The 144179-nt window shown below is 37.3% G+C and overlaps 1 protein-coding gene across 2 annotated transcripts; it reads right to left on the bottom strand.

The window, feature by feature from the left end:
* Positions 1 to 22873: 22873 nt before the first annotated feature.
* On the bottom strand, positions 22874 to 128574 carry GABRA2 (gamma-aminobutyric acid type A receptor subunit alpha2). Of its 2 annotated transcripts, none has more exons than XM_037034183.1 (10): positions 128366 to 128574; positions 127341 to 127418; positions 124759 to 124874; positions 81572 to 81639; positions 66618 to 66838; positions 64343 to 64425; positions 59610 to 59753; positions 58464 to 58616; positions 34382 to 34584; positions 22874 to 24491 (listed from the first exon to the last, which is right to left on the bottom strand). In XM_037034183.1, the coding sequence occupies exons 2-10, from the start codon at positions 127409 to 127411 to the stop codon at positions 24195 to 24197; spliced, it is 1356 nt and encodes a 451-aa protein (XP_036890078.1). In that variant the 5' UTR covers positions 127412 to 127418; positions 128366 to 128574; the 3' UTR covers positions 22874 to 24194. The 2 variants fall into 2 exon arrangements, with proteins under 2 accessions (XP_036890078.1, XP_036890079.1); XM_037034184.1 differs by having other exon boundaries at positions 127341 to 127413.
* Positions 128575 to 144179: the final 15605 nt, after the last annotated feature.

Here is a 144179-nt window from a genome sequence, read left to right as displayed (position 1 = left end):
TTCACATCCCCATTGAACCTGTCTCACTTCGTCATAATATCCTGCTTGGATTTGGTCTCAAGATTTTTCTCCCTCCTTAGAAGTTTTTAAGCCATTTCACTTTGATTCTTCATTTGGCTCTTTTTTAAAAGGAAATCTTGCCAAAAATACAAAAAAAAAACATAGAACCTCTATGTTTCTGAAAACAGATTGTTTTCATGTAAAATGGTTTCTAAGATTCCAAGCAGCCGCATATGTCGAGTCATTTTCGAAGGGGTTGTTTCATGTGCAGAGGGGGTCAGGCTTGATGGAGACTGCTGCTATTAATGGGTATCTACATCCCTTTTGTATTTCCCAGGAGGTGTTCATTAGCATTGCCAAGTGATTTAAATTGGATAGGTTATGAGCATAATTTCACTCGGTTGAAAGTCAGCAGACAAAGGAAGATCATAAATTGTAATATATGATTATGGGAGTTAATTTTATTCCCAGTGGAATATAGGTTCTTGAAACAGACATACACTTTAACCTCCTTGTTATATCCATTAAAGAGAGAAGTAGAAAAATATTACATCTGTATAATGTATAGATCATGAAGAATTATAGGCTTTGAGAATTTATTAAAGGCATGATTCAAAGGGAGCTGCAGGAATCACAGTCATCCATAGGCTATTAGCCTCAGACACAGTGAAGAGAGCCTAAAAGATAGACTGTAGTCAGACAGAAAATGAATATTCTCTACCTCAATAGAATCATTCTATGCTCTTTGAACATGACTTTTTTAACTTAAAGTTCTAATGAGCCTAAAAAATGAGCTCTGAGAAAATATGAAAAATAATTCACCGAGAAGGCGACAGGAGAAACTGTACTTAAAGGCTGAAAGCATCTTCAGTGAGCAGAAATAGAAGGAGAGTAGCGCACGTGCCAGGGAAATGGGAAACATACAGTGCCGCAAAGAAGGCACCCACACAGCCCATTTGGAGGTCAGGGAATACCCACTGCAGATAGGGGATAAAGTACGATCTCCCAGAAAACGGCAAAGAAACATGGCAATGTAGTAAGGTCTATACTCTAGCATGTGGACTTATTAATAAAGGCTTTTATGTTTAGTTTGAATTTTATCCTGAAAAAAAAAACGGTTAGCTCTTAAGCAGTGCCCTGACCCGATTAGACAAGATTTTAGACAGAATCCACCTCTGGGGAGAAGAAGAGTCCGTACAAGAGACATGGTGAAGAGGACTCGCAAGCTGCCAAGGGCAGGAGACAAACATGCAGTGAAGGCAATGACATTGCGGTGGAGAAAAGAGAAGAATCTAAGGGACTCTTCAAAGAGAGAAGCAACAATTTGTTTTTCAGCTGGACACAGAGTATTTGTTGTTGACAAAAGTTGATGAGGGATTGAAAATAAGAGTGGAAGGAATTAGTGACCACTGTAAACATTCTCTTTCGACTAGTCATGGGGCTGTGGCCCCTAGATGGTCAGTACCCTGTGATATCCTTCTGCGTGGGTGTTTCTTCCACCCAGGTGTTTGTACGGTGGTATGAGAATTTTCATGGATGTGAAGTTGGTAATATACATCTTTCCACAACAACTTTCAGATGCCATCCTCTTCGAAATGGCTTTTTAACAGTAAACAAAACAAAGCACACAATACAATTAATTGGGCAGGCACAGTCAATACAAAATCACTTCACTTCATTTACTAAAGATCTCTGGCAGTCAGTCCTATGCTGCTTAGGCTAACTTATTTTGTTAGGTTGAAACATTGGCTATAAATATAGAGCTCTTCTATATAATATATGATTTCCCCCTCAACTCCACCATTGCTATTTATTAACATAAACTATTTCTAAGGCACTCACTTAGATATAAAATGCTAGGAATTGGTCACATAAGTTGCGCAGACCACATCTTCCAGAGACAACCAAGGTAAAAAGCCATAAAAAGAATTAATAACCCTCTGAAATGTTTTACCTCAGCAAGTTCTGTATCACCAACTGCACTTTACTAGAGACTGCCTTGGAAATGGGTATGTTTTGGTTGATTTATAAATAAGAAGGCTCATGTAATCCCTATTAAAGTTTATTCATCTGAAATAAGGATGCTAGTATAATTATTGTCAACATCTTCCCCAAACCACAGATTAATACATTGCATCATGATTTTCATCCATCCTACAAACTCTGGAAATTACCGCAATGAGAGTGCTACAGAGTTATTCAAATATTCTTTGAGGAGGACATGTTTAATGGGTGAATCACATGCTTCAAGGGAACCACAAAAGTTCTTATATGAAGTTATTTCTTTGTAAGCAATCAGTCTCTGAAGTTTAAGAATTCTGTTTATTTTGCACCATAGATTTTTCCTTCTTTATGCTGTAAGATGACATTAATCAATACAAATCACAAAGTTAGATCATCACGGTTGCATTTTTTCTCAGGTTTTCTTGACCTCTATGCATCTGTACAATTAACTCTTGAGTCTATTAAAAAGGTAGTTTTAAGAGGAAAGCATTTAAGTTATATTTCTATATTTTAAAACAGCTTCCAATATGCAGCTAAATCACTTTGCCCCATTGAACATGAGCAAGTTGTCCAACCTTTATCAAGTATGCAGACGCAGCAAAGAATCTACCTTACTCAGGACCTGAAAACTCAGTAAAATTCAGGATATTTTATGCATCACTAGATCCTTATTCAATAAAGGGTCTAGTACAGTTTGTGGTTGTAAGAATCTAGGATAATAAGAGTGGCTGAGTTTGACCTTGCAGTATTTATCTAAGTGTTTTCTGCATATCCCTTCTCTCAGGCATTTTTACCTTGTCCCATTTACATATTACTGAGCTCTAGATAGTCACTTCATTAGCAATCACAAAGACTACACGTGGACAAAAATATCATCATGCATGTAAACAAACAACATTTTTCACCCTGAAGAAGTAAGCAGTGCTGCAGAATAGTAAACTGGGGCTCATGTCCCCTTCTTTTCCTCTTCTTCGTTGTGTGGCACTGGACAAGTTACTTCACTGTGCCTCTGATCTTCCACCTGTAAAATGGGCATAGCATTAGTACCCACCTCCTATTTCCTATGACAATCAAATGAGTGGATTTACAAAAAATTCTTTGTTCAGTGCATGCCAAATTAATCTAGCTTAATCAATAAAAGTTATTATTGATGATATTTGAACTGTAGCAAAAGGAAGAGAAACTGGAAGAGCTTGATAAAGCTGTGGTTAAATCTGAATTCTGGTAGAATATATGGGGAGGCTGACAAAAGTGAAGATGTTCTCCAACAAGGGCACCTGAGAGCGGAATGGGAACAGGACTCAGGTCCATGTTGCTTGATAAATCAATTCCCAAACCAGAGTCCAGATATCAGGGTCTGTTGACAACCAACCATTTGACAAATGATCTTGCAAGATATATGGTCCTGTTCAAAAGGTTCACAGAGACATTTGGTTTATGTCAAAAGGTCCTTGACATCAGTCCTTGATTATTCAGTCCTGTCCACATCTCCATGGAGACTTTGGCTCATGACAAAAGGTTCCTATATTTCACCCACTGAGGCAAAAAAGTCTTATCATTAGCAATAAAGCATCAAGGTAATTATTGTACCAGTAAAACATGATAGTATTTTTGTGTACCAATCCTATAAACCAGAAATAGAAATAAACATAATGAGTTATTTAAAGCCAGGGATATTATTTAAATGTGTATGTTTCTGACAGGACCAAATATCAAGGACCATTTGGTGTGAATGAAATATGTTTATGAACATTCTAGACAGGACCAGATCTCAAGGATGTTTGGACGTGGATCAATGTCTCCATGGATTTTTTTTCGGACTGGACCCAAAATTTGCTAATCAATGTGAAATATATTCCCAAGCACGTCCAAACATGGTGATGCAATACCTGGTAGAGGACCATGGCACACAGGTCAGCTTAATCCTGTGACCAAGGTAGAACTGGAAATGAGCAGATAGACATTTCCCTGAGAGAAAGGTCAGCAGGAAGCACATCACCTCTGTCAGACATGGTTCTGATTACAGGGTCTGACGCATTTCTCCACTTTTTATTGTAAATACCAGCACAGTGACACAAATGTGAAAAAAAGGAAAACACTTCAAATTAGCACAGTAGAAAAGCTTTAACAGTTAATCCATTGCTAGCCTTCGTGAGGCACTTTCCAAGGATGATGGAACTTTATATATAAATAAAAGATGGACCAGTTATGGGAGCTTGTCAAGAAAAAGTAGGAGATTATTCTTTCTTGTTCCCTGATATTGTTTCTGAATAAGAAATAGAAGGTTAATACTAATATTATCACTTTTGGATAGCAACTCACAGAAAGTTGATTAGTAACTGGGATATGGCAATAACTTTTATACATTGCATCCTAAAACGTTTAATTCCCGAAACTTAATTGTTGTGGATGAAGAGAGAAAGACCTGTGGTAACAGTGCCTTCTGGTGATTGGATTTACAGTAATGAAAACCACAAGATCACCAGTAATTTGTAATATTCACGGAGCAATCATTGTGTACTGGACATTGTATGTTATCTAATTCAGGGTGTATGTGATGCTGAATGTAAACTACATTAAATGCACTGAGGAAATATAAGGATTGATCGTATTGTGCTTAATTGAAGCAATCAGATATTACATGATAAAAAATAAACGTATGATATATCTCTTCCTAATACAGTAATATGGAGGTAAGGGGATCTCCAGCAGTCTTGTGTGTATAAAGGACTCTCAAAATTCCACCTACATTTTTCACGGTTAACCTGTAGCTGATATCTGATTCAGAAATAAGCTAGTGTTAACGGAGCACTGGCAGTTCCGCTTTTGGTGACGGACTCATAGTAATCAAAATATCAAACATACACAGTCAGAATGACCACAACGCTGATTCGCATTAACAAAGAACTATTACAGAGGTGACAACATGTCTAGTCCATATGTCCAGCACAGTATCCTGCTGTGAGCAGACCTAGATGAGAAGCCAAATACTGATGAAGACATAGCTCAGTGTGTAAGCAATCAGAACAAAGGAATGCGAAATTGGATATTAAAATAAAACAGGCTTATTTTACCTGATGCAATCACCTTGCCCATGGTGAAGGGCAAGGATACCTGATGTAATTGCTAAGTCTCCCTGTCCGGGGGTAGAGCTTAGAAAGGCACTGAAAATATTTGCTTCTAAGGATGCAATTTTGTTAAGTTTCTCTGGTGAACAACAATTCCTGTTTAAACTTTCTATTTTGAAATATTAAAATTTGTGATCAGATTATATTTTTAGTTTGTAAAACCTGGAAGATATTTCCTCACTTAAAATTAAATTTGAAACTCTTTTTTGACTTTAGGGTTCAACTCTCAGAGAAAAGATTTAATTCCTGGATTACTGGTATTTTGAGAGGTTACTTAATGGAGCCCCTAAGTTTTTGACTTGAGGTAAGAAATTTCGAACCTAAAGTATAATATTAAGTCAATGATCTGATTAGTAAGATGCCTTTCAACTGAGAAACTTAGTACGCCAATTGTGTTTCCTATGTGATACTTAGACAAGCCAAAGAATAATAATGGGAATCACATACAAAGGAGAAACACTTCCAGCTGTGATCTACTTGCTCAGATGCTCAGCAAGACAAATTTCACTTTTCTTGACGTTCAAACCACAATTCTTAGACCATAAATAGCTGCTCTTTCTTGGCACATTAGCTTTAAATATGCATACCCACTCATCCCATCGTTCTTAACCTTCCTGAACAGCTGGATTCATGATAAAAACAGACCTCTTTTTTTTCTTCAGCAGAGGATGGGATGAGAGAATAATTTAAAACATTTACAACAACATTTGAATGAAGTGGCAAATAGGAAGGATGTAGATGCCTTTCCTGGCTTTCTGTTCTAGTAGCTACTTGTTTCCCAGCAGCAGAGTGCTACATTCTGCTAAATGAAGCCCAAGAGCTCGGTATCGCTTGCCCTATAATTTTATGGACAGAGTGAGCTGTTGTCTGTGCGAGGAGTGAACTACACACTTCATTATCTTTCCAATGTGCTTGAAAATTATTTGTTTAAAAATTGTTCCCACTGTCACATTTAGAAGTGTTCGCAACAGTGATGATTACAGATTTCCCTCTAACTATTATTTCAGAGTAGCCTCATGTTCATTCTCTCCTAAATTTCAATGAAAAAGATGAACTTGAAGTTTTGAAATTACCTGTCTTCCATGGCTTTGTTCCTTTACCAAGACTTGTTCCTTCTTTATGAATCAGTATTTTAGTCCACAAACCACTTTCCCCTCATGCATTTAATTATTCCTTTTTCTTCTCATGCGAGCACTTCACACTGTATCTTCTGGACAGACTGTACCAAGCCCTTAACTTCTCTCTTCACAACCACAAGATTATCACATAATAGTGCCAGAAATGTCTTTTTAGCTTCACAAATGCTATAATCCTGGGATATTTTTTTACCACATTTGCCCAGGGTACATTTCTAAATCATTTTATCATTTAATCCTATCACGTTTTTATAATTTCAAGATATTTCTAATAAGTATTCAATTGTGCTCTGTATGTAGATAATTTATGTTTTTGTTTTAACTCTGGCCACACTTCTCAACTCCCTCTTATTCTAGACCTATATAACTTCTAAGGAACAAAACCAGTTTGAAATGCCATTGATTCCTGACATCATCATATTTCAAGACTCCATACTTTTTTCTTACCAAATTGATATCACTTCCATAATTATCTTACCTTTCCTAGTCTTTCCACAATATTGCAGTTAAAATTTCTTGTCCCTTCCTTAAAGACTTTGCATTAATCATCTCAAATCACTGTCTTTTTCTTATACGTTTATGTTCATGATATCAAAAAGTAGCTCTGAACCAACGTACCTGCGTCAAGAATAACAAGAAGGCATCAGACAATGAGTGGAGATTTAATTGAAATTCTTTTCTGATCTACTAGCTATTTAATTTTCACAAAGAAGATCAGCTGGCATAGAATTGTCACTTTTAACACTGTGGTTTATTTAGACTAGATTATGTTACTACTACATTAGAAATCAATGCTTTATAAAGAATTTGGTGGAATGGTTGTCAACATCTACCGCACCCTTCTCTGAGGAGCCAGGGTTGTATTTGATTTCTTTAGATGCTTGTGCAGCTTGAGCTCCAAGTTGTATTTAGGTTCAGCCATACAGATCAACTCACACAAGATTTGAAAATGAAAGCCCACATAATGAAGGGCACATCCTGCTTTTGCAGTTTATTCCAGCACAGAGTAAGAGATTTTTTATAGTAATATGGCAGCAGTCACACTCAGTTAGCTTCATTGGACTGGAAAGCAGGGCACAGACATTTTTTCTGATCTGGACTGTGGGTAACAGTCTTGTTCTGCATCTATAGACATAACAGCAGTTGCATGGCTATGACGTGTGTTTGTGGCAATGGTATTAGTTCTGGTACCTGTGATTGCCTGATTAGAGAAGAGGTACCAGCTCTCTTGGAGTCTATAGTGCCTCTGAGAGGATTCCCTAACCTAAAACTTCTTCCATGATCTTCCAATAGGATCTATACAATTCAAATCCTATACAAAATCCATTCTTGTTTCTCTTTTGGTCTGCATCTTAACAGTGGTTGATAAAGTAACTGATGACAAGGGTGTCATTCTTAACAAAATGACAATCTGGAGTTGATTAAGGAGCTAGTTTAAAGTTCGCTGTGTTCCAACTAACATTAGATAGGCCAGAGATAGTCTGTGGCATGCAATGATAAAAGTGTTGTTTAAATTATGAGAGCATTATATGATAGTGGGTGAAGTCATAGACTTTGGAAATTTATGGACTATGTTTCAATCAGGGTCTACCAAATACCAGCTGTGTGATGTTTGGCAAGTCATTTACTTTGTTTCAAATTCATTATCTATACAATAGTTCTAGTGTATAGTTTTGTTGTGAAAATAACTAAAATGATATATGTAAAGTGCCTAAAAAGGTGTCTGGCAAAGAGTGCTTTTTTGTTATTTGTATCATTACTAGTTGTTACTGTTGTGGTTGTGGTTATTTGTCCAGATTTGATCCTACATGCCAACAAACAGGTTAGGCAGCCACCATTTTCTGAATACTGGCAGAAAGACACATGTTTCCTGGGTCTGAGATGAAACATTTTTTTTTACTCAAAGCAATAACAATGAGTAGCATATCATGTTGGCATCCATTTGCTGAGCCCCAGTTTCTACTGAGCAGCAAAAAGTGACTCAGGAGATACCTGCACACACAATGTGTTATATTATAAGAGGAATTCCAAGTGTAGGGCACCGGAAACTTTTATAATGAGCAGCAAACTTTTCTGACAGGAAAGACATTATTATTATCATACTGGACAGCTACTATCTTTGTATACCAAGACTATTTGCTATACAAACATATTTGAAAAGATTTCTGGAACAAAGGCAGCCAGTGTCTTTCCTGACAAGATGTGCCGAGATATTAGAGGCTCATGGAAAATTGTTTCAAAGAGATCTGTCCCTTGTTTCTGCACCACCTTGGCTTCTGGTGAATTTTTTGCTGCATCTATGCCACTTTATTGGTTCCTCTGATAAGTCTGACTGACAGAGGCTGGATTATCTCTCTTCACTTGGTGTCACACAGCATTTAACTATGGGCATTATTGAAGAAGCAGGATGAAGCAAACCTGCAGTACTTGGCCACAAAAATGATCTTCCAAGTTCTCAAAACCCATTAGCTGAACAAATCCCATAAATCATCAGGGTATAGCTTAGGGAGCAAGGACACTTTTCTGTAAAATTTTGTGTGAGCCTTTCTACCTTTCTACGTATCTTGAGGCATTAATCCCTGGGGAACAGGAGGTATTAACAATTGTACAGACTCTGCCCTGGCACTGAAGGAGGAGTCTAGGGCTATTTTATCATCTCTAACAACCCCGGCCAGTGAGTTGAGGATGACCTAAATGTCTTTATGGGTCAAGGTGGTGTCATTGATTGCTTCAGATTAAGTCAGGAAACAAATTTCCTACCACCTTTTCTAATTGGATGACTTCCATTGTAAGAATAAACTGCCCTCAGGATGCATATAAATAAGAGATGAGTTATCTCTCTGGAAAGACCTCCTGAACAATCAAGGTTAACTTTGTGTTGGAAAGAGCTCTGTAGTCTGAGGGCTAAGTGATCTACTGGCAATATTTCCTTAAATACTTGAAGGTCTTTAAAGCACAATTCACGTTTTATTGAGGAATGCAAGTTAGGACCTGGTTTCTGCACAAGAATTACAGTCCTGGAGCACACACGGTTCCCCTGGGGAAGAGGTGTTGTTTACAACTGTCTGGGCCCTACAACTGGGATCTATATATGGGGAGGGGCACCTGTTGGTAGTGCTCCCAGTGTGGCTGAGAACAAAATAAACATGAAAAGGTCAGAGAAGGGGGAAAGTTATAATTATGAATCAACCTCATCAATTGGAAGGAAGACAATGGACAGAAGTATTCACTCATAATTTCTCTCTTGCCCTGTATACATATTTTTTCTTTTTTACCCTCTTTTTGGTCAATATTTTACATTTTCACACAGCTTATGGTTGCAGAGATAGACTTTATACAATCATGAAACATAGATACAAAATTGGGACTGTGTTAATGAAGGATTGAGACTGAATGCTTCCCAAAGAAATACGCAATGATTGCTGGACTGCTTTTTGGGGGGCGGGGGGTGAGTTGTTGAACACATATATTCCATTCAGTCATGACTTTATCACATTTGATGTGAGATTCTTGCTGTTTTTATGGTGTGCGCATGCGTGTAAACGTAGGTACGGGAAGCAGGGCACGTGTGCTGAGTAGCCAAACTGGAAAATCGTGGTGAGTGTGGATAATTCACAACAGCATGGCTTCCTCTGTTTTAGAAGTTTGAAAGCGGAATATGGCTCTGGATCGTGCAGCATCATCCTGGAGTCTTCGTTCGGGGTGTTTTTGATGTGAGGGTGGGTGTTTTAGGTCTTGGACCAGTGACTTCTTAATTGTAGAAGTGATAGCCGCCTTATTGGTCTGGTCCTACGGTGGAGCTATGAACGTTTTCCAGAGGGCCAACCTCGTATTCTGTTTTGTTCACTATCCTAACTATCTAAAGGCTACTTCTAAAACTCTGTAGTAAATCATTTTGTGCTCAAAATACCTACACTGCCCTATTTCGTTTGATTGGATTCTAATTAATGTAGTATTCTAGGTTTATAAAAATAAGAACTACGGTGGATTGAGCGCGGGCCTGCGAACCAGAGGATCGTGGTTCGATTCCCAGTCAGGGCACATGCCTGGGTTGCAGGCCGGTTCCCTGCAGGCCAACTCCCAGCAGGGGACGCACAAAAGGCAACCATACATTGATGTTTCTCTCCCTCTCTCCTTCCCCTCGAAAGATAAATAAATAAATAAAATATTAAAAAAAAATAAGAACTACGTTTTTATTTTTATAAAAATTAAAATTATGATTTTAGTAATTATAAAAATAATTATTTATAATTTTATTTAAGAAGTAGATACATTTAATGCCCTATAAACTATTAATGAAGCACGTACAAGATGAATGCCTTTCACATTCCTGTATATTTTCTTCCAAAATTATCTGCAATCATTCTAATTTTTTCAAACCCAAAATCAAAATTAATTCAATAACTAATTGTCTTTTTCAGGCATTGACTTTTTAAATAGTTTCATATTTTAGAAATGAGCACAGTGTTTATAAATATATTTTCAGTTTTCCCATGAATATTAATTAAAAATGAAGTGTGTGTGTTTTTAATATCACATACTAACATGATGGCCACAGCTGTATCGTGATGTATGCAATCTGGAGATGTTTTCCAGGCAGTTATCTCTTTACTAAGATAATTCTGTTTTGTTATTCAGTTGAGTAATAGAAGGCACAACTATCATAGACAATGATGGCAGACTGAATGCTTTGGTATGATCAAGATGAAGTCACTGGTTTTTGAACTTTCAAGTACAATCCAGCTGAAGTCAATTTCCAGGATTACTTTGGAGAGACTTATTCAGTCAGAAAACTGTGTTAACATTTGTTGAGCATTTAGTATATACAGAGAACTGAAGTCTTCAGTAGAATACAAGATAGGCAATTAATGCAGCATTTTGAAATGGTGACATTTGCTTGACCATGATGTTCTTTGTGACTACAACTACATGCAGAAACTTAGGCAAACAAAACCTTAAGAGATAGGATCTGAAGGCCACCACTCAACTTGGTTTCCCTGGGAATCTTCCCTAGTGCTTTGCAACAGACCGTAGTATCACCTTGATTTATGTACAGTCTTATCAAACACGTAAATAACTTATGTTCATATTAATTCTTTTTAAGGCAAAATAATTATAGAATCACCATGTAATTTAATGGAAACCCCATGGAATTTGAAATTTAAAATAATAAAAATATGATTTTAGGCAAGTTAATTAGCCTTAGTTCAAAAGAAACTATCCAGAAGGTGGTACGGAGAGTTAAACACAGATGACATAAAAGAAACATTAAGAAACATGGAGAATAGAGTAAGAAGATTTAACAGCCATCTAACAGGCATTCTAGAATGAAAGAGGACACAGGATAGAGCAGAAAAATGTTATTGAAGGAGATGATGACAGAGAATTTTCCAGACCTGATGAAAGAAACAATCCACACATTCAAAGATTGTCACTGAATTTTAATCAAAAACTTTGTAAAAGATGGGCATAATCTCTGCCATTGAAATAGTAAAGTCTGATAAGGAAAACAAATAGTGAGTAATTGTGAGTAGTGTTGGAGCCCAACGATTAGCACCGGAACAGGCAATCAAGTTTCCCACCAGGGTGACTTGGAGCCTCATGGACAGTCCGGGTCAGTGGAGGGCTGTCGAGATCGGCACTAGCTTCACTGCATAAACAGGCCAGACATGCAGCAGGACTTCTGCCCTGTAGCGCAATGCCTACAGGAGGGAGAGCTGGAAAAGGCAGACAAACAAGAAATTAAGTGGAACCTAATTTTGCCCAATATAAGTTGACAAAGTTTTATGGAATTCATCTAGACATATTAAAATCAAATAATAAATTAAATTTTTATCTAATGTTTTAGTTCTATTGTTATAAAAATTAGCTATAGCTCCATCAAAATTTAAAGTACTGATGTGCAATATTGTAGAAATTATAATAATGTATGCTTTAAAATGAGCCATTAATAGTGACATCCTGTATAAACAGAACTTCATTCTTCTGAGCAAATAGTAAAATTATTAAATGCTGCTTTCAGAAATTAATACTGTATTACCTTGAAATATGTTAATCAAATAAGTTAAGCTTACATTAAATCTGTTAGATATCAGCCTATTCCTGTATCAAAATATCTATGATATAAAAAAACAGAAATTATTACCTATTAATAAAGAAGCAGCAATAGGACAACTATATATTTAGCTATATAAATTAATATAACATTAAGGGAACATGACCAATTGTATTTTTTTTGTTACCAAGGAAGACCAAGCGTTCAAACCCCAATTGCAGGTTCGTGATACTCCAACTCCAAGACTAATTATTTAAGCCTTCTGCTACTGTCTTCTTCTGTGACTCTGACTGAAATAACAGTAATGTATTCACTTCTCATAACTTCATTTCCTTGCATTTACTTTATCTCATATTGGTGTGACCCAGCAGGTACTGTGAGCAGAATGGGTAGTGACAAGGAGGAAAATGCAGTGCCAGTGTAGATCATCACTTGGGACTCCTCGTTCACTGACAACCTGTGCTACAATTCCAGTCCCGTTCCGCTCATCTCTCCACCCTCTTCTCCTGGCCTCGTTCTTGCACTGTGGATGTACTGATTGTTTGTGATGGCCTTAGAATATTCCTCGCCAGAATAATTTATATTGGGCATTGAGCTTCAGTCTCCTGCCAGTCCTGTATCCTTCAGAACAGGAAACAGAGAAGATGAAACTTCTAACAACACCAAAGCCCTCTGAAACCTCAGCCCCTCCCTTCCCAAAACTTTTAGAACAAAAGTGACATGAAAATTTCACCTTCATATATGGAATCTAAAAAGAAATTAAAAAGCTGAACTTAAAGTAACAGACAGTGGAATGGAAGTTTTTAGAAGCTAGGACATGGTGGGTTTAAAAGGAAGATCAGAAAATAGAGTGGTGTTTGCCAGGGGCTAGAGGGAGGAGGGGCTCACGAGGAGTTATTGTTCGGTGGGTACAGAGTTCAGATTTACAAGATGAAAAGAGTTCTGGGATGAACGTTGGGCATGGTTGCCCCACAGTGTGAATGCACCCAATACCATGGAACCATACCCTTAAAATGATTAAGAGGGTAAAGTTTACGTTATATATATATATATATATATATATATATATATATATATATGTGTGTGTGTGTGTGTGTGTGTGTGTGTGTGTGTGTGTCTTATCACAACTTTTAACACTGAAAAAATGAACACCAATAGAATATTGCTTTCCTACACCTTGTGATGGAAACATAATTTGTTTCCACTCTTCCAATAAAATACACTTTTTTTATCAGAATATAATTTCTGGTACATTTCTTTAAAGACAAATAAAAATTTGCCTTCTGGGAGGACCCTGCATCTCAGCCATGACTCATTCACCTGAGCCGCCAATCACCTCCACTTATTGAGGGTCTGTGCTGATGGTGGCAACTGTGAGCATAGCAATGCAGGTGGTTTTCCATCCCACTGAAACTAAGCATGAAACTAAACTTAAATAAGATGCATTTAACAAAATCTTGGAGTATATGTGTTCTTTGCTCTCCTATGTGTTAATTAGTTATGCTTTTATGTTGTATATGTTAAATAGACATGTGAATATTAACAGTTCAACTATAAATTTTCTCATCCTTAAGTAGAGTGGTATCAATCGAAAAACACAAGGAGCATATGAACATTGAGAGAGTCTTTTATATTTTTCCCCTTTAAAAGTATTTTTAAATTTCATTTTGGGTTTCTGAGGTTTTCACAGTAAAACAAAAATCTTACTAGACCACAGCGTGGACATTTTGAGGGGTGTGCTGAGTGCGGGCCCCTCCACCCTGGGCGCTGCCTCTCTCCCTCCAGCAGGGTGGCCCAGCAGCTGGGCTTATCATTTGCACTGTAGCTAACACAGCTGATTGGACCAAACTGCTTACCGAGGGTTATTTTACTCACAATTTGAACAAGCTTTATAGGCAGTGAGCCTTGTTATTCCAGAGCATCAATAAAGTCTGTATCCCACTCCTGTCTTCCCCGAGTTCAGGGGCTTTAATGTTTTCTACTCTGAGACACTTTATACTCTTTCCCTGAGTTCCTGCTCACATTACCTGGAAGTTGCTCTTGCTCTTTGTCAGAAGAATAAGGCTAAGATAGTGACTTTTAAAGTCCAGTACAACTTTCTGTATAATATTCTACCTTAACTTTGAAACTCTCTAGAGTTGTCTTGAAGAGTTAAGATATTCAATGTAATTACTGGATGGGATACTAGAATTTCAAAAAAAAAAGAAGATTATTATGTAAAGTAAAAACAGAAAAGCATTAGAAAATTATAAACATTTTCTTGTTGGGTGCAGGTTTAGTTGTCTGGAATGGATTGGACTAGAGCTGAGCCTTAGGATGTCTCAGTGCACAATCACTGAAATCTTTCTGTAATCTCATTTACAGGGACATGTTAGGACTTTAAACAATGACAAATTATTTTATGTTCTTATTTATTTGGCATTTTATGTGCATTTTAGTTTGGAAGTAAATAAGAACAATTCAAAGCTGATATGCTTCAATTGGCAATTGACATCTTTTTATTATTTTGCATCTTAAGAAATCTCTTTAGATTACTTTTATTGTTTCATGAAATGAATGTTATGGAATTTCAAGCCTTTAGGGAACACAGTGTTCCACAATAATAAATTTTCCCAGGTAAATGAATGTCAAGAAATTAAGCTCCAGAATGTTCACTGAAATTAAACAAAGTTTCATTTTTTTAAAATACCCATTTTCTCATTTTCTTCAATTTATTAAAATCTTTTAACCACACGATCACAGTTCGATTCCCAGTCAGGGCGCATGCCTGGGTTGCAGGCCAGTTCCCAGCAGGAGACTCACGAGAGAAGCAACCATACATTGATATTTCTCTCCTTCTCTTCTTCCCTTCCCCTCTAAAGATAAATAAATAAAATCTTTAACAAAATCTTATTACTTTTCATTATTTGTTTTATGATTTATTGGGGTGACACTGGTAAACAAAGTTACAGAAGTTTCAGGTGTGCAGTCCTGCAACACACCATCCACACACTGTGCTGTGTGTTCGCCCCCCTAAGTCCCCACCCATCAGCGGAAGAAGCCCCAGGCCTTCTTCCACTGGATGAAATTTAATGTTCCTCAAGGGGCAATTGAGGGATTTAGTACTATTTTTACTACCTTGTCTGGTTTTTTTTTTCATTTTTTCTACTTTTCTCCCTGCCTCTAAAAGCCTCTAAGACTTAATAGTGAGCACAGGCCTTAGAATGTAAGACCAGTTCTGCCCTGGCCAGTGTGGCTCACTTGTTTGGAGGAGCATCATCCTATGAACCAAAAGATCCCCTGGATTCCATTCCTAGTCAGGGCACCTACCTAGGTTGCTGGTTCAGTCCCGGTTAAGGCACATTCAAGAGGTCCCCGTGTTGGGATGTGTAAGAAAGGCAACCAACTGATCTTTCTCTCTCATCGACGTGCCTCTTCTCTCCTGCCCTTACCACCTTTGTAAAGTCAATAACCATGTCCCCAGTGAGGATTAAAAACAAGATGTAAGTCCAGTTCCATTTGACAGGGCAGCAGTCTTCGTGGACAACTGTATTTTCTCTTACTGCCTTCTCAGCAGTTCCCATTACTGGTGAGGCCCCTACAAAACCCCAGTTCTTCCCTTTCTGAATCCTTCAGAGAAATGATGACATAAATGCTTCCATTAATGACATGTTTGTTTTCATCTACATGAATTTGACAAAGCCGGGGCTATAAATTGATATTGGAAAAACTAGCTGAATGCTATCAAAGAATGTAGCGTTTTGCTGGCTTCAGTTTTACTGATGTATAAATTTGGGGCATAGATACTCACCATATTATGTGAATCGAGCAGGCTTTCCCCAAGCAAACAGCAAAAACATGTTAGGATGAACATTTTTAAAATATATCATTAAAAAGCATATGCTGAAAATGGCAATGATAATACAGCACATGCTCAATTGTTTATAATTAACTATAGGTCTATAAGGTATGAATTAAGAGTAGCAGTAATTTTAGTTAATTGACAAGATAATAACATTCTGAGAATGAATGAATACCTTGTTGCACAAGATTTGATATTGTCATAAATTCACTATCTTGGATGAAAATTTAACCTGTAATGCTCACATTGTTTTCTGGTTCTTTTTTTCTTTCCTAATATAGGCTCAACTAAAAGTTACAGAAAAGCAAGCAGAGCTCTTCAAAAAAACAAGCAGACATTAGAAGAAGCCCACACATAGGTTTATAAAAGGAAAGCATGTATACACATCGCTGTACTGTGGAATTACTTGGGGAGTTTAAAATTTTTCATAACTTCTTTCAAGATTTTGATTGATTTGGTCTCAGGTGGTTTAAGGTGTGCCTAGGGTTGAGAATATTGTATGAGAAATTACCATATTGATAAAAGACTGCTCTGGAATTATACCATTTTAACAATTAAAAGTAATTGATTTCAATGATATTAGTAAAAATAACAATACTCAGAAAAGGAGCTGATTAATCAAACTGCGTTAAGAGACTATATCTAACTATAAAACTATAATGCTTCTAGTTTACAAAAAGAATGATGACCTGAGTCTATCTAAAATAAAGAGAATCTTATTTATTTTATTTAATAGTTTCACATAAATGTGACATTTTTATGATAGAATGCAGTCAGTTTTCTGGGTGAACTTTTATTTTTCATAGCACCATTCTCTTAGAGTGTTAAAGAGGTCAACATTAGCAACTCATGATTCCCTCTAAAATTTTAGAAAAAGTTTATACTTTTCCTATTCACCCTATGATTTTTTTTATTTTTAAAAGACATTTAAGAAACAAACAACATTTAAAATCACTATTACAAAATACCAGTTTTATATCCTAATATAAAAAGTCAGTTTTACAATAAATTCACATCTTGAAGCAAACACATAATGATTAAAGTACAAAAAACACAAATCTCAGATAAAATATATTTAAATTAATTTTAATAAGTACAAAAAGATAATGCTTAGCATTAATTTGCATGTAATCAATTAATCAGGAACTTTTTAAACAGCAAGCATAATGACATGTTCAATAAAGGTCAAATTATCTTACATAAAAATAGTGATTTTTCCCAATTACAAGGTCACAAATAAATATTAGATCCTGAATTATTTCCTTAAACCAGAAGACCTACCATACAAGGGTAGTGTAACCCCCCAAATTTCAAATTTCTCCTAATACGAATATTCAAAGTTTACAATTGGAACTTCATCATGCATTTTTTATGCATACAATTTTTAAAAGATTTGTAGTAAGGGAAAAAATTTTAGTTTCTTCTGTTTTTTTTTTAATTTTCTAATTTAGCAACAAATATGAAGCATTTAAAAGTTTCCACATATGTCACTTCTAAGAAAATATTACATGATGGTCACATTCCTCAGTTAGGAGCACACCAAACCAGATTACATCTACTCCAAAAATATCTTGAAAAAAAATCAGACACCAAGAAACTTGAAATCAATTATGGCTCAAGCACCCAAGTTCAACAAACAATGAAGAACTTATCCATAGACAGTCAAGTTTAAATCATGAAAACTGTGCTACAAGTTTAGTTCCCTTTCGGCCTCTCCGATCACACACCAAACTTCCCTAGGCTTTCTGTGCTCCCTGCGATGTAAAACGGAGTCACATGCTCCCACTACTGTGCCCACTACTTAAAATACAAAGTAATCAGAACAGAATCTGTAATGCTTTATTCCTAAAATAATTCTAACTACTTGGTTTTGCTTTTTCTACTACCAATCATTTTCACAAATGCACTTTGTTAGAGGTCCTCATTTTTCTGGTAACACAGGCTGGCATTGAACAGCATGTTATAGTGTAGTTATTCTTCTGAAACAAAGAATGAAAAATTTCAATTTTCACACCAGCTAAGCTAATTCAACACTTACAGCCCCAGCGCTCACATTTATTTGGGATCAGTTTGAGTTTCTTTCTATAGTAATAGTAGTTAATAGTAATTTGTAACAAATTGTTCAATGAAATCAATATATAATATTTGGAGTCCAGTGGATTTAAATGTTATGAAACCAACAATATGATAAATAAAAACCAATCCAATCCCTAACATAACTGGCAAAAATGAAAATAAACAAAGAAAGTGTTCCTTTTGTGTGCTTAATCAACTTCAAGCATTTTATATATATTATAAATACCTATGGATCAAAAAAAAATGAGCTGTATTCTCAAAATCTAAACTGTAACAAATGTTAGTAAATAGATATTTTCACAAAAGTAGATTATTGGTTGCTGTACAGTTTTAGTTTTGCTTGGTTTTATTGTGTAGAAAATCAGATAGTAGCCATCTTATTAGATTGATGCTCCCCCAAAGTATGAATATATATTTGAATTAAAACAAAGAAAAATATAGGTTTTTTTTTACTTTGCCTAAAATATGTGTTAGACCAGCATGTTGGTGTACTATTTAGAAATTCTAAACTTCCACAATGTGAAGAACCACACAGTGATTGCGGTTGTTGTGAGGACTGAGGTCATAGACGGGAAGGGTCGGGAACGGGAACACTGACTGGCATGCAGTGAGTGGTAGCACGTGGTTTTACATGAATTCCCTATAAGAAGATACTTAGAACTACTTCAGTTCAAAAAGGTGTGAAACTGACCACTTGTGAGTGTAGATGACTTGATATTTGCAAATGAATAACCAGGTATTTAATTCAATGAAAGCTTTCACAAACTTCCACTGAGAAACTTGGAGTTAAAGGATTTTTCTGTTCTGCCTTACAAGCAGAATTTTGGTATCACTTTTACTCTAATGGCTCAAAAGAACTGACTTCAGAAAAAAAATGTTTACACCTTTATAAGAAGGCTAGTCTCTAACCATTTACATAGCTCAAGACAAATTCCCATTAATAAGTTTGTTACGGATCTATTGAAAAAGCGATTTTATTTACTAAGTGAATAAGCTATTCTATTGACTAAGTTTAATAAAAGCTACGTTTGTGATTGAATCGGTTAATAAAATAAATAGTTTAGATTTCACAAATTTGTTGGAATTTCTCAAAATGTTACTTCATACCTAGGAAACACACCCACATGCACACATGAACACATACACACACTTCTAATCAAAGCTAAGGCCTAAGGCTTCTTTGGGGCTGTTACTATGAATTAAAACACATACTTGCTGTTCTTCCCTACTGGCAATGTTAGGGTGCAATGAATTAAATAAAATATGCAGGAAGTGATTTGAAGTGCAGTATAATATTACATATATAATAAAATTTTATTTATACATACAAACAAAATATTTCAACTAAATATAATTGAGAACAATGGTCTAAATAAGTTGGAAGTTAAGAATTTTACAGAACTAACATGATATAAAATTCTTCTAAGTAGATATTAAATAATTTATTAATGCTACCTTCCCAACATGACTTTTATATGAACTTTATGTGTTTTAGTGGTTTAATCATGATTCATACTTTGATAGAATCATGACTATTAGGTATTTCTTTATGTGTGTGTGTCTCCTCTTCGATAGGAAATTAAAAAGGAAAAATGTTTCACATTGTTTAGCAACAACTCATTAACCTGGTGCTTTCCTCTCTCTTTTATTGTTTTTTTTAAGATTTTATTTATTTATTTTTAGACAGAAGGGAAGGGAGAGGGAGAGAAACATCAGTGTGGGGTTGCCTCTCACGTGCCCTCTCCTGGGGACCTGGCCTGCAACCCAGGCCTGTGCCCTGACTGGGAATCCAACTGGTGGCCCTTTGGTTTGCAGGCCAGAGCTCAACCCACTGAGGCACAGCAGCCAGGCCCTATTCTGTTTTTTGAGGCCCTAAATTTGTCTTTGAATTTAATGAAATTGTGAGTGTTTAATACCAATAAAATATTAGTATTTTCATTTAATGTTGATAACACAAGATTGTGAATATTAAAATATGTATTAAATACGGAATTTAATTTTAAAGCATGGATGCAAGAGGAAAATATCATGATTTGTCTTGCCCGTGTCACTATTAGTGATTTGTTTAGTGTCCTGGTTTCCCGAGCATGCAGGTGTGCAAAATAACTGCACCCTCCCTCACTTAAATTGTTTGACTCGGTGTCCAAGGTGCCTATGAAATCTCAATTAAAAGGAAAGTAAATGCTATGAAAAGTAGCAATGGGTCATCTTATGACTTCCCTGAAATTCTGAATCTTTTTATATGAAAAAATCTGGCAATTGCCTCAAAGTATGCTGATGAATATAGGATGCCAAAAGACTAATAACATGAACAGCGTGTATAAGAAACCTACTAATATGGTTCCAGATATCAAAATAAGTATTTTAGTGTTTCACAGGCATTGTCTGAGTGCATCGAGTACGGAGGACCTGAAGAGAACTCTTAGCAGATGCTGAAGAACCACGACTCTGCAGGAGGTGACGTAAACTGCTCCCCTCATCCCCCGACTGGACGGATGACAGGCCCTGCCCAAGTCAAGTGGCCACGAGCCGTAGATTCCATGGAGCCGAGGTGTCCCACTGCAATCTAAGGCATCGTGGCAGAGTTTGGTTCCCTCACCCAGGAATATAAAGTGAGCCACATCATAAGCACATTACCTATTATATATAATGGCTAATATATATGATATTATGTAATATATATAATGAGTAAAACAATGGCTTCTGTGGGTTTTTTTAAAATAAACTATGGACTATTTAAGCAAATATAGATCAAGGGGATCAGTTATCCAAACCTGAGATAAATTCAAAGTACAGAGATCCCTGAAAAGATTGCTAAACATTAAGACTGCCACTTAAAACAAATCACCGAAGGGTAAAACAACATTGAATGGTTATAGTAATTCTATTTTTATATTCAAACAAATAGGAGCACAGATCGGAGAATAGAGAGAAATAGCCGTCATCCTAGCACACTGGTGATCTCATGGCTAATGAAACGATTCTCAGCGTTGAATTCCTTTATGTGTTCAACAGAGTCTTTGATTTTAAGTTTGTAATAAGAATGTGATGCACTTTAATTTTAACTAAATTCTGTGGATGTGATATGAGTGGTACTAACACCCTCCCCACTGCACAACACATAGTAGGAGGTAAAAATAAAATATGTTAGTGGAGTAAGTAGCTGAATCACAGCAATAGCTATATAACAACGAGATATACCTCTGTATATGTACATGTATTTGTCTACATTTTGTACATACTATAAATCTTTATGTGTATGCATTACTACACAAAATAGGCATAGTGTCGTGGGTCAGAAAGAACTGTTACTATATTAAAAATGTGTTCCCTGAAAATCTAGTCATTTTAATATCACTTTTAATTTGTGTTTTTAAAGTAGTTTATGGAAGAGAGAATAATTATAAAGACTATGCTTTGATCATTTAAAATCCCCTTCCATGGCACATCTTCCCTTTCTTCAGCAAGACCAAAGGCTTCCTTTAATTTATCTCAACTTTTAAAGATTAAAATGTGTGTGAAAAATACAACAAGTTAGAGAAATGATAGAGAATTCTGATCAGAGAATCAGGATGTCATCAGTCTCAAATAAGATTTTAACAATGAAACTGAAAGTAGGTATAATGATAATGATAAATTTTCTGATCTACAATTAATTTTACTAAAACTGGTACCTTTAATGTAGGTGCAGCCTTTTTTCAAAGGTGTAGATGAGTCACCTTTTGTCCTGCAGAAACTACTATACATAGTTATTTTTACATATGTACATATTTATAGATTTATAATTTATAGTTAGACATGAAGGGGCAATGCAGAACTTATAAGAATTATATTTTTCAAGTGTCTAATAATGACACACCATACAAAGCATTTTTATTGCTCACTTTCAAGCACTGTGTACATTCTTAAACTATTGCACACTTCCCTAAACTACACAGAAGAGCGACACTATATTTCAGTGTATAAGAAAATAGGATATCTTCTATTTCAATGTGTAGATAAAGTGCCCATTTTAAAACTATTCAGGTGATAAAGAAGGTGTGATTGAAAGGGGATTAAAGGTAAAATTTTATTGGTTCATGTAACAATATTATTTTACTAAGGATTGTGAATTACTTTTTTGTAAGGGAATTTTTAATGTCAAGGTTTTCCTCAGGGTGAATTCTTCAGGGCATTTGTGACCTTGGTAATAAGACAATCATGCGAGCACATAATGAAAATCACACTAAAACAAAGAAATAAAAAAAAAATAAAATGTAAACGAGGCAAAGGAATAGCAATTTTTGTTGTGATTTTGCTTATTTCAATAAGACACTCTTTTTACCGATTTTATGAATATACCTACGTATGCACAATACTGAAATACTGCACAAAACTGCAGGAAATGCCACTATTCGTCTACTTATGTTTCTACAAAAACACCATCATAAAGGTGTATCTAGTAGTAAAAGCCAACTGATAACTGCTAATGTATTATTTGTGAATCAGAAAGATCTTACGTTTGCCAAAAGCACTGAATCCAGGCATAAGACACATTTGTTAACTTTTATTAACATATCCAAGGGGCATACAGAGTACTTCTTAATTAAATATTAAAAGAAATACTAAAAGAAAAATGAATTTTACCCATTAGTAATTAGCAATTGTATAAAATAGAAAATTTTGGTTTTTTAATTTAGCGACGTGTTTGTGTACGTGTTCTAATTTCACTAATGAGGTGTGTTATGTTTGTGCATGTGAATTCACAATTTTGTTGGTGACCCTTTGAGATTTCACTTTAAAAATGTTCAACTCTTACCAAAACCTCTTCTGGTATACAAAGCTGTTGTAAATTTGGGTCAGCAAAATTTAAAGTTGCAATTTACAAAAGCAGATTTACGATAATTCTTATCTGAAAGTGCTGCTTTCGAGACAGAAAAATGTGCCAATTAACTGCCCTTTCCATTGTGATTAGTGGCTTCTGAGTCCTGATGAAAAGAAGCCTTAAGGCAGAATTTGCAGTAAACAGGAAAGAAGAGAATCATGTAAGTGTCCGTCTACTCTCTGGGACACCTACGCATTCTCATTGGTGGGAGTTTTTGGCACAGTTTTCTAATCCAATATGAATGTTGCTCCACAGCAGCCACACTGGAGGCTTTTTCCAGTCACCAGCACCAGGAAAATTTAGCTCATCTATTTCAATACAACACAAACCTGGGAAGTATAAGACACATTCAATTTTACTTTTTTAAAATTTAAGGTAGTTTCCAGTGATTAAAATGCTCTGTAGGGTTTCAATGATCCCTTTCAAATAAACCCTAATGATAAAAAATGTAATGACCGTGACATTCCAGGAATGACTACATTCTAGGCATAATTAACATCCTGTCAGGGGTTATTTGTAATTATTTGAGCTTGTCATGCTGTAATATGCACACGGCTATAGATACTTTATAGAATAATTAAAAGCTGTTGTCAAACTTCCAGCTTTTCTTCTGATGTGTGCTAAGCTTCCAATTATGCTAGGAGTGCTCAGGAAGGAGCTGCAGTTACAGAAATGTGGTCCTGTTATTGAGAAGAATTTATCTTTGAATGTCAGTGCTATCTTACTTCGTAGTTAGGCAACAGTGGAAAACACTCCTATATAAGACCCAAATCAAAAGGGTTCATAAAATGTGGTATAGGATCCCTATTGTCATTGCTATTAGGAGAGGAAAGACATCAGGTCACCTGAAATCCACCTTCAAAACCAGTTCCTAAGGTCAATCTTGATTCGGGCATAGGGTGCTTCTGGCCTACAGTTCCATGGGTTAGCAAATGCGTGTCTCCATAAGAGGTGTACTGTTTAGCTATATTGCTATATACATACTATACATGATGGTTCACAAATTAGCAGTTATTAGTCAGACTGTACATAGCAAAAACAAACCAAGCTGAATGGTGTTGCACATCCCAAAGTTAACCTGTGTCTAGATTCAGGGACTGACCCCTAACACAGGTTCCCTGTTTAAATATGTGGCCCAGTAAACTAAATTAAATGTACCAAACAAAACTGGGAAAACTATTCTAGACATTCTGTCAATTTTGCTAACGCTGTTGAAGGTTTTCTTGGCTTCGGCGGGCTTGTTTTCGGGCTTCTTGTTGGGCTCCGGCGTGGTTGCGCTCTTGGAGATGGTGGAGAGAACCGGGTCTTTGGAAAGATTCGGGGCGTAATTGGCAACAGCCACTGCATAGGCATTGTTCTGTATCATGACAGAGGCTTTCTCTTTTTTCTATTGAAAAATACAAGAATTAACAGAATGTGGGTTGAGTCTGCTGCTTAACATGTTCCAACTTCCAGTTCAAATTCTGAAGAAAAGTATCTTGAAATACATTAGAAAGAAGGAATTTAGAAAAATAAGTGAAAGGAGTGTATGAAGTCCTAAAACCATGAGGATGAGGAACCCCAGAGTAACCAAAAGTACCATTTTCCCAAAGAGCTATTTTTTCTTGTTCACAGGGAAATGATATAAATGCAACTTTAACAAATGGCAAACAATTTTGACTCTTACAAGTAACTCAAATATTTGTCCTATGAATGAGTGAATGAATAAATGAAATGCAGAAATACTTTAACAAGAGGAATAATCATCTACAATGAATGATCTCAAAATCTGAAGAAAGACGTCTAATTTCTTTAAGTTGACAGAAGGATTTCCCTGCTTCAGGTCAAACAGCAATGCTTTACTCAGATGGTGAAAATTTGTAACCACACACAGATGGTGGTGTAATCAACGCTAAAACAAAAGAAGGAAAATGGAATACAAACTTTTTTGATTTTTTGCTAGCTCACCCACCACCTGTTTCTCCTTACAATCTTCAATCCAGTTCTCACTGACTCAGTCAAGGTCACTCTATCTCCTGTCTGTACGAATGGGTGTATTCCTGTGTGCTCTCCCAGCTTGACTTGACCTCACCCGATCCTTAGACACCCCATAGCCCCAGTGGGGTTTTTTTTAAGTCATAAATTGGATCATGTCACTCCTCCACTTAAATCTCTTAAATATTATCTCACAGAACCGAGAATAAAACCGACAGATCTTACCATGGCTTTTTTTCTTCTGCTTATCTTATACCAGTGCCACTGAAACTGCTTGTTTTCAGAATATCTCCTTGCTCGGGGTCTTCGACCACGCTGCTTCTCCAGCCTACCCTACCTTCTGAGTTTCATGGGACCCATTCCCTCTCATATGCTGATCTTGGTTTAAACATCATTCCCTCAAAAAAGCCCCCCTTAACCACTTTAACTACCGTAGTCCTTGGTCCCAAACATGTTCTTTCATAACACCCGGCTTATTTGATTTCCATTCCTATCATGGTCATTTTTAAATGTGTACATTTCTTCTTTAGTGTGATTATTTTATTGGCATCTTTCTTTCTCATTAGAATCTGTATTTGGTGAAGGCTGCTGTTACTTCTGGCTTGTTCCCCATTACAACTTAGTATCTACCATGATGCCTTTCACAGAGTAGGCACATTATATGTAGCTGAATTAATGAAACTGGAAAATATAAACTGTATTCACCTGTATTTTATACTCATATAAATACTAAATATTGTTAGTTATCACAATGTGAACAAAATTAGCCAGCGATGAATTATGCAAAATAGCGAACAGTATACTCAATGGATTAGATTTAGAGGACCACTTGGCTTAGCACAGAATTGTGAGTGCCAGTTACTTTGCATTAAAAATTCTCAAACTGTTGGAGTACAGCAAAACATGGAAAGCCAGGGCACCTGAAAAGAGGACTGGATTTCCTGTCCTTCACCAGCATCTGCTTTTCTCTCCCCTTTTCCCTTGCTGATGAAATGTTCTTCCAGGCCTGCCTGGAGTCTAGCAAAGGAAACGGGTGAGGAACCACCATTTGTATTTTTATGAAAAGCTAAAAAAAGAGCCTTTTTCAGTCACGGCACTTGCAGCTACCATGTTACAAATGGAGGGGAATGTACTAGCGTGTAACTGCTGAGATAATAGCGAACAACTTTTGAGCATTATGAAGCTGTGTCAGGTTGAATGGGGAGCCTGGGGGTGTCATCTGTGACAAACTCCACTAATGGATGAGAAGTAAGCTCTATTATTAACCTCGAGTTACAAATTCAGAAACGGAGGCTAAGGGGGGTTTGTGGCATGGCCAAACCCCTTGTCGTGGAAGCGGATGAAAGAACACACAAACCTAGGTGTGCGAGAACTCCGATCTTCACTATGAACAAATGCTGTGTGCCTTTGACACCGAGGAAGCTGTTTAAAACCTGGAAGTACTTTCCCTAAAATATTCTAATCGAAGTTTATGTTACTGGCTCAATCTTCTGAAATGACTCTTAAACCCCTAGAGTATGTAACATATAGTGTTTATATTATTTCAGCTGTACCTAAGCATCATTTAAAACAACATCAAATTGTACTCAGAAAGAATTTGGGCCTTGAGAATACTTCTTAACATATCTCTGTTTCAGCTTCTAATTGGATAAAGAGGGAGATACTTATATCAAAGCCATACTGGGCTGTCGGGAGAGTTGAAGTAACTAATAGTTGTATTTGAATCACAATGGAAAACAGCTCCTTAGTGGAGAGTAGTGAAAGTTATAATTTAATTACAATCTAGACAATGATTACTGACATATAAGATTTAAAAATGCACTTTATATTTTTGGAAGAAGACATAAACACTGCACAGAAGAGCTCAAGGAATGTTTTGTGCAAAAGGAACATTTACAATAAGTTGTATTAGGAATTGTAGTATACAGTTTAAAGTTTAGGCAAATAAACATAAAATGTTAATATTTTTGTTCCAAGGGGGGTTACAGATAGAACACTATACTAACTCTTACAGCATCCTTTCTGCCACTCACTTAAATACCCTCAATTGCTAATAAATGCACAGGTGGTACTGAAAATACTTACAGCCCCTAGAGTGGAGGCACAGACAACTCAGAACACCAGAATCCTTACACACTGTTTCACTGGACTTCTCCACCTATGTATTCCACAGGTGTTCAAAACATAAAATATCCAGAAATGAATCAAGGTTAGTTTCAAATCCAGCCTAAATCTGTACACCCTCCTGTGTTCCCCGACCTGTGAACAGTACCACAAAAGAGCCAGGAACTGGTGATCAATCCACATTGGTCCCCTATGTTCGATACATTTTACATGGATTCAGCTCAAAATCACATCTGTGGAGACATCACTTCTTACACCAATAAGTCCGCCTTGCATGTGCTTCCACAGCACCCTAGTGCTTTTCACATCTTTTTCCCATTGCACTTGATTTACAAGTAAGGTCCTTGAGGGAAAAGACTATGAAATACAGGGATCCTAGCAAGCTCCAAAAATGTTTGATTAATGTAAACGAATGGTAGAACGATTACTCTGATTATATATATATATATATATATATATATATATATATATATTTGTGTGTATATATATATATAAACATTAGGTTTTTGTAAAATACAATAAAATTTTATTATTAAGTAGAAACAGATTTCAATAGTTTATTCTACAATTTACTATGTAGTTCTCCTGAAAGTCCTCAATGTTACCATCTATAGAGGTCGGAGACTGAGAAATCATAAAATAAGCTCAACTTCAAAACAATGTTTCTGGAAGTTTTACTCGTGATTGAGACATGCAAGTGGAAAAGGGGCAAACAGAGTTTACGGAAAAAATCAATAAGCAACGTATTTTTATACCCTATCTGGGGAAAATGTAAATTATGCTGCTATGGAATTTGTTGATGCTGCTAGTGAAGTGGAACGAAATGGAAATATAACCCACAGTAATTAAACTCTACTTTTAAAATGATGTTTTACAGAACTCAGAATATTCTGAGCTTGTTATTCTATTAGAGTTCTAAATACATAATTAAAAATTCAAGACTGGAAATTTTCTGGTTACAGCAATCTGAATGTCTTACACCATGTTGGCAGACCATTCTTGGCTTCCTTATAGTGTTAGACAAAATAGTGTGTTAATGACTTGAGTAATTGCTTTAGCTACTTATTAGTGAAGTGACCTGGCATATAAATGAAAATAACAATCATATGGTTTGAGAGCTGGAAAGAATCTCAGATTTGTCCATTAGAGCAAGGAAATGGTGCTTTTGTAAATATAACAGACTTTGGAAAAAAACACCAGGTCTCAAAAGTAGTAAATCTGTGCTCTTTTTACATAGCATGTTGCTCTTTTACAGTCACTGCGGCTACTGGAAAGTCCAGTACCCATGAAAATGGCAACATGCTCCCTGGTCAGACAATGGTATTAACTACTTGCTAACCATCCTGGCTGAGAAAAGTGATACTTACAGAAGATTGTTTGAAGGTTATATAGTCCATCCACTCCTCTAAGTACTCTAAAGTCTTTCCTTGGATTAAACTGGGCCAGGAGAAAGCTATGTACTTGGGCCATATTAGCTTAGCTCCTTGAAGAATTGCCTTCACTGAGTTGTATGTTAATGTAATGCCTTCAGCTTTTATTGAAGGGGACTACAAGAAACATCAATATGAAATTCATTACTGCGTTTATTGGGAGAATGTTGACATTCTTACCTGCAACAGTACCCAGCTTTCTCTGATAATAAAACCCATACAATACGGTTTTAAAAAGAGAATTCAGTGTAGGGAAAGTTTTCTTTCTGAAGAAATTTATGCTTCCATTTTTTGATTGAAGAAAATCACCACCCACCCCAAGCGAAGATTTACTAACCATCCACAGTAACCACAGGTTACTGTGACCACAGGTTACTGTGGTCGCCAAGAAGCTCAGAATTTGAAACTTAGCTACACTTGCTATGAACTACAGTTAACATTCTGGCCACAAAATTTGTGGCCTTTTTTCCTTCATTCTGACTTCCTATGTCTATTCCTAAATTATTTTATAATAATTTAAGTGCATGCATTATTCTGGAAAACTGCCTGAAATGCTTTTGGAACAAGACAGGATGTTAAAAAATGCAAAGCAATCAATAAAAACACTTGAAAAGTGATGTTTTCTATGAGTTGCATGGAGTGGATCACAAAATAACGGCACACTTCATGTCAGTTTGGGCGTCACATTGTTATGTCTCTGCTCTAATAGTTTAATATACAATGTATTTCCAGAGAATACGCTTTGTTTGGGCAGTACAGGACCACTGATTGAGGTTTAGAAATGGAAACCATCTCAGCAGATTACAATTAGTTATTTTAAAATTTTAACTGAAATAAATTACATGTTAAATGGTATGCGAGGGAATGACGGAGAAAATGCTGAATAAAACAAAGCTATTATCTTCTCAGAGAATGTAACCTGCTGTTAGAAACAGATTTATTTACGATAAATGTGTAATTTAATGAGGTTACATAAAATAACTTGTACTAGGTTCTGTAGAGACATATTGGCAATTAGATGTATTTGGAAAGTTATAAGATTTAAGAAAAGTCAGATGGATCTTATGGCATAAATAAAAGTTCATTAGTTAGGGAAGGAGGGCAAGGGAATTGCAGTAAAAGGGATGAGCGCATCTAGTGTCCTGGAGACGTGTAGAAGCAGGGAGGTCTGGGCGGGGCATGTAATTGCCTGAGGAGTACTATGAGCCTGGACTTCAGGTCTGTGTTGAATACTGAGTCCACCACTTAACGGATGTGTGATCCTGATCAAGTACTTTGTGTGGAGAATCCTATTTATCTTTTTTTCCAAAATGAAGATATTCCCAGGCACATAGTAGTAAGTGCACAAGGAAGAGTAAAAAATAGTGTCCTTATTATTCATCATGTAGATAAATAGATGAGAAAACTTGGACCCATAATAGCCGAGCTGCTTGAAGAATTGCCTTCAATAATTAATTAAAGAGCTGGAAGGTTAAACAATCAGATTTTAGTTTTAGGAAGATAACTCTGGACCTAATTTATAAGAGGGACTTGAGGCAGACATGATTAGAAATAATAAGGAATAAAGAGACTAAAAAATGAGAGATGGCAAGGGCATAGTCCATGACATATGGGGTAGAGAGTGGACACCGTTTAACGACTGGTGATGTTAAGGGGTTCCTCCAAGTTGTTGGCATGTGATATTAGGTTTTGCCATGAAATGAGGTACAGATGAAAAATAAGTCACTTTGGGAGAAGAATTGAAAAAATAAATTTAGGAGTTTTATTTTTGTTTGTTGTTTCTTTCATTAAAAAAAAAGATATGTAAAAATTGAGTTGTTATATTCCAGCATAAGAGCCTAAGGAACAGATTGGGTATATATGATCTTCGAAGGCAAAAGAAAGTATGGGCTACACTTGTAGATAATAACTATTATTACCTAATAATTATTATTAGGTAATATAACTATTATTATTAACTATTATGATAACTATTATTATTAGCTAATGACTATTATTTTACCATTGGAAGGTAAAATTAAAAAGTGGGTTGTAAATTTGATTTGTGCTACTTCATCAATCGACACCGTATTTATTGAACAACTAATTTACACAAAATCCTGTGCAAATGGACAGAGATAACTGACTTATTCAAATAAACACAGTCATTGTTTTCATGATCAACAGAGGCGCTGAGACTCGAATATGCAATTACAAGCTATAATAAAGGCTCTGAAGCAAAAGCGGAGGGTACTAGGCACCCTACAAAGAGATCTAATCATTTGGGGGTGGGCAAGGATGCAGAAGCTTCCTGCAGACTGGCATTCACACTGAGGATGAGGCGGGGTTATCTACTTGGAGACAGTAAATGGCTGGACAGTGTGCGTAGCGTGGCACACATTCCTACAAATACTGTCCGTAAAGCCCTCAAAGTGAGAATGCACAGTGAACAGCATAAACTAAAACAGCACGAACTAAAGCCAAATGATTGTCTGTTGGGGAATAAACAAGAGCAGATGCGAGGGAGACTGGATCCACTCTGAACTCGGGCAGAGACTTTCAAAGGATAGAATGAATAGTTGCAGCTGCCAGAACTTGAGGGAAGGAAGTTGATAGTCTAAGCCTCATTGTAAAGAGGAAAAGATAAGGAAATGTCACTAATTTGGGCCTGGAATGGCGCTCTCGAATATAGCAGAATTCAATGGGTTTCCGTTGAGGAAAATGGAAAATTATTATCTGATCTGAAAATGTGGATGTTGTTGGTGTCCTTTGGTGATAGGACAATAAATACAAAGGGAATCAGATTATAGTGAGTTGGAGATTAAATCGAAATTGAGAACATACCAGTGTAAGCAATGCTTTCAAAAAGCTCAAAGGGCGAAAAAGAGGGTAGAATTTGAGGATAGGGGAATGAATGACACAGGATATGGAGACAATTTTATTTCTGTCTCTATGGTAAGGTAAGCATGTTAAGCATTTTCATAAACTGAAAGGAAGAAGGCAGTTAAAAAACAAAAGTGGGCTTTGAATAAATAAGAAAAATAATTACCAATGGATGGACATTGAGAAGGGAAAAAGAAGGAGAGGGCACTGAATAATTAGTCTTGGGCAAGTGGAAAACACTGGGCATAAGGGAAGGTTCCCGAAAAATTCAGAGGGTTACATAAGTAGATACCTTTGTGAACGGAAAGACATAAAAACTTGGAGTTGAACCATTTGATCCCACTCTACATTTTTAGAATAATAATGTTCTGTTGTCTGATTTCACACCTGAGCCTAAAAGTGATGTACAATTTTGACCAAGATTACAAAACAAGGTAGGATTTATCTTTAATAGAGCGCTCAAAGGGAATGTGAGTATAACTTAAGGATGTTTATTTATTTAACTTTAACAATCATCAGAGCATAATCTACATGTAAACTATGTCAAACACATATTACTTTTAAAAATATAACAATAATATGTATGTATCAGTGATTATTCTCATAAAGCAAATTAATACTTGCCAATTAACAAATTTTCAAGTTTTCATGTGTTCTTCGTATTGACAAATACCTTAACTGAATGAAGTTACTCATGTTGAAGAAAGCAGAGACTTCGTCAGTCTGATTAGAATATAAGGACATCAATATGGCCAGTGTACTAAAACTCTATTTCTAGAAAATTACTATTTTTCACTTAAAATTAAATCTAAAGAAAAATAAAGCAGAGGTAGATTGCATTTCATTTATATATGTGAGGGGTTAGTTTATGGTATTCTATTTGACTTTTTTCTGGTCTAGGGACCTGGAAATTTCCAATATAGGTTTAAGAAATACATCCCAAAAGTCATTTGAATCAGGGAATTGTATTGGGCATCCACTGGTAAATTCATCATTGGAAAGTTTTAAAACTTCTCATTGATATCACATTATTACATGGCCAGATTTAATATCAGAGATTTGTTTAATTTTTAGTCAATAAAAATTTCATACCTGGCACTGTGCTTGGCAATCTAACTATGAATAAGTAAATAAAAACAAGCACTGTGCTTGAAGTAATGTACCCTTTAATTTAACCACTAAACTTGAACCACTAAGAACTGAAACAATATGAACTTTATTATTTGTTTTCCTACATGTTAGGCTGTAGCATCAATGATTTTGACCTAGATTTCTCACCACTATGTGTGGTTTGATATGCGGATAGACTTAAATCCAGTATTCATTCATGGAAGTTACTGCTTTTAAAATGCATTTTCAAGAATGGGTTGTGGGTTGTTGTTCTTTTTTTGCATATATAGGTAATTCTTTTTTCCAAGTTCAGAGGTTGAGAAGGCATAGTTTTTGACTTGCCAAATCACAATGCCAGTTTGATTGGCATACTCACAATGTTAAAGTATACTAATGAATTTTGACATGGGGAATTTATACGGCAAACCACTATTAACCATTTGTGACACACTCACAAATGACTAACTAGTATCTTATCTTCAAAAATATATTAGTATGAAAGTTCATGTGTTAACTAATATTACTAAAAAGAAGTAATTTCATAGATAGTAATGAAAAAGCAGCTTATATCATTGGGGATGAGGACATAAATCAACAATAAAATGAAATGGAAATGCTCAAATAATCGGGAGGTTAAACTAAGAAATTTAATCAAATTTCTTTTAATGTTTACTCATTGGCTACTTGTGTGCAAAATATAGCTTATAAAATAGGTGAAATAAACCAGAACTCATTAAAAGTTTGTTTACAAAATCACGAGAAAAGAGCAGGACTTTTAAACTGTAACATGTTTGTATGCTTAAGCTGCAACATGGACATAGAAATGAGGAAAAATACTTATATTGAAATAACTGAAAAAAGAAATAAAATCAGCAAATACATTATTTTAAATGCAATAGAAGAGCATTTAAGTAGATAGATTGCTAAAGTGGTCCTACAAGTAGAACTTTTTACTTTTATTAAGGAAACTTTATTGCATATTGTGGTATATCCAAAGACTTCTGTTAAGGCAGATGAATAATAATCCATAGAACAAGAAAGGAAACAGCTGGAATATCAAGGTACAGAACTACCACTAACTTTCACATTGGAAACCTAAAAATGAGCACCAATAACCCCCAAAGAAGTTTATCTTGAACCTAAATAACTTTTGTCTTACCGACTACATGAATGACCTAAAATTTCTAGGTATTCCAGCACTGACTCAATTATTTCATACAACATGGGGGAAATAACAACGATGGATATATAGATTTTTGCATCCAAGCAACAGAGATGGGGTGGGCGAAGGGTAGTAACTCAACCCAAATATAAGGCCTGAATTCTATAGCAAGTAGAGGTAGCACCCACTCTTAATAAATAAATCAATGTGGTGTTTAAGATTGTGAACCTAATGATCAGATTTGGGTTCCATTATACTTATTAACTCTTTGTGTGAGCTCTGGCAAGTAATTTCATGAGACCTCAGTTTCTTCATCAGAATAGAAAAAGAATTAATATGAGACTTTACTTACAAAGTTGATGTAAAGATTACATGAAAGAGTCTATGTTAAAAGAAAAAAAAAAGAAAAGTTATCAAAGCTCCTGACACAGAGTCAGAACTCACCAGATGCTAGGGAGTGGTTCGAGAGACTGTTACTGCCAAGAGCACCCCTACAGGGTTTCAGGCAAGAGCACCCTTTCAGAGAAGTTGCTGTGACTCCTGCACTCAGACGCTAAATCTGCAAAACCTCCCAGGGAGTGCCTTAATCATGGAAAGAAGAAAGTTACCACTTACCTTGTCATTCACTACACTCTTCCCATCCCAAGCCCATCCTCTCTTGGTGAAGTAATTAACAGTTGCAAATTCAATGAGGGCAGAGAACACAAATGCATAACAAACAGCAATAAACCAGTCCATGGCAGTTGCGTAGGCCACTTTGGGGAGAGAGTTCCGGGCACTGATGCTTAGAGTTGTCATGGTCAGAACAGTCGTCACACCTACAGAAGAAAAGATTAGAACCACAACATCAACGGGGCCCAGCAGCACAGCATGGAAGGCAGTTTGTTTGCTTGTTTGTTTCTGAAGCAACTTTCAAGGCCACATTATTCCACTAAAAAATTAAGCTAAATGAATAAACAAAAACAGAAAACTACTGGGAGAGATGACCCTGAAATGCTTTCAGTTTTCATTTTTGTTTATCAGAGGCCCTCTGTTCCCTTCAGGACAACTGAGGGTCAAAGGACGGGGGAGGCTCAGGTAGAATTTCTGATGAGGAAAAGTCATCACTTCAATTGACCTACTGTCCATTAGCATTATTTTTTTAAAACCCACATACAGTCTCATATTAGCTAGTCCATTATTTATGTGGATCAGGCTAGGCCACGGACCAGTCCTCCTCAGCAGTGATTACAATGGACCTGCGGTTCAGAAGCTCCTCGTTCCCAGTACAACTACGACGCTATGAAGTTAATTCCAGACTGCTTAGCCCAGTAAGGGCATCATTTCTTCCATAATGAAGTTTAAAATTTACAGAAAATAAAAAAAAAACATTAAAACTAAAACCTTGTAACATGTAAATCACTACTTTTGAGGAATAGTTTAAATTTCTATTGACTCAAACAGTCCTCCAGTCCCCCTTGCGCAGTTGGTAGTCACTGAAGCCAATAAAATATCATGGCAATGTTAGTATGCATCTGCTAGGTTTCACCATAGTCAAATCTCGCCCACCTCTAAATGTTATTGCATTTTTACCTGATTTTGGACACTAGACAATGAAATTGTTACCAGTGGCCATAAGTTCCTTCCTCCTGCCCTCCCTGGATTCCTTTTTCTCTGTCACTAAAAAGATGAGTCTCACTGGGCGGCTCTTCGGCCTGCTGGTGCGGCCCAGCCGGGTCTCGTCGCTCTGTGACCAGAGCGAGCTGGGCATTAAATAAGGAGTGCACTTACTCGGAAGCCCTCAAACCTCCCACGTGCCTGTCTCCCAACAACGTGCATTTTCTACACCTAGAAGCGCCCCCATAAATGATGTTCCCTCGTTTCTTTGTAACAGACAGTTTCTTCCTTTAGTACCTCTGTGTGACTGCTCTAACTCAGTGCTTTGGGGGGATGCTTACAACTCGTTTTCAGTAAAATAAAAGGCAAGTACCTCAAAATGCTTTTGGCACTAAAATTGTACGCATATATTTGAAACATATGTGACCATTCCCCATACACAGGTAATAGCTAACATACAGCATTTTTATATTCTGGTGTTACTCTATGTGGTATCATTTCAAAAACCTCAGCTCACAGTAGGCGAGCAAATGATGGAACCGTGAAGGAATGATAGGTGTTGGGTGAAAATGTGCACTTTGAAAAAAGGAAATCAAATCAGGGGAAGTGATTTCGGCACAGACATCACCGTGGACACTGAGGACAGATGCCAAAGACATAATTTTGTGACCGTGGGGAAATTCCTAGCCTCTTTGTAGCAGTTGCGTCCTTTGTAAACTGGGGACCAGGAACAGTGTTTCCCACAGACAACTCTTGTTAGAGCAACAGTGAGTTGCTGCATATAAAGCTCTGTCACTATCTTAAAAAGAAACAGTGCATGTGTGAAAAGTTATGCTGGACTAAAACAAATTTAAATAAAAAATAAAATAAAGTTTCTTTAGTTTTTTATAGCCAGAAATGTTTTTGTGTGGGTATTTGTGCCTGGGGTGTGGGGTGAAAGTATGGGAGGAAGTGTCTCAGGCACAAAAACTGCTGTAGAACAAACATGTAAAACTGTTTGATACCACCTGCTGGTTACTGCTAGGAATGGCAGAAAGAACAGGCATTCCAGCAACAAGTTGGGCGTTTTCCCCTCTCAGCTCAATGGATGGAGAAATAATACCTCCCTTTCAAACAATGACACTAGTAATAATAATAATAATAAGCAGTAACAATAACTAACAATAACAATATGATTAGCATTTACAAATACAGTATAGGTACATTATGAAAGGTTGCCATTTTAATTTATTATATTTTTAAGGGTACAATTTTGACTCATAACTGTACTATAGCTGAATGATAAAAATGGTAAAACTTCGATGAATGATGGACAGAACTTAGAACTTGTATAACAAATCTTTTTTGTAAAACCTAATTAACTCAAATTTCACTAACTTCAAATTTGTGAGACTTTAGCATCTATTTACTATGATCTAGAAGAAAATGTCTGAACGGTTAATTGCAGTGTGAACAAAACTACGAGGGAGTACAAATGTATTTTGTTTGCTCACCTGAACATGTCATGGGTTTTAATAAATCTAAAACTCGCATCCCTTTCTCCAAATGCTTTCTTCCGATGCCCTTTTCCCAGTGAAAAGCGCCAACAATTTAAATGAAGCCATTTCCTATTCCAGGTTGAAGCTGTGTGACATGTGGTGTCTGTTAGGCTCAGCTATACACTGTTTTCTTGGCCTAAAAATGTTCCTTGTTACTCATCCCTCTGTTATGTTTAGCTTGCGCCAAGTCCTTCTCTTAATAAATTATTGGGCACCTACTAGATGTGAGGTCCATTTGTAGGCCCTGGGAACACACCAATGATTGTAACAGTGAAGACTCCTGCACCAAAAGGGGTGCACAGGCTGCTAATGCCACCGCACACACAGCTCAGTTTGCTCGTTCTGCAGGGTTTTGACCCTGAAGGCTCCTATGATATCCTCCTATGCACACCTCTGTCAGACCACATTTTCATTTTGAGTTTTCTGTTGGTTTACATGACCATATACCCCAATCAATTACATGGATGTCACTCTGGCTGGTGTAGCTCAGTGGATCGAGCATGGGCCTGCGAACCTAAGAGTTACTGGTTCGATCCCCAGGCAGGGCACATGCCTGGGTTGCAGGCCAGTTCCCCAGTGAGGGCTGCACGAGTGGCAACCACACACTGATGTTTCTTTCCCTCTCTTTCTCCTTCCTTTCCCCTCTCTCTGAAAATAAAATATTTTAAAAAATTACGTGGATGAGAGCATGAGTGTCTTCTTCTCTCCAAATTGTAAAAGGGTGCCCAGTAGGAGGTAAGAGGTCATTAAAAATTTTTTCAATGAATTATGAAATATTTATTTAAAGTACTCCTCCAGTGATCTTTAATCGATAACTGCTGATCTAGTAAGATGACTGCAAGAAATCTGTTTGTTCATCCATAAAGCAAGCTTTCATTTATTCCCCATTTTTTGCTGGGTACATATAATTTTTTTTCTTAAAAATAAAAAAAAAAGCCCTGGCTGGTGTAGCTCAGTGGATTGAGCGTGGGCCTTCGAACCACACAATCGCGGTTCGATTCCCAGTCAGGGCACATGCCTGGGTTGCAGGCCAGTTCCCAGCAGGGGACTCATGAGAGGCAACCATACATTGATATTTCTTTCCTTCTCTTCTTTCCTTCCTCTCCAAAAAAAGATAAATAAATAAAATCTTTTAAAAAATAAATTAAAAATAAAAATAAAAAAAGCATAATGTAAACAAACATCACAGCTGGTCAGGGTTGTCGGTGAGCTGTAGTCAGGTGCTCTTTCTACACTGGGAGATTGGTGGTTAGGCTTCCCACAGGAAATAGGGGGAATAGTTCAAGGGGTCACCTGACAAAAGGAAGTAACTAGACTTAGGAAAGAAAATGCACAGAAGCCCAGGGACCTGCATTAAGAACAAGAAGAGGCTCGCAAGATGGGAAGGCAGGAGGAAGGTTTCACTGAAGATGAGACCAGAGCAGGAGGCAGGAGCCAGACCCTTCAGGCCGTGAGAATGTGCCGACGGGATGCCATCTGCTTTTCTAAGCAGCGGGAAGCCATTACACACAGAGATTGTTTTAAACGGCAGAGACATAATCAGTTACTTTGGCGGCTGTTCCTCTGCTGTTAAGGTGATTATTGTTTTCCAACATTTTCTCTTTGCTTTTGCTTCACTGCAGCTTGAATATGATATGACTAGGTATGTTTTTTCTTGTTTGTTTTTTTTTTTTGTAAATTTATCTTCTGTGTTTTCTGAGCTTTCTGCATCTGTGGTTTGTCCAGTAATATTTGGAATACGGCATTTGCTTTGTTCTCACTTCCTTCTTCTGATATTCATATTCATATTCCAATTATGAATATGTTATACCTGTTGAAATTGCACCATGGCTCCTGAAAGCTCTGCTCAGTTTTGCTGTTATTGTTTTACTTTTCCTGATAAATTTTTAATTTTGAAAGTTTCTAATGATCGATATAGAAGCTTGCGTTAAGTTTACTGATGAGCCTATCAGAAGCATTCTCCATTTTTATTACTGCTTTTTATTTCTATCATTTCTTTTGATTCTTAGAGTTTCCATGTACCTGCTTACATTACTGATATATTTTTGCATTAGTAAAAAGAGTTTTGACATTAACATTAGCATATTAATTGGTTATTTTAAATTCCTCGTCTAATAATTCCAACATCTGTGTCTTATCCAAGTCTGGTTCTATTTTTTTCCTACAAACTGTGTTGTTTCTATTTTTACTTTTGACATCCTTCTAGTTTTTTTCTCCTAAGTTATTAAAACACTGTTGACATATATCACTGATAATATTTTGGTGTAAGTTGACCATATTGATTTAGGTACTAGAAACTGCTAAATAGAACTTTAGTGTAAGATTCATGTTAATCTAGCTAAAAGTTGGAGGGTGTTTAATGTTTGCTCTAGTTATAAGTGTCATAGGATTTGAGTTCCTCTTCTGCTCTTTTTAAAATTAAATGTATTGGGGTGCCATTGGCTAATTACGTAGGTTCCAAGCATACTATTGTGCGATACATCATTTGTGTTCTTTTGTGGTTTCCCATCCTGAGTTTGGGCCTCTCTAAGTACCCCACTTCCAGAGTCTACACCTGCAGCTCTTTCTGCTGGAAGCCACAGCTAGTCCACTGGGTTTTTGTTGGTTTGGTGGTGAGGCTTTCTAAAATATTGCCATTAAATCTGTTTCTAGTGGGGCTACATCTCAGGCTGTACCCTTCACAGGGTTTCTCCATGGGCACAGCTTTATTCCCTAGTCTCCATATTCCCTCTCCTGCAGCATGACCCGTCTATTTCCTTGAAGCTGTGACTGATGACAGTGTTTTGTTCCTAAGGTAAGAGAGTAGGACTAGAGGGGCTGGGCTGAGAGGAAAGTCCTTCTGTCAGCTGAGATGAGTCTCCAGCCAAGTGCCTTCCCTCAAACATCTGCTCCCGTTAGGGAGAAAGCTCTGCGTGTATTCAACATGCCCATCCTCTGCCATAGGCAGGAAGGGTTAGTTTTCAGATCTTTACCTCAAGAACCTGTTGGGATTCCTGGAGCTGAAACCCACGAATATGTGGGGCTCCCCCATAAGACTGTGGCTCGAGGAATTTCTCACTTTCACATCAGAAGACTCCCAGTCTCCAGGAATTCATCAGAATGGCCATCTGAGCGCCTCTACCTGTATGCTGCTTCAGCAGCATCTCTTCCAGGTAGAACAAATCTTAGCTGTGTGTCTTGAACGTGCCTGCCTCTTCACAACTGGGATGGCAGCTTCTCTGTCACCTCGATGCCATTATGAATGCAATCGAAGTCTTTAATTTTCAGTTTGTACAGTTTATTCTTGTTGTAGGAATGGGAATGATAACTTGTAAGCTCTTCACAGGTTAGCTCTGGAACCTGAAGCTTAGTGCCGTGATTGGAATACATGATTCTTTACTAATTACATTCCCATGTCATTAGTTAGATGCCTATTTTTTTTATGCTTGAGTTTCTGGTTGTGTTCTGGGTAATTGAGTTTGACAGATAATCAGAAATATGAGGTAATCCTTAGCAAGACAGTGAATTAATATAATATAGTCAATCTTTTGAAAGTGAAAAGTGAACTTATATCAGCAGATGACTGATAATCAACCAGGAAAATCCAAAGATGTCTGAATTTGGCTGGCGTGATGAAATTTGAGACACAGATGCTCTGACAGTTCACTGTGTTCCTGCTAACTGAATCTTAAAAGGGAAACTTTGAAAGCATATAAAAATGAAATACAATTAATTAAAATGTGGTGTCAGAGTATTGTTGTAATATTGCTGTATCTACATCATTTTAAATAACCTGAACAGGAAAATTCTAAGTAACCAAGGTTTTAATTGATATGTACTTGATTTATTCAGTCAGCTTTTTAATATTTTTCTCACTGAATTGATTACATTTTTGGTAAAAACATGACATAAATATGGGCCAAATTTCTTAATGTTTTTACCATAAGCATAAGTAAAATCATATTGCTTAAGACTGAATGTAAGAAAAATGAACCCAATAATGGTAGCAACACTAATTTTACATCTGTGCACAATAGCTGTTAAATTACTAAAATGTTAAAAATGTTCATGGATGTAGAGTGCAATTTATTTGCAACCAGTCGGAGTGTGAAGGCACAGGCACACATACGCACACAAATATTCACAAACCCTGGGGAACCGGTGGTGGGGCATAAGCCGTGAGGACCAGTTAATACTCCAAACGGGACTGCGAGCCCCTCCCAAGTCATCAGAGAGCCCCCTGGAGGCCCCCTGCAAATGTCCTCAAACAGACAGTGACCTCTGTTGGGGTATAGATCCTGCCTTTCCTGTTGACCTCACGTCAGGACGGCCCAGTATGGGTGCCTGGCGTGTGTTTTTTAATTCGGTAAGGAATAAATACACTTATAATGGCAAATACACCTATTTGTGTGCATAAAGACACAGAAATAAATGGATATGTTTGCCTGTGTTTGGGGTTACGTACTCAGATCCTCAAAAATAGCCTGGTAGTACATTTTTTCAGAATTCAAGGACTAGGAAAACCGGCATCTTACCTTGGAGGATTTGGAGACAGAGCTATGTAGGAGAATTCCAACACAGTTTTAAGTAAATATTATCTGTGCTCTATTCAAAATAGTATAGATGCAAAATTTTATATAAACAATACTCATACATATATAAATAGTATATACAGTATATATATTCTTTGTTTATATACACAATATATAATGTTGTATGTATAATCAAGTTTTAATAAAAGAAAAGTATAGGTCATAGAACATATAGTAAGCTAAGCACCAATTAAGACAACTAAGCACCAATTCTGGAGTAAACAGAAGGAGGGCAGACAAGAGTCAATGAAAGATTTTGACCCTCTCTCACTTAACAGTTGTGGCCTAAGGCATCCAGGGTAAGATGGTCTTGGCATCAGAAACCTAAGCTTACTCTTTCTTATTTCTCTGCCATTTTTAAGGTAATGCCTGTGCTCTTGGGGTTTAAAAGTGCTTACCAAAATTTGGTCTGCATTCCAGAAAACAAAAAAATGTGGTGGGAGAGAGGAGAGGCATCCATTCACTCCAAGGGCATGTTTCTGAGCTAAAGGCCATAAACTGAAAATTCTATGTCCTAGAAAATTTAGACATACGGCCATATATAGCAGTCAGGGAAGCAGAGAAATGTAATCTTAATTTGAGTATATGCAGAATCAAGACTTCCATTATTCTGTACATTATTAGGAGAAAGCTAATGCTCTGGTAGAGGGAGGCCTATGGATATCCAGGCACAGACTACAAACTGGTTTAAAATTTGGTTCAAGAAGAAAGGAATGTACTACATTCACCCTCTGAAACACCAGATTACCGAATAAACAAAACAAAACGTAGATACACTACCCTCCTGCAAGCCGTTCCAATGTGCTTGCTATGTAAACGCAGCTTCAAGATCCGAACCTGCTAGTTGGTCCCTCTGAACAGAGATTCTGGAGTACCTGCTCTTCCACACACATTCCATTTTGACCTCTCCTCCTTTGTGCCCTTCTCAGGCTGTTCTACCGCTCTTCGTACTTCATTGTCTCTCTTGACAATGCCGCCTACTCCCACCTGATGAGGATCTTCAAGGATGTATCTCATGATGAGCTCTAGTGCTGAGCATCTGACCGTCTTCTGGATGTTTCCACACAGATTCAAAAACATTGACTGAGCCTCCTGTGATGCTCTCTGTTTCAGTAAAGCGGCTCCAGTCACCTATGTGCCTGTCACTTTGTCTGATATGAGAGTTTAAAAGACAAGAATCATAAGCCCAGGGAGACTATAACCTCCTAAAATATATGGATAATGGATAAGCAAGCTACCCAGAGACAGTATAATAAGTGCTGAAGAAAGTATAGGCGCTCTGAGACTACCTAAAGATTACCTATCCGAGATAGGGAAGGCTCCCTAGAGGAAGTGACATAAAAAGAGACCTGAAGAGTCTTGAAATACGTTCGTTGAAGACAAAACATGTCCCTAGATCCAGTGTAGGTTAGCACAGCAAAAGGTGGACTCACAGTGGTTTAGGCTGGGGCAGCCTCATCCAGTGCAGAGCCATGGAACGTTTTTTCCCCCCAATTTTTTAATTTAATTATTTTTAAAGTACAGTTTTCTGTCTATTACTCCCATCCCATCCCATCCCCCGTGCTCCCCCCTCCCTCCCATTTCCACCCTTCTCAGTTGTTGTCCATGTATCCTTTATATATGTTCCTCTAAATCCCTCCCCTATTTCCCCTGAAATTCTCTCCCCTCTCCCCTCTGGTCATTGTCAGCCTGTTCTCTATTTCAGTGTCTTTGGCTATATTTTGCTTGCTTGTTTGTTTTGTTGTTTAGCTTCCTGTTAAACGTTAGATCATATGGTATTTGTCCTTCAACACCTGGCTTATTTCACTCAGCATAATGCTTTCCAGTTCCATCCATGATGTTGCAAAAGGTAGGAGCTCCTTCTTTCTTTCTGCTGCATAGAATTCCATTGTGTAAATGTACCATAGTTTTTTGATCCATTCATTTACTGATGGGCACCTAGGTTGCTTCCAACTCTTGGCTATTGTAAATTGTGCTGCTATGACCATTGGGGTGCATAGGTTCTTTGGGATTGGTGTTTTAGGGTTCTTAGGATACAATCCTAGCAGTGGAATTGCTGGGTCAAAAGGCAAGTCCAATTTTAGTTTTCTGAGAAAATTCCATACTGTTTTCCATAGTGGTTGAACCAGTCTGCAATCCCACCAACAGTGGACCAGAGTCCCCTTTTCCCCACACCCTCTCCAACATTTGTTGTTTATTATTGCTTTGTTTATGATAGCCATTCTGACCGGTGTAAAGTGGCATCTCATTGTGGTTTTAATTTGCATCTCTCTGATAGCTAGCGATAATGAGCATCTCTTCATGTGTCTCTGGATCCTCTGTCCTCCTTGGAGAAGTGTCTATTCAAGTCCTTTCCTCATTTTTTAATTGGGTTAGTTGTCTTCTTAGAGTGAAGTCGTGTGAGTTCTTTGTATATTTTGAAGATTAAACCTTTGTCTGAGGTATCATTGGCAAATATGTTTTCCCATACAGTTGGTTGTCTTTTTATTTTAATGCATGATAGTGTACATGGAAAATCCTATAGACTCTACCAAAAAACTGCTCAAACTAATAAATGAATTTGGCAAAACAGCGGGATACAAAGTCAATATCCAGAAATCAAAGGCATTTTTGTATACTAACAATGAATCAGCAGAACCAGAAATCAAGAAAAAAATCCCATTCAATATAGCAAAAACAAAAATAAAATATCTGGGAATAAATCTAACCAAGGAGGTAAAATACCTGTATTCAGAAAACTACACAACACTGAAGAAAGAAATCAAGGAAGACACGAACAAATGGAAACATATACTGTGTTCATGGATTGGAAGAATTAACATCATCAAAATGTCCATACTACCCATGGCACAGTTTTATTGCACAACAGTAGTCTATTTTACTAGACTGGAGTTTTTAAAAGAGCATTTTTGCACTGAGTAGAATGGAACAAAGAAAGGTAAAACTAGGGATGGGGGAAACAGAGAAATCGTTCACAGCAATCAAAGGCAAGTCCCATAGAAATTATAGATTTTTAAACATTCCCAACTGAATTTACAGTCTAAAGCAAAACCTACCAATGTCTTCCATTATTCTCTATTGCGGTGAATAAAATTACATTTGTCTAGTCACTCAGAAATCTGGGAGTATTCGGTAGAGCCTGCAATTCAGATTCACTCTGGTCTAGTATCCCCCAAATCTGTAACTCCCTCTCCACCAATTTTCATTGTCTTATTTCAGGCTTTCATTATTTCTGAGCTGGATGATGTCAATTATCTCTTAACTAAAAACTCTGTATCACTCGTAGTGTTTCCATTTATTTATCCAATATTCTCCATAATAGTGTTTCCTAAACTCAAATGCACCCCATTATACTTCCATGCTAGAGAACCCTTCAAACAGTTTCCATGGTTTTAGCATGGGATAGAAGCCTGCACATGAACTGGCCTCTGTCTCACCCGCCATCCTTACATACAAGTGAATCCCATGCCTGAGATACACCAGTCACTAGTTGTTTTTCTCCATATGCTCCATGTTGCTTTTGATCATTGTGTGTCATCTGCTTAGAGCATGGCCTTTTCCATTACACTAATTTGCTAGGCTTGACTTGATGCTTCCTCCCTTTGGGCTTCTCTGACTTCCTCTGATATAATTGTTTTCTTTTGCCCTTAGCTTGTTTTGGAATAGTTCTTTTCAGCACCTATGATCCTTCACTTCACTTATTTCTTACATGTCTATCTCGTTCCTCCAAACTCTGGGCAGCGTGCAGGCAACTGACTTGCCATGTCTTTTTAAAATGCTGCCTCCTAACACAGTAAATACTCATTATCTGTTGGTTCACTAAATGAAAGAATTAATTTTAAAAACCAAAAAGGAATACTGATGGCCCATATTTACAGATCCTACGAGAAGAAATATACAAGTTAAAAGTCTAATAAGCTCCCCTGGCTGGTGTGGCTCTGCGGATTCAGTGCTAGCCTGGGAACCAAAGGGTTGCCGGTTTGATTTCCAGTCAAGCACATGCCTGGATTGCAGGCCAAGTCCCCAGTGGGGAGTGTGTGAGAACCAACCACACATTGATGTTTCTCCCCCTCTCTTCCTCACTCCCTTCCCCTTTCTCTAAAAATAAACAAATAAACTCTTCAAGAAAATCTTTTAAGCTTCAGCATGAAATAGAAGTTTAATCACAATATCACAATGTAAATGTGATGTAAAAATAGTATAAATTGATGTCTTTTGCACATAAATACCATCTTCTCACATTACTCTGGATATGATAATAGAAGGTACCACTAAGGAGCACCTACTATAGGTCATATTTTATTGTAAGAACTCTTCATATGGTGATTCATTTGTTCCAGATAACAACCCTGTGAGTTAGGTGTCATAATCACCTGCATTTACAGAGGAAGAAACTGAGGGTAAGTGATTCTGAGCACCTCCCTGAAGCTTATCTTATTCTCAGTCAGTAGAGGTGGGATGCGAACCCATGCAGTCTGCTCAGACGTCCACACTACTCTCTAAATCATTCCGCCCTCCATGTGGCCAGTATTCCCTTTCAAGGTCAGTCACTTGCCCATATCATGCACTTTTCAGTGTCATGAATCTAACCTTCGCATTTTACTGATGGAGCTCCTAAGACCTTTGTAATTTTAAATTTATATCACACATTAAATTGCTCGAGAAGAATAAAATAAATTGCTTGAGAAGTGGCTATGCATAATGGTAAATGTGCATTAAAATCAGGCAAAAATTTGGATTCTGCTTCTGACATGGCAGCTTCATGACCTTTCTTGAGTTTATTGGGAGGAGAAAGTACTAGCATATATGCCTTGCATATGGATTTGCCCAACAGATGTTAAATTTTCCCTTCTCTCAGTGTGTCTCCTGGTGACGTCATCTCTAAAATGAGAATAGACCTGATTACTAAACAATATATTCAAATGACTGATACAGAACCTGTCACATAAAGATCACCGTGGCTCCCCTGTTATTTCTCAGTATGTCAGGCCCCCAAAGTGAGAAGGAAGAAGCTAAGAATCCAAACCAAGGATGCAAGAGCCCCATCTAGTGGCGGTTTAAGAAAAATTAAAAGACACTGTACTATTTAAATGGCTGCCTAGAAAGACTTGGGCTGTTTTATTTTATTCATTTCCCCCTTGAAAAACAATTTAATTGCCTCACAGAGAGAGAGAAAGAAAAGCTTTGAACCAGACTTACTTCTATTTTTCCACTGTTTCAAAAAAAATCCTAAAATCTTTTGAGAGTGGATATACACATTTCTGGTCTTATTAAACTCATCATTTTCATTTCAGTTCACCTAGGCTGAACTATTCTGTTCCTAGATTTCAAAAAGGATACAATTCAGATCCTTAAAGTAGGCATCATTATTTGATAGCCTGATGCTATCAAACAGATTAATCAGTGTCATTACGACCATAACACCAGTCTTTGCTAAGAAATACCCATCAGTCATAATTTATTACACTTCAGAAGTGACTTCCAAGAAATCTAATATGATCTAAATGTAACCTCAAGTGAAATCAGGAATGAGGTAGATGTTCTCAATTAAGAAAAGGTTGGCTCTCAAAATGGTTAAACTCAGCCTGCCAGCGGCATCACCCCGGGACCCTGGCCCCAATGAAGCATTAGCTCCATTACCCAAAAAGGTAAAACCTGAGGCAACTGCCTTAGCATTTACAGGCATTGTTCTGAAGTGCATGTCTGCCTTTCCCAAAAATTTATTCGTTGAAATGCTCGGTGCGATGGCATTTGGGAGTGGGGTCTCTGGGAGATGATTTGGTTGTGAGGATGGAGCCTTCACGGACGGGTTCTGGGCCCTTCTGCAAAGAAGCCAGAGAGCTAGCTCACTGCCCTTCCTCCCTGGAAGTTGATGACGAGAAGTCAGCAGTTCACAACCCGAACGGGGGCTCTCCCCAGAGTCCCACCAGGCTGGCACCCTGGTCTCAGACTTCCAGCCTCCAGGACTCTGAAATAAACATTTAATGCCTATAAGACACCCAGTCTACAGTACTCTGTTCAAACAGCGTGAACTGTAACAGTAATACCCTGATTTCATGTGTTAAAAAAATAATATAATCAGTATGATGACAATAAGACAGTAAAAGAACAGAAGACAACAGAAAACAGGCTGTGTAAGCTCCTCATTGTCTTCAAACCCATTTACATTTCAATCTTATAATTGCATTGCCATAAAATTCAGGGTGACTATTCAAATGTTAATAGTGTGGGTGATCTCTTATAGCTCCCTGAGGTGATTTAACTGGGGAGATATTACCTTACTTTTGATGAATAATGCATTATTAAAGATATTTTTCACATAATATCACCCAAGTGGGGAATATTTCCTGGAAGGACTAGTACATATATAAAAATAAATAATAGCTTTTTATTCTTTTTTTGAAAGTTAAAAAACTAAGAATAAGTATACTTTCAAAAATGTATTGTAGTGAAACTAAACATTTAACTACCTAAACCTCTGCAAAAAGCAATGTGAGTTGAAAAATCATTATTTTTCACTTTATTTCAAATTTTAATAAAGCAAAAATTAAAATTTACAAAAGATCAAAATAAAACAAAAATACTTTCCTCTTGAAACACCAGAAGTGTACTTCATATATTCTATAAGGTTACCAAGATTTCACAGATGAGTTTCAAGACAAAGTATATTATACACAAATGCTAGTGATCAAGTTCTTCAACTCAGATTAAACCAAAGCTTGTAACAACTAAGGCCATCCTATTATAAGTAGCTATATTTTAAAGACCTGAATATACTAAATTCATTTGACTTAACAGTGGAGACTATGAGTTAATAAAATGATCGTGGTTCGATTCTCCGTCAGGGCACATGCCTGGGTTGCAGGCCAGTTCCCAGCAGGGGATGCACCAGAAGCAACCATACATTGATATTTCTCTCCTTATCTCCTTCCCTTCTCTTCCCTTCTAATGATAAATAAATACAATTTTAAAAAATGGAGAATATGATACCTGGGCAGAGCTGAACTTGGAAAATCCACGTAACGTATTAGTTGCCACAGTAACCTGAGAGCATCGATTGTCGGACAAGGAATAGAGAAAGGAATCTGAACCACTTCAATAAGCAGCGGCTGGTACTACCAGCTAACTAAAATTCAACTCTTAGTGTTCACCTAACGTTCTGGCCTATGCGAAGTGAGCTTGACCCTCAAACAGAAATTATGCATCTGTGAAATAATCTCCCAGGATATTTCTGACTTCAGGCTCTCAAAAGGGAAAAAGCAAAAGTAGTTGGATGGCATCACGTGCAGTGTAAGCAGTGAAACCACATGAGGTCACATTCTTTCTTACTGACCTGACAATGGAATAGCCTCTTGACAGCTTTGGTTTTCAATGTTTTTGTCCGAAAAGGGGGGATACTTACTGTACTAACTGGAGATATGTTTTCAGAATTTCACCATGAGTAAATTGGAAGGGCCTACACAGTATTGATGCGTAAAAAGTGTTCACCAAAGGCTATGTAAGTGTTTTCCTCATCATGATGACTATTTGGATTTCAGTGCAGGAAATAAGAGTGGACAAACTGCCCCTGTGACCTGAGCGGTCAAAACTGTATTGAAGTGATAGTTGCACATCCTAGGAAAATCTAAAAAAAAAAATCAAAGTAAAATGTTTAATTCTCTTTCTGCACGTTTACTACTAATTCATCCCCATCAATCAGGCTTAACTGGGCTGCTACCTACATTCCCGAAACCACCTTCAAACTTGCCTCTAGATGAACTCGCAAGGACTTCTAATCTCCCTTGCCAGGGCTTATTCCTGTATTTTGCTGTGGCCACTCCCCTAACTGGCGATGGCTGACTAGGATGAGTCTCTGACAGCGGGGAGGAGGGCGGCCAGTGGGCTGGCAGCTTGCTGATTAGCATGTGCTGCCTGGTGCCAAAGTCAATTCTGGATGCCAGGTGTGCCGCCCCTTAGCACTTCGCAGCCCAGGCCTCCTGGAAGACAGGGATTTGGAAGCCGTTCTGCAGAGGTTGTTTCTCCCCTGCACAGGCTTTCTGTTCATTGGTTTCGTCTCCTGCTACCACCCAGGCAACCTGCCCTTGCTGCCACCTTCTTGCTACTTCCCAGTTAGGCTGCCGTGGCTTTGACACTAAGTTCACAGGGTTCCTAGAACCATCTATGTGTCCTAAGGCTGCCCTGATTCTCTCTTCAGCCTGGACAGGCTGAAGGTGTGCTCAGGTTACTTTCTGATTCTCACTCTCTCTCTCTCTTAGTCTCTTCATTTTTTCATCTTTGTTGAGGTATAATTGACAAAGTCATGATACATTTAACATGTGCAAAGTGATGAATTAATATACACCTTGAAAGGATTTCCACAATACAGTTCATTAACACACCCGTCATCTCCCGTATTAACCTTTTCTCTTTTTTTATGAAAACACGTAAGTTATATTTCCTTAGCATATTTCAATTGTATAGTAGTATCGACTATAGCCACCACATTAAAATTAGATCCTCAAACCTTATTCATCTTATAACTGAAAGTTTAGTACCTTTTCCCCAGCCTCTCCCTATTTCTCCCATTCCCCACAGCTCCTGGCAATCACCATTTTACTGTTTTTATGAGTTTGACATTCTTTTTCATTGCTTTTGCTTTCTTGCCTGGTTCTTATGGAATGCTATTTTTATCTATGCATGCCTTCATATATGGGGTGCAACTTCCAATGTCCATAGGGACTGACTGGGTAGGGAAAACGAATAGGTAAGGTAGGCAACAGCAAGTGCAGGGTTTGTGGCAAACTAGGGATTTCTTGCCCAAAGAAACGGCTTCTCATCAGTTCCAGTCCCAGGTTGCCATGCAAGAATGACCTCTAGTTTTACCAATTTTTAAAATTTTTTTCAATCACCAATTTTTAAATAAATTGTTAGGATCTTTCCATTATGCACACAAGATTTTATACATGTTTAAAGGCAATAAAAGGTATATATAGATCACATATATAGCATAAAATCATCTATCCTTCCTTATGTCCTATGTAACTCTGGGAAATTCAACAGCTAATTCTGATGGAGTAACTGAAAGAAATAATCTTGTATACTAATATGAGAAGTAGTTAAAATTTGGAAGTTACAAGCTGAGGCTATACAAATTTGAATTCAAGAAACACATACATACACCACATGGATTCACAGGACGTTCTACAGTATCCTCAGCCCTCAGAAAAGCTCAAACTTGTTATTTGTTCTATATATAAAACAATAAAAGTATATCTTTAAGATTTAAGAATCCTTATACACATGTTGTTTTATGAACCCTCTTAAGATCCTTGTGAGAGAAAAAGCATATATTTTACATCCATTTACAGGAGAGAAATCTAGAGTTTAGAGAATTTACACACCTGCCTGACCTAGAAGCGGCGTCAGGGCCTGACAGAAGCATTCTCCATTCCTGGTGCGATGCTCTTGCAAATATGTCACAAGCAATCAATAGTGTTTGTTGTTTAATTATAAGAGGAAAATATGCTACATGCACTACGTCATTTTATGATGATCTCTTTATTAAGTTACAGTATTTGATTATTACGGAATTTTCTACCCAAGAGATAACTGGTTACTGGAAACTTGTAATGGAATGTCCTTATCTCTAATTTTAGGATCACCCACAGTATGTAGTTGTATTTTGTGTAACAAGTATATAAAGCCCATTTTCTGTGTAGCCTTCTAGAATGAAATGAAAAAGCATGTTTTTCCCTCCACAACTTCACTGTAAATGAGATAATTTATAATGTTAAGTAACTTTCTGGATATGCTGGTGGGGAGAAAGAAATGGCCCTAGGTTGGACAACATGTTGAGTGCTATAGGGAAGTAGACAATGAGGAGGGAATCAAGACAAAGGGAAGGTAAAAATGAGAGAAGGACAGAAGAAAACTAGAGACAATACTGATAAATGTAAGAAGAAAGCAGATATACTGATAACTCAAAATGGTATTCTGATAATTAGATATTCAATAGCTGGCTTATAATATATACTGTATGTGTAATAAGTAATTTTAACTTTATTCAAAGAGAGATTGGCCACTGACCTCAGCTTCTGAGAGTAATCTCTAGGCTTTGGAATGTGACCTGATGGGTGTGACTCTGTAGGCCTGGGGGCTTTGGGCCAGCCAGATGGTAACAACTGGATTTAGTGTGGAGTTTTAGCCGGTGACAGACCAACCTGAACACCTGAGGAGCTGAGATCCCTATTAGACCAGTCAACAGTGCCACTGGGACACAGCCCAAGACAGACTATGGACACCAAGGTGCAGATGAGCTTCCCTGGTTGGCATACTCTGTACATGTTGTCATGTGTTGATGCCAGGAAAGTAAGGCTGCCCTCACTCCGTGGTGAGAAGACAAAGGAAATTCTACATTTGCAACTTTGCCTGAAGTTTACTTTATGTGCTTCTTCCTTCAGCTGATTTTAATCTGCCTCTTTCCTCTGTAATAAATCATAACAGTGCATGTAACATCATCTCTCACTGTGGACTGTGAGTCTTTCTAGTGAATGATCAACACTAGGGATGGTTCTAGGAACCCTGTGAACTTAGTGTCAAAACCACGGCAGCCCTCTGCATTGTGTTCCTTCTAAATTTCACAGGGGGCGAACCTTTGCAATGAAAAATTTTGCTTATTTTTTGGCTAATATCTATTCAACTCTCTTTTGGAAATAACACCCTGATAACTTATACATACCCCTATGTTCAAGCCAAGGTCTGGAAGCAACCCAAATGCCAATGAGTGAATGAGTGGGTAAATAAGCTGTGGTGCATTTACACAATAGAATTCTACAGAGCTGTAAAGAGGAACTTTTACCCTTTGTGACAACATGGATGGACCTGGACATTATTATGCTGAGTAAAATAAGCCAGTCAGAGAAAGACAAATACCATGTGATCTCACTCATACATGGAATCTAATGAACAAAATAAACTGACAAACAAAATAAAACCAGAGGTGTGGGCACATGGAACAGACTGACAGACCTCAGAGGGGAGGGGGGTGGGAGGACTGAGATGCACTGAGGAACATAAATGCCTATGTGCACAGCCCATGGACACCAACCACAATGTGGTGAAGGCCTGAAGCGTAGGGGGAGCTAAGAAGAAAGATGAACATTTCAAACATATTCTTTTGGGCATTTTAATTATTTCAAAATTTATATAAGACAGGCATCTAAGGCCCTTTCATATGCCACAAAATCTGTATGCAATATAAAGTATTTGAACTCGTTGTACTCATTTACCAAACCTACTCCCTAACAGATGCTGGTTATTTAATTTTAGTTTTTAATAGAAAAACTCACTGTTCCATACTAAATGTAATATTAACACAAAAATATCAGGACATATTTGTTACATATAAATTTATTCACATACAGATTGAGGCAAAATTAGGTTTACAGTTGTGAGTATGCAAAACACAGAGTTTCTTCTTGTATTGATATTTATTAATTTTTACATTATTTTCTAATATGAACAACAGTAACCCTACTTTCGCCACACCCTGTGTTTATATGTCTGTTCATATGTTCAGATGTCATATGAGCTGATACTCACATATTAATATATTGCTTATCTGAATTACTTACCATAAATTTGAAAGAGAGTCTGGCTTCAAATACAGTTGGTAAATTCCTTATGACTATTACTTATTTATATAAAGTTCTGAAGGATGTCAAGCGACTGAAAGAACCGAAAGCTGCAATTTCACAAAACACCACGTTTTGCTGTGTATGATGCGCACCCATGTTTTTGGCCCAAACTTTCAGGAAAAAATCTTTCACTTTAATTTTTTAATTCAATTTCTTAATTTATTCATGTTTAGAAACAAAATCAATGACCATATTCCAGGGTATTAGTTTGCATGCAGATGTCATTATTGTTTTCTAAAATTATACTTTAAAAGCATAAGCATAAATAAAAGAATTAAAAACATTTATACAGATATGGAATTAGTACTACCCATATATATAATGTGCATCCTTATTTTCCCCTCAAAAGTGTGGGCAAAAAGTGCACATTATACACTTTTTTTTGTATAATCTGTATGCTTGTACAAACGCAAAATGAGGTCTGTACGTTGTGGGTGCATTGTTCATTCACAGGAGCCTGAAAAACACAAAACCTGAAGTATAAAGTTTGAAGTTTCCCAAGTGCTTTTTTATACTATTGGCGACAGAGAGCGGCTACTTCATAATGAAGGAAGTTGCATTTGGTTTTTGTTCAAGGGTATATCTCAAGCATCTAGAACAGTACTGATAAAAATAGCCGTTCAAAATAAGTATTTGTTGATGCTGAATACATTGGGCGTGAGCACTCAGAGAAAGTCAAAGTAGACTTTTATCACTGCAGGATACATGGAGAGCCCACTGAAGACATTTTTAAATATATCAAGCGGATCTACAACCATAAAATGAATACAATGTACAAAATAAGAATAGATGGCCAGAGGGAAAGAGGGCAGGGTTGGGTAGAGAAAGGGGAGAAATGCGGACATCTGCAGTAATGTCAACAATAAAAATAAAGTTAAAAAAAGAAACACATAAAACCAAATATAATGGAGCAATGTCTCTAATATCAAGCACCACACATTTTAATTTCAACTCCTCTGCTTACTGCCTTGTTTGCTATTTTCTTATTCTATTCACAGCATGAAGCCAGACCTCAAAGGGCGAGGAATTTGACATCTGTCTCCCAGGGCATATTAATTTCTTAACTGTAATAGTTTTTCCTTGGGTGGGTTACTCATCACAGAAAGCCTTGGAGGCAGGAGAAGGGCAGGTGATTTAATGAACTCTCATGAGCTTGTAAACATGACTGTGAATTCAGAGAGCAAAATTTGGAGATAGTAGAAATGTTGCTTAGCTACCTGCTGTCTATCAGTCAGGTTATGATATTCAAACTCAAAAAGAGGCAGAGAACAGTGAAGAATAGAATGGGGTGTTGAATAGGGTGGCAGAGCAGTTTTGAAGTCCCATTCCAAGTACAATATATAGTCTGAGTTTATCTTTTACTTACATGCACATACACACAATTACATGGAATTGTGTTTATTACAAGCTTTTCACAGAATAACTTGCAGAGAAAATACCAAGGATGTTTTTTACCACCTATCAGTCTAAATTTAAATGAAAATTATGACTTTTTGATCCTTAAACCTGAATTGTAAATAGTTCGTATAAAAATTTACACATTCATGCCCTGGCTGGTGTAGCTTAGTGGAGTGAGCGCGGGCCTGCGAACCACATGATCACGGTTTCGATTCCCAGTCAGGGCACATGCCTGGGTTGCAGGCCAGTTCCAAGTAGGGGACTCATGAGAGGCAACCATACATTGATATTTCTCTCCTTCTCTCCTTCCCTTCCCCTCTAAAGATAAATAAATAAAATATTTTTTAAAATTTATGCATTCAAATAGTTTAGATTTTTAATTTTATATTCATTGCCAGTCTTTAAAAACTTTTGTACATTAGTTACAGTTAAATCTAGCAGCTTTGACACTAACACATTCTGCTGATTCAACTTTAAATATTTATTCATCTATCTACCTCTCCTATAGGCAGGTAGCATCCTCTACTTGTTTCTTTTAACATATGCATCTATGTGATTTATACTTACAAAATCTTTATTTATCTCCATGCAAAATTTTATTTTTCTCACAACCTGTATCAAACATTACTTTATGTTGTCTGACTTATTCTATATTTACATATAAAGTTAGATCTTTCTGGAATATCAATTCTGCCCTATTCTTTCCTGTTTTTAATTATTGTGTTATTTTTCCTTAAAGATTTTTCTCTGTAGTATTTGTGCTCTGAAAATCATATAACCTCATTTTTCAAGTTATCTGAAAAAATTGTTACTATTTTTGGCCACATCAAATTTTTTGTCTTTGATTCAATAATTTGCAAATTTCGAAATAGGTATCTGAGAACTTCCATCTGAGTCTAAATCCTGGACCTTCTTGCTGTGCACATTCAGTGCTGTTTTTCCAACTCGTGGCCTTTCCAGATGATTTTACGAAGGTGAAGTTAATATAATGCACAACTCACCATTATACAATGTGCAGCTCAGTGGTATTTATGCTTTCACAATGTTCAGCAATCGCCACCTCTCTCTAGTTTCAAAACTTTTTCAGTACTTTAGAAGAATGTCTTGCTCTTCTCTCTGCCTCCATTTACTAATCTACTTTCTATATCTATAGATTTGCCTCTTCTGCATAATTCATATGAAAGGAATCATACAATACATAACCATTTGAGTCAGGTTTATTTTATTCAGCATGTTTTTGAGGCTCATTATATTATCATATGAATAGGAATTAATCTTTTTATGGATGGATAATATTGCATTGCGAGTATATAATACATTTTGGTTATCCATTCATTTGCTGATGAAAATATGGGTTCCTTTCACCTTTTGGCTATTAGGAACGGTGCCACTATAAACATCAGTGTACAAGTTTTCATGTGAACATACATTTTCAGTAATTTCGAATAGGTACCTAGAAGTGGAATGGATGGGTATGATACTTCTATGTGACCTTTTTAGATACTGCTGAACTGCTGTCCAGAGATGCTGCATTATTTTGCATTTCCACCAGCAACATATGAGAGTTTTTATTTTTCCTTTTCCTTGCCAACACTTATTTCATATTTTTATTATTGTGGTAGGCATGCTAGTGTGAGGAAAACACATTTTATTGTGATTTTGATTTGCATTTCCTGAATGTCCAATGATGTTGAACACTATGCCATGTGCTGGTTTGCCATGTGTATACTTTCTGTAGTTAAAAGTCTTCTTGAGTTCTTTGTCCATATTTTAAATCTAATTTTCAGTCTTTTTTCTTTTTTAGTTGTAAGAGCTCTTTATTTATTCAGGACTTTATATCCTCATCAGATATATACTTTTCAAAATACTTTCAATATTTCTTTCTTATATAAGTTGTCTGTCACATTCTTGACAATGTTCTTTGAAGTGAAATTTTTTTAATTTTAATAAAATTCCATGTACCTATTTTTTTATTGCTCATGCTGTTGGTGTTAAACCTAAGAAACCATTAGTAGATCCAAAGTCCTGAAGATTCATACTATATTTTCTTCTAATAGTTTTACAGTTTTAGATTTTGTATTAAAGTTTTGTATCCATTTGAGTTCCTTGTTGCATCTGTAATGGTGTCAGGTTCCAACCTCATTGTTCTGCATGTGGTGGCCATCCAGCAGTCCCAGCAAGATTTCATGAAGAAACCTCTATCTCTCCACAGAATGGTGTTGGAACCCTTGCTGAAAATCAGTTTGCCAGGGATGTATGGTTTTGCTGCTGGACACCCAATTTCATTCCCTTGGTCCATGTGTCCATGTCTACACCACTACACCACGCTGACAAGGTAGCTTTGTGCTGAGTGTGGAAACTGGAAGGTTCACCAACTTTGTTTTCTTTCTCAATATTGTTTTGTTTGTTTGGAACCCCCTTGGACTTTGGTGTAAATTTGAGGGTCAGCTTTGCCTTTTCTCTAACAGACAGGTCATTTTGACTTTTGATAGATATTGAATTGAATCTATAGATCGCTTTGAAGACAATTCTCTTCTTAACAGTATTGTCTACAAATCCGTGACCACACATGCCTTCCTTTTAATTAGGTCTTCCATAAGAACACTTATATTTTTATACTTTTTCAGTGAACAATTTATTCAGCTACTCAGTTAAATTTATTCCTAGATATTTAATTCTTTTGGATGTTCCTGTAAATGAAATTATTTCCTTATTTTCCTTTACAATTATTCATTGCTGATGTTGAGACTCAAACTGCTTTTTATTTTTTAAATTGATAATAAGAAGAGCTAACCGGTAGACAGCACATATTAAATACCAGGGTTGTCCTGAGGGCTTTACACATGTTGACGGCCTCAAAACATAGCGGCTTGCAAGATTATAGGCCACAGGGAAAAGGTCAATTGTACTGACACGGCTTTCAAGGTCCTTCTCATCTAGGCTTTAAAGTACACTTTTATCTGTATGTGCCTCTACTGACACCGAAATAACTCACTGCCACTGAACACTCTATGTTCTTTCATCCCTTGATGTCATTTCATTACACAATCTGTCGTTTTTGGCTGGGATTCTGGCCCCAGCTCATCCTTCAAGATTTAGCTCACCTGTTAGCTCAGCTACTTAATCAGCAGTAGCTAGAGCTGATCCTAGAGAGAGAGATCTCGGAGCTGTTTCCTGTAACAATTTGATTCTGCCTCTTTTATGATGCCTTCACCTTGGGTTGCCACTATCTTTTCTGCTTATTTTGTTGTCCTGCACTCTAGGATTTGGTGCATCATCTGGCATAGTAAATGCTCAATAAAACTTTCCTAAATGACTGAGTGCTCCAAATACACAAAAGTAATCTATCTTGTCACAAAATGTGCTCAGCTTAGTTCATACATACAAAAACAAAACAAAACCCAGTAACCAAACTTCCACGCCTGGTATAAATCAGGAAATGTAAATGTGTAAATAAACACACTAATGGTAGTACATGACGGGGTCTGTTTGTCTCTCTTTTTTCTTCCTTCCCTTTCTCTAATCTTAAGATCATCTCTGTTTATCAAAAACAAAAGAAAACAGAATACATATAGAAAGCCTAGAAATGTGGTAGTTTTACTCTAAATTAAGATTTCTAACAATATTCTCCTTACACTAGCATGGAGACAAATGTTGAGAAGCAAAACAATTCCACAGGGAATAGACTGAGTATATTTCCAGATGATTTGAGTCCTGTTTATATTCCTTATCAACACTGTGGCACTGACTCTACAATTGACCTCTCCGTGCCTCAGTTTCTTCACCTATAAGATGAAGCCAATACTTCCTGACGGACACACCACAAATTATTGTGTGAGTATCAAGAAAGAGAACGCTTTTGAAAGTGTGCCGTGAAACGTGACGTGCTCTACAACGAAGTGTGTAGTTGTGCACTCACCAAACACCGTTCTCGCAGGCACAGATTCTCTGTTAAGCCAGAATGACACTTGGGACAGAATGACAGTCATGATGCAAGGCAGGTACGTCTGAATCACAAAATACCCGATTTTTCTTTTCAAGTGGAAATGAGCTGTCATTACGGTATATTCACCTAGAAGAAAAATTTAAGAAGCTTAAGAAACTGTAACAGTCAATAGTTTGCACATCTTGGAAATGGAAGGGATTAGAAGGAGAAAGTGGTCTCTGGTGTGAAAAAAGAATGTATCGTGTATATGACATTAAATATATATCTTTTAAATTCCCCTTAACATAGCAAGAGTATTTAAAAGAGGATTTAATATTACCAAGAAACTCACATTGCATGTCTATTGTATGGACTTTGTTTTCTCTCTGGGTCATACTTATTGACCAAAGAGCACAGGATTAATGAATCCTCTCTGGCCACAGACTGTTTTACCTAGTGGGGTCCCTCATCCACACTGGTACCAACCTCAAGTTCAGTTCTTTCTGGCCCTTTAAGGTTTTGCTTTCTAGTCACATCACCAAGACTGGTCTTCTGGTCCAGATTTCCCACTGTTGACCCTGTCACCAATTTTGAATTGCTCAGTGTTGTGTGTAAGCTTTCATTCACTGCAGTCAGTTCTATCCTAACCCCAGAGCCACCTTCCTTCCTGCTCTCTGGCTTTACATCAGCAGGATGTAAACACATCCGTTCACACAACTGCTCTTTCTTACAGGAGGGTGGCCCTTAGAATGGACATTGGCTTCCCCACACAGGCCAGTAGTAATTATCTATAAACCAAGAGTTGAATCATGATAAGCTATCCAAAATAAAGAGAAAGAAATTAGAACACTAGGGAAACTGCAGTACTATTTGAAGATAAAATTTACTTGTCTGAGAAGACACGCACTTTAATGTGAAGTATATTTTAGACTATTATTTCTCAAACTTCAATGCACGCCTAAGGAATCTCCTTGGAATCTTGTTAAAATACAGATCCTAAATTAGCAAAGGGTCAGGCCTGAGATTCTGAATTTCTAACCCCACCCCCCCAAGATTTTAAGCAAACTGATACATTTCCAATGACTTTAACCCATTAATTTTTCTTAGGAACTAACTTTTCTTTAGACTCATTTTACTAACCTGTACTGGATTTAATGGTTTCCTTCCCAATTGATTGGCCCAACAGATCATACTGATTTAACCTGGAGCCATCGGGGGCGACTTGTACTGAATCAGATGCATTGTAAGTCCAAATGTACGTGACCTCTGAGGTTGTATATGCATCTGCAGGATAGTAGAAAAAATATTTTTATCACTTTCATAAGAACCATCAATAAAATGTAACAGCAAAACTTGTATGTTTCGTAGAATAATTGTTGACTAAAAAATCATTGTTGATGTGTACAGAGCATATTTTGGGGATAAAAAGTGTGTGAAGCAGAAAAAGGAAGACGCTCAAGATCACGAGTCCATTTTCTTCACAACCACTTTGGGAGGTGAAGAACAAATTTCCCTCTAGAGCCTGCAAAAATCAGGGGGTTTTGAGGTGATGAAAACACTTCCCATAGCCCAAGGTGGTAGACAAAGCCATTGTGGTAAACAGGTTATGAATGCCCATACCTCAGGTAATAAGAAATAATAACTACTTGTGAAATAATAACCACAATCCAAAATAATATTGCTTTCTGGGCATAAATCAATTTAGTTAAGAATTAAATTATAGCTATCGTACACAATACAATGTATTTCATTAGAAAAACAAGGGCTGATTATTGCAGAACAAGTAAAATAAATGAGAATGTTATACTTTCCTCAAGTTGTAAATACTTATTAAAGCATTTTAATTTTAAAATCAATTAGTTCACCTAGATCTCACTGGACTCTACTATCATTGCATATCAGGTAAGTTACAGATTCATAGGAAAAGATGGAAGACATACACACCAGGTATAATTTCCTGTTTTATCTGACCAAGGAAGCAGAATTTAGGGGGCGCGAGGCGACTCCAGGACCGGAGGGCTGGCAGCATGCCTCGTCTTAGCTGTCCTCTGACCCTGGCATTTCCTTTGTACCTGTAGGTCCTGATGGGCGAGCAACTGACCTTTTCCTGCAGGCAGCCCCCCCAGAGCTGAATAAACAGACACCTCTTGCTACTCTACTGACCTTGTGAAGAAATTCTATACACTTTTGCTCATGGGAATGTTTGGAAATGTTAGATACTCCTTGAGCAAAACTCGGCACCATGGCCGCATTCTCAATAAAGGGAGAGAGTGGGCCAGCTGTGTCTGGCAGTATCTCTGTCTCGAGCATCCAGGACCCTGGGAAGCTTATTTTGCGAGGATGTATAAATTTTCTAGTTTCATCTATTGTGATGCAGTAGATGCAGTAGCCCTGATACTTACCTTGATCCAAAGTCTATGATAGTAATTCAGTTCCCACTTAAACTTCAGTAACAATAAAATGAATGTATAAATTTGTGTCTTTCTGTGTGGTCTTTTCATGGTCCCTACTAAATGTTAATATCCATAAAGTGCTGATTTCATTGTGCATATGTCCATCTACATTCACAAGTAAATTATATTACATAAAACAATTTTGGAATAGGATTCTAAAAAGTATGTATATATGTGTATATGTATATTTAATAGTAGAGATATATTGATACAGTTTCCAGATGGATACATTCTAGTTATTCTGTCTAAATTTTATATTAATTTTAGCTAGTAAGTCACTGATGAAAGCTAAAATGACAGTAACATCAGTAATGTACATAACTACAAAATTATTGGCAAATTTTCAAGTGGCTTGTCTTATTCTCCAGTGGATACAAATCATGACCCTATCTTCAATAAAATTCAAATGGCACAGAATTTAATAATTCAAAGACACACCACATGTACTACTTTATATTAGGTCTCACAGTACTCAGGGCGTTGTGAATACTAATAAACTATATAATTTTTAAGGTAATTGCAAACATCAATTTTGAGTCTGAAAATACTTTTTAATGTAAATAAGAGAAAAAAACCCTCAAATTTGATGCCGTATTAAGAAACTAGTGAGACACCGATGGGCGGGGACTCTGGTTCATGTCTGTAGTTCCAGCACTGGGTTCCATATCTGACACACACAACACATTGTAATTCATTCTTGCAGGTTAATGAATAAACCCATAATATTTTATTATCTTAATTTCCAACACAGAAGATAAAAATCTGTACAAGAACAAAATAATATGTTAAAGAAAACTGACTGATCCCTTCCACATCTTTTATAAAAAAGCAACGATGTCATTTCATTGGTTGCATAGGAATGTTTCTTTAATTTTTATTTTTAAAGATCTTATTTATTTATTTTTAGACAGAGAGGAAGAGAGGGAGAAGAGAGGGAGAGAAACGTCAATGTGTGGTTGCCTCTCTTGCACCTTCTCACCAGGGATCTGGCTCACAACCCAGGCATGTGTCTTGACTGGAAATCGAACCAGAGATCTTTTGGTTCTCAGATTGGCACTCAATCCACTGAGCCACACCAGCCAGGGTGGGGTATGTACTTTTAGATTTGGGGCCCGGAGAGAAAAGATGTAGTGGAAAGTTATGCAGTGAGGATGAGAGGCACTCCCTGGTACACTAACACACCCGTAAAGGGGGCCAAAGCAATGTTTCTCAGTAAACTATTAAAAAGAGGTAAAGACCATTTGTATTGCCAATTTCATCTTGAATTCCCACTCTAAATTAGGTTTTTATTACATCATTTTATTTAATTACATTAAATAACCCATCTTAGTACTATTGCATATTAAATATCAAATGCATACGGACTGATTCTTAATAGTAACAAAAAATCCAAAATACTCCTTAATCATTCATTTTTACCCAAAATGATAGCTTTTTATTCATTTGGGGCTAACACACAGAATACATCTGGAAGCCCATTCAGCAAGTTTTCAATCAAGTTAAACAGCAAGGAAATATATAAAAATGTGAGGCAATAAAATTAAACAAAAATGAATTCAAAATCATAAACCTATAGAAAAGATGTTTCTTTCATTCAGGACAATGATAACATTCCAGAAATTCTATCATTTAGGGGAAAATAAAGGAGTTTTTAAGTAAGACAGGAAAAAATGGACAGAAAAAGTCATGACTGCTCCTGCCAACACTCGCTGTGCCAGTGTCTCAAGGTTTGGGTGGGCTTGTTAGTCTGTTACTCCATTCTGGTGTCCAGGCCTTTAACACTTACACATCAAGCTCCTATTGTTGGCAAAGACTACAGAAGTATCAGAAAATAAACATCAACACATAAAAAAACAATTAAACATAGAATATCTAACAACAGATTTTATGTTTTACCCATATCATTTCTAGGTACAGACAACCATATTCTCAAGCAAGTAATATTCCACTACTCTGTAGATGCACTATAAAGATTTTTTATTTTCATTTAAAATAACTTCAGATGTATCTATTTCATATCCAGAATGGTAACATAACATCTGGTGTTTTAATAGCTCTAACTTGTCCACTGAAAAATATGTTTCCTTCTTATACCATTACTGCATCATGAATACATCTTTTCTTTGATGTCAAGTTTTTTTTTTTAATTTTCTCTCTAATGCCACTTATGCAATGCAAATGTGTTTTTCCCTGCGACATCTGCTGAGTTTTTTCAACATCATATTTACGTTGAGTAACATGATTGACTATCTTAAATAATTTGGGGAGAAATGCCAGTATTGAAGTGGTGGTTTCCATGACAATAAAGGAAGGCTTTGTAGTTAAACAAAGAAGAGATTCTCAAAGAAAATTGAGAGCTGACACCTTTTGTAAGAAAGAACAGAAAAAAACAAGTCTGAACTTCGCATTCTACAAAACTATGGTCATCAAAATAATTAGAGGCTTTTGCGTTCATATTAACCATCATTCTTTCCTTTCCTTTCACTTGCTACAGTCTGTGGGGAGAAGGCACATTACTCAGTCAGAAATATTTTTAATCAGGTTTGAGAACTGCATCTCTATTCAAGAAAAAGAAATGTCAAAAGCTGCCCCAAATGGACAAAGATGGAGGTGCTGGAAAGAGCAGTGTTTCTTAAAAGGTCAGGCAATGGGACGTGTTCACACAAGAGAGAAGCTGTCTAGTATCGTCTGTGAATTTATCCTGAACCTGCTCTGCATGCCTTGCGGGCCTAGGGAGATGACTTGACCTTCCCTCTTTCCAATTATCCCGGGAGAGTAAATGCTTCTGCTTGACATACAAGATATAACCTCAGTGACCTAAATATGGCCAAATGCACACAGCCATTTCTGCAATATTCTATGTACACAGAAGATGTCTGCATGTAGCAATCTAGCCACATATCTCTTTCAAATTTATTTTGGAAAATTAAAAAAAAACACCTTCTATTAGTTAGAAAGCTGAAAGATAATTGCACAGATCCAGCATCTGTGCCTGCCATTTGCAACAGGCTGTTAGATACTTTAATAAACAATGGAATCTATCCTTTACAATTCATACTTAGTTGACAAAAATAAAACATTTATTTTGCATGTTTTAATGTACTAGCACTTGGCAAACACAAGAAATGGCACAGTCCTGATTGTCAAAGAGCTCCTGGTCTAATTTACATATTTACAAAAACACACGATGTTTTTAATTACCAATCGTGTGAGTTATAATATAAATACCAGGATTAAAATATAATGATATTTGAGAGTACAGTAGGGTTAGCCGATTTGTTTCGTGATAGAAATTTACTTTTGTATCTTACTGTTCAAGAATTGAGCATTCAACAATACAAAAAATATAAAATTAAGCCGTGCAGCTGACTACCCTTGATATAGTTGACCCAAAACATGTAACTTCTTCCCCATACTTACAGCTGCCAAATTTCAGAGGACATGAGTGAGCATCCATTGGAAAATCCTCCAAATGCATTGGACATTCAGCTTGAACCGTAAGCCTAAAAGTCAAAATTCCACTCTTTGTTTAAGTAAATTGGCAAGTGAAGATAAATCACTCCTTACTGTTGTCAACAGAATTAATGATGATGGAGAGCTTTATAGCATCTTATTAGGTTAATTATACATTTGAACATGTTTTTTTCTTTCACATTTAGATCATACTTTAGAAGACATTAACATATGCAAAATCGGAGTGTAAGTAATAATAATATTTATTTACAAAGATGTTATATTTAACCGTACTTTACTCCATGGCTTGTTAAAAAGTAAAGAAGTTTTATATGCATTTTTGAAGAACTACTTTCCCATTAACTTCACTATTTATATTTGAAATGTTAGGGAAAAATTTTTAAAAACCTCTATAATGAAAAAATGCATTTTCTCCTATCATCTCATCAACAACCATCTAACAAAATTGATATAAGATTTCAATATTAATTCAGAGGAGCTTCCTTCCAAAATGTGTAAGCTTTGAGCCAGTATCACACAGAGATACATGAATATAAATATGGAAACAGGCATACCATATTTTCTCATGTATAATGTGTCCTTTTTTCCTAAGTTTTTGAGGAAAAATAAGGACACACATTATACCTGGGTGGTACTAATTCTGTATCAATATAAATGTTTCTAATTCTCTTATTTATGCTTATGCATTAAAAGTGTAGTTCTACAAAGCAATAAAGATATTTGTATACAAAATAATACCCTGGAACATGATCCTCAATTTTGTTTCTAAATATAAATAAATAAATAATTGGGTGACAAAATGAAAATGAAAATTTTTTCCTGAAAGCTTGGGGCAAAACTATGGGTGTGCATTGTACGCGGATACACATTTAGATGTATCTCATAAAAACCTCTCGTTGCCACTAAGCTACATTATGCATGTTATACGCCAAGTATTTTTCTGTGTCCTCATGACCCCAGTACAAAGTAATCAGCAAATTTATAATAAAGTTATTCGTCATTCCATTTCACACAAAGGTAAAGTAGATACGACATGTGTTAAACCGAACAAATGAAAATATTTCTCAGGACCAAAGCAAATGTGGGCCAAATTGAATTACAGATTATATACTCCTAAAGGAACTCCACGAAATACTTTCAAAACTATGTGTGCTCTCCGTCTGTATTTTGTTTAAACTCCAAATTCCCAATCATTGTCTTAATCCATAGGGGTGATCAAAGTGTGCAGAATCACAGGGGCACCGCCTCTGTCTGGCAGAGTTCAGAGGAAGAGACAGAAGAAATAGCTAACACTTCCATTTTAGGGGATGGTCACTAGTAATGAGGCCGCAGAAGTCTTTTCTCTAAAGATCAGGACTTCATGAAGGGCCTTTCTTTCTTCAAGAATTTACACAACTGAAATCTACTATTTAAGATTGCATATGAAATAAAAATATATCAAAAGCCTGCAATGCACATCTGTCTAAATATGATGTTGGTGAAAGTCATCTATGCTTTAAGCTACTTTCAACACCTTAATTTTACATTATACATCACTTTACTAGATTTTTGATGATTTCTTTTTTAGATAATACAAGCAACCTATTTTAAAAGGTGAATTCAAGGGAATACTTAAAATGGGACAGTGGTGTTAACAACAGTGCATTTAGTCCATTCAGCATTACAACAAAACCATCCTTTAGCTAATTTTTTAAGGTTGAATCAGTGAAGTTGATGTTACATGACATTTTTTGATTTACACAATGGCAGTTTTACATGGCTCAATCTGAGACATATGCTTATGATATCCAATTTACTTGCAAGCTTTATTAAAAGAACTCTGAGTTTTAAAAAATAATGTTTTTTCTTTCAAGTACCTTCACAAAAAGAAACATAACATTCTAAACATTCCATTCTATTTAAATTGTATTTAATTAAAATATAGTATGAAAAATAAATAACCAAAAAACACATCTTAATAGTAAAGGCACTTCTTAAATTTTAATATACTGAGGCGAGAATCAAAGTCATAAATATTATTTGATATTTATATTTTTAATATGCATGCAACTACAAAGAATATTATAGGTACCTCAATATTTATTTTCATAATATGAAAATATTCATTTTCATATTATGAAAATGTTCAACTCATGCTAACATTTGATGGTGAGGTTGGCTGGTATTCTGATACATGAATTTCTCAGCATCTAAATGCAACATACCAAACCTACAAACATACCTCATGGTGTACAGCAGCGTCCCGTCATCCTGGATCCGAAGAAGTTTATTTGGCATCGTCATGTTATGAGCTACTGATTTTTTCCCATTGTGAAAGAAAGTGTCTGGAGTCCAGATTTTGCTAGCCATTAAATTGTTAAGTCGAAGGATGTTCATAGGGCCTTTAAATTTTAATCTCTCGTCTTTCCATTTTTGCCGAAAGAAAACATCTATTGTATATTCCTGAAATATAAAATAACATTCTTTTGAAAATAAGAAATATTTTAAATACAAGGAATGCAAAACTCCAGTAAGTAATACCGTTTCAAAGGAGAGAAATCTGTATTGTGAGAAGTAAATTTTGAATTAGAAATATCATCCCTTTCCTTACAATGGGATAAAACATATGTATTTACACAATTACCTACATATTATTATGAAAATAAAAATACATTTACTTTATCTAATCTTATTTACTTGAACAAAGTCTCCATGCAAACTGCATTATTTCATCCTATAGTTCAGAACTACTTGGAGAGAAGGCCATGCTTGGGGCAAGATTGGGTGGATTGTTTTGTCATTTAAAGTAAGAAAGAAATATCAGGGAGCCTTCTCAGTAGGAAAAAAATAAAAGAAAAGAAAAAATAGAAACACGTATTAAACACACTGTCAGATCTGTATGAGTCATCAACTCTTGTTGCCAAAGAAACTAGAATATCTTATTTTCTAAAATACTAAAAAAATGGGCAAAATATCATATCATTAGCAAGAATGTATCAGAAGATCACAATGATTTTCATAAAATTTATCTTATAAAGTTTGTTTTAATAAAAGACTTTAAGTGATTAATTACTATATTTGAAAAGTTATTGTATTTGCATTCAAAGACAAATATTTTGCAAATAAATGCCTCCAGGTTAATATGTACTATTAAATATTCATACAGACCAGCTAGTGATCAATTCTTTTCCTATCATTCCCCAACATTGTCCTGTCCTCCCTCACCCCATCTTTCTCCCTATTTCCCTTCTCCCTCTTTTTCACTGACCCCCCTCTCCTTCTTCCTCCCTTCGTTCCTTCCTTTCACTTTCTATCTCCTTCTCTCTTAACAGAAGAGAATGCATACATTTTAGATGAGATACACAATTCTCAATTGTGACTAATGCTGACACTCTATGTTCAAATTTGTGTCCATTCACATTCGTGCAAACATTTACATGGTAAATAATTACAATTTTCAGCTACACACTTGAGGTTGGAAATTCAGAAACTGCCCCTGGAACACAATGTTACCGTTATCATATGTGAGCAAATAAATGCTTCAGCAGTTGGCAATTTTACTTAAAATTGTGCACGTAGAAAGGGGCAGATGAAAAAGGCCACATGCTTATGAAAATATCAAGTCATTTGTACAAATCTTAGTCAAGCAAATGAATGTAGATGATTCTCAGTGATCCCTCAGGAACGGAACGGCTGGAGACGACTCAGTCAGGAGTACTGGCAAATGAATAGGACATGCAAGTAGTTCTGGGTTCCTAAGCTTAGGAGAAAATTTCATAATCGAACACATCCGCAATCTCCAAGGTTCAGTCATTGCCTAAATATTTAATTACATATAGTTGAAATTCGATTAGTCACAACGAAAAGCTGGGTTAATACATGAGTGTATATGATAAGCTTTTATGCATGGGTTTCTTTCCAACTGTATTTCCCTTCAATTCAAACGGAATATGAATGCCAGTGACACGTATTTTTCCAGGCAAGCTTAAGGTATTTTACAACTTTTTATCAAGTTTCAAACTCCATGTTCCTATTTCTATAAAATTATGGTATTTTTATTGGTTTTAGAAGCTATTGCTATGACAATCATTTCCTACAGATATACCACATAGGAGATACATAAGGTTCCTAAGCAGTAAGTCTTAGGTGATCTCTCTAAAAATTTTTTTCTGGAACACCGTTTATTTTTGAGCATTTGCAGCACCCCACGTTGTACCGTGCCAACCTAGCCAGCATGATCCGGGCCTTTTCTCCCACTTTTACCAGCCACATCTATGCTCTTCTCTAGGTAATTCTTATAATCCTCGTTCCGTACAACCCCTCAAATAGAGCAAGGTCCCTACCCTCCCGAATCAAGAGCTCTGTTCACAACCCTTGAACATCTGGGAAGGACATAGTCAGGTCTCTGTCTACCTTTATTACTCATAAAGCAATCCATTACTGCAAGGTCATTTATTTCAGCGATACATTAGTTCTTCTGCCTCCCAACCAGCTTGCAAACCTTCAAGAAAGCATCCACTGCTTTCACTTGCATATTGTTTTACTTTGTCTCCACACGTAGAAGAGGACAAAGAATAGTACAAACCCCGTCAGCAGCGGAAATGCCATCCCAAACATTATGGAAGCCTTCCTTCTCCTGATTCCGTCTCAATCGGGTTCCCCTGCTCTCTGAGAAAACGGTTTTCTTGAATTCAGTGTGTGCCACAACCATTCAAGCACTTACATTTACTATACAAACATATGTGTGGCTTGTCACATTTTTAACATTTACACAAATGGAACCACACCGTGTATATTTTTCTGACACTCATTTTTTTAGTCACACAGTTGAGATTTACTCGTGGCAATACATCTCATACTTTGATCCATTTTCGCTGTTACATAGCATTAACTTGTCAGGGTATTTCACATTATTCATTTTTTCTCCTTACTTTCATATATATTTTTCCTATTTCCAGTTTGTTATTGTCAGCAATACTGCTCTATAAACGGTCACACATTGCTTTTAGTACAAAAGTATACGAGTTAGTCTAGACCAGAGGTCAGCAAATTTTTTCCACAATGGGCCAGTCAGTAAACGTTTGAGGCTTTGCCAGCCATATGGTCGGTATCGCAACTATTGAACTCTGCTGTTGTGGGAGAGCCCACGGGCAATACATAAATAAGTGGGGCAAGTGCCGAGGAACCTGTGTTCACAGGAACAGGCAGCTGGCGGGGTTTGGCCCACGGGCCCCGCTCTGCCAACTACTGCTTTAGCGTGAACGGTAAGTGGGATAACTGAAATGCCTTTTACGCGCGTCTCCAACCTAACAAAATATTGTCCAGCTGAAACCCTAGAGCCACCAGCACCAGGGTCTAAAATTCCTTGTGTCTTTACAACTTGGGATAGATGGAATACTTCATTTTAGCTATTACGGTTGGTGTAAAGTGTTCCATAGGGCTACTATTTGGATTTCCCTGTTAACTACTGAAATTTAATGCATATTTATGTTTATTAAATACTCTAGTTTTTTCTTATGGAATTTCCACTCATTTCAATTGCTTAGTCTCCTTTAGGTTGCCTTTTTCTTATTGAGTTATAGAAATTCTTTATATTTTCTACATATGAATATTTTAAAACACAGACTTATAAGAATTCTAAGATCATAAGCCGTACAATATATAATAGATATATCCCAGAATGCTTCCTATAAAGATGTAAAAGTTCTGCTTAACATTTAGGTCCTGGAATTATTTTGCATCAAGTAAAAGTAAAGATCTTTTGCTTCATTCTTTTGCATGAAGTAAAGATCCAACCCTCTTTTTTCTAATGGGAAAAACAATTTTTCATTAAGTGGTCCATCTTTCCCCACAGATCCAGATGGCGCCTCTCCTGTATTTAGTGTCAGAATAGGTTTGGCTCTGTTTCTGAAATTTCTGTTCCATTGTTTATTCTACACTGTTTCTAGACTTATGGTTACTATTGCTATATGCAAATTATAGCTAATAGAGATTTTACTATTGTTCAGTCAAAGGCATAACTTCCATTACGGCTTTTCTTCTTTTTACATAGGAAATATTGTGGCAGGTCTTTATATTTCCAAATGTATTACTTTATTTACTCATATCTTGTCAATGATGTTTAATTTTACTGCATTTGTAATAAGAGACTATACTCTGAAGATAGTAATTAGTTCCAACTTTTTGAAAGTATCTTCATATTGCTTGTTGAATCAGACCATTTCTATTTTTTAATGGTAACTTAGTCTATTAACATTTAATATAGTTACTCTATTGAACATATACTAACTATATCATTTTATCAGTGATAGTTAAAATGATCAGAATAAAAAATGATTGTATATATATATACAGTTCATGATTAATTGATGGAAATTTTAAAAAAGCTCTAGAAAATTGAGGAAGAGGAACCATAAAAACAGACACTTGGAGGAGAGACAAGAAAATTTAAGAAGCAAATCGAGATTTACCATGTCAAATAGTGTCAAAATATCTTTAAAGGAGAAGGAAGAGTTTAGAGCTGGAATGTGATGGGGTGAGGAATGGAAAGAGGCTACAATTGGGGAAAAGCACAGTCCCTCAGTCCTGAAACTATAAATGCCTTTAATGGAAATCAGTGTTTCACCAGGAAAATCTAGAGACTGGCCAGTATCATTTAGCTACTGCCAAGCAAAACCCGCCTAAAATGCAGAAACTTAAAATAGCAACCATGTATTATTAGCTCAGATGTCCTGAGTGTAGGGGTCAGCTGGTCTCACCTGGGCTCCGTTGAGCTCAGCTGTTCTTACTGATGCATCTGTGGGTTAGCTGGCCATTGGCTGACCTGGGCTCGCATCCTTGCATGGCCACTGGGGCATCTCAGCTCGTTTTCGAGTGTATCTTGTCCTACTCTACAGCTGGGACTGTACCCTAAGAATCCTGAAACATGATTTCAAAAGAGCCTATGTACCCCAATGTTCATAGCAGTGCTATTTACAATAACCAATTGTTATAAACAGCCTAAGTGTCCATAAATAAATGAGTGGGTCAAAAAACTGTGGTACATTTACACAATGGCGTACTACATAGCAGAAAAAAGGAGGAGCTCCTACACTTTGCGACAGCATGGATGGATATGGAAAGCATTATGCTAAGCGAAATAAACAAGTCAGTGAAAGACAAATTCCGTATGATCTCACCTATAAAGAGAACATAATCAACAAAACAAGCAAGCAAAATAGAAAAGGAGACATGGAAATAAAGAACAAACTGACAGTAACCAGAGGGGAGAGGGATGGGTGGGTAATGGGAGAAAGCAGGAGATGGGTCAAGCCAACGTACATGTATAAAGGACCCATGGACAAAGACAGCTGGGAGGGTGTGGGGGCTGGGAGTGGATAGGGCAGGGGAGAGTAATGTGGGAAAATGGGGAAAACTGTAATTAAACAATAATAAAAAACACAAAAAGATTATTGCTAAAGGACACAATGGATTGAACAAAACATTAATAGTTACATAAGCACTAGTGAAGGAAAAAAAGGTGTATTTATTGTGTGCCTAATATGAGCTCTTCATTAGCCACATTAAAAAATGATGAAATAATCAACTCTAAAACAAAATCTATAAAAGAAGATTTATAATTATCATTGAGTCTATTTAAAATACAGGTTTATACTCACCATTTTAATGATTAAAAAGGTAGGATAATGAGACAATCAATTAGCTATCCACTAAGAAAAACAGGATTTCCAAAACAATTGTTTCCATGTGATTGTCTTAAATTCATAGAAAATATACATCCTCAATATTAAAAAGAACATTCTTGAAAGATTTCTTGAAATAAACTTCCAGTGTGCCATGAGTACGCACAGTAACAGTAACAATGTGATTTGGGTGTTATAGGAAATGTGCCAGAAATAGAGAACAATGCAACCTCTTCGTACAAACTTAGGACTTGAACCCATGAACTGAGATTCTAAGAGAAGCAAGTAATAACACAACATACACAAAATCCTTTGGAGAGTACACACAAAAATGTATAAAGCAAAGTTAGAAGAAAAACAAAACCTCACAAGGACACAGGAGAATGCAGCTCCCCTATGGCCAAGATACAGGAGACATGAGACTGATTGTTAGGGAGAACTGACGTGAAAAAATCCATAAACTTCCGGATTTAAACAATTCCTTATAAGAAATATAACCCAACTTTCCTTTTCATAGATGAAGTTATAGGTAAATTCAGTGAATTTCCTGTTTCTAAGCTTGTTAGGGGCTTAGAAAAAACCAAGGGAAGGATATAGTTTTCAGTCCGATATTTTACTACCACTACCCATTATTTCCATGACTTGTATTGCAAACAAGGAAATCACCCTCTATTGCATAGTTTTTTCCATAAACATGATTCCAAAGACACATTAACTTAGTGGAGATAGCATATTTTTAGTGCCTGGGTAAATGAATTATAAGTCAATGCTTGTAGCCTGTTTCTGAATAATTGTATCTACTCACTAAAACATCCAAATGGTAGGATTGCTTTTGGAGTGGCTTGTCACTTACTTCGATTTACTTGAGTGTATTCTAAAGTACCAAAGTTTAAACCTTTGCCTAAAATATACAAAGAACTCACATGACTTCACTCTAAGAAGACAACTAACCCAATTAAAAATGGGGAAACAACTTGAATAGACACTTCTGCAAGGAGGACATACAGAGGATCCAGAGACACATGAAGAGATGCTCAATATCACTTGCTTTCAGAGAGATGCAAATTAAAACCACAATGAGATACCACTTTACACCGGTGAGAATGGCTATCATAAACAAAGCAATAAACAACAAATGTTGGAGAGGGTGTGGGGAAAAGGGGACTCTGGTCCACTGTTGGTGGGATTGCAGACTGGTACAACCATTATGGAAAACAGTATGGAATTTTCTCAGAAAACTAAAATTGGACTTGCCTTTTGACCCAGCAATTCCACTGCTAGGATTGTATCCTAAGAACCCTAAAACACCAATCCCAAAGAACCTATGCACCCCAATGTTCATAGCAGCACAATTTACAATAGCCAAGAGTTGGAAGCAACCTAGGTGCCCGTCAGTAAATGAATGGATCAAAAAACTATGGTACATATACACAATGGAATTTTATGCTGCAGAAAGAAAGAAGGAGCTCCTACCTTTTGCAACAACATGGATGGAACTGGAAAGCATTATGCTGAGTGAAATAAGCCAGGTGTTGAAGGACAAATACCATATGATCTCACCTTTAACAGGAAGCTAAACAACAAAACAAACAAGCAAGCAAAATATAACCAAAGACACTGAAATAGAGAACAGGCTGACAGTGACCAGAGGGGAGAGGGGAGAGAATTTCAGGGGAAATAGGGGAGGGATTTAGAGGAACATATATAAAGGATGCATGGACAACAACTGAGAAGGGTGGAAATGGGAGGGAGGGGGGAGCATGGGGGATGGGATGGGATGGGAGTAATAGACAGAAAACTGTACTTTAAAAATAATTAAATAAAAAAATTGGGAAAAAAATAAAGTACCAAAGTTTACTTCATTATACCCTTTTGCTCACAAAGGCTGAGTGTTTCTTATGTAACAAAAAAAAAATTGGGTTGATAAAGCAGGTATATAGCAATTAAACAACAGCTCTGGAAAACACAGTGATGGTTAAACTCAAACACTTTTGTTGGTGCTCAAAGAGGCTGAACAACAAATTTAAGAAAGTATTATTAGCACTTCAAAAATCACAGAAAGTAAGAAACTTAAATACACAACAGCACAGTGTCAATGAATTCAACTGGTGCAATGAAACACTATTATGCATAGAAGCTCACACAAACAGAATGCAGGACGGCATAAATACAGCATGTTCAGACCACTGTGCAGGCAAGATGTCTGGGCTATCCTTTGGAACCAGATGCCAGGAAAGTTTCACAAGCAAATTAAAAAGCTCATGCTAAATATTCAGGTTATAATAGTAAATTTTCGAAATACATATAAGTGAAGCATTCAAAATGCTTAATTGCTACAACATGTTAATTGAAATTCACTTTGATATAATTTGTTACTTAAAATTCATAATAAGCTTGTTAAGTATACAAAGCTATCGACATTTCATAGATAGAGAACACTTTCAAAGCCATATTCATTTAAAAATAATAGAGAGAAAGCCAAAATTTGAACTCAAACTTTAGGCTTCCTAAACCAAGTTCTTTTCATTCTACCATACATAAAATAAATTCCTGAAGGCAGGACATTAGAGTGGAATTTCCTTCTTTTATAGATCAGTAGGCGCATGGATATGGAAAGCGACAGGAAGAAATTAGTAGCAAGGCTGACACTGGGGTTTTCTAATCTCTGTCAAAGTCTTTCCACATTTGAAACCGACTCACACGAAACTGAAGGATATCAACAGGAATAACAAATTGAGTAACATGAAATAGGTATTAAGAGTGTGGGCTCTTAAATCAGATAGACCAGACTACCTGACCTTGAGCAGGTTTGGTCTCTATTTAAATTGACTTGTCTGTAAAGAGGTGTTCATAATAAAATCTGCTATACTTTATAAAACTCTTGTAAAGACAAAGTGAGATAACATGTGTAAAGTTCTTAGAAACTGTTTGAACCTCAAAGTAACCTGGCTTAAATCACCTTTGGAGTATTCTTCTCCCCCATTTCCCACACTCAACAAAAGGGTGTCTTTATAAGGGAGGGAATGCCTAGTACCAAAGGTCACAATATAAAGTACCACGCAGAGGCTGAGGAGGAGGTCACAAGCAGCCCATTAAAGATTAAGCTGCTGTTATTATTTTTTTTTTTTTGGTATTTGGAGTAATAAAGACATCATAGAGAAGAAATCCCAAGTGTGCCCCATGAGAGAGCCTGCGTTTATTTACCAGCTATTCAAACGGCATTGACTGCCAAGAGAAGCTATCAATAGAATAAGTTAAGTAAAAAGTGTTTATGCTCCTTTTTACAACCTCCCTTCTTCTTGCCTCAACTCTGGGAGCCCCAGAAAGAGGAGAAGAGTAGAACATGGACTATCACCCATCAGACATCCCTCAGCTGTGAACATGCCTGACAAAAAAAGAGGATCTAAATGGCATAAGAGATTGAGGTTTAAATAGGACTTCCCGGATGGACTCTTTGATATTTAAAAGTGTAGATAAAGCTACAGGATGCACCTGACATCATGAATGAAGTGTTGCTGAGTTTGGGCAGTAGAATTTCTAAAGTCCTTGCAATGAAGTCCAGATGGTTTCTCGCAGCCCTGAAGGCCCAGTATAACCTCCCCCTCCATCACCTCTCTGGCGTGGTGTCCAGCAATTCTCTCCTCATCCCACACTGTCTCCTGCAGCAGCAATGATATCGTGGGGCCTCTGATGCCTCATGCTCCATCTTACCACTCACTGATCTCTACTGCACTCTGTTCCCTTCTCACCCCAACATGTGACCAACTGTTACTGCTGAGAACAAGGACCATAACCACCTTCTTACATGCTGTGTCACCAGCATTTAATAATTTGCCTGGAACACAGGAAATAAGCAAAAATTAGTCTATGAATGAATGAATGAGCAGATTCGTTGGAAATTACATATGGTGACAAGGAATTCGGCAACAACAACACAAAGGGGACATGAGGAGAAAGGCATCAGCAGAATCAGATGGAAGAAAACTCTCAGATACCTTACAGCAAAGTCACCAGCATGCAGTACCCTAATTCTTAAATTCACAAATGAGAACGTTGGCTTGGCTGTGTTTGCATAAATATACTAAACTGATCCCAGTGGACTTTCATCATATGTAATTGTTACATTTTGAAGAATGTTGACATATATTTAAAAAGCCATGCCATAATAAGTTCACTGGTAACTATGGTATGTGTTTGTTTTATTTAGAAACATTTTGGCTTTGGGGGAGGCAATGGGCTATACATCTGTTTATGATCTGGTTCTGAGTTATTTTTTAGCCTCATTGCCTTTCAAATCCCTAAGAGCATTCTAGGCTCCTATGACATTGAACTTTTATATTTTACTAAACTCAACCAGTTCTTCTAATTCGTGCGAAAGCGCTCTTTTCATTATATAGCTGCCCAACCAACTGTGTTTGTCCTCCCTGTTCTTTTCTTCTCGGAGAGTTCTTCCCAGATGTGGACATCCTCTACCCGCATCCCTTCCACTGCCATACTAAGCCACAAATATTTTAATAAAAGCATAATCACACTGTTTTTAAATTATAAATTTTGCTTACCCTCCACCTCCTCACCCATACACACACACACACACACACACACACACACACACACACACGCTGTGAACAGTCTGAAGGCAGAGCTGGTTCCACTCGTTTTCAGCTCCCAACCCTGTGGCAGACACAGAGTATGTACTTAGTCGTGTTGAAATGAACAAATACAACTCGTGCCTTCGAGTAGCTCAGATGGCAGGAAAGAGAAAGACATGCAAAGATTTGTATTATCCAGTGTGAAAAGTCATGAGAAACGTGTGAACGCCATGTGGCGGAGCACAAGGACAAGAAGGGCCGACTCCACTTGGAGTCGCCTGGAGAAACATCAGAGAGGATGAAATTTGAGTTTGGCCCTAAGTTCATGCAAGACCTCCAGCTGGCACAGGAGGAGCAAAGCATAACAAAAACAGGGAAAAACATGTGCGAGGCCAGAGAGTTGTTAAAGATAATGGCAGGCTCGGAGAGCAGTGAGAAGTTCAACGCAGTCTTTAAAGCATAAAAGCCTCGGAGAGAGTTGGCTACACTGGCTGACAGCTACTGCCCTGTGTCTCACCTCCTCTCCCAACCGTGCTGCTTGGAAATGTCGCCTCCACTCGTTCTCCATTTCCTCACCTCCCACACGATCAGCCTACTGCAATCTGGTTGCTTTTACCACGATCAGTAAATACCTCCTTGTTCTCTATCCAATGACACATTCGAATCTTTTTCTTGGCTTTACTATAATATAAGACACTTGTTCTCTTTCTACTTTTGCTATACCCTCCTGCATTGGCATTAAAACCACATACTCCTGGTGTTGTGGGAAACCTTTGGGAAAATCCTCATTATGGGATCCGAGACCTTCTGTGTCTGCCAACAATCGAAATGCAATGATGTCTCCCGGAAAATGAATGGGGCTAACACCCATGGGTAATAGCTAGTATCTTTAATAAAGGCATGCGAGTTCAGGGTGTCCCTCCCAAGAAAACAGGTTCCACCCTGGCAATCTGGGAAAAGGACATACAACCTCTGCAATTTATACTAATAAATTTATACTATTTTTAAAAATAGCACGTCATGGTCAGAAGCCATAGCTGTTTGGTATTTATGCAAAAAAATGGGAGGATGGTAGGGAATGCCTCTTTTCTGAATAAGCGCTATGACTGGATGTTCTCAGTTCCCACAACCCTCCCTCCTGTAAGATGGAAAAGGATGGAGTCAAACTAGGCCAACTATCTTTATTTTCCCTCTGCTGTGGAACTGTTACCCCATTCTCTGGGTGAGTTTTTTGCTGTGGACAAAACCTATGGGTTTGTCTCTTTATCAAATGAACCCCATCCTACCTTGGCTGAGGGCTGTGAGAAATATTTAACTATTGCATGTCATCATGGCATCTGATAAGAAATAAAAGGCAGCAGACTCTGACATTTGTCCAAATCCCCCTTTATTTTTAACAGACATCCATGGCTGTTCCTTCCCAGTCTCCTAGGCAATCTTTTCAACCTCTTATTTTCTAAAGTTTCTGTGACAGCCTGATGACCATTTCATGCTAGCCTGTTTTTCCTACACAAGTTTATGTCTGTGCTTATGTTTATGACTACCATCACTTGCTTCCCCAAACCATCTGCACTCTATGCTCCCCTCCTGAGCTCCCGAGCCATGCCTGCTAGCTAGACATCTCTAGCTAAATCACTCGCAGCAGCACAGTATGTCTGATACATAAGTACCTGCTCTCAAACACCAAAAACAAAAGCATAGAAAACTTTCCTTGTTCCATATCCAGTGAACAGTGCCACCATTCACCCAATCCCCCAAGACTTCATCCTATGCAAATAACTCATTCTGTTAAAATATAGACTGTCATGTCCTACGACTGGCAATTACGACCTCACAGATTTTAGAAGGAGTCTAGGAAATACAGGTTTTAGTAAATAAGTCCCAGTGATTCCAATGCAAGTGTCTATAAATATCATTTAGAGAAACATTTTTAAAACTATAGAAGGATGCTGAATAATAGTAGTTAAATGAGTGTATGGTCACCAAGTCTAATTCCTATCCTTCCAAAATAGCAATAACCCTCCAATAACTAATTCTTACACGCCAGCTTTAAAGTGAGTAAACATCATGTCATTACTCTCTCGATGTATAGTATTCACTTTATTTGTAGCAGGTTTCTTTAGCTACATTTGCAAATGACAACTTCTGATACAGGTTAATAGCTACAGCCAGTGTCAATTTTTAACCCAATTATACACATGTAATAACTCTCTACACCTTCCTACTGTGTTAATCACCAAACTGCATAATCTCCTAGGAGGTTGGGGGAATCAGAGATATTGCACACTGTTCTCATAAGATAGAAAAGTGTGAACCAATGAGATCAATATGATCAATAAATTACCAAGGTCACCACATATTAGGTCACTTCTTAATAGCTTAATGGCAAACTCTTCAGAATTTGTCCCTCATGACTTCAAAGTCTCCATTGTTTACGTTTGAACCTTAACACGTAACACTGCAAGAGTTAACCATTTGGGCTGCGGTTCTTACTAGGTTTCGGTGCAACAATTGGTGGCTATACCACTTACGCCTTAAAAATGCAAGCACACAGTGAAAGTGCTTACTAATATGGGAAAAGTCATCTTCATACAAACCAAGGATAAAAACTAATGAGAAGTGAGTTATAAATTGCTAAAATGCACACACCTACTACAGACTTCGTAAATTATCAACTACTAGAACATTCCAAAGTTTAAGGATTACCTTCTTAATTGTGATTTGTAAATATTAAAATAAAAGATTTTAAACTTATTTTCAGGCACTTTCATTACAATCTTTCATTATAATTTAGACCTGCAACTTTCTCTGGACAATCGCACTGGTTAATAACTCTGAAACGCAGTTTTTGAGTGAGCGTGCATGTGTGTGTTTGTCCTTTTGGTTCTTAATTCTTTTTGCTACACTGCCTTTTCCTCTCAGGCTAATGTCACAACAAATCCACATCACTGACCTGAACAGGAAGACTTAGGGGCGGAGGGCTTGCTACTCTGCATGCACACTGCATGGAAACGAGTGTATCTGCTAAGATGCTAAAAGTGAAATTAAATTTATTCTTTACTTTTTGCCATTAATTAATTGCTTCTGTAGGCCACTTACGGCTGATAATGACATGGGTATATTTTCCTTCCACCTCATAATAAATTTCTTTCTAATTAAACTGTCAGAACCAAGTTTCATTTCTTGACCTGGCCATGTGTATTAATATAAATTCAAACTGTACCTCATTATCTTGCTTTCCAGCAAAATTAATATCAAGATGGGAAAATCACTTCATTTGATCATCAGGAAGACCAAATCATTTCTTTTCACAAAATACATATATGCTCTTAAATAAGCACTATCTTCACTATGAGATTTACAGTATAAGTAAGTGTGTCCATTTGTACGTGTCTGTGCTACAGATTTATAGAGTTAACTCAGGCTTCATTGCCTCCAGCTTCATAATACTTCTCTAGATTCGGACAATCAACAAACTACCTGCTGAGTGACCAAACCATCTCTCTGCCCTTACTCAAAGCCCTCCCCATTTTACATATCATTATGTATATCGATTATCGGTGTATTGACTCTCCAACTCACAGCTGCAAGTTGACCCTCCTTTCCCTCCTCTGAGAAGGACTCTGTAAACCAGGGATGTCAAACTCATTTGCCCCGGGGGCCACATCAACCTCGCAGGTACCTTCAAAGGGCTGAAATCATTTTAGGACTGTATAAATGTAACTAGTCCTTAACTGTTAAGGAGTTGAAATTACGTTCGGCCCTTTGAAGGCAACTGCGAGGCTGATGGGGCCCCCAGTGAAAATGAGTTTGACACCCCCGCTGTAAACACCGCTCTTTAGATAGCTGGTGCAATGTTAGGCTTTGTCAATGGAGGGGACTGGAGGGAGTTTCTGAGGTCATGGGAAGGCAAGGGACTTTTTTTGCTGCTTTTCTTCATGGTTTGGGTGTATTGTCATTCCTTGGCATGGCTTGGAAGGATTGACATGCAGTGACTTCTCAGTCACCAGGCAGGATATTCAGACGAATCAGCTCTGGCAAGTACCCCTGAATGTTTATCTTTTGCATGTATGTGTGACAAAATTGAAGTTCCACTCTTTTTGCAAATTTCAATGATACATTACAGTGTTATCCACTAGAGTCACCATGTTTTAAATTAGACTCTCAGTCCTTACTGTTTTGCAGCTGTAGGGAGAGGGAGAGGTGGGTAGAGGGTGTATCTCCACCCCCAGGCCATAGCAACCACATTTTTATGCACCTTCTGTCAGTTCAATATTTTTATTCCACATATAAGTGCTGCGTATGGAATTTGGTTTTCTAGGTTAATTTACTTAGCACAATGCCCTTAAGGTCCATCCATCTTGTAGCAAATGGCAGGATTTTGTTATTCTCAGGGCTGAATAATACTCCACTGTGGTCAAATGTACCATGCTTCCTATCTTGGCTGTCGTGCATAATGCTGTGATGAACATGGGGCTGCAGAGAGCTCTTTGAGATCCTGTTTTCATTTTCTTTAGACATACACCCAGCAGTGGGATTGCTGGACCAAAATTCTATGGAGCCTCCATAACATTTCCCACAGTGGCTGCACCACTCACTTTACATCCTCACCAACAGTGCACGAGGGTTGGTCTTCTCCACATCCTCACCAATGCTTCTAACTGTTGCCTTCTTGGTGATACCAGTTATGAAAAGAATATACAGTAAAATTATAAAACACTAATCTGAACACCCAAGCCGGAATGGTGCACCACAGATACAAAAGAATTAACATCCTAAATTCTCCATATAATGGTTTAGACTCAATAGTCATGGGACAGTCACATAATTCTATAACACTAAATGTACTTGTTTATTCTAAAAAAATTATCCTTCCCAACTTTGCATTATATGAAATAAAAATGCTATTTAACAAAAAAACTCACCATATCTGTATCTGAGACAGGGCCGAAACTTGTCACGTAGATGTTAGTGAAGACTTCGGTAATACTGTCTGATACAAGAAAAAGAGATTGAATATAGATATTACATAATGAGAGGTACAGGAGAAAGAAAGGGTCAAGTTCATGGCATGGTTAGAAACTGTGTGATACTTGAGAATATTGTTTTTTACTTGCTTTTTAACTTCCAGAACCCCCCCCCAAATTATATTACTCAATGGGTTCATAGGTGAAACCACAACCCTAAATGCAAAATGCCTGCATTAGGATCCTCTTACTTAGCAACTATTCCTAACCAGAATATTCTGTTGTAAGCATATTTCACAAAATTAAGTTTGTTAAATCTATCTTATCTGAACTAGTTTACAATAAATTTTCCACCAGTACCGAAAATAAAATATACTTAGTGTGGTTACTGGTTGGTATAGCCCTGAACTTAATTCTTAAAGTAAATATTTCAGATGGAGTTTCAGGATGGTAGAGATTTAGTTTGTAGATGATAAATTAGTGTGTCTTCTCAATAAAGCACAAGTAGATTGTTAATCATTACAAAGAAATAGAATTCATATTAATATAAAAAAGATACATTATTTAGTCACATAAAAATAAAAGAAAATAGCACGCATTAATCACAATGGATTACTTCCAAACAAGCTTGCTTTTAAATGCATTTAAGAATGTCTAAAATGCCAAGACTTAGAATTCATCCTAATTGGATTAAATTAGATTCCATAGTTATGTAACTTATTAACTGTAAGACAATTAACTGGATTGCTCTGATGATTTATTTTCCTTTTTACTGAATTTATTAGGGTGACACCAGTTAACAAAATGATACAAGTTTTAGGTGCACAGTTTTGGAACACATCTTCTGTACATCACATGGTGACCACCCCAAATCAAGTCTCCTTCCAACACCATTTACTCCCTTAGACCCTCCTCATCCACCTGTCCTCCTCTCCTGAGCAATCACCGCACTGTTGTCCATGTCATGACTTTATTCTATATTTTCTCTTTTTTGTTCAGTCCCTCTACCCCACTACCTAGCACCCCAACCCTATCCAAGGCTGTCAGCCTGCTCCTTATCTATAAGTTTATCTCTGTTTTGCTTGTTAGTTCATAAGGCAAATGGTGAGGGTGAGGGGAAGCTCAAGGAAATATTTTAAAAGAAAAACTCTTTAGCCCTGGCTGGATGACTGGGTCGGAGTGTTATCCTGTGCACCAAAAGGTTGCAGGTTTCATCCCCAGTCAGGGCACATATCTAGGTTGTGGGTTTGACCCCTGTCCAGGCACACATAAGAGGCAGCCTATAGACCCTCTTTCTCTAAAACCAATAGATGCATATCCTAGGGTACGGATTTAAAAAACCCTTTAAATATACTTACAGAAAAAATGTGTCATTAATTTCTATCATCGTAAACCATCTTATTTGGTAACTGTCAAATTTTTAATTCTAGACAAATAGCATGAGATACTTTTAATATTACACCAGGAAGGAAAAAGTAAACTAAGTTTGTGATATTGCATCCACTGATGCAAAACTAAAACATAAAAAAGGATTTAAAATAACAGAGTAGACTTATTCAAAAAACTTTACATGTAACAATCTGCATAAGAAACCTATGAGATCGATTTTCTCTTACCACCCCAGTGCGTGTGTACCCTGAAGTACACAGAAGTAAGGAATCACACCCAATCACCCACACTTCGAAGCCAAGCAATCTTGCTCCTGAGCCCTCAGGGTAACCCGAATCGTTACATCACAGTCAACAATCAATTTAAAATAAAAGTGTTTTCTCATTAACTACATATTTCTGTTCACCATAATACTCAACCAAAACACAATAATAGCGTTCTAAATAAATATAGTCATTCAACTGTATTATTTTTATAAAATTTTTATTGCAAAAACTGTATGGAATTTTATTATAAAACTGATTTGAAATATTAATATCCTTATAACGTTAATTCCCAGCTGCCAACTGCTCCAAAGACCTGCACAGGGTCAGCTTCAAGGATGTGCACCCCATGCCATTGCAGTGGGCCTTGTGCTCAGAAGTACCCCGGGCTTGGTTTAATGTCTTGTCTTTGCTGTTTTAAAATTATTATTCATTTTCTGATTGAGAGGTCCTGCATTGCAATCTTGGACCGGGCCTCATGAATTCGGTAGCCAGTCCTGGACCTAAATTGCATATGGTACTAGAAAGAAGTCAAGACAATGGGATCCAGGTTTGTTTTTTCCTTTCATTCACACTAAATCTGCCATGCTACCACCTTTACTCAATAAACAATATAATCCAATTTTAGTAATTACAGATAGTGGTTTAAGATTCTTCAGAGAAGAGAAGCTAAAACACTAAGGTCATCTTCATCCCAAGAGAGGCAAATAAAATTTTCCTTCTCAGTCTAGAAGAGTAAAATTGAAAAAGAGACATGACAAAAATATGTGAATACACTCATGCTTAAGGATATGAAAAATATTCACTATATGCCAAATGGAAATTAAAGAGGAAGTGAAAGTTCTCAGTGCCTAGTGGCTACAACGAAATGCCAGCTAATATCCAAAGAGCGAAAAATATGAATAGCATCAAAGCTCTAAGAAGTAAGAGCAGCCCCTGAAGAGGCAGAAGATAGATGTGCAAAGTTACCTTAAGAGTTGATTTCATGCTTTATTGACTTCATAAACATAGTTAAAGAATATATGTATTGGAAGAGGTATTCTTCTGCTATGAACTTCAGAAAAAAGAAAATTAGCAAGGCACACACTGACCACAAATACCCGATATGTACCTGAGACTGGAAGACTGATTCTTGGTATTGAGCCTTTGAGGATTTCCATTTACACGGATGCCCAGAGTTGTAAACAATTAACAGGCATTGGTGAAATATTTTATTGTGATGGCCAAACACATTTGATACATCTAACACAACTTTCCAGGGTTCTGTATTTGAAAAGTAGTCTTCGATTTGGATTTCCATAAGGGAAAGGAAAGGCAGGAGAGATGGGCTAAGATTACATGACTAGATGCAGGTAATTTGGGGATTTTGTGACACTGACTTGTCAAAGTCGGTCCATAGTATCTTCTGGTTTTATTCTGTTCTCCCTGGCGATGTAGGGCAGGGTTGAGCTGTGTCATTAACGCCTGTTAACAGTTTTCTGACTCATGTGACGGAGGTAGGTCACAAGTAACCCAACAACTAACACTGCCTCCGATGGCTATCCCAGTCTCTACATCTTAGGTGCCACGAGGTACCCTCCGAAATCACTTCGGTGATCTGAAGTCCAGATCACTTCAGTGGACCCACTAAGCACTGTCCTTTCTCAAGCCGTTCATGATGGCTTTTACTTCTTTTTCAATTATAGTTAATTCCTGCTCTACCTTTGTGTCTGATTTAAATGTTCTTTCCCCAGAGCAGGGGTTCACTATTTCTCCTACAGAATGTAAGTCTTCTTATTTTCTCTCTCTGACACTAGTTTCCCCCCATATAGGGCATTTTAGAACTTGCCATTACTCTTATGCCTTAACATTTTTTACATGGTTTTTTTTGTTTGGTTTTGCTTTGCTTTGCTTTGTTCTTTGTTTGGTCTGTCTCTCCAAGTAGAATTTAAATTCACTGGAGGATAGGACTGTGCCATTTCTACTCTCTGTTCTATCACCCATGCTAGCACACACGCCACATATTAGGTGCTTTATACTTGAATAAACAAGTTATTTCTAATTGTTGTGCATGCAGAATATATTACTTTTTCCAATATGTTTCATCAGCATGAAAAAGGCTGTGAATAGCTGCTGACAGTCATTCAGAAAGGCCCTGTTGTTTGTAAAGGCAGAGGTCAGACTGCCCATCAACAGAGGGGATGGAAAGCCTAGGGAACCGGTTCCCAGTGAAGAGACAGATTGAAGCAAAGGGGGAAAATGTATTTACAGGGATCGCTGTCGATGGAAACCAAAAGTTAACTGCTGAACAGTTAGAGGCTGTTCACAGAGACATCCACCATGTGTCATCTCAAAGAAATTACTGATCAGCTAAATTTTTGGCTTCAGAAGTACCAGCAGCATAATATACCAAAGTAAGATCTTCTACAGAGATTTTTTTTCAAAGGCACAACACCATGGGTTTACTAACAGGCACTTTAAGAGAAATAAGAAATGCATATGATAAACACAGAAGAATGGGTGCAATTGCTGGATTCGGGGGAGAAAGGAGAATAACCCACTGAGAGGTACAAGGAGCTTCTCATACATTCCCAACATTTTTCTTCTTTTCAAATTGACGTTAATCAAATTTTCAAACTCTTAAGATTCCATAAAACTGGTCATGGAATAAATCATATTATTTTCTATACTTTTCTGAAGGTTCGAAATACTTCGTAGAAAAAAGTAAATGACCCTGAAAGATATCCAAAGTAAATATATAAATAACTCAATAATTTGAAGAAAGGTTTAAATTAATTCATGGGGATTGTTCTTCACTGGGTAACACAGCATCCAATAACAACTAAACTCATTTTAAAGATCTTTAGCAAACAGTTAAGTCTGGTGCATGAACACAGTTAACATGCACAGATGTGGGGGGTGTCACTTTGTGAAAACAGAGGTTGCACTGAAAAAGATCCTAAAAATGATGGCCTTTCTCTCTATATTATAGCAGCACAGCATTCACCAAAAACTTTTTCCATAGAGAAGGTTATGACACAGAAAAGTTATGCCACATTTATAACAGTGGGAAAACCAAATCAGAGGAGGCTGAAAAACTTGTATCCAGTTTGAAAGATGTTGCAATAGTTACTACAAAAGAAAAAAATGACAATGGGAATACAAAAATGTCGAAATCAAGGGAGTAGAGTTTTCTTCTATGATGGGAGTATTAAAAGATGCTGAAATAGGCCCCTTTGTTTGACTACCAGAAAATCTTCAGAGCCTAGAAATGAGCAGTGGCATAAAACAAATGAAAGAAGACTAATAAATAAATGGATAGTGAATACATGAAACGAACAAATGGAAACTATTTCCATTTCAGTGGTTGTCAAAAGTATTTAGATGAAGTCATAAATAGTTGAACTGTACTGGGTAATATACCAGCAATCAACCCTTCAAGCAAAAATTTCTAACATTTGGCAAGAATAAAGTCATGTCTTTGTGTACAGCATTTTGTGAATGATTGACATGCATTGGAAATTATGCAATAATGCTTGTTGTTCCCAGTGGTTCTTCATAAGCAGGCAAAATTTCAACACTACTGAACATAGCAGTTGGGCTTTCTGTCATCTCTTAATGAAGTGCACCATGCCTGTTGTGAGTTGCAACCTTCCATGTCTCTCCCCGGCTCTAATATGATCATTTACTTACAATGTTTAAGGGGTGCCACCTATGTCCACAATATGTCAAACACGAGCCGTGCATGGCTCTCTAAATTCAATTGTTTTTAATATTTTATTTATTTATCTCTAGAGGGGAAGGGAAGGAGAGAGGGAGAGAAACATCAATGTACGGTTGCCTCTCGTGCATCCCCTGCTGGGAACTGGCCTGCCACCCAGGCATGTGCCCTGACTGGGAATCGAACCGCGATCCTTTGGTTCGCAAGCCCATGCTCAATCCACTGAGCTAGGCCAGCCAGGGCTAAATTTAAATTTTTAATACTTAAAATCAAATAAAATTAAAAATTTTGTTTCTCAGTCACATTAGCCACATTTTATCCGCATACGACCTTGGCTGCCATGTTGGAGAGCAATGTTGAACATTTTCACAATCACATAAAGTTCGATAAGGTAATACTCATCTACCTTCCCACTAGAAGTTAAGCTCCACAAACACATGGATTTGTATTTGTTCAGAAAAATAGAACCCTGACACAGAACAGCCCCTGACATCATGTATATTCACTTATTTTATTGAATAAATGATTTCTCATTCTCGTTCACTTTCATGTCACTGAAAGTAGACATGCCCCCTGTTGTCATCATAGAAATTGGCATAGAGTAGTAAAGAGAAATATCGGGAGAAGAGCAAATACATATACAGTCACAGAAATGACACATTCTATGAAATCATATAACAAGGGAATATTCCTTCTCCTGGAAATACTTTCTTGACTTGGTCTCCGAAGCACCACAATCTCTCGATTGTATTCTACTCTCACTGGTTGCTTTCTCTCTGACTCCTTCACTGCTGTGCCCCAACCTTTTAATACTGGAATGTCTCAGCACTCATTTTTTGGTTCTCTTTACTTAGTTCTTGATGGTTTGTTTCATGTAGTCACAGATTTTTGAATTTCCATTTATAATCCAGAGCTTTCTTCTGAAATCTGGGCAACCACATCCAGCTGTCTAGTTGGCATCTCCATTTCGCTGTCTATTAATGTTCTCACACTCATCGTGCCCCAAATAAAAGCTACATTCCTTTCCAAAACCAACTGCACTCACAACCTTCCCCACCATTTTTGTTGTTGTTCTAACCCTTTAAGCTACAAATCTTGGCTTCATCCGAAACATCTCTCTTCTAAACAGTAAGTCTGGTTGAGTCTCAAAGATATCTACAACCCAACCACTTCTTACCTCCTCCAAAAGCTGTTTCTCCTACTCTTACAGTTAGTTGCCTTCATCTCTCGGTATGAAAACTGCTTCTACTCATTTACCCCTACAGTCTCTCATTTGATTTTTTATATACACTGTCTTGAGATATAATTTACATAATATGAAGCATATACTTTTTAAGTGTCAATTCAGTGGGGTTCTTAGTATAGAATTATACAGTACTACTGCTCTCTAAACCGAATGACGTTTATCATCAGAAAGAAACCCTGTGCACATTAGCAGTTATTCCTTGTCCTCTCTCCTTCCAGGCCTGGCAACTCTAATTCAGTTTCTATTTCTATGGATCTGCCTATTCTAGATATTTCATATAAATAGAATTCTTTCTATGCCTAGTTTATAGAGAAGGGTTGTTGTTGTTTTTTAAGCCATGAATGGCTGTTGGATTTTGTCAAATACCCTTTATGCGTGTATGCAGAAAATCATGAAGTATTTGCCCTTTATTCTAGTAACATGGCCCTATACATCAATTTATTTTCATGTGCTAAAGTAACTTTCCATGCCTGTGATACTCTCACTTGGCTTTGGTCCATAATTTTTTATAAGTTGCTAGATTTGACTTGCTAGTATTTTGTGGAGCATTTGCATGTCTGTATTTGTAAGGCATATTGGTCTGCAGTTTTCTTTCCTTAAAATGTCTTGGTCTCACTTTAGTATCAGTGGATACTGGACTAATAGAATGAGCTGAGACGTGTTCCCTTTTCTATTTTTAGGACATTTTGTGAAGGCTTGGTGCTAATTCTCCTTTAAATGTTAGACCAAATTCATCAGTGAAGCCATATGGACCTGGAATTTGCTCTGTGGGAAGTTGTTTTGTTACTAATTCAATCTCTTTCCTTGTACAAGTCTATTTAGGTTTGCAATTTCTTTTTGAGTTAGTTTTAGTGTTTTTCATTTTCCTAGGAATGTGTCCATTTCATCTAGGACATTTAATTTGTTGCCTTCCAACGTAATACAAATGTATTCCCTTACAGAGTTTCTGTACTGTTTCTCTTACAGATTCTTTGGCTAAGGGCTTTCTCCGGCCACGCAGGGAAGGCCAGAGAAGTTTGTGCTCAGGAGAAAACCACCAACCAGTAACTGATGGGAGTCGGAGAAAAGAGAACTCAGGTTTTTCTCCCCTTTAGAAGAAAAAACTCTATGCCACGTGCCACACCATTTCCCCGAGATCTTCAGTAGCACTAAACCTCAGCTGCCCTCACCAGTAACCTGCGCACTAGGACCCCTGTCCTTCCCTGGGTCACTTCCCCACCCCCTCTGTGACTGCCTCTTGCTATCACTCCCAAAATAATCCATACTTTAGAGTCTCCTGTGAGGGAAAACAAGCACAAACGTAAATATCATTCACTTACTCTAAGGGGGAAAATTGATCATAGTTAAAAGCATGCATTCACTGGAGCTAACCACACAAGCTTATTAGCTACACTATCTTCACTCCTGTTACTTAGATATTAACAATAACGTTCACGAGGACATAGACTTACAGTACAAAAAGTAAAATCAAAGATAACACCCTTTCAAGGAGTTCAGGACACTAATAATTTTGCACATCGTGCATCATAAATATGGTGTCATATACATATTTTAAAGGCAAGTTAGTCATTTCTGTGTTTTTAAATATTGTTATTGATGTTCCAATACAGCTGTCTTCATTTTCCTGCCACCACTTCCCCTGCCCTGCCCACGTCCACCTCCCACCCTCAATCCCACCCCGCCTTGGCTCCATCCATGGGTCCCTCATTCGTGTTCATTTACGTCTCTCCCCCCTTTTCCCACGTTATTTCCCTCTCCCTCCCCTCTGGTCACTGTGTTTGCTTTACCCTGCTCAGCCACAACAGACAGTTTGCTTCCTGGGATGATCCACATATACTGATACGTGCCATTGGTTATCAATCAATTTCGCTAAAGTCAAAAAATACTTATTAAGTGACTTTTGTGTATAGGCCACTTTGTGTTCCCTGCTAAAAGTTGAAAACTTTGAATTTGGAATTTGATCATGTATTTGCCACCATTCTCATAGGAACCGCCGCACCTTACAGAATATCTCCCAGCAGGCACTTCAAACATCATCCGTAAAAACAGGAAGAGTTAAGAACAATAATAAAACCATTAAGTATAACATTTTGACACAATCATTTTTTCCTTGTATATAAATTCTAAAGTTTGGTCTTTGATTTCAAACTGTGAAATAGCAACATATATCGAATACAGGAAACTTTCTTTCCGCATAATATTCCTGATGCTTCTTAGTATTTCTATCTTTATATATTGTTTGTCCTTGTAGTTTTCTCTGTTGAGCTACGCTTTTTTCCCCACTAATAAAAATACATTGATTTAAAAAGTACACTGCATTTGGAAATCCTGAACAAGAATCAATATGCCTGCATGCTAGGGGCAGGATAGAGAAAGTCTTAACAGAGAAACTGCATATGCCCCACATGGCAGTCACTGCCATGGGCTACCAATGAATTTGACTTTGAAATCATTTCCGGGTTTATCTTCAGGGTCTGTCCATCCCCAAGAGGCTCGAGACCGTTTTGGCCCCTAGAACCATCAGTGGGGTGAAGATGTGAGGTGCCTTCTCTTTCTTTGAAATGTGCTTCTTCACCACCTGATGATCAGCTTACTGCTGAGGACACATCTCTCTCCCCAGAGCACCGGTAAAGGGAATCAACGTGGAAAGGGAAGAGGAGACTGAGTGCGCATTGAGCCCCATCGATTTAGTGGGACCATCTAGTTCAATGAACAAATTGCTACTAAGGGCTGAATAAGTACAGTCCAGAGACATCCCCAGGCTGACAGACAAGGCAGAAAATGTTTCCAAAGGGAAGCGGTAGGTGGTACCAGGAGCAATTTATGTTCCTCAAGGTAATGTTTCACGAAGCAATTGCTGCATTTGCAGTCGGAGACTCTGACAAAGGAAAGGGTAAAGGCATCCTCAGCTCTGTTCTCTGGTGAAGAGATTCTAATGACCCATCCCTGTTTCGGGCTGACAAAGATGGCCCCCATATCATGCAGGATATGCCAGGACCCTGAGACTGCAAAGGTCAGCCTGGCCACAAGCTGTTGCAGACCTCTGATTCCCGGGCTCGTCAGCAGCCTGGAGTAGACCAGTCACCAGCTAGAAACCCTGTGCTGTTGTTCTCCAAGGACTGATAAAAACTAGCCTGACAACTGAGTCATAAGAAGTTAAAGATAAAAACTATGCTGATGTAAACTTGCATTTCATTCCCAAAATACATTTTAATAAGTATTCTTATACCCAATATACAATAGAAATAAACTGTTATATTTTAAGATAAGTTATTTTATAAATCAATGTAATTGAAGATTCTTAACACTAGGATTATAATTCATTTATGTATTACTAATATCAAGGGATGGAAAAAATCTTACTGCATTTATTACAGTATACAAGTGAGTATGCTCTTTCTTTTATGAACTTTTCACTATCCCCACAGAAATCTGCTGTTGACAACAGTATTTCTGCCTACCTTGCAAAATAATTTTTCTGTTTCTTCGCTATTTTGTAGAAGACAATTATTTAAATGTTAATATTTAAATGCAAACCAAGCAATCTTCAAAGCTCACATAAGCCATGGCCTCAATCATTTCAAATTCCTAGTCTTGCCTTCTCCATTTCTAGTCTTGGTGAAAGGGACCATTATCTTTTCAGTTGTCAAAATTTTACGCTCAATCTGAACTTCTTACTCATATTCTACATTTTAATTTTTCACAGGGTCGTGCTGATTATATTTCCTACATATTTCTTGAATTTCTCTTTCCACCCCCCCCTCAAAGGCAATGGCCTTTAGCATGGCTTCCTTTTGTCCTGACTCTGGTTTTGTCGATTCCTATCTACCCCTCTTAACAGTGCTAAAGTGTTCCCTTCCGATTGTAGTGTGATGTCTTTTCTCTAAGCAAAATTTTTCTCAGTGACACTCCTTGGCCTATAGATCAAGTTCAAAGGTCATAGTATGACATATAAGAGCCTCCGTGATCATCTTTGTCTGTGTTTCTTTCCCAGTGTCATTCTGTGCTGTGCACCTTAGCCACACCATACTCCACCCTTCATTCCCCCCCACCCTGTCTGGCTTTGTAGTTGCCCTTTTCTCCACATAAAATGTTTTCTAGTTTAACCCTTGCTCTTAAAAAAATTAACTTTGAATAAAAATTTTTCTTTGAATTTGCCCTTACAATCCTTGGGGTATTAAGTTAGTCTTTCTGTTGAGTCCAGGAATGTGTACTTCTTCCGATAAAATAACTGATCACATTGTAACTTTCAAGGCATAAGAAATTCTGAAATGACCATGTGCCCTCCGTTCCATTCACCACACAACAAGCAGTTCCTAACAATTTGCTCTATGTGAGTAACTTGGAATTTCATAGATAATTATAGAATGACACAAAGCAACACCCTAAAAATCACTTTATTATTCATTTTCTATCATGTAGCTTATATTTTCTTCTTTTTTCAGTTCTTCGTATTTTAACTTGTCTTTATTGTTGTTCACATACAGTGTCTTCATTTCCCCCCACCACTCTCCTCCACCCCAGCCACCCCCACATCCCACCCTTGATATTTTCTTTAGGAATGTGGCTTTTAAGTAGGAAATTCATTTTGATCTTCTTTTTTCTTCAGTTCTAATGCATAGCAGATTCTGATCAAGGATGAGGCCACAACAATCTTCTCACCCTTGAATATGAAATAAATGAAAGTATTTACCTTTATACCCATGAGTAATCTGAATTAAAATGGGGGAGTGATGATGATGATAAATTACTGAATTAACTTAATCATATATAGAAAAAATTTAAAGGCAAGACTTTAGATTTTGATGCTAAGAACGTAAGATCACCTGATTTTATTTCACCTGATTTTAGCTTCCACATTCATCAATCCAACATTTTTCATGGACACTATTCCAAGACTAAAGACATGGAGAACTTTGTTGGCAACACTACAAGCCTTTGCTACTTTTCCCTGAATCTCCTGGATCAGTTTCAAAAAAGAAATTCTCCACTTATAATATGGAGCTTATTGATATTCTCATTTGATGATAGTATCACTTTCTTCCTAAAAATAAGCTTAGCTTAAAGGAGTATAAAAGGAAAAAAAGAACTCTCCTGAAATAATTCACTTTATCTCCCATCAATGGATGCCGTTTCCTGAGGGCATGTGCATTGAAAAATGTTATGACTACTCTACAAGTAACACACAATTAGGAAATTTTAGAAACTAGTGTAGCAACCTTTAAGTACTTACCCTATCTTTTGAATTTCTATTATGTGATAATAAAAGGAACTTACCACCTATTAATCTTATATCCCATGCCTCTAATAGGTTAAATTTTTATATATATGATCCACATTTATTTTCACGATCACTTTATGAGCTGTGCAGAATTATATTCCCTTTTTCTCATCCAAATTCAGCAACTAATAAAACATAGAGTTGCACTGCAATATTGTTCTCTGACTTAAAATCTCATGCTCGTCTCTATTCCAATAATAAAATGCCATTCAAACCCACAGACAATGCAGTGGGTTTTTCATTTAGTTTAAGACTGTCTGGAATCATGAGTAGTGTCAGTGTGATCGAGCCATTCAGGTTTACTACACACATGTCATATGTCAGCTCTGTGTTATATACTTGGAGTGGTATAGTAATATGTAGTAATACTAAAGAAACCAGCATGCCATTTTAACAGTCATGGCTAACTCTGCAGAACCTAAGGTCATTTCCGGATAAAGTGTATATGTTTGTGCGTGTGACACACACATACACACACACGGTATATAGTAAATACATTATAATAAAGAAACACACATATATTTAGGGGTTTATATATATAAATGAGGATGTGTATATTTGTGTGTATGTATGCACATACCAATGCACAAATTTTGGTGTTGAACAGCCCTATATTTAAACCAAAAGATATATTATTCCAACTGAAATGTGGGACTTTGAAGGAGGGCTAGGTGTAGAGTGACACTGAGAAATGGGTAAATACATTTTATATTTTTCCTCCTTTCTTCCTTCCTCTTTCTCCTCTTTCAAAACAAAAACTCACAGAGTGGGTGTTACACTAAGTAATACGTTTACATCAATGACAAAGAACATCATATGTAACCATCATATCTCAGAGGAAGAAAAACAAGCCAATATCTTATTGTCCATGAAGTGCGCCTAATGACAAAAATAATTTAAAAATGCTAAGTTATTCTGTGAGGAGGCGGGTGGTGGGCGGTGGTAGGAGAGAGGTGGCAATGAGCTCAAGCAGGGAGGGTCAGAAAAAGGCTGGCCAAGCCTTCCTTAGATCTGTGATGTGTGCTTCTTTTTATTTATTTTTCATCTTCCCTCAGAACCTTCCCCTTCTACCACTTTAACTCAATTTGTTCCAAGGCCTCATAGTTGCAACCTAAAAACAAATTATAGCTCTTAACTTTAATGAATAGTGATACTTATGACAGGCTCTTCTGAAGTAATTTTAAGAGAGCTACAATATTACCTAGGAGAACATTCTAAGGAAGTAGATTATAGTATCAGGCTTGGACCTCAAAGTGAATTCGGAAATTGGTAGTAGGAGGAACTTTAGCAGAGATGTTTCATTCAGCACAAGAGTGAAATAAAAGAATAAAAAAAATAACTATGAAATTAAACTGATGGAAGAATCTCTGGTGGTTTCTCAGAATTGTTTTGGTCAGAAAAGGATCATTTAAATTTAATGCAAATTCTCAAACTCGGCATTCTCATGATTCACATTATTTTACTTTGTTCTTTCTAAATGTGTCCCTGAATCTTAATTATGCCTTTATATATTTCAAAACAATAATTTTATTTTAGAAAAAAATATACTCAAGAAAAAGATACAAGAATTTTTTTACAATGAAAATCTAAAGTTAGAATATCGGAAAAAATATGTGTATAGGTAATAACATTCAAGATTTACACATAAAAACTGACCTTTCAAGGACAGTGATTAACAGCCATATTTGAAATAAGAAACTGGATTTGCTACTTCTCAGTCTATAGCATACTTTTAATTTTTCAGCTCTGATCATATTTCTGACAAAGAATATTTTAATATAAATACTCAACTTGTTTTCTTCCTTTTTTGGTTTGCATTTAAATGTTATCCTGTTTCCTTCTTTGCTCTGATATATTTTTATAAACAGTTGATTTTGCCCCTGTCCTAAATTCAGTTTCTAGCGTTCTTCCTATAAAAGTGTTTGTTATATAAACCAGTGAGTTGATACATTTGAGGTTTTATCAGAAAGTGATTCCGACTTGTCCACCCTTACTTGTTCCTGACATTCCTGGTAATCTTTGAAAGTGCTGGTGTAGCTCTCCAGGCAGCTTTAAAAGGCAGCTGTGGTACAGCCACAGCTAATATGTCAAAGAGATCCACCCCACCTTTGCCTTCACTCAGCTCAGAGCGTGGGACTCTGAGCCTTCTCCTGGAAGGGCAGAGAACCACTGATAAACGAGACACTGCACCTCGTGCGGTAAACACACACCAGTTTAAAGTCGCAGGGACAGTAACAGCTAAATTAGGGTGTTTCATTTGTGCTCTGATACTCATCGCCCGCAACTCCGGGGTTTGGAGCACATGCAGCACTTCTGAGCTCTATTTACAACAGTTAGGGCTTGACCTTTTGCTTTTATGTGTAACTCGCTAATTACAATGAAAAAAACAGACATAGTAAGTAAGCTTTGTAATTTTTTTTGGTTCTCCCCGAAATGTTTGCTTCTCCTCTCAGTGTGAAAGTTTTTAGGTATATCATCTGTAAATGTTCGCAATGATGTAAGTCCAACACAGAAATGAATCACGTCACTTCCAGAAAGTATTGTGCTAATTCTCTGTAGTCCCTAAGAATATATATCACCGCATAAAAACCAGAGCTGAGATCCCCATGGGGGAGAAATTTTAGACCAACTTTTGAGGACTTCTTTACCCAGGTAATTTCATCCATTGCCATTCCTACTGACTACAAAATACTTGTCTCTATGTGGCCAGAGAACAGGGAAGCCAGAGCACTACAAAAGCTCTTAACAAGGGAAACTATTTTCAGCAACCAAGAAGGTGGAGTCACCCATATCAATTTTGAGAACAGCTGAAGTAAAGTGCCTGGATCATTTGATGGAGGATAAACAGGAAGTGCTGGACCTAGATCACGCTGTAGAGTAATATCAATATCTATATCTATCTGTCTATCAATCTATCTGTATACACATGTGTATACAAATATATTTGCTTGTTTGTGTGTTTTGGTAGCCCTTATTATCTTTTGATGCCTTTCTGCTTTCTCTGAGCAGTAGAACTGTCCCCATACCTACAAAGAGTCAACAATCATTTATTCAGAACCAATTCTGGGCATATTGTTTTCTTAGTGCCGTAGAAGATACAAAAAGTACAAGTGAGTTCCCTATTCTTGTGTAAGTGTATAAAACAAGAAGACGAAAATCATTACATTTGTTATAATCCTTGTGGATTCTTAAGCCAAAACTTTATAATCATCCTTGACTTTCCTCTTTAGGTCCTCATCCATTCCAACAGAAAATCTCTTGGCTCTATCATGAAAATATACCCCAAACCGAGCTGTAGAGATCTTCCCTGGTTGAAGCTGTCGCACAGATAGCTGACCTCCAGGCTTCCATCTTTACCCTTGGAGAGTCTTCTATCATCACAGCACAAAGGGTGAGTATAATAAACCCTAACAAAACAGAATCCCGCCTGTGCCTGCGCTCGGAACTCGAAAGCAATGCCCCGTTCCAGTGAGAATGGAGCCAGAGCTCAGAGAGCGGCTGACAATGCCCTAAGTGATGTGAGCTCTTCCTGCCATCCCACACCGGACGCCATCCCTACTGATTTCTCCCTCCGTGGCCCTGCCCTCCTTGGCCTAGGCACATTCTCACCTGAAAGCCTTTGAACTGGCTCCACCTTTCCTCAATCTAGATGCTCTTTTCCCGACCTCCATGTAAGTAACTCCTTCATCCTTTTCTGAATCCTCACGGAAGTGTCACCATCTCAGTGAGGCTAATATTGATGGCTAATTATAACTGGAAAATGCTCATCTTCCTCCCAGTTTCCCCACTATGTATTTCTCCTTTCTACTTTTATTTGTGTTTAATGCTTTTACAGTATTTACTAGTTACTACAATACTGTATGATGCACTTATTTACTGCATTTATTTATTTATGCTTCATTCACAAAGATTTAAACCTAGGAGCAGATATCTGTTTTGTTCACTGATGTACTCCAATGGATTAGAACTATTATTGACACATACTTGGCATTCAGTAAATGCTTTTTAAATAAATGAGCAAGCTTAAGAGAGAATAAATAAAAAATAGTTGAGTGCATACTACATGCCAGTGCTTTGCTAAGTATTCTGTATGCACGATCTTAGCTCCCCTTGTAGCGCACAGAGTTAGGTGTCACTCCTTCTGGCAGATGCAGAAACTGATACTTAAGAAAGTCTGTTACTTGCACAAGGTTACATAGCAGGTCAGTGGCAGAGCCCAGACTGAAACTCATGCCCAACTCTGAGACTTGGGCTGTTGGCCACTGTGACACGTGGAAAGTAATGACCTCCACCAAGTTTCACTACAGGCTTCCGCATGGTCATAAATCCCACAATGCGTAGGAAATAATGTAATCCTTGTGAACTAGGAAGCAAAAGGTAATTATCAAGGTATATGTGATTCCAGAGACTAATCATAGTTTAGAACATTTTCTAAAACAAGAAACTAGCTTATATTTTTTCAGAAAAAGGAAAACAAAAAAAACCCCACAAAGAACATAGGTGAATTCTGATTTTTTATCTTTTTAATTAATTTAAACATTTTCTATTCACAATTCTCCCCTGGGGATCACTCTTAAATTTCTCTAGTGTTTGACATCTGTTCTTGAATCTTTGATTCATGTAAGACCCAACCCATTCAGTAAATTCAGTATTTTAAAATCAGCAGAGTGATTAAAACAACCATTCAAACTACTAGTTTTGACTCATGTAAACCTACTGACCAGGTGATCCTCAACTGCTCTCAGTGGTACCTCTTGATTTCAGCTCTGGTCTCGAGAACGAAATCCCTTGTCCCCACCTTAACAAAGCAAGAGAATGTTCTAACTTCCCTCACTCAGGGGGCCAGTGTATACACCTGTGCATGTTACCTCATTTCAAATTTCAACTCATCATCCACTTTTGCCCCACCTATGTCTGAACTTAGATTTTAAAATCCCTTGGGAAAAAGAGAGACCTAGATATAATTATACACACTAACTCACTTTATACATACCTTACAGGCAGCCATGAATGGCATAGACTTTTTAATATGTACATCCCGATAAAAATATCTTAGTCTACTCTTTCCCTTCCAAGACACCCTCCACCCACATCAACACTTTGCTTTCTTTCTCATTTGTCTGGTGAGTCATATCAGCACTGGCAATTTATATTAAAGGCCTCAATCCCATTTTTTTTCTATTTTTGTCACTATTTCCTTAACCTAAATTGTCCCTATAACTGCAATTGTTCATTTCTTGAGTATACACATGGAAGAATATATAAAGTCGCCAGCAGACTCCTGGCATCTCAATGCACTAAACAATATTTTTTTTAGGATTAAACATCTATCATGCTTTAAACGCACTCCAACAAACTGTCTCTCTAAATGGTGCCTTAAACAGCAGTTGTCCCTTCCTTTGTAAGCACAGTGAAGAGATAATACATCCTTTGGGGTCAGGCTGTGCTCAATTTCCCCCCAGTAGACTCTTTAACTGCAAATAACTTTCCTTAAATGGGTTCTCAAATTTCTTTTTAAATCAAAATTATTATTAAATTAAAGAAAACAAGAGAAGACTTTTTACGTGTACCAAGTATTTACTTAAGCAATCCTTGCAGTGTAGCTTATTTAATATGTAGGATTCTTGATTCTCCCATTGCCAAAGACCCCCCTACCCCTGGGCGCAAGAGCACTCCTATAGTTCAGAGGTATGGTAGGCTCAGCACTACGGGAAGAAAATATATTAGAGTCTAATAGGCTACGAGTTTTATGCCTTGTGTTCATTTATTTATAATTTTCTGCATTATTTTAAAATATGACTAGGTCCATTAGTATGACAGTTCAATAGGAAAACTCTTTCCGGCTCTAAATGCGTACTTCATCACCTTATTAGACCATGTAGAACTAACTGTGGTAGCAACAGTGTTTTTGCATTTCTACCCATTAGTTTTGCAATGGCGCTGATGCATTGCACATTTCAAGAGTCATGAGCACTGGTCTCCATCTTCGCTGAGCCTGCTGAAGTGTGAGCTCTCTGGCTTCGCAGCAGGTGCCAGCATCTATCCCTGCGAATTGCTATTTGGATCATGGTACTCAGTGCTCCTGCCCCTAGCAATCCTCATGAAAGAATACCGCTTCCTCCCAAATTCACCTTCTAAACTTCTAAAATCAATTTGTTTCAACCTCTGCTCAACCGTGCTCCTCAGAAATCTTTAACAATGCCAGAGTTTTCTGAAAATCAAAAGTAACTTTCTTCTATTCTGCTTGTGATCTCTTATCCAAGACTCCTAATTTTATCCTCCCGACCAGCCCCTCATTATGGATTTGCCAAAGCCAATCTACTTTTCGATTTTATGACTTTCTTGATATCGCCCATTCAAGAACCTATTTTCTGCAGCCTCTTCACATCCATGTCCAGGCAGAAAACTGATCTGCAATTATCTAGAGGGTATGGCAAACTCACTGAGCAGAGAGTAGCCACTGTTTTTCAGCTTCGAATTTATAGTATCTAACAGCTCCTCTCCTTGGTGTTTATCAAGCCATTACAGGGCATGTGGCAGCAGTATCGGAATAAGTATGCCTTTGAGGAATCTAGAGTCTGCCTATCAAAATCACTTCTGAGTCACAGGAACCCCGGATCTGCAGCAGAGGTTGTGGCAGGACAATCAAGAGCAAATCTAATAGCTTCATAATTAGCATATTCTATTTTCCCAGGAAGGAAAAAGAAACCAGACATAATTGCCACCCTGTGGAGGTCTGACCTACTACTGGGGGAACCCTTATTCCCATCCCTCCCATCGTCGTGTACCTTTCCCTCTTTAGAAGGAACAACATTGGAAAAACACTCCCAGCCCCATTCTCTGCTCCTTCACATTTCCCCTGAGAAAGAAGTGACTTTTGTGCAAATAAAATTGGAAGAATAAATTGAACGGGCTCAATTGTGCCACTTTCTTTGATATGGAGTCTACGTGCCCCCAGAAGAGCCATGTCTTCTTCTCTTGCTCCCTGTAATAATCATACACGGCAGCCTAGGTCTGGCACCTAGAGCCACACCTGAGAGTGTCCATTTCTGGCCACACCATCGGGGTTCTGCACACATAAAGTGTGGCCCACAGTGCGTACGTTCATCCGCAAGCCCAAATAGACCCTGGGGTGAAGAATTATGGGGCCTGACGATAACCAAGCATCTAAATCACATTATCCTTGTGATAATATCAACACTGATATTCAGATTCCCTTATGTGTGCTTTCTACATCTAGATTCTGTTTGAGTAGGGATTTAGGAGGGAAATAAAGGGGTCTTATTACTGACTTCATAGACCCTCAACAGCTAGAGAGAAGCAATTATGCATGCTTTTCACTCAGAATGGTCATTTTTCACTTGATTGGAATATATGGAGCTTAAAGATCGTGATTTGAATCTGAATTCTGTCACTATCCGTATAACATCATACAAGTTATTTAACCAATTAATGCTTCAGTTTCCTCAATTGTGCATATTTAATGGGCATATACTATATCTCAGGCACTGTTTGAGGGTCTGAGGACACACAATAAACAAACTGACTAAAAATGTCTACCTGACTGAACCTTTCATTCTGTAAAATTGAAATAGTTTTACCATATGAGGCCGGTGTGAGGATTCATAGGGTAAGTATACAGGATGCACTCACAGTGGTGCCTGGAGCATGGTAAGCTCTCCACAACTGATGATGATAGATAATGGCCTTTGCTTCATCGAGAGAAGCAATGCCAGCTCTAATGGAATGATTCTTGCTATTAGAGCAGTTCTTCTCTCACTGTGATTGTCTCTGAGCTTTCAGATGTCCCATGATGCAGTGATGGTTCTCGGGTGAAACATTTTATGACTTCTGATTTCTAAACCCCACTCGCAAACCCTACACTCAGCTCCTTAGAGGATAGTGTTATTTAAATGTTATGCTGTGCTGGGAGAAATTATTTTCTGATTCTGAAAATACAGAGTTTTCAGCCCTCGCTAGTGTGACTCAGTGGACTGAGTGCTGGATCGGGAAGCAAAGGGTTGCTGGTTCGATTCCCAGTCAGGGCACATGCCCGGGTTACAGGCCAGGTCCCCAGTAAGGGGATGTGTGAGAGGCAACCACACATTGATGCTCCTCTCCTTCTTTTTCTCCCTCCCTTCCTCTCTCTCTAAAAATAAGCAAATAAAAAAAGAAAATGTAAAAAAAGAAAATACAGAGGTTTCAATTTGTGTATGTGTTTCATATTGCAACATTTAGGTAAAACATGCTCTGTGTATAGTACTTTTAATTATGCTGATAAGGTAATATTAAAAAATAGTATCTCATAATTGTCTTAGTGACAGTAGGGCACTGCTAAATAAATATAGCTAAGAAGTCAATGAAGATGGTGCCAAACAAAACCGACATTTCTTTAGGAATATTCTAGTCATCTCTGCAGTTTTTGACTAGTTAAGAATCCCAGGCTCGCCTGTTTGCTGGGTTGGCTCTAGTATAAAAATGGCTACACCCACACACTCCTGCCCTGAGGTCCACACCTAGCCATTGTTTGCGATGCAACTCCTGCAGATTTCATCTCAGACAGAACTCTGCACACTCTTCCATCAGAGTGATGTCATCTACATGCAATACCAGTTATGAGGATCTGATATACTAGCGTGGTCACTTGTTCAACTCTGTCCATTTTAATTCCTGTCTAACCACCTGTGTCAGAACCATTTATCTCAGGCACATTGATGTTCTGCACATGGGGAATGATGAATTTTTTTCACAGGTAATAAATATCTATTGAACACTGCTCATTTCTCCATCCATTCATTCAACAATCAAAACACATGTCTGCTATTTACCAAACATTGTGATCTGCAATTTTATCTTCATTTTGATAGAAGAGTTCATAACTTTGAGAACTTAAACATCATAATGGGCATAAGGTCATACAAATAATTAGTAAAGATATTAACCAAAATATTTTCCTTCTGACCCAAAGTCTATCAAACTACAGACACTGCTTTGCAGACATTTACCAAAACTGTCCATTTATGTTGTCAAATCTAATAAATATCAGTCACTGCATTGAAAGGAGCTATTCAGAAACAAAATGATTCTGAAATCTAACATTCTCTGATACTACAGGGCCCACCTTCAAGTGTGGATACTGGTGATATTCTTCACACTTAACTCTGCAGGGCCCAAGAAAAGGGAGGCAGTTCCTCTTGAAACAGTCAAATATAAGATGATTGACAAGCATACTAACTTTCTTTACTCAGTAATGTGCTGATAAAATAACATGTGTACAATTGATTGTTTCTATTTTTTAATAAAGCAACTAATATTTGAATAACTTTTGGTGAGTTCTCCATTGTTTAGAGTGCCATTTTTCCAAAATAATTACTTTCAATACAGAAGGACTCCTCACATAGTGATAAATATTTTTTCCATTCCAGTGAGATAATAAATGAGTGCATGAAAGGAATGTAAGAAAAGGGGAAGCTCCGCTCACATCCCTGAAAGGAGAGGGGTGGAGAGAAGAAAACCAGTACCTCCCATCCAACAATGAAAGCACAGGTGTGTTCTGTTGAAAATAGAACACACTTCAAAAATAATTAGATGAAATGATGACAACAGAACAAAAAATGCTAAGGTAAAGGTTTGAGATTATCTTTAAACTTTTAATCACTGGTTGTAAACATGTGCTATATGGTTGCTGGTCATTATTAATAAGAGAGAAATTCAAATCTTAGCAGTATTACATGCAGTAAAGCAATAATTTGCAAAAAATAAATGATAAAGTTAGATTGGCTTATGTAATTTTTAAACATTTACCAAGCGATACTTGATGCAAGATATTGTGCTAAGTGCCACAAGATAAGAAAATCTAGAGGCTTAGTTCCTAGAGTCAAGAAATTTCTAATCTACTCAGGAAGCTAAGACATGTTCAAGAGTAACAATAATTCAGATCTTTTCTCGTTAGGAAAATGTCAGCCATTCCCACCCATTTGTATAAGTCAACAACCTTTAAGCCATCCTTGGTTTTTCTTCTTCTCTCACCCCATCTGGCCTAACAAGATAGAGGATAAGGAATGAACAGTGAATATAGGAATAAAAGAATAAGGTATTTCCATAGGCCGGCAAGAACATGTGTCATGAAGAGTGTTGAGAATAAGTGGAAACGGCTAATAGATGGGCAGTAACAAGGAGAGCTAGGAAATGTTTACATCTACAGAAGTGGAGTAGGCGTGAGGTCTCCAAGCTAAGAAAAGATTTTAGAAACATGCACATGGCCAGGCAGCCGAATCCCGGGGAACAGATGGATGAGACCAACATCGAGAACGAAAGTGGAGGCAAGAAATATTTAGATGTATTGAAGCAGGAAGAGAAGAGGTCATCAGAGAGAAAAAAGGCAGGCACACTCTAAAACTCACTAAAAATACACGACAGGATAATGGGCTGTTTGAGACTATGTAGTGACTTATAACTATTTAAAGAACAATTTAGCAATCCAAAGCTTAAAGAAAACAATAAACTTTATTATCTAGTATTTTTAATGTGTAATAATTTTGCCCTTCGGTTATAAAGTTATAATTCTGAGAATATTTTAAGGTATTTAATAAAGATACAAGAACATTCACAGTCTCATAAGGGTTTTAAAAGACTTCTATTCAATATAAACAAATGTGATAAAAATAAAATTAAACATTATGAATATACCAATAATGTACTTTAAAAGTCAGTCATTTCAGAATATGTAATTTAATTCAGATTAATGTCAATTTTGAGCTGTAACTGACATCTTAAAAATGTTGACTATACTTAACTCTTCCATAACAACTTTATGAAAAAAATAAATTCCCATGTATTGCTTTAAAATTTTAACATCCATAGATAATAATCTTGTCATATAAAAGTAAAATAAAATTTCTCTATTTCTTGCTAGAGGTTCATAAAAAAGATAGTTTATAGATCAAGTGTCACATCATGTCATATCTTATCCTATAAATGGCATGTTCTCACCTCAGTGAAATGCCCATTCTTACACAACTAAGGTTTATGTATAATCCCAAGACTTGACATAAGAGAAATCTAAATGTACATCTGAGTTATGTCTTGTTTTTTAATCTCTTATTTTAACTTATTATTTCCAAAATTGTAAACAAATCTCAAATCTCCTAATCACATTAGGCCATTTTAGCAAGTATCAAAGGGCAAGGTGAAAGTTCCCCATTAGGGAAAAATGGAGACAACTGTACTTGAACAACAATAATAAAAATGTAAAAAAAAAGGAAAGAAAATTCACTGTTCATGAACACTTGTCACATGCTGAGAACTCTTATGGAAACACTACACACATCATTTAATTTAATCTTTTAAAATCCATATGAATGTTAGTTATTTTAATCCTGTTTTACTAATAAAGAAATTTCGACTCAGAAAGGGTAACTAATGCGTACAAAACCACCCAATTAGAACTTGCTAGACCCAGAATACAAACCTAGGTGAATCAGACTCCAAAGCCTGACCTCCTTCCAAAATATACTCTACTGGCTCATAAGATTAATAAGGGTCAAATGGGGACAAAGGAAAATAAAGAAGTTTTAACTCAATGTAAGAAGCTCTCTTGCATTTCATAGTTCTTCATTGCTTTTGGTTTTACATGTCGTATTCTTTAAATATGGCTTACTATAAGCCAGTCAAAGCTAAAATTTATGTAACTGAGTGCATCGTCGCATTATTAACTCCTCAAATAGTTTAAGTACCAATGTACTATGTACTCAGCCATATTACAATTATCTAGCTAAACCACATGGTCTTCTTGCATCCTTCGCATTAGCTGTTCATGAGCATAACAGCAAAGGCTCTGACTTACATCAAGTGAGGGGTACAATCAGCAGTGTGAGAATCAAAGATTCTGGCTTTAATTCACCAATACCCTAAGAGATTTTCTACTAATCGATATCCTTCATTCATATCTAAATCCCTATCCAAGGCAAGGTATTTGTCAAAGTCAAGGCTGATCAAGAAATGTGATAATGAGAGTCCCTTTGCAAATAAAAGAGTGAATTGCAAATTATCCTTTACCTTCCAGAGGTACTTATTCAGAGGCTGATTACACAATTGTAACAAATAATGACCTCCTGAATCCCAGAGTACAGATGTGTGCATTATTAGTCACCATTTTTGTTGGATTTGGGGGTCCTTAATCCCAGATTGATCAGAGGCTCTGGGGAAGAGGCTTCACTTGGGATGTCCACTCTGTCACAAAATAACTGTTACAAAAGGCAAATAGTTGGTCTCAAGCTCTCATTTTCTTCTAGTAAAGTGAGGAGCATTGAATCACCTACCTCATGGAACCAATACTGAGTGTTAAATTATAGGCGCCATGCTTAGAGTAATACCCAGCACTCAAAGCATGATAGATATTACCATTATTTCATTATGATTATTATGATTATTTTATAATATTCAATTATAGTCTCTCAAAGACAAATGAAAATTTTAAATAGTCCATATGAAACTAATAATAGTTCATGATCTCAATATAGGAAAATATTTTAGTCCTAACGCTACTCTGGCTTTTTAAATTAATTTTTGTAGTCTTTTGTACTTATTTCTATCATGTACAGCTAGTGTCTCTTCCCGAGCTCTCACTTTGACATACGAATGCAGTGCTGTGTGTCCTACAGACACCGGAACCCACACAACCTCTTGTTCAGCAATCTTGGCTCACACAGTCCCCAACTCAGTAACAGCAAGGGCCACTGAATTAGGACATTGCACGGTATTAAATCCAAACTCATCCTAATGGTTCTAATTTTATGTGCTACTGAATTTAAGGCTCAGCACAGCAACTGAACCCCTATATCAATCAACATAGTTTCTGAGAAGGATGACTCATTGAAAGGATGGCCAGAAGTCTAAATCACGATGATTTATAGATGAAGCTGATTGTCAAATGCCTAAATGGAGCACCCCAAATAAGCAGGTTTGCACAAAACAGATATGTCTACATATCTGGGGGTATATGATTGTTGGATTACACATGCAGTCAAGTGACACACAGTGAATTTAGGTGCTGTGCCAGGCACTGAGGACATAGTCACAAACTAGGAAGACATGGCCTCCGCACCTCAGCCATTTAATTTCACTCTCCCCAGCTATTACTGTCACAGAGGTTTGAGATTCCAAACTAACACTTCTAAGATAATCTCTTCTTAAATATCTACATTTTGGGCTGTGGCTTCACGGCCCAAACGCCAAAGCTCTCTATTCTTGGGAACCGGGGAATAAGGCTTTAAAGGTATATTTAAATGAGTTGTATCAAATGAAATTCCATAACAATTAACTCCATGAACAAGCTATGAATGTTACACACCAAACATTGTTGCTGAATTATATATTCTGAAATAAGATTTGACCTGTGTCACCAAGCAATCCATATTATCTGTCACCACTGAAGGTAAGTTACACCCTGAGAAATGAGTGACTTTGGCTAAGTATAGTAGTCATTAAGCTGCCAAATATCTCCAATTGTCCTTCTGGGTAAGGATACAGTTTACTTCTCTGCCCCTCAATGTTGAACATGTCTATGTGGCTTCCTTCGAGTAATGGAATATGAGCAGAACTGGTGTTAGCTCACATCTGTAGAAAAGCTTCCAATGACAGTATGTTCCCTGCCACAGTACCCAGCACTGTTTTAGATGCTGGACAGCCCTGGCTGGTGTAGCTCAGTGGATTGAGCACAGGCCTGTGAACCAGATGATCGCGGTTCAATTCCCAGTCAGGGCACATGCCTGGGTTGCGGGCCAGTTCCCAGCAGGGAACTCACGAGAGGCAACCACACACTGATATTTCTCTCCCTCTCTCCTTCCCTTCCCCTCTAAAAGTAAATAAATAAAATTTTTAGATGCTGGACAGACATCAGCCTGAGACCCTGGCTGAGGATGACGGGCCAGAGAGACCAAATCCTATACATATAAGCTCAGTGGACAAGGCTGGGCTGTGCACAGGGTATATGAGAGCCAAGAACTGTCACTGCAGCATGAGCCAGTTAATTCAGATTAATACACTGAGTACACAAAAGTAGGTCTCTGGCTCTACGAAAATGAGAGCCAGCTCAGAACGGAGGTGCAAAAGCCCTTTTTTGGAGGTTACTGAGGAAAATGTTAGTCAGGTCCATTTGACGGCAGACTTATCTTACCATGCATTTTATTTTTCATAGTCAACTAAAATGATACAAATAAAGTACCATGAGAGGATAGAGAAACACAACATAATTTCTACTCAGAAACTTGAAGACTGATGATTTAATTCTGTGTTTGAACTACCTGAATCAAAGTTAAGTACATTTAATGAAATGAGGATTCCTGGACCCAAACCTGAACTGATCGAATATTTGAGGACTTGTTAAATTTGCATTTAACAACTTATCCAATTGATTCCTGCGTAATCTTCATGGGAAACCTTGATTTGGGGCCAGAGGCTGCAAAGTAATAATGGCCTAATGTGCTTTGTCTGAGATGCACAAAATTCTGTATGTCTTTGATTAAATTAGAATTATTTGCCCTTCAAAAATTAAAAAACTCCCCATAAAATTGATGTTTCTAACAACTTTTGAAAAATAATTAGAGTATCCGGCAACTCTAAGTTCAGACACTGACATGGAGATCATCTGATGAAACGCAGCCCCCGTTGCCAGTGAAATCACACTCTCCAGTTCCTCAGTCCCCATAATGTCAGCCCATCTTTCCCAGACCAGAGAAGCATAAGAGTTTGGGTCCCCTTATTCGGGTTTCCGAACACTGTTACACAGACTGGAGATGATGTTTTGGAAAGTGGGGAAAAGGCAAGTTATTGAAGAATTACATAATCAAATCCAATAAAAAAATAAAAATCCCGTCACATAAAAGTAGAATAGAGCTAGCTTTTCATCCTCAAATGTTTATTTAGGGGCAGACAGGGATTTACTGTTATTTACTGGCCAGGCAGGTACCTTGACAGGGTGACAGGGACTAAATGAGATTTCTGGCTGAACATAGAGGACCCACCCCCTCCATTAGCAAAACGGTTGCTTGCTTTCAAATTCTGTCATTAATTCTATTTCACTGTCTGTCATCGAGAACTTCAACCTGGGGGTCACCAGATCTGCCATTACTAGCAGACAGAAATCCCCGTTTTTATTAGAAGTCTTCTCATGTCTGCATGTTTAAAGTTGTTTATTTGAAAACAAAAACACACTGATGGAGCGGGTAGGTGCCTGCATGCTAGAGAACAGCACCACAGAAGTCGGGAGACTGGAAAGAAGTAAAGAGAGTTTGAAAAGTTATTCTCAGATGGATTTTTAGCTCTTGCAGCTTGACAAGTAGGGAGGCCAGTAATCACGCAGGAGAATCACAGTATGAAATGCGGTTTTAGATGACAAAATCACAAATTTACTTTCTAGGAGTTTGAGAAATGCCATGTATGAAAAAACGCAGTTTATCAAATGTCTATTAAACTATTCAGGAAATACGATGAGTACTGTCTCCCTCCTAGAAGTATTACACATTCCTGGGCCAGGACAACAGACAAGGGGTCACAAATGTCTGCCCTTAGAGATCTAAGTGTCCAGTCGGTGGAGCAGAGTTACAAAACAGCATGACAATGTGTTGCCAAATACAGTAATGGGCGATATGCCCAATAGAGATGTGTGGTGTGTGTATGTATGTGTGTGTGATGGTAGTATAAGGCTGTTAGAAATCAGTGACATCTGAGCTAGAACCAGAAGAAAGAAAAATGTGTTCCCCAAAGAAGCAACAGCCTACATAAACGCCCTCAGGCTAGAGAAAGCCAAATGCACTGAAAGCTAAAAACCGAAACAAGGTCAGTGAATTCATTCTCCTTCGTGCAAGATAGTGATATTAGGTGAGAGATGGGGTCAGAAAAGTGAGCAGCGGCCAGAGCCTGTATAAGCTACATTAGGTTCTCTAGACTTGATCCTGAAAGTAATGGGTGATCATAAGAGGGAGTTCATCTGGGCAATAAGAAACAAACTTGCATAGACAACAGTATCAGGAACAAAAAAATCATGCACATATAGGTTAATTTTGAGGCTATGGAATCAAATAAGATTGTTCTAGGGAAACCTTTAAAGTGAAACGCAGTAGAGTGAAAACTACAGAACCTTAGGAACCACATTTAAAAAGAGAGAAGATAAAGAGGAACCAAAGAATGAAACACACAAAGAAGGGTAGAGGGACACAGAACCAGGAAAAGAGGAGTGAGTTCCAGGAGGAGATAGGTTTGTGACACCAAACAGAGCAGAGAAGTCAAAGGGAGTGAGCTCTGAAGGCATGTTGCCATTTACCTCACATGTAAACAGAGTGGAGCCCAATGTTTATACGTGTAAATGTTGATACGGGTCAATACAATTTGGTACATGAATCACTCCTTCATTTGTACCAATCTCTTCCCAATCAAAGCTCACTCGGCTTTAAAAGAAGCTCATAACTGGAATTGTCATGCAATGGAAGTACTTGGGTTTGCACAAATTCCCTAACTGCTGGAAGCTGGGAGACAAAACAGTCTTTGTACGTGTCTCAACTGAACAGATTTTTAAAAGCTTAGCAGCCTTATTCTGTTCGCTTGTACTCAGGCCCATACTCTGCCCCCCCCCCCCACCAGGGTCTCTACAATGAAGAAAAACTGGTCTTAGGCTTCAGTTCCAGGAACTTTATTTTCCACTCTATTTGCCTTGACACAAGCTACAAAAGAAAGAAAGAGAGGAAAATTTTAGATGGAAGAAACACTACAGGCCACTGCTACGGTCCCCTTATTTTTATGTTTTGGAAATCGAGGCACAGAGGTAATAACTGTTTGTCCAAGGCCCTAGACAGTTTAGAAAAGAAGGAGTTTTCTGTGCTTAGTATTTCCCATGCTCTGTACACTGCTTTGCCATGGCAGCCTCTTTGGGTCAAAACAAAGGCCTCTTCCCCTCTCCAGGTCTTTAAATACAGTTCTTTAAGAATTTAGGAACCTCTAGATGTATAATCTGGTCTTTGTAAGTCACTCTAATACAAATCATGTATAATATCTTTAAGGGGAAAATCATACTTTTTATCTGCCCCAAAAGAAAATTTTGAAGCAACTTAAATAGAATATACAATGATTTGAAGATAGAGCTCTGTTATTTTCCCTCAAGATTACACAGGTGGAAAAATGTTATTTGTTACAATTCTATGTCCAGAATTCAATTCATTTTATAAGCAGTTATTCCTACTAATTTAGTTTATAATCTTCAAGTCAGTGGGGCTTTTTTTGTACAACTAGTCAGCTGGAATATCTAACACATTTTTATGAAGATTCAAATACTATCATGGAATTACTGCAAGTTAGTTTTAATTATATATATATATATAATTTAATTATATATATATATAATTAAAACGAACTAACTATATATATATAGTTATATATATATATAATTATACTTAATTATATATATATATTTAATTATATATATATATAATTAAAACTAACTAACTATATATATATATATATATACACACATATATGAAGACTGTGATACAATTAAAATATACCAATCATTGGGTAGAGAAATTGTATTTAACATTATGCAGTATATCCACAGAAATTAATGGTTAATTCTACTATTTACTAATAACTTGGTAAAAGCATATCATAAATATGTATGATTATATTCTGATAAAAATAAGGTTTATTACAGCCATACCTTACCAACAAAAATGTGAATTCCTAACTCTTAAAGAAAACCAAGGAAGTAAACATAATGGGAACAACAACAGCAGCAGCATTTACTCAGCACACACAAGGCCTTGTACACACAGGTGTGTAAAGCATCACACTACCCTCTCTGAGTGCTCGGAAAGATTTTGGAAATGACAGGTCACAAAACGGTTCCCTAGAGGAAAAGGATCTGATGAGGAAACATGTGCTATCTGCCGGACTGACTTTCACATCCACTCACTTAAACATGCACTGGCCCACTTTCCTTCTCCTCTGTTAGATTTCGCTTAAATTCCCATCTGTTCCAAGGCAGTAGCAACAGCAGCAGAAATTGCAGTTGCTCCCTGTAACTGGGGACAGTCAAATATCTAAGTGTGACATGCCTGTATTTGAAGATGTCAATGAAAATGACAAGTAGTAGACTGCGTGTGGCAGCAGCTAAAGGAGAGTGACAAAGGTGGGAAACACCAGTGTAATAAGCAGAACTGAATCAAAATCTTAGTACCTCCATCCTGAGTTAGCAACTGGGTCCCGCGGGACTTTCCTCCACCCCTGAATTTCACAGATAACAGTGGAAAGCCTACTTGACCCTTTGGGCAAAAGCTGTGAGTCATAAGATCAGTTTGGTGTCCGTCAGAGAACACCTTCAAGAACACTTCAGATTATCTGAGAAGCCTGAAAGAAGCCAAGTTGAAATGAGTTTTGCTACAGCAATGTCCTCGCTACTTCATCTGCCTGACGTTATCCTTTAAGAATTCTGACACTGCTATTCTGGCTTTTAGGTCTTAAGAATGACAAGTCTTGTTTTTGATATTTGGTCTCTTTTTAATGGTGACACGTTTTAATACAAATATTAGTAGTAATGTGGTTCTATTTACTTTTTTTCATTAGTTATCTTTGACCTTGCAATTCTGTAATGGATATTAAAGCAAAAGCTACTCACATTGATAAAAGAATATTCAGCTTTGTTTCTTAGTTATCAAGGGGCTTTATTATAATATTCTAATGACCACTTCCTTTAAAATGCTCTACATTCATCCTCATCGCCTTATGACATTTCACCATCAAAGCCCACCCCATCTACTGTATTAAATTCTAAAGCTCCAACCCCTCTAATATGTGTTGGGCCATTCTTCTGCTATTCTACAAAGTGCAGCCACCAGCCTCGCATTTTTTGCTTCGATGATTATTCTCTCTCATGCCCTAGATAACTAATTAAATGTACCTTCACATATTTCCCTCTACCTGACCTGAACACCAGCCTTGCAATTCCATTTTCTTTTAATTAAGACTTCTTCTCTCTTGGTATCCAAACTTTAATCTTTCTTAAACCTGTCTGGCATTTTAGTTCACTATTTTGTTTCTTGGGAAGTTGGAGAGCTTCTCCATGTAATCATAGTAAGAAAAATGAATTTGTTCCATTTAACACAATTCTCTGGCTATGGCTGATTTGCTTAATTCTATTGTAAGGACTTCTAAAAATTCATATAATTGAAAAATTTTGAACTCCCCCAGCCAAATATCAGAGTAAAAATTCTGCTTCTTTTGTTTCAGAATGGAAAACCTTGTGAGGTTCTGGCCGGGTAACTCAGTTGGTTAGAGAGTGATCTGAATCCACCAAGGTTGTGGGCTGAATCCCTCATCAGGGAACATACAAAAATCAACCAATTCATGTATAAATAAGTGGAACTACCTTGGTTGTTCTCTTTTGTTGTTCTTAGTTGTTCTCTTGGTTGATGGTTTCTCTCTCTCTCTCCCTCTCCCCACCCCATTTCCTTTCTCTCTCTAAATTAACAAAGAAAACTTTTTAAATGAGGTAATAGAACCATCTTGTGAGTGACTAGGAGTACACTGGAAATTTTTCATCTCTTTCTAAATGTTTCTCATGACATTCATTCCCTTTGCCCAGACCACTTCTCCAGTTCAGGTCTGGAGACCTCTTTTCTCGGGGAAGCTTGTCACGCACACCACTCCAACAGTAACTGATCCTTTCCCCTTCTTTTTTTAAAAATATTTTTTAATTTAATTATTTTTCAAGTACAGTTTTCTGCCTATCACTCCCATCCCATCCCACCCCCCCGTGCTCCCCACTTCCCTCCTATTTCCACCCTTCTCAGTTGTTGTCCATGTATCCTTTATATATGTTCCTCTAAATCCCTCCCCTATTTCCCCTGAAATTCCCTCCCCTCTTCTATTTCAGTGTCTTTGGTTATATTTTGCTTGCTTGTTTGTTTTGATGTTTAGCTTCCTGTTAAAGGTGAGATCATATGGTATTTGTCCTTCAACACCTGGCTTATTTCACTCAGCATAATGCTTTCCAGTTCCATCCATGTTGTTGCAAAAGGTAGGTGATCCTTTCCCCTTCTTAATGGAAAGTCAAATGCCCCCGGACACTTACCAATACTTTTGGTACCACCACAAGACATAATCTAAATAATGGGTTTGGGAATGTTATCAGGAGGCACTTATAGTTCTTACCCTTTTTCATCCTTCTTAACCCTGTGACATAGCTCTACTCCTCTCCACTCATGGAAGAAATCCATTGTACCACTCATTACACCTTATTCCTGAAACATTTCTAAGATCTCTTAGACTTTACTAACCACCTCTACCAAATAGTTGAAAATAGTAGTATCTTAATTCGGACATATATTTCTCTGTGAATACTGTAGCAAAAGAAGAAAAATATTTCATTTTTATGCTTTAAATCAAATTAGTAACATCCTAACTGATCACATCTGCTATGAATACTGAAATACCTCCATAGGGAAAGACAGGCGCCACACGCACCATCAGGACGATCTTTGTGCTACAGCTTGCATTCAGCCCCTAACAGGGAGCTAACATCCTGAACATTGATGAAGATGTTTACTAAAAAGGATTCTCTTATCACACAGTGTTATATTTTTGAACTGTATGTGAAACCATTTTTCTTTCACATTTTTCATTTATTTATCTATTTACCTGTTGTTCAATTACAGTTGTCCCCATTTTCCCCCATTACTCTCCTTTGCCTTACTCACCCCACCTCCCACCTTAACATGTTTTAAATATTGCAAAAAATCAAGAAGAAATGTAAAAAAGATAACAGTTCACATCACTTAAATCATGTCAAATCTTCTACGTGCCAGTTTTTTAAAAACATTTTAAAGGATACTAAACCTTAGAAAGAAAACTACCATCTAATGTAAGATGCTAAAAATGAAAAAAATGCAATGGAGAATTAATTCTCAGGGACCAATGTCATGACGAATTGATTTCCCTAGTTTGATGACCTTCTACATTAGAATTTTTCAATTTAAGCACTAAGTTTATTCTTTCCACCTCTTGTTCTTTAATGATAAGATCTGTACCTCAAAGGATGAGAGTACATCAAGTTATAAGTAAAGTTTTCAGGATTCTCTTTTGTAGGGGATATTAAAAAGTCAAATACTCATTACATTACATCTCATGTCACTTATGGATTTTTAATTCACAGGGCATGTCTAGTTAATACTTAACTCAGCTGTAGCTCAAAACAAGTTAAGATAAGGCAGAAAATAAGGGTGCCTTAAAAAGAGAACTGAGGCGTTTGCAGAAGTTTCAGCTGGAATCAACACTCACTTATTACCTCTGGGAATGCTCAACAGCCACCCCTTCGACAGATGGGAAGACATGCTCTCTGATTGCTAGTACTTCTGTAGCTATCACAACTCTCAGCCTGGCCGTAAATACACCAGAAATAACTTTTCCCTTTCTGAGAGAAGGCTTACTGTTCAATAAAAGAAATATAAGGTAATTGAAGAGTATTCTCAATTAAAGAAGAAAAAAAAGAAGCCAAAATCTAGTATACTCAAAGGCAAAAGAGCAAAATCTGGTGTGATACAAATTTCTGCAAAGACTGGTTCTTATTCATCATAGAAATTCCAGCACTTAAAATAAGACCTAGCAGATCCTTGGCCCTTAGTAAGAAACAGTTTAATGAATGAAGTATGATTATAGGTACAGAACTATATATATGGTGCAAGTAAGAGTGATTTCTTCTCTAAACTTCAATAGTATGTTCTTATAATGGGACAATGTGTTCTAGTGTTTTAATTTATATTAGGAATTTTAATGTACCTACCTTATCTGTCCTCCAAGGGACTTCATCCCTAGGAAACCAACACTACACTTTTATATCTTTATATCCTGCAGAATGCCTGGCACATCAGAAGCCTTCAGTACAGACGTGTTAGGGAACAGAGTGCAAGAATAGTTGCACCTAACTCATTCCAATTTTAATACATTGAAAAGTAATGAACTGCTGGACTACCAACCTGTTTACCTGGACATCTCCACCACTAACATAGATTTCTACAATGTGTTGAGTAGTAGCAATAATAGTAATAGTAATAGTAATAATAAAACAAACGGATTGGTCATGCCTATGGCATGAATTTTACTCTCTCAAATTCATAAAAATTTATAAATTTATCCATTGTGTTTTTAAAAAGAGAAAAAGAAAGATGTTGGTTGCACCAGAGTTTAAATGCTGGAAGGCAAACAATACGGCAGGTGAGACACACTTGTGCCTAAAAAAGCAAAAATAACAATTCTCCAAAATTATGACTGAAGGCAACACCTTTCTAGTAGCAAGGGCTGAGAGAACAAACTGCTGTTCATCAGAAATGTTTTAAGGGAAAAACAGAGCCTAGTTTTAGTTAGATCTTTAAAACACAGGTAGTGTCTCTGGGCCACGCAAGTTAATGATGTCACCTGTACAGTGATGTCATTTGGCTGGACAGATGCTATGTGGGACTATAAGTTCTACCATGCGATGTAACCTATATTATTCCTTCTGTGCACTCGGTCTGCCTGTCCTTTGAAATAATCACAAGCTATATATCTAGTTAAAACAACAAACTGAGAAAAAGTTATGCAAACTTGCCTCACTCTAATCATTTCTGAAGAAGCCTGCCTTAGTATTATTCTGACAGGCAACATACAGCATGAGTGAGGGTGTATAGGAAGGCTAAGATGGTCTTTAGTCTTGCCTTGAAATATTAGGAAGAATCCAAAACTATGTACATAGTGTTACCATGTCTTTTTAACCTCGTATGCACTGTGATGAAGCCCAGGTGATTTCTGTGCCAAACAACAGCGGGCCGGGCTTGAAGGAACTGACTTTAAAGCCACCCCAGGGGCATCTCAATTCAGGCAGCCAACAGCTTTCTGCTTTCTATGTTCTGTGCTTTCCACAAAGTAATTTTAAAAGAATAAGAAATGACAAATGACTTCATACTGTTCATTTACACATCTTGTGAAAGCTATTTACACCGTTGTGTGAAACCACCCTAACTCATTTCCATTTTCTCACTCATGACACAATCAAATGCAGTGTTCTCCGTGACCTTTAGGCAAACTCAGGTGACTGGAGAAGATCTGGTGGTAGAAAGTGACAAAATCGCTGAAATTTTCTGATGCCCAAGGCTTATTCTACAAATCATCTTCCTATGGACACTTTAGACTCTAACGTTTAGAGAACCCCAGGAATCTAAGCCAGAAGGAAAGACAGACCCGTTTCTCGCTGCCTCCTGCCTCTGGGAGAGCATCAGCCCCAACCACAGCTGCTGAATGAGAAGGATAATTCCAAATATCACCAATTTCCAAGAAAGCAGAGTTCCCAGTCCCTGGAGTTGATGGTCGCTCCATCTGAGACTAGAACTTCCGGACAACCTAATCTCTTCCTTTCCCCTCGCCCTGCAACCCACTCTCCCCTTCTCTCTCTTCCAATTCTTTTCAGAGATTTCCAGCACACTCGCAGTGTGTTGTCGCCCTCCTGAAGCCTCCACCACACCTCATCTCAAATGATCATCAAACATCAAGCATACACCCTGTAGTCGCGAGACCCAGAGTTTGCCATTTGGGACCCAGCACATCCCAGGTTAGGTTAGTAGATATGCTTCTTTCAATTTTACATCTCTAAAACCATCACTGATGTCAGACATTAATAGTAAGCTTTTTCTCTATAAATATAACTTTGTTCCTATAGGTAAATTCATTATTATGAATCAATGATGCTCAATGGTTATATGTCACGATAATAATTATAAAAAAGTAAAAAAATGTCATATTTCTTTTGTGATAGTTTTTGCTTCCAGAGATTCCATACATATACAAAGATGCGCTGGCACAATGAAATTGGTCGTTTAAGATACAAATTGTTTAAACGTAGGTTATATGCACTACAATTTTATCATTTTTTATAAGCTGCAGCTGTTACAATATAAGGGAACCATTCATTGGGTGATGCTGTCTATTGCATTCATAGTAGAAGTATAGCAGGACCAACAAAAACAGAAATAATATCAGTATGAATTGAAGTCTTAGCCCACATGTCAAAAACTGTCCAAAGGACTTTGATTAAAAATATCAAATCCCATCCCTGGCTGGTGTAGCTCAGTGGATTGAGCACGGGCCTGTGAACCACAGGATCACGGTTCGATTCCCAGTCAGGGCACATGCCTGGGTTGCAGGCCAGTTCCCAGCAGGGGACTCATGAGAGGCAACCACACATTGATATTTCTCTTCCTCTCTCCTTCCCTTCCCCTCTAAAGATAAATAAATAAAAAATCTAACAACAAAAAAAAAGAATCTAAAAAAAAAATCAAATCCCAGAAAACCCCGAAGTCACATACTTTTACCCTCATTGTGTAAATGAAGAAACAAAAGCAAGGAGACATTGAGTGACATGCTAACAGTTTTGTGGTTAATCTATGGTGGCAATAGAATTCAAATCCAATGGTGCTGCTATCCAGATGCACTGATCTTCATCATTAATTTATAGAGTAAAATGATGTTATTTTTAATTACATGTTATTGATTATGCCATTACAGTTGTTCTAATTCCCCCCTTCATTCCCTTCCACCCTGCACACCCCCCCCACCATCCCCCCACCTTTAGTTTATGTCCATGTGTCTCGAGTTCTTTAGATTCTATATTTCCCCTACTATTCTTGCCCTCCCCCCCGCCCTGTCTATTCTTTGGCTGCTCCATTTTCTATACTGTACATCCCCCATGGCTATTCTGTAACTACCTATTTGTACTTCTTAATCTCCTCAGGTCTTCACTCATTTCCCCCACACCCCCTTCCCATCTGGCAACTACGATTGATTCTGTATCTATGATTCTGTCTCTGTTCTTCTTGTTTGCTTAGTTTTTTAGATTCAACTGTTGATAGATATGTATTTATTGTCATTTTATTCATAGTTTTCTTCTTATTTTTTTAAATAAGCCCCTTTAACATTTCATATAGTAATGGCTTGCTGATGATGAACTCTTTTAGTTTTTTCTTGTCTAGGAAGCTCTTCATCTGCCCTTTGATTATAAATGATATCTTTGCTGGGTAGCGCAAGCCTGACCACAGACCCCCACTTTTCCTGACTTTGAATATTTCTTGCCAGCCCCNAGATTCAACTGTTGATAGATATGTATTTATTGTCATTTTATTCATAGTTTTCTTCTTATTTTTTTTAAATAAGCCCCTTTAACATTTCATATAGTAATGGCTTGCTGATGATGAACTCTTTTAGTTTTTTCTTGTCTAGGAAGCTCTTTATCTGCCCTTTGATTATAAATGATATCTTTGCTGGGTAGCGCAAGCCTGACCACAGACCCCCACTTTTCCTGACTTTGAATATTTCTTGCCAGCCCCTTTTGCCTGCAGGTTCTTTTGAGAAATCAGCTGACAATCTTATGGGAACTCCTTTGTAGATAACTATCTGCTTTTCTCTAGCTGCTTTTAAGATTCTCTTTTTATCTTTAAACTTCGGCTTTTTAATTATGATGTGTTTTGAAGTGGGCCTCTTTGCATCCATCTTGTTTGGGACTCTGTGCTTCCTGAACTTAGGTACTATTTCTTTCACCAAATTAGAGGAGTTTTCTTTTATTATTTTTTCATATAGATTTTCAATTTCTTGTTCTTTCTCCTCTCCTTCTGGCACCCCTATGATGCAAATTTAAATCCAAAGATGTTGGTATCCCGAGGCTTTGATCTTCATCATTACTTAATAGAGTAAAAAGACATTATTTACAGGTAAGACTGTCTCAAAAGTTCTGGGAGAGATAAGATTTGTCTACAGTATTTTGCCTACTGAATAGCCTATATTTTATTTTTATAAATTTGAGAGAGTAAAATTCATAGAACATGTTATTACATTCTCCCTTTAGCCTGGGGATAAATATTCAACAGTGAAGTTAGAAACTCACCTTCAGCCACTAAATCTATGATCTTACATCATGTTTTTCATGGCCTTAAGCTGAAAAATTCTTCAAGGTTTTCAGAGTATATGACAAGAGAGCTGGGAAGGGAAATCTATCTAGACAATCTCCTCAAAACAGCTTTTTGAAATGCAATTAAACATGGTACTCAATCTAGATTTTCCAGATTAAATCTATAATTTAGATACCAAGGCTTGTCATTTCCAATAGTTGTCACTGTTTTGCATCATGGATATTAGCTGTCAAAATATACAAGACCTGTCTACACATTCATTTTTCCAATGACCCCATAAAATTGGTCCAAAAAGTAAATGTTGCTACCTTTATTCAGTTACCCATTGGAAACCTCTTATTGAATATAAAAATCAAAGGCTTATGCTAGGAATTGTTAGCTTCAATGACTAAATGAAGACAAAAAGAAAAATTGATTCAATTACTAATTCTAGCTGATCTGAATTTGTGGTCTTGGCAGATAAGGTATCAAGGGAGACCCATGTCAGGCTTCCAAGCTCACGAGGAAGTAAACCTACAAATGCACAAGAGATCTCAATATTGTCTGGCCATGATTTTAAAGGATACTACCTCTTAAGATGATGTTCTCCTTGAAGAACCCTTCCCTGCTATTCCCAACAATACTAATACTTATAAGTGTTATGTCACACTATACATTCTGAAGACTTTTAATTTACTTAAGCCCACAATATCCTTGCAAGATATAAACCAAATAAGTAGAACTTCTTTCATTTCACAGATGAGAAAATTAAGTCACAGTTGGGATAAATGAATCACCCAAAATCACAGTTAATTCATTTAATTACATCTAACATTAAATCAACAGTTTGAGTAAATGATCCTGTCTGGTGTGGCTCAGTGGATTGACCACGAGCCTGAGAACCAAAGGGTCACCGGTTTAATTCCCAGTAAGGGAATTAAATTCCCAGTAAGGGCATGTGCCTGGGTTGCAGGCCAGGTCCCCACCAGGGGATGTGCAAGAGACAGCCACACATTGATGTTTCTTCCCCTCTCTCCCTCCCTTCCCCTCTGTCTAAAATAAAATGAATAAAATCTTAAGAAAGAGTTTGAGTAGTTGGTGTAATAATTATTCCAATTCACCAAGAACTCAGCCTTAAATATGTTGATATTAACAGTGAAATTTTAATGTGGTAATTAAATGACAATTGTTCCATTTATTTTAAGAATAACTTCTATAGTTGATTCTTTTCCTGGTAGAACTCTACAATAAAATAAAATACAATAAATAAAATTAAAGTTTATTCAAGAAATATTTGAGTGCCTGCCATGTACCCATCACTATTCTCAATGCTGGGGAACAAACAACAATCCCTGGCTAAAATCCCTGACTCCAACAAGCCTATGTTCTAGAAAAGAGACAAAAAATAAGACATTGACATAACATTAATAAAGCTATAAATTATTTTGTATTTATTTGGTAGGCTTCATTGAGAAGGTGAGATCAATGGATATCCAGGGAAAAGGCTCCAAGGAGTGTCCTAGTGAGTTCAAAGAACAGGAAGAAGGCAGTGTGACTGCAACTGCATTAGCAAGAAGGAGAGTTGTGTGGGGTGAGGTCAGAGGAAGCACAGAGAGGCGGACCACCACGCTGGGCACTGGCGGCCACTGTAGGCAGTCTGGGCTTTGTTCAGAATGAAGTGCGAACCACTGCAGGGTTTGAGCCTTTGAGAAGTACAAACCATTTAAGCAGTTGGTTTGGCATGATCTTACTATAATTTTAAAGAAGATCTACTGTTAAATGTCTTAAAATTTTATCATCCAATATACTGTTTCACCTTTGTTATAGGTATGAATCCCAATTTAGACCACTTCTCTCAGAATAAAATAGAATTATTTCAATTTTTCCAAAGAAAATACCAAATCTCAGGATCTCTAAGTAACTTGTCTAGGATTAGACAAAACACAATAAGTGGCAGAACTAGGTGAAATAAACTATTTTTCTAACTTGTTGTCCAAAACTGATTGATCTTTCCTATGTACTTATTTATATTAAAGTCACAAAGGAAAGAAAATAATAATTGACATTAATTATTCAAATTATTCATCAATAGAGATGTTTACTTTGATATATTTAAATTGAATCAAACCAATTTTCACCTTATAAATTTCTCAGACATAATGAAACAAGTAATTTCCCTGAACTTTCTATTTGAAATGACATGAACATCCAGGCTAAGACCTTTAAATGCAGAGGTAACCATAATAATAATTTAAATTTACAACAGTACACTTAGTCTTTTAGTTATTGCTATTTAGTAACTCTGTGATATCTAGTCACTGTGCTAATTTGCATATATCACTGTATTTAATTCATCAACACTTTAAGAACATTACTGTTAGTGATCCCATGTTATACAGGACAAATGTGGACCTAGAGGGGCTAGTACTCAAAGGTTATAGGACTAGTCAGCCCCAGAACCAGGATTTTACCTAAACCCTCACTCTAAAGTTAGGTCCCTTCACTAAGCAACACTACAAATCTTCAGCATGATGCTCAACATATCATTTCAACATGGACAGCCAGATATGAGTAGCTCCACTTTACAGATGATTAAGTGGTTATAGAAAAGTTAATCAAGCCATCAACATTTATTTTATGCCCACAATATGCAAATCACTAGTTGCTAAGAGCACACAAAATTTATGACACAATATCTTGCTTCAGTGAGCTTGCAATCGAGTTAGAGTAACAAGAAACACATAAAAAAGACAATAAAAAATCCAAGATAACACATAATAAGTACCAAATGCGACACAGAGCCAACCACTAGTAAAGAAGTGCAACAGAGAGAAAATTGAATCTGGGCACTTCAGTTCAGTTAAGAAAAATGTTTGCTAAAGTGGACCATGTTGTGGTGGTCTTTATAGGAAAGGTAAGATTTAGATCAGGGAGGACAAAGAAGAATAATTCCAATGAGAGCCGATAATGTGATCAAAGGCCAAGGGAGAAGAAATGACTGGATTGTCAAGAGAAAATAAATAGATGCGTCTGAAGTGCACAGCGGACGAGAGGGAAAACAAAAAGTGAAGGCAGAGAAGTAAATTATAGAAAACCTTGCCTGGCAACTTGGAAATCTAAGGGAGGAGAGACGGAATAGATCCTTGTTGAACTGCCAGTAGGTGGCACACACTTTGTGTGCATTTTTGTTTATATAATCCTCTTGTCAGCCCTATGAGGAAGCTATATCCCTCATAGGGATATAGGGAGCTATATCAAGGGAGCTATATCATGGCTATTTTAAATAAAAGAAACAGAGATTATATGGCCAAGGTGCACTTTTGTGTGTGGGTAGGACGGAACATAGCCATGGATCGAAAAAAAACCTGGATCGTCTAGCCTCCAAGGCTCCTATTCCTTCCACTACTGCTCACTGCATTCTACTGAAGGCAATAGGGAGCCACCGAAGCTATCTGATCAAAAGAAGAGAGTGGCACCGGAAAGAGTTGCAAGAATAAAAGAAGACTACTGATATTAGTATATGAATGATGTCAGATAAATTGGGGGGAACAAAGACACTAGGCAAGATATCCATTTAATCTATTGCATTAATACAAACAATATGGTGACAAGGATTTATATTTGAGTCCTAATAATGGAGATAAAAATGAAAGTAAGAGATATTACAAAAGAAATAAAAAGAGATAAATGGCAAAACCCACATCCTGCAACAGGTAGTTTCTACTACCCACCAAACAAACACAGTGTAATTATTTTTCCTAAAGCCTCAGAGACAAAATCTAAGGTCTAGCTCAAATATTTTTCATTTTGGACAGTACATAATTATTAAAAAATAATAATACAATCTATGGCTTAGGAAAATATCTGCCTTTGTACAATGTACCTCTCAAACCACCGTGATGCATTGTGAAAGCCATATGCTAGGCATATCTGTGTTACATGAGTTTGGCAATAGTTCGCTATCAGATATGCTAGTGTGGACTGTCATACCTTATATCCGTGCACACTAGACATATTAATTACTGAGGAAATATTCTTTTCCTTTCAATTTTCCCTTATAGAAAACTAAGTGTAGATTAATCGATTAAGTTCTTTTTGAGAAAAATATGTATCATCTTTCTAAACATTGTTCTTTCCCAGCACTTCTCTCTTAAAATTCAAGGTACTATTCAGGAAATAAGTAAAAAATTAAGAGCGATTATTAAATGGTATATTATTTAAAAACAAGTTGCGTCTTTTCTGACTTTTTCTGATTCCTAGATAATCCAAATCATACTATTGTTAAATGTACATAAAATTAACAACTACCTGCCTTTTTCAAAGAAAATATTTACAAAAACATCCAGGCACATTGCCTTTTAAGCAATTTACTATTGCTAGATTGTCAACCTAGCAATAATCAGGCTAGCTATAAAAATCTTTGGTTAATATCATATTCAACAAGTTTGTATTAATTTTGAATTAATTGTTGAACTGAACATCCTAATAAGTACAACACACACGTGATCAATGCATGCATGCAGACAGGTATCTCATGTTTGAAGTGATGAGTTATAATATTTCAACTCAGAATCCTTTATTGAATTATACATTTACCCTACTTTCACCTGATCTCCTTAGGTTATCATCCAACTATACTGAAGGATAATTAAAATGTAACATATTAGCCAAGCCCAATTTTCTTCACTTTCATGAATAAAAATAGATTGTTTTTCGGAGTCAAAAACGAATGTTTAAATTTGAAGTCAAACTGTGCCACAGCCCAGTAAATTTAGGCCTACGGCTAATGTATATCCAAAATGTCTTTGAAAGTTCCAAGAATGCCAACCTGTGCTACATAGTAGAAATGTCACACGCTGTATAATAATAAAATGCAGCACAGAATCCTAAAAAGAGTATGTGTTGAAATACAACCAAATACTCTTTCATTTATGTAACTCATTTTTGCATATGTGTACTGATGTTAAAATAGGCATTTGTAAAATGTGATGAAGAAAACCAAAGATGTTACAAAAGCATCTCTGTTCAGTGATGTTACCCTTTTACATATTCTAAGTTTACAAATGAACTAATTTAAAAACTATTCATGCAGAAGGGCTAGGCTTTTATGAAGGTATGCTAAATACATATTTAGTGTGTACAAAAAGAATCACAGAAAATGTTTATTTTATATACTTTACCTTTTCTTATCTATGGTTTTTAATATATAGCAATGCAGTTCTATATAAAGTATATTAAAATATAAATATTAAGCTTAACTTCTAAAGGCATTATTTTATGAGAGTTCGAAAAGAAATAAAACTATTTTTACCTCCCAGTCCTGGTCTAAGCCGATTATCGTAACCATCCAGAAGTCTGTCTAGAATTCTTGTAAAGATGGTAATGTTATTTTTAGCCTCATCTTCTTGGATGCCAGCCAGCACCAACCTAAACAGATAATTTTACAAGCTGATATATATATATATATATACATATGTGTGTTTTGAAAGTGCCAACATGCACTTATTTCTTGATTTGAATTTTAAGCCCCCCCAACTATTAGTGCAACCCATTTTCTTTCTTCCTTTCATTTCTATAAATACTAATATGTCTGTGGGGAGGGTAAGCATGCCATGGACAATGGATACTAAATACCAGATTATTAGAAAGTTTAATGTCAAAATTATTTCAGATATCTTCCATTTAGCATTGTGTGTGGACTACCCCTTTTTTCCTAAAGCCCATTTCATACAATATGTTATGATTGTAGATGATCACATGCAGACACTAAGTGGAATGCTATTCTGCATTTAGAAACCTATGATAATCAAAGGATCTCCGGAAATAAATCTTCGGTGATTCGAATATAAATTGGGAGAAAAAAATTGCCTCCTTGGAGGCACTAAATGTCTCTGTCTTCCTCATAAATGTCTTTCTTTTTCTCTTTATGTCTTTTTCTCTTTCAAGCCAAGACGATTCCCTGACTTTGGGTATACCTCCACCCAACGGCCAAGTGCAATACAGACACCAGGGGAACTCCGCTGGCTGTGTGCCAGAAGGGAAGGTGGGCTCTGAAAGGGTCTGCAGCACATGCACAGCTGCAGAGAGCCTTGGAGGAGACCCCTCCACACTGACCTGGAGGACTGCCACAGGGGTCACCTAGGATTCACATGCCCAGCTACTTTTGTGAGAAATTTGCAGACAGAACAAGTCATCTTAAAATATCACCAGAAAGAGGGTTAGAAACAGTGATTTTCTCCATTATTTCTCCCCCAAAAGCTGGGGACCTTATTTTGTGATATCCAGCAAATTGGTGCAAAAGAAACTGGATGTATAAAACAGAAAGTCCCTTTTCATTGCCACTTTTTCCCCAGAATGATTCAGACATTTAAATTACTAGCCAAGGGAGAAAGAGAGAGAGAGAGAGAGAGAGAGGGAATCCTTTATATAAGAGAATAAAATACTAGCATGAGCATTACTGGCCAAGTATAGAACAGACAATTAATAGAGGGAGATATAGTTAAGCCCTGAGGATTTTCACTGATTGTAAATTGACCATGGTTTGTTCACTCCTTTAAAATAAGATTCTGTATAATCTGCATTCTGATCCAGTTGTATTGTGTAAAATATCACTGACACAGTCCATTTGCATTTAAATGATTACACAGCTAGTAGCTAAAAATAGTCACGATACATTCTAAATGGGTAACCAACTTAAAATATTGTCTTGAAAGCAGAGAAAATATTAAAACATCAATATGAAGATAAGCATTTAAAAATTATGCAAATTAGCTCATACCTTCCAGTTTCTATGTTATCTTAAGGTAATTTTAAATTCAATCACTAAAATAGTCATAAAGTTCCACATACAGATTTTCAGTCAAAAGTGGTTTTCTAATAACATATCACAGTTTCTTTCTAAAGTCAGCATTAAGATGATAAACAAGATTTCCTCCACTTAAAATGAGACTTTCTAAAGAGATTTATTCTCAGTTCTAGAAAATATGTTCATACTTTGACAATTGTTCCGGCAGGGAAATGAAAAATTAAAAGGGAAATAAGGATATAATAAAGACTCATTTCTCTCTAAAAAAAGAGAAAGGAATGGTTACATGAACAGTCTGATGAATGTTGTATTTTTAGTTCCTGGTATTTTGAAAACATATTCTAAAATCAATAAATAAAAGATGTCCATTGCTGATAAAATCATTAAAAGGCTATAACTATGATAAAGTTGTTGCAAGGAGTAAGAATTATTTCATGTTTGTAGAACATAGGCAACAAAAAAAGTTACATGCTTAAAATCAGTATTCTTTATGACACTAACCATTTTAAGAATCAAAGATCTGTAAATCAATAATATTAAAAAGTTGATTAATAAATCAAGCTTTTATTTTATTGTTTCTGATTGTGGAGTTGTATACTACCTCCACCTAGAGGTTTAAGGCTCACACATCATTTAGGCTTCTATTATGACTAAAAGAGCCAAGATGGGTTTTAAAAAGGGGGAAAAAAACAACAAAATTAAGTTAGCACACAAATCATTTTGGTTCAAGCTTTTTCATTTGGCTTAAAGGAAGACTGTTGACTTCTTTACTGAATTTTGGTGTTACTGCAAATGCATATAACTTAATCATCTCAATTCCTTGCAAGAATATGCCATTGGAAGGGCATTGTTTTCTCTGGTGATTTTTTTTTAATTGTCTCTGTTCACTGTTGCACTTACAGCTAAAAGCAAGAAGCAGTGAACTTTTTATCATCTCTGCCACTTCACAGTTCAGTTTCTTGGTACAATCTTTTTTCATTAGAAACAGTTCTTCAAAATACTCTAGCTTGTCAAAAGCCGCCCCTGCCCTGATGCCATTCAAGAAACACACCTTTAACCTGAATTAAAAGAGTCCATAAATGTCTCACCTGGCTGGGTCCCACATCAAGAAAACAAGAAGCAGTAACTGCATGTTGTAGATGTTCAATTTCGTCTTCATCGCTGCTCTTTGTAAAGCCATAGAAGAAAACCAAAATACACTAAAAATTAAATTCAGTCCCACCATCCAAATAACCCAAAAGACTGGGAATTGGAGTCAACGCTATGGAGGTTATTCCGGGGAGTGAGTGTAGAACATGATGATTGGGTAAGTTTGTTTTTTTTTTTCCTTTTTGGTGACCAGATTATCAAATAATCACATTTTACTCTGCAAGTAACTTCCCCCAGCCCCATCGTCAGCAAACACTGTTTTGTGCTCACACAGAGACATGTAATAATAACACACGGGACCCTGAACTGACATACGAGCTAGAGAAGAGTGTGGGTTGGTGGAGAGAGTGAAAAGGGGGAGGAGAGATGGACACTTCATGCCACCATCCCCTCAACCAAGACCACCTCCGCGACACTGGCAAGAAAAGCAAGGGGGGCAGCCAGCCCACTTTTTTCATTATTATTCTTTTCATTACAGTGAACTGCAGTCCTCACCTCTTCACTTCTTCACTCTCTCTAAAATAAACTGTAATAATCCCCGTTCCTGTCCATCTACAATTGCCTAACAACATCACATCTCGGAGGCAGACGGGTTCGGTTCAACTGCTGCGAAACGCCGCCTTTGACAGCTGTTCGCGGAGCGGAGGACCACAACCCCGGCAGGAGCGCGAGCCTCCGGGTCTGCCCTGGCCGGCAGGCTCGCCGAGCTCAGCGTGCAAAGTTGAAGACTGAAAAAGAGCCAGGCTAACGTGCTGCCGGGCGGGTGTCTCGGACCTTATTTTACTTGTAAATATGCTTCTGAGGATGGGCGCCGAAATTATTTTTTAGATGGGCTGGGGAGGTGGGGGCGACCTGAACCTCCTGGGCTTCCAGGGAGCAGGGGAGAGTGGAGGAGAAGGAGCATGCACGGGAGCCAGGGGCAAATGGAAAGGGTCCCCGTTGGGACTAACGTGTGCGACCTTACCTGAAACAACCAGCAGAATTGGGTGTTTTCCTCCCTTTGCCCTGATCTCGAGCAGACAGGAAACTTGAGAGAGACGCGAGCGCCAGAGATACTGACTGCAGCAGCCGAGCGCCGAGCGAGCGGGGAGCGAAGGGCTGGTGGCTGTCGGGGAGGAGCGCGAGGAGCGGTGGCGGCAGTGCCAGGAGTAGAAGGAGGCGAAGGCGTCCGTAGTGGCGGTGATGGGCGGAGGGGGAGGAGGAAGAGGAGGAGGGGGAAGCGTTGGCGGGCGGGCGGGCCGGCGGGCGGGGTGGGGGACGCGAGCGGAGGCGCGGTGCGCGCGGGCTGTAGCGGGCACGAGCCCCACGCCTGGAGAAGGAGGAGGAGCCAGGCCCGGGAGGAGGGCTAACGAGGTTTCTCGGATGTGCAGGGACCCCCCACCCGCTCCCCCAGCCCAAGCAGCCGCCCCCAGGGCACCTGCAGCTGCACAGTCCCGGCTGGCGGCGGGAGCCCCGTTGCGCCTGGAGCGCTGCACCCGGCATCCACACAGCGCGGGAGGAGCGGAGCCCTCGCACCTCCCGGACTGCTCCCAGCGGCAGCCCGCCGGGGCTCCCCGGAGGCCCACAGGTTCCTAAAGGACTGCCGGTGGGGGTCTGTGTGCCCTTGGCTCGCCGGGTCCGCGCCCTGCCGCCTGCCCTTAACATCCCCCGGCTCCGGAGCTACGTGGCTGCGGAGCAGAGGTAAAGAGGTACCGCTCCCGCTGGAGGGCGAGGAGACTAATCACGCCTTTACTTTGTCATCAGCACACCCACACAGGACCAAGTTCAACCGATATTCGTGGAATCAGACAGCGGGAAGTTTCTTTGATTGCCTGAGCCATCTGCATATACCACTCATTCCTTCACACTCCCTGCCAGCAGGACCGATTTCTCCTCAAAGCTCTGAGGGTTGGAGACTTCCCTGGAGCCGGTCAGTAAAGTCCATCTGCAAATTATACGACTTAGGAAACCTCCTACGCACTCTCAGCAATTCCCCTCCACATCCCTGTTCACAGGCATCCTTTCCTCCCTAGCTGGTGATCAAACCCATCAACAACTCTAAAAAGTTTACATTTTCCCAAAGCAAAATTGGACCTGCTGTGTTTCTACTGCCTCTTCGATGTTCAGTTTCCCCCCTGGGTTGGAAAAGAAGCAGAGTGAGGTTCCCCCCATTAGGGCTATTTTTTCCCTGTAAGAGGGGGTCTTTGCAATTCCAGCCTCCACCGTACATTTTAAGCACTGTGTATTTGATATGTCTCTTTTCTATTTTTATGTGGGGCAATAAAATCCAAATGTGCAACTTGAACAACGACAACAGACATTTTCCTCTTTACAGGGCACATAGGACAATGTTATCCTACTAAGGCAAAGCAGAGCGGTGTTTATTTCTTTGAGAAGTCTCTATAGACAGGCACCTTCGCCGTTTCATAGTGTGCTGATGTTTCTGTTATATTACGTTCAAAGTCCATACGTGCTAAACAGTTCAATTGTATTAGTTACAAACCAAAAATTGAGGTGTTTTTCCTAGCTGGTGCAGTTTTCATAACAACAGACAGTCCCAATCTACACAAATTTTGACTTTGCTTTGAAGATTATGTGAGGAAAGTAAAACCTACATAAATATTTCAAGTCATGCCTTTTAACCTGTTAATCACCAACTTCTAAATAAACATTTAATGTGCTATGACCTAAACAACCATTTGCTGTCCTGTAGGGCCAGCTCTGTGCTGCATGCGATACCACCCAGCTTTCCCTTCCGTCATCCATATTCCTTCCTGACTTGCCCATTGCAGAGTCTAATTGAAATTCACGAAGATAAAAAGCATGCCATTTAAAACTTTTCACCTAGAAGATCCAAACCTCTTCTACGTGGTGTGAGCACTTCACTTGTTACTGTGCTTCCCTGTTTTCCATTCCTATGAGTCAGTCTTCATCAAGATCCCTTATTTCGCCAGTTACATCACTACTAATTGTTAATATTTTGATAATGGAAATTAAACAGCATATGGTTTCTTCTCAACTTTAATTGCTTGCTCTGACAAAATTTCTCCTTCATGAATGTCACCATTTTTGTAAACATCTTCATAGATTAGCCTCATAATGCCAATTTATAGATTTTAGTTTAATTGCTTCATCTCAAAATATATATCTACTGGAATGATCTGTTCTAAAAGAATTAGCTTTATTCAGTTGGCTCCCTTATTAGATTTGTAGTCTCATTTCTGTATGACCCACTTATATGTAACTTCAGAAAGCTCAAGCTGTTTTAAATGATTTTCACCGTTTGCTTTTTTAAAACCTGTATCTTCATACAGTCTGTAGATTTGCATATGCACTTATTTGAGAGAGACTCACAAAAACAATTCATTGCAACACCATGATTTTCTGTTTTTCCCCCGTAAAATGCTTCATTATTTTGTCGATGTTGGATAGCTGTGACATAAAGGAAATGGAAATCAGAAAAGCTGATTGCAGGCAGTGGGTTTCTACTTATTGCTCTATCTATACTGATAATTTACTGTGTCACCAGGCCAGCCAATTTTCTTCTAGAAGTGTCCGTTTTCTGCAGACATCTGACAAGTCCAGCCTCATTTTCTTCTCTCTTCTCTGTGATGATGGAAAGCCCTAATCTGCCTGTGATTTGGAATCCAGACTGTATTGGTCATGACTAAGCTCTTCCCACCCACTTTTTTTTGCAGTGTGTCCCAAGGCAGCCAATCCTGTAGAAGAATCGACAACTAATTGGTTGCAGGTAAACCCATTCCTGCCTAGGGTAGGGCAGCGCAGGAAACCTGTTTTGACTTGTTTGAATTATTCCCCCCCAGATTAGATTGGGGGTGTTCTCCCTCACATATTTCCCGTCCCCAACACCCAAGTTGCTAAGATTTCCACGTAAGAATCAAAGAATAAAAAGAAAGATGAATAATTGGTTTTTAATATTATCTGATTTCTCTTTCTTGACATCTCATAATATTGTATAGTTTTTAAATTCATTACAAGGCTATCTATGTTTTTTAACAGACACTTTGGAGAGCTTCTCCTTTGCCCGCCCAGCCCTATAGGGACTTGGAATTACTGTTTCTTGGATCTACTGCTCTGTATAACCTAGAGGACTTCACGCATCTTTAAGTTCTATAAGATAATATGTTTGTATGTGCGTATATATATTATACGCACATACAAACATACAGATATTTTTAGAACAAATAAAATAGTGTTTTAATGTTATTAAACATTAAAAACATTTAGATATCTGAACAAATAAAAAGGCTTGAGGATTTAAATGAGAATAACATTTATACAGCACATTTTTATAAAATACATTAAACTTGCTATCACATGATTTGATTGTAGTGATTTTTACATACTTTGAACTACCAGAACTACTTTAACAAGAATGACATCTCACTGTATTTATACATTTTGAAATATCAGCATGTAGTTCATGTAATAAACTTATATGCACTTTAACTACACACTTTTCCATGTGAGTCACTTATTCAAGTGGTAATATAAACTGATGAAAAATTAAGAACTAAAGCATAGATTACCCTCTTTTCATGGAATTAAATACCATTCTGTACTTTTACCCAGAATGCCTTCCATATTTTAAATATGTTTGGAGTGCAAATCTGTTCTCATGTATTCACAATCATCATTTTAAAAAAATCTGGAGCAAATACTCATTTGGTAATTCTCAAGTCTGAAGCATGGCTTGGTCAAGCTTCATTTTTCTTGAGAGTTTAATTTAGATGAATAGTTCTGATATGTCCACTAGGCTCTAAGATTTTGAATGAAGGAACAGCTTGAAAGTGGGAGTGATTAGCCTTATAAACAAATAATTCCAAAACTATTCTTACATTAATGTATCGAGGCCACATTTCATTAGAGATAAATATGTCATGTATACCAGCTCAGTACACTATGCACATTACATTCTTCAAAGTAACTCTCTTTATAATATAAAATAATTTTACAAATTCTTATTCAACTTGCAAATCAAACATATACTGGATTCAGGATATCCTGATGGTTTCTCAGTTTTAAAAATCTAACTACTACATCAAACACATGCTAAGTTATTTGTAAGGAAACTCACTTGCCTTCCTGTTGTGAAATTATAGATAGAATTTATTTATAGGCTATTTGATTGCTTCCTAAAACAGTAACAATTTCAGTAAGACAAGGCACAAGCTCTTTCATTGGAAAACATCCCACAAATTTCAGTGAAAGATAAGGAGCTACATCACTGGCAGCTCTTTTGCTTATGAGGCAGGTACCTTAAATCTTAATCATAGTAATTAAAGTAAAAAATAAACCTATAATGTCTTTTTTGTAGAACAGTATAAATCCCATTCTAAATACCTTTTGTATATTAATTTGTTTCAACTTCACAAGTAAGAGTTAGATGATTAGTTTCATTTCACTGACAAGAAACCTGAGGCACAGGAGACTTAATCAGGTTCGAGGTCTTCCAAAGGAGCCAACTAGAGTAGAGCCCAAGCAACACAACTCTGGGTCAGCGTGCTTAACTATTATATCACAGCAGCCACAATTCTAGCTTCGTATGCACAGTCTCACCACGGAAGGTTTTTTGGGCAAAATACTTAACTGTTAATGTGTTGATGTTTTCAGGATAGTATGAATCTGTTAATAACAGCAGTGTATTCATTCACAAAGTCTTATTGAGTGCTTCTTCCAATACTCTGTTTGGTGCCATTCTGGATATAATAATGATTATGGCATGTCCCCTACTTTCAAAGAGCTTACGGCAAACTGGAAAGGCAGAAAATAACCTGTTATTAATTGCAAACGAATTAAGGTCAAGGCCTATACGTACACTCTGAAAACTTGTTTACAGAGAAATACTACCTTTACTAAGTAGTAACATTCAGCCTATGAAAAATAATGCAATATGGGGAGCTTTTACTTTAATTAATAAAAATGTAGTTATTACCATATAACAATAAAAGGATTATTATTAAGAACATGATTAAGTACTTTCTCTGACACAAAAAGTAACTCAAGGTCCCAGGATCAGGAAAAGTTTATATGCAGAATGAAAAAATATTGATCTTATGTGGATCTTTTCTGAATAACATTGCATCCCACAAAGTTATGCAGAAGAATTCAATAACAGTAAAAACAACAAAATTAGAAAATAGAGATAGTCCAGGATGCAATTTAGGTCCATTCATGTACTTTTCAGGTGGGATAAGAGTGGTCCCCAACTGAAGGATTATTCCTTCAGTTGCATTATTTTTAGCGTGATAATTCTTTCATCTTGAGTGGAAGAGAGGGTATACACATTGTGAAGAAATAAATGAAAAATATCATCAGACTATGAGTATATATTTCATGGTCAGTCAGAGAGACATGAAAGAGAAAAATAGAAACTAATTATTTCTAAGAAAATGTGAATAATTCCATGGCAAATTAATTATGTATCTATATCAATTGATTTTACATAATAATATGTAGATGATTTCTCCTCACTAGAGACCTCTTAGTATTTGTAAGAGACTTGCTCATAGATTCTGCTCATAGGTTTGCAATAAATAATTGCAGATTTCTTGATAGAGTTGAGTACTTTTGTCATACACATTGGAAGCTTTGGTACCAGCCTCAAAAATGCCATGACTTTGTGCAGCCTCAGCTATAATTAATATGCTGGTAATTCTCAAAGCTCTGTCTGTCTCTAACAGCTCACTGTACATCATCAGTAGATACCTTCTTTCCACAAAATGTATCTTCTCTGGTGTTCTCCATCTTACTACATCAATCCTACCAAAGTCCTGAATCTGGGAGTCATTCTAGAGCCTTTTCTCGAAATATCATGCCCCCATGCACTCACACCACACACATACACACACTCATAAACAACATTTGTTGTGCCAAGAAAACACCTCCTCCTTATCTATCATCTGGTCCCTTCTAGCCGTTACTGATTCCATAGCCTTAGCTCTGTCTTCACCTGAACTACTGCACTACCAATAAGCAATGGCCTAGTAACTAGTTTCTCTGACTCCAATCTCAGTTTTCTTTAGTTTGTTTTCTACATGGCCAACAAAAGAGTGTTTCAAAGCTGATTCAATAGCATCACTGGGTAATTTAAAATCTTTTCTCAATAAAAGTATAAGTTGCAGACTCTCTTGTATATCATACCTGAGCCCTGTTTATATCTCCAGCCTGAACTCCACTTTTTCATGCCCACTGTGTCACAGAAACACACATCCATAATCAGCATTAATTTCTTATCATCCTGTCCCCTGTGCCCTCTACAAGTGAAAATGTCTACATTTTCCTCAACAGCCAATGGCTTCATGTCCCAGGCTTTTGGTTCTCATTGCCCTCTTCAACTGGAATTCTGCTTTCATACTGCCTATCTGGTGAACATCTCAAGCCTTAGCCCTATAAACCATTCCTTATCCTTCCTGAAAAAAGAATAATCCATATCATCCTGTGTACTCCTGCTGAACTTATCACAGGAATTTAACGTGAAACCTAGAACATGCGAGGAACTTACTAACTTTTCTATCGCACTCTATTAGCCTGCTAGCTTTTTAAAGGCAATGAGCCTCATCTTAATCATTGTTCCTTTTCAAGTGCCTAGCATGGAATCAGACACATATAATCTTTCAGGAAATTATTGAGGAATAAATGACAGAAAGAATCAATCAATGCATGCATAAAAACCTAATGAATAAATGAGAGAATACATGAGCATCTGTGCCTTCATATGTATATACTTTCTTCAGGACAAATGAGATGCTGCAGAGAGTGGTGGTTAAGCACTCAGACTCTGGTGCTGAAAACTAAAGTTCAGATCCTGGTTCTATTACGTACTTGCTGTGCAGCCTTTGATAAATTCCTTAGCCTTACTGTGTTTTTGTTTTCTTGCCTGTAGAGTAAGGGTAATTGTAGAACCTATCTCATACGATTTGTAAAGAGTTTATGACTTGATATATGTACAGGTACACAGAACAGCGCTTGGATCAGCGACAATATTACACAGCATCTGTGGATATTATTAAAGGATTTGAAAACTGTTAGTTCACTGCCTCAAAATTTAGTAAGTAGGAGGTAGTTGCCCTCCTTGCCCTTGAATTCACTGAACTTTTGACTCATCTTTTCTTGTGTATTCCCATCCACTCTTCCCACTGACATTCAAGTTCCCACCTTTGCAGAAGAATTGCCCAGAGCCCTCCACATGTACTCACATTCTCCCCTGTTGCCTTACTTTTTTTGCTCATGAATGCATTGCTTCCCTCATGATTTCTCTGTTTTTTTTCCTACTTTTTCTCCTGTCCTCCTTTTAATGTACAATGCCCTCCTTTTTATTCTAGTTTGCCTTGCATTTTCATCTTTTGTGCATTCTCTATTGTCCCTCTGCTCTCCCTTTCCCAACAATACTCATATATAGCATGAAGTCAGCATTGATGTACACACTTGTTTGTTAGCATATGGGAAAATTTGTTTATAAGCGTACACACAGATAAATATCTATGTAAGCAAATGGGAGTGAACGTGCCTATACTACAAAGGCCTGAATATCTCCATCTATGTTTCTGTGTGTAGAACCCAGCATAAAGTTATGCTATTAAATCCACTCAAGTGTATTTTATTGATTCATTATATGAATTGAATAGAAAAGTCAAGTGACTTTCTCTTTTGAATTGGTTACTGCTTTGCTGGCAATGAGGAAATTGTCATAAGTTGGGTATTTTGTTTAAAAGAGACCCATATCTCCAATATCCAGAAAGCCACAGTCACAAATCAGCATAGAAGCTTCCAGCTGTGCTCCTAATCATAAGCCCTAGATAAAAATATGGTTACAAGTTTCTCTTTTTTTCTGTGACTTCCAGGTATATAGTATCCACATGCTACTCATTTGGAAATGAGAAATAAAAGGGCTTTTGCATTAGGAGTTAATAAATCATCTCTAAAGGCTTTCTTTTGGAAGGGTGAAATTTTAAAAGTGACTTACGACAGACATTAGTGCTCTCCAGAATATATTGCGTTTCCAGCCTAGATGTATGAAAAGACTGGATTTCTTTGCTCACCTTGAAAGGAGAGACAGCAATGGAACCGGCTCTGACCAGGGAGAGGTGAGCAAAGGAGACGTGGGCTGCTTCCAGATGGAAGGCGGATGAGCCAGGGCTCCTTCCCTGTTAGCTGATTACAGGCAGTGGTACTCCAAACTGTGGCCACTCAGTGGGTCCTTCAATAAGAATGACAAATATCAGAGCTCCTAGCTGACTTGCATGGGACATATTTGCTATTTTTTTTAGGTTTTATTTATTTTTGGAGAGAGGGGAAGGAAAGGAGAAAGATAGGGATAGAAACATCAATGTGTGCTTGCCTCTCACATGTCCCCTGCACTGGGGACCTGACATATAACCCAGGCATGTGCCCTAGACTGGGAATCAAACCTGTGACCCTCAAATTTGCAAGGCCATGCTCAGTCCACTAAGCTACAACAGCCAGGGCCATATTAGGTTTTTTAAGCCTCTAAAATTTGAGTGGGGTGTTCAACACAAAATACAATCATAAAATAACTACAGAATAACTCAATCTATCCTCACTGCTGAAGGATGAAGAGTACAGTAAGCTTGGTTGTGTCTGTTTTTTTGAATACAAGTATTGAATGATGGAGTAACCCATCAAGTCTTTTCTGGTGAGAAAGACTTTCTTAAAGATCCTGAAATCATGTTATATAAATAGCAGCTTGCCTAACTCTCCAAGTTGATTTCTTTGTTCTTTGGTAACATTTTTTGTGTGGTGTTTCCATAACTTAAGAGTTCTTCATTCTTTTTTTTTTTTTTGCATTTACAAATCCAGAGGAGTAAAAGCAAAGTCTGAGATTATTTTTGGCAAACAGTTTTTCTTGACCTCTACTTTATCTTTTCCCTCTGAGTCACAGGCATTGAATGTGATGGTGATGAAGATGGGAGGGTGAGAGGATGGCATTCAGCGAGTTATAGCAGGAACTTCCATTCCCAAAGCATCTAACAGGACCCAGAAATGGGATGGAAAAGGTAACAAAAGAAAACTTGAGAAAAAGAGGTCTGATTAGTATAGTAACTGCTATATATTAAAGTTCAAGAAAGATGGCTTAAAGGAGGATGGATTAAGTTCCTTCTGAAGAGCTTGGTCAAGGACATGTTGAAGTATCTATACACATTATCCACTTCTAAAAGGAATTCCTTCTAAAGAGGAATTATATTAAGAATATATCTCTACTACATAAAGAAAAACAAAAGAAATTGACTTTGACCTAAACAATGTGCAAATTCTAAAGCCATTTTCAGAGATTTTCAACAATTTGGAAAAGGCCAGTCAGTCAACAAATTCAGCTGTCATGACCCAATGTATTGCAGCAAAAGTTTCTAGGTTCCGATGGCTTTTGATTAGTCAATCAAGATCATCCCCATACAAAGCACTGCAGCCATTTAACATTTAAATTGTGGGAATAAAAATATATGCATCTGTAATATGCTTTATGGGACCAGAAACTATGATTTATCTCTTTATCTCTCCATGTTTTTCATTTTGTAGGTGCTCGGTAAGTGTTGATAGAGGAAGACTACATGACTAGATAAACAGATTAGTGAATTAATAAATTAATGCAAGGACGTGTTGAAGTATTTATAAACATTATTCACTGTAGCTCATCTGTTCTTCCCTTGTCCATTCTGACCCTCTCTAGTCTGGCCTTAATGAGCTGGTCTGAGTGATCCTTCCAAAATACAAATTTATTCATGTTATTGTATAACTTACAGTCAGTTGTTCAGGGATTTTCTGTTTCTCATATCAAGACCAACATCCTTACCATGGCCATAGCCTTGGGTGCCCTGATTCCTGCCTGGCCTGGAACCATAGTTTCTCTTGCTCCATTCACACCAGTCTTCTCTCAGTTCCTGGAATGTGCCAGATTTCCTGTAGCTATTTCTTATTTTTTCATAAGCCACTGGTAGGTCAAGTTCTCTCTGCTGGGAAGTTCTACCCATTCCACTCACTTGATTTGCACCTATTCATCTTTCATATAAGAATAGGAAGCACTTCTTCAAGAAGACTTCCTTGACAGAGCTCCCCTGCCCACTAGTTAGTTAAAGTCCTTAGAGAATTTTCTCAGTTTCTCAACATTGTTTGATCATAATATTAACATGTTAACCAACTGTGCTGTATATTCAGGAAACATGCATATTTTTACTAAACATTGAATCTCCTGCAATCAGAGGATGGCCTAACTTAGGGTAAGCACTCAATAAACAGCTCTTGAAAAAATGAAGGACTAAATGAATGTGTAACAAACACAGGATGAGATGTGTAATGCTTCTTTCAAAACTAGCATCTCATATCCTTAAAAATAAATCCACAGTCTATTGACTTGAATTTTTGCCACATTCATAAAAAATCTAAGGTAGACCAATAACTGAAAACCACATCGCTGATCCTCTGAATTTGTGAGAAGGAGGACACAAGTGTCGATATCGAGGTGGGGGTTGTAAATTCAATCAAGGAACACCAGTAAGAGGAAATGGTAAGAAAGATAACCATGGATTACTGTACAGTGAAGACTATTTCTACTTACCCCATGGTATTTGTTCACGACAAAGGCATTTTCCAGTGTTTAAAAATTGATTGTCCTAACAAATATTGCCTTAGTATTCTCTGCTTAGAGTGGTGTGATCTATTCTTACTCAGTTGGAATACAGGACTAATTAGTAGCCCCACCTGAATCATATGGATGCTGGCTGTACAAACCTCTAAAAGGATTTATGTCATGAAAGAGTGTTTGTCGATAAAATATAAGATGTGTTTTATGTATTAACTGTTCTTATATTATGAAATTTTATATGTCTACTAAGATGCTAATTTCTTTAGGGATTTTATTATAAATGGGAATTTTTTGTAGTTTGGGCCTTTTAATAAACACACCTGTATAGTTATATTATAATTTTGTAAAAATAAAAACAGAATACCTCATGCCAGGTGTGCCCAGCATTTGTACATTCTCAATGCCCTTAATACTGTAGTTTTCAAGACACACAAAATAAAAGTTTAAGGCAAAAAAAACAGTACTTTTTGACAACTTAGTAATTTATTATGTTACAGTAACATTTCAACAACATCTAATAATGCCACTTTAGGCAAAAGTCTCTCAGAATTTCCATTATAGGAATTCTGTTAAGTTGCTTCTAATCTTAAACTCTTCAGTCAAATGAACAGTTTATCTGCCCCATGTTCCTATAAGTCCATGTGTATGCTTAGAGAAATGTATTTATATAACATAAATATATAACTAAGCTAATATTTCACATTTGTATGTATATGTATTTACAGCATGATCTGAACTAATCAATTAAATTCACTAACCTATAAAATAGCAGCTACACACACCTGGCCTGCCACCTGTTTTTATATAAAAAAGTTTATTGGGTCATAGCCATTCCCATTCACTGATGTGTCACCTAATAGTTCTTGTGTGTTACAATGGCAGAACCAAGCAGTTGCAACAAAGTCTGTATCACCCACAAAGCCCAAAACATTTCTGTATAAGCCTTTAAGACAAAAAAATTCCAGCCTCTGAACTAAATCAGACTTGCACTTGTAGTCTGAGTAGCAATTGAGAAAAGTTGGGTAGTATGATGGGATGGTGTCTTGATACCTTGTTTCCACAATCACTATTTGGAAGGCTCTTTTTTAGCTCCTGTGTGAATATTATTCAATTAGTATCAAACCTGCCTTGGTGAATTGAATAATTATCATTATTTTTCCAAAAGAACAATGAAAAATATTTTATTTACAATCAATTTGTGGAATGTAAAGCATGATAATAGGCATTACTTTAAATTAAAAACAGAAAAACAAACAAACAAGCAGCGTCATCGACCCTCAAGAAACAGTTTGATGAAAGAGTATGTGGTCTGCACCCCCCAAAACACCCTAAAATATAAAGTCTTGAGTACATCTTCTGTGTGGGTGAGTGTTCTTCTGCAGGGCTCTCATACCACCGTCTGCTTGCATGTTAATATTCTCCGCCTAGAATGGTGTGGTCTATTCTTGCTCAGCTGGAATACAGGACTAGTTAGCAGCCCCTTAATTAGCACCTTAACAATACATATGCTGGCTCTACAAATATTTTGTATTGCAAAAGTATGTCCACCTATCTTCCCAAGTGGAAGGTGAACTCCTTGAGGGCAGGAGCTGAGTCATTTCTGTGTCTCCTTCTGTGGTGCAAGTAATGAGTTCTCAATTTATAGTTGTTGAAAGAATAGATAAATGAATAAATGTAACACCTGATGCCTTCTGTTCTGTCATCTACTTCTACTTATGACTATAGCTGATCTATAGAGCTGAATATCTTCAATATTCCTGTGGCTTTAATCAATAAAGTTATCTAGGAAGGTACTAAAGAATTCTTTTACCACCACTATCTCACTGGGTCTTTTTCATTATACTTTCTGGGAGTAATTAACTTTAAATATTTTAGTAAAAGTAGTATGACATATGTGTATGGATGAGTTAAATTTGACTAACACTCTAGAGGGAGTTAATTAATTGAACAAATGTCTCAATATGAATCAAACTTATTGGGTTAGTTAATTTGCACAAGACCTATGAGACATAACCTTTGGTTGGTGATAGTAAAGGGATTTGAGATACGCGAAAAACTAGGGAGTTTAAGAGAATATAATGTGTTTCTATGAAAAAAGTATGAGAAAAGCAATCTTGACAACAGCTGGCACTCCATCACTAGGACCTTTGACCTGGAGACATCTTGCCACCAGATCCAGTAACAAAGGCCACAGGTCCTGCCCTTAGAGCTTCTATCTCCCACTCAGAGGAAGTGTTTTTCACAGATGATGCTGGTCGGTGAACCTGAGGCAAAAAAGTGAACCTGTCTTAATTAAGCTAAAAAAGTTCTGCGAGTATGTCTGTGTGTTAATAAATGTCTTCTGTTTCACAGGCTATGGCTTAAAATTTGCTTTTTCTATGACTTAATATTTGATAGAGAGGTTGCATGGTGAAGACTCCCTCTAACCCCGGGTGCAGGTGGTCACTGATATTTACTGGAAGGACCAGACTGGTACTGAAGGACCAAATAAATTGGCTTGGCATACTTGGGTAATTTGGAAGTGCTTGCAGGAACTACAGAGTTGGAAAGTGAGAAAACAGGAGTGAGCAGCTGGGATTTAAGGAAATATTACCAGGGCCGGAGAGTTGGTGTCAGACTAAAGGTAGCAATAGTGACACAAATTGGCTGGAATTGGTACAGAAAGAGAAGGCTTACTAACATCTGGGCCTATCTCCTAAAGCTTGGGGAAGTCCTCGCTGGGACAGGAAACTTATACCATATGTGAGGGCATGGTGCAGAGAACGTGCTTCATTTCTAGAAGGCTTGTAGATAATGTGAAAAGCAACTGTTGAATATGGTTGTTCATACACAAGTCAGAGCCAAAGATGTTTTATTTTTTTAGAATTTATTTTTTAATTTAATCTTTATAGTATTTTTCCATTACCATTTAGTCCCTTTAAACCCATCTCCTCCCAGCAATCACCACACTGTTGTCCATGTCCATGAGTCCTTTTTCCTTCTTGCTCAATCCCTCCACCCCCTAAACTCACTGCCCTCAGCTGTTATTTTGCTTTCTATCTATAAGTCTATCCCCACTTTCCTTGTTAGTTCAGTGTGTTCATTAGATTCCACATAGGAGTGAAATCATATATTTGTCTTTTTCTGACTGGCTTATTTCACTTAGCATAATATTCTCCAGGTACATTCATACTGTTACAAAGGGTAAAATGTTCTTCTTTTTATGACTGAGTAATATTCCATTTTGTAAATGTCCTCTAGTTGTTTTATCTGCTCATTTACTGATGGACATTTGAACTTCTTCCATACCTTGGCAGTTGTAAATAATGCTGCAATAAACATAGGGGTGCTTATGTTCTTCAGAATTGGTGCTCTGGGTTTCTTTGGCTAATATTCCAGAAATGGGATTGTTGGGTCAAAAGGCAAATCCATTTTTAATTTTTTGAGCTATCTCCTTAATGCTTTTCACAGTAGCTACACCAATCTGCATTCCCACCAGCAGTTGCAAAAGGGTTCCTTTTTCTCCACATTCTCACCAGCACTTATTGATTTAGATAGCCATTCTGACAGGTGTGAGGTGATATCTCACTGTGATTTTAATCTGCATATTTGATGGTTAGTGACATTGAGCATCTTTTCATATGTCTATCAGCAATCTGTATGTCCTGTTTGTATAAATGTCTATTCAGGTCCTTTGCCCATACAATGGGCTAAAGATGGTTTATTCAATAAATGTTGCTGGGAAAATTGGACATATATGTGCAGACATGTGAAACTAGATCACCTTCTCATACCACTCACAAGAATAAATTTAAAATGGATCAAAGACTTAAATGTTAGACCTTAAACTGTAGAAATCCTAGAAGAAAAAATAGGCAGTAAAATCTTGGACTTTGCTTATAGCAGTATTTTTTTGGATATATCTACCCAGGAAAGGGAAACAAAAGAAAAAAATAAATACATGGGAGTATATCAAACTAAAACATTTTTGCACAACAAAGGAAATCTCGACAAAATAGAAAAACAACCCACAGAGTGGGAGAAGACATTCACTTATATATCCGATAAGGGGTTAATGTCCAAAATTTATAAAGAACTTACAAAACTCAATATCAAAAAAAACAGAGATATTTTAAATGACAGCACACTTCCCCCAAAGAAAGTTTACCATGGCAGATAAGACTGGAATTGAAAGATCACAGATATATAGTCCTAGATCAGAGCTCACAAGAAAGATGGTAAATTAGCCAGCCTAAACTACTAACAAAGAAATCACTGGATTCTGTTAAGATCCTCCACTGAGGGGAGGGCATGATTAACGAGTTAATAACCAGGCCCGGGAAGGCTAGAACAGTGCAAAACAGGAAGCCATGCAGAACCTTGTACCATCCAGCCTTGGGAAGGTCTGCGCTGTTCCCACTTACAGAATGACATTTAATCAGTGCCTATTTAGAGAAGATAAGTGTTCAGGCCCCTCCATCACCTCATTACCCATCTTCTCTTTCTCAAAATACGAATAAGAAATGTTTCTAGTTCTTCCCATTGGGCAAAAACCCTGCTTGTCACCACTGGATGCCAGAGAAAGGAAGATACCATGACTTTATTTTCTTCTTCTATTACTTTCCATAAATATTCTACTCTATTTCACATGGTAGAAGTAGTTTATTCTAAAAGAATATATTTTTTCAAATTAAACCAATTGCCTATGGTCATTTTTAAGAGTTTGGTCAAAACTTAGTTTTATACTCATTCATAAATCATCCAAATAAAAATAAGTGTAAGTGAACACAAATTCCGGGTAGTACATGGCTTCCGCATGAGCCATGGGACATGATTGTTTAGCCCAAGATATTTCAGTTTAATGGCTGAGTAGTTAAAATAAGCAGTTAACTTATAAAGTCATTAAATAGCTTTATAAAGAACGGTTCTGATTGAATTTGCCAAACCTCTTAATTAGCTTCATCCAGTAACGATGCAGCAAGCCAGATTAAAAGAGAGAGAGAAACAAAGAGAGAGAGCTTCTTAAGTTCATTTTGTCTGCTGTAATGGAAACAAATTCATTATTTTTAGTAAAACAAAAATGATTCACATTTATTGAGCCACTATCCTGTGCATGAAACTGTACAGAGAACTTTAGAAACAGCATCTCACCAGTTTCCCATTAGAGCCCTCTTAGATATTAGCTTTGCTTTAAAGGTTA

This window comes from Sturnira hondurensis, unplaced genomic scaffold (assembly GCF_014824575.4).
Source record: "Sturnira hondurensis isolate 20B ecotype Veracruz unplaced genomic scaffold, ASM1482457v3 Scaffold0022017, whole genome shotgun sequence".
Lineage (NCBI taxonomy): Eukaryota > Metazoa > Chordata > Mammalia > Chiroptera > Phyllostomidae > Sturnira > Sturnira hondurensis.
Note: the sequence above shows the minus strand (reverse complement) of the source record. Positions and strands in the feature narration are given on the sequence as shown.

What these genes read in the sequence shown, in the direction of transcription:
- GABRA2 (XM_037034183.1), bottom strand. Translation starts at nt 127,411, where the DNA reads ATGAAGACGAAATTGAACATCTACAACATGCAGTTACTGCTTCTTGTT. An exon ending in GCTTAGACCAGGACTGGGAG is followed by an intron (nt 81,640 to 124,758) that starts GTAAAAATAGTT and finishes TTCTTGTATCAG; the next exon opens with ACAGTATTACCGAAGTCTTC. An exon ending in CTGTCTCAGATACAGATATG is followed by an intron (nt 66,839 to 81,571) that starts GTGAGTTTTTTT and finishes TTTATATTTCAG; the next exon opens with GAATATACAATAGATGTTTT.